Source organism: Lutra lutra, chromosome 12 (genome assembly GCF_902655055.1).
Source record: "Lutra lutra chromosome 12, mLutLut1.2, whole genome shotgun sequence".
Taxonomy (NCBI): domain Eukaryota; kingdom Metazoa; phylum Chordata; class Mammalia; order Carnivora; family Mustelidae; genus Lutra; species Lutra lutra.
The window spans coordinates 23,583,661-23,726,701 of NC_062289.1; the positions used below are offsets into that span (position 1 = coordinate 23,583,661).

General features: G+C 41.8%; 1 long non-coding RNA gene, 1 other non-coding gene and 1 pseudogene across 2 annotated transcripts; all 3 read right to left on the reverse strand.

The window, feature by feature from the left end:
• Positions 1 to 3,021: 3,021 nt before the first annotated feature.
• LOC125081734 (cyclin-A2-like) lies at positions 3,022 to 4,974 on the reverse strand (annotated as a pseudogene).
• Positions 4,975 to 76,324: 71,350 nt separating this feature from the next.
• LOC125082264 (uncharacterized) lies at positions 76,325 to 115,567 on the reverse strand. The gene is made up of 3 exons (XR_007121933.1): positions 115,143 to 115,567; positions 114,366 to 114,479; positions 76,325 to 76,440 (listed from the first exon to the last, which is right to left on the reverse strand). It is a non-coding gene; the product is annotated as an uncharacterized LOC125082264 (long non-coding RNA).
• LOC125082736 (U6 spliceosomal RNA) lies at positions 91,990 to 92,093 on the reverse strand. The gene has a single exon (XR_007122063.1). It is a non-coding gene; the product is annotated as a U6 spliceosomal RNA (small nuclear RNA).
• Positions 115,568 to 143,041: the final 27,474 nt, after the last annotated feature.

A 143,041-nucleotide genomic window follows, 5' to 3' on the forward strand; every position in this document is an offset into this window, starting at 1 on the left:
ATACAAGTCACCCCTTTGAGAGTGGAAACAATTAAGGCAGAGAAGAATTCACTTTGTTTGCATTAAAGGCAAATTATAAAGCAGATTACTTGGATCTCAAATTCCTTTTTTCCAGAAACTGTGTTGTATATGCCTTCTCTTTGTTAGTTAATCAGAAAACTTATCTTCTGGCGAATCACACAGAAGAAAACATTACAAGTAAGCTGCATTTGACTATTTCTAATTTTTGTCACAAACTATAAAGCCTCTTTGTGTGTTTCCTGACATTCACTACAAAGAAAGATGAGGACTCTCTTGCTGTTAATTTCTTATAGTACAGATCCGATCAAACACATCTGAAATATGACATATCTTAGATGACTTTGAAAAGTCATAGATGGGGGCACCGGGGTGGCTCAGTGGGTTAAGTCTCTGCCTTCGGCTCAGGTCATGCTCTCAGGGTCCTGGGATCAAGCCCCGCATCGGGCTCTCTGCTCAGCAGGGAACCTGCTTCCCCCTCTCTCTCTGCCTGCCTCTCTGCCTACTTGTGATCTCTCTCTCTCTGTCAAATAAATAAATAAAATATTTAAAAATAATAAAATTAAAAAAGAAAAGTCATAGATGAAATTGTTCATAAATTATACATAATGTTAATAAGTTCATCATTGCAGGTAAGACATCACTGACAATGACCTCACTCCATTGACTGCTTTTTTCTTTTCCCTTTGAGAGCTGAATCCATTGTTACACAGTCTAAGAATGTCAGTGTGACTTGCTAGTGTTTGAAATAGATACCATTGCACTCTTGTTGCCACATAAGTTTGCAAGTGTGAATTTTGAAAAATGCCTATGACTATTTCTACATCTAAATACAATAAATCCAAAGTCTTATTTTCCCATGAATACATATAACTAATCAACACCCAAGAGTCCAGAGCCTCTTAGTAATAGACTATGACTTCTTCTGACTTTCCCCCTGTCCCCAAGAAGAAAAAGAGCTAGCACTCGATTTAGCACATCTGGTGAAAATATGTGTAAATACAAACAAAACTATAAACATATTCCATGAGAAAGGTTGAGGACCCTATGTCAGATTGCCTGGGTTTGAACCCCCATTCCTTTGCTTTTTAATTGTGTGGACAGAGTATATAAAGGCTAACAGGTGACATTCTGGAATTAGGTTTGTAGAATCTGCCTCCTGAGAGCTATGAGTCTTTGGGAAAATTATTTAAGCTAAGCCCCACTTTTCTCATCTATAAAATGGTGGTAATACTAATATTTACCTCGTAGTGTTATTGTAAATGTTATATTTTTAAAGTGCTTTATGTTAGTGCCAGGCTCATAGTAAGTGTTAAAGTAATAACTCTTATTATATTAGTAATATTGATAGTATACAAAAGTACTTATATTTACTACAGAGAAAATGTCATTATGCTTGTCATAGATAGCCACAATCTCACCCACTAGTGCATACAGATTGTCTTCACTTTCCAAAGATCAAATTTTTTCTACTAGCTCAGCTGGGAAACTTAGACTTTACTAGAAATATGAACATAGGAGCCTAGGAATGAAATCAGTGTCATCTTATCAATATGCACAAACACGAGGATCTGAAGGTACAACCCTCAGGGGAAGGACTTTATACACAGGGGTATAAACCCACAGGGCAAGCAAACCCATTGCCTGACCACGTGCTACTCTACCTGTCCCAGAGGTTGCTGCTTTCTCAGGTATCTGCAGGTTGTTCCAGAAAACAGGTTGCTCCCCAAGAACACAGCCCGCATCCCAAGAGACCAGAGTCCTTGATTGCTTTGTTTCAAGTCATGTGATTGTAGCACAGAGGCAACAGGTGTGGGTCATCGAGGAAACCCTCCCGTGTTTGAAGGGAAGGCTACTACACTGTGGGCTGAGGAAAGAATCTTACCAAAGTTCCCATGGCAAGTTGGCTGCTGTCATGTCTCCAATACAGAAACACTCCCTCAGTGAACAGAAATTTCCAGATTTTCTATTTCTGTTGAATTGGATATCCTGAGATAGAAACCAAAGGCATCTGGAATTTTGCTGTTTTACTAGCCATTATAAATCCTCAATCCTGGCTCTTTCCTCCCAGCGCTGAGAAATAGGGGGGAAGTTGGTAATGGTGCTGAAGAGAATAAGCCAATAACAAAATGACTCACTTCTAGGCCAAAGGTCTCTTCCGTGGAGGGCTCAGTGATGAGTGCAGTAAGGGGCCCAAAGCCCATCTCTGCTTGTGGTTTTGCCCTGAGAACCTTGCTAATTGATAACAGGTCGCAACTCTTCATTTCCTTCTCGCTCCCCTTCTACAAGCACCTTTGGCCTCTCCCTCGCCTAGCTGATGCTCATTTGTTCTGATGACAGATCTCCCTTGCACTCTCAGGGGCTAGCCTGGCTTTGTTAGCCACAACTCCCCCATTTCCTGCCCAGATGCCCTTTCCTGAATAACCCTATTCATCCCACGCATGGGAGAAATTGGCTGATCCCTAAACACTGATTAATGCAACTGCCAAGCCGGTTTCTTTCCAACAAAGTAACCTGTTTTCCTCCCAGCAGACCAGCCCATGAACTCTGAAGGGCATGTGTGTGTGTGTGCTTGTGTGTGTGTCTTAACACAGGAGCAAAAAGCCAAGAATTTCTAATTTAATTAGAAGTTGTACAACTTCTTCCCTTTCTCCCTTATTTTCTTCTCAAATTTTCCCAATCCATTTGTTAATGCTTACCATGCTGACAGCTGGCATCACTGATTCTTTGGCAAAACCACTTAAAATTAGCCAAATAATGGGGCACCTGGCTGGCTCAGTCAGTAGAGCAAGAGACTGTTGATCTCAGGGTTATGATTTCAAGCTCACATTGGGCATGGAGCTTACTTTTAAAAAAAAATTAGCCAAATATCTAAGATAATTACATGTACAAAAAATTTACAAATTAAAACAATTTGTACTTGACCATAACTTCTGTATTAAGACATTATAAATATAAAACTTTAGGAAAACTATACACCGTCTACTCTGAGTGGTTGACACCTTAGAAAACAAAAGCAGTCTCTCACTGTTAAACATTTAGTGTTTCTGGGAGGCTAAGGTGAGAAATAGCATGATGCTTTGAACTTTTGGTTTTTCCTCTTATTGGCTGTTGCGCTCTGAGGTAGGTATGGTGACCGCCCATGAGAAGGGCTGAAGACGTGCCAGGGTATATGCAGTCTTTCGAACTAACGATTCATACCAGCTTTGTCCTGTGATTGTGTAGAAAGCTCAATGAAAACCCACTCCGACAAATAACTGATGGCAAATACTTGAGGTGTGGATTAGCATCCACCAAAGTTAATTCTCCCCCAAACATTGTTAAACTTTCAACTTTGCAGTTTGCAGACTGCTGGGGAAGAAAGTGTTGGGCAAGAAACTGATTTACTGTAGGTGCTACAGGTAGGTCAAAAGCAATGCTCTTTCAAAACTCGATGTTGTGGGGATGCCTGGGTGGCTCAGTTGCTTAAGCATCTGCCTTCAGCTCAGATCATGGTCCCGGGGTTCTGGGATTGAGCCCCATGTTGGGCTCCTTGCCCAGCAGAAGCCTGCTTCTCCTTCTCCTCCCTGCTCCTGCTCTCTGTTCCTATCTCTGTCTCTTTCTTTCCAATAAATAAAATCTTAAAAAAAAAAAAAAAGCACCCTAGATGTTTCATTCTCAGGATGTGTTTTTTGGTGTAGGTGTCACCTATAACATACACAGACTCTGCTATTTGGGAGGAAGGGGTTAGATTTCTTCAAATTTTGAGGCTAACAGCACAGCCCAGGCTAAAGTTTTCCTCCCATCAGAGACATGAGTGAGAAGAACCTATCAGTGTAGCTCACAGCCAAATGCAGGGTTTCATCTGATAGTTTGTATCCTTCTCCTACTTCAACTAACCAGTGCTCGAGGATAGCCCTTGGACGGTGAGGGAAGGCTGGCTCTTTTCCCATAACCCACAGTCTGCTTACACTGCACCTCCATTTCCTCGCGCTAAGTGTGAATGTCCTCAGGGCAGTCTGGCACTTCACGGACACCCACAGGCTTCTCATCTTCTAGTAGAATCATGTCCACAGCGTGTGGTGATGCAAAACTACTACCCATTGGATAACCAAGAGGTACCAGTGGTTTTCTTGGTCCAAGGAAAGTAATAGCTGAGTTCAAAACCAGGGCATTTTCATGTCCTGTTTTTTAGATTGAGTTCAACTCTCTATCTTTGGACTCTCTTTGGAGTTTCTTCTGCTTCCTTCACATGGATGGTAAATGCAGGCTGTTTACTGTTTGCATTCCAGGGGGGGAACAGGGACTTGTCATTCATAGAAAGATCCTCAAGAGGTGCAAGCCGTTGTGTCTTGGGCGTCAGCTGCAGTGCTGGACCAGGAGTGTGCTGGATGGGGTCTGGGGCTGCTGGGCGGGTGCCCCTTCTCGGGGTTGCTGTTCTCCTGGTCCTCTTGGAGCGCCGGGTGCTCTGGCCAAGAAGCTCGAGCCACCTTCTGGCTGCGGACCCCGCAGGACCCCAAAGGCTGCGAAAGGCGTAGACCTGCTTTGCGGGGTGGGGAGAGCTAAAGGCACCATGGATATGTAGCCCTTTTCTCCCTTTTGCTTGGTTGATTGTTTGAATTTTTCCCCCTTACTGGGGTCAATTCAGGGTATTACCAATTAAGAAGATTTCATCTCATTTCTTTATCAAGAGAAAAGATAAAGGTCCAGATGGGCCTGTGGGTGTAGTTAATTTCTGAAGGGATCCCAGCTTCTGAAAATGTGAGAAAGTCCCTCTTTCTATTGATGTAAGTGATGGCGGGTCAGACGGACGCTCACACACTCAAGAAGACTACAGACTGTGAGGGGAGATGCATCAAAATGTTGTGTACCGAAAAAAACCTACATTATTAGAATTGTATTTGAGATATTTACCGATTTCCTATCAATTTGCAGATACTGTGTTAGTTGCTGTTGAGAAGCAAAAAATTGCTTCATGGCCTCACAATCTATGGTGGAGAAGAAAAACATCAACAGAGTTCCAACTGATGATAGAATGACATAAATGCCTTAAAAATACAAAATTAAAAGAGCTATGAGTTTACAGGGAGGGAAAGGGGCACAGAGCAAATAGGGAGACCCAGGATGATCTCACAAAGGAAGGTGAGCTTCAGCAAGCCCTTGGGGTTGAGTAGGAATTAAACAGGCAGAGACCTCTGTATCCAGTTTAATTACCTTCATGACATAAACCATGGGGAAATATGATGTTATCTATCTACTTGAACATTTTGATGAACAGTTGGCAAATATGATAAACAAATTTCTAAATATGTGGCAGGAACACTGGAGTGTATGTCCCCAGGAGAACTTCCTTTCATGATTCAAATTTAGATTTTTATTTGAAATATCTAGGTGACTCAGCACTTTTCTCATCAAGGGCAAATATATTCGAGATAAAATATTAAGCTCTTCTATAGGGATTTCACCTAGAAAGCCCAACAATTAGTATGCCATAATCACACTGAGCTGAAGAGAGCAATAAAATAATGTGAGCCAGGACATAAACCACAACCCAGAACTGCATCTTAGCCATGTCTTAAGAGACAGCTGCTCATTGACTCACACAGGTTAGAAGGAAAGATCACACAGGCACAGCCTGGGTTGAAACAAATAGAGAGATTCAGGCTGTCAAAAAGTGAAGGCCAAGGAAATTAGCTAAGACATAAAGGGCCACGCAAGTCTCAAAGGTGTGGACTGGTCGGGGTAAAATCTAAAAATTTTAACCAAGACCAGAAGATTCAGACATCTAGATTCTGGTCTGAGAAGTCAGAAAGGGCAGCTGAATGGCAGAGGGGTAAAGCTGATCACTGTCCTGGTGGGGCACAGACCAGAATATGTTTCCAAGTGAAGGATTGCTAGAACTTCCAACTCATATACAATCATTTCGTCCCTGCAGTTTTCTTCGTTTTAGGGTAAGTGAATGTTGATGAAGAAGACTTTAAAGAGGCATAACCCAGGAGCAGATGCTGTATCTTGTCAAATGCTTTTTCTGCATCAGTTGAGAGGCCCATGTGGTTCTTCTCTCTTCTTTTATTGATTTGTTCTATCACATTGATTGATTTATGAATGCTGGATCACCCTTGTATCCCATGGATAAATCCCACCTGGTCATGGTGAATAATCTTTTTAATGTACTGTTGGACCCTATTAGCTAGGATCTTTTTGAGAATCTAAGCATCCATATTCATCAGGGATATTGGTCTGAAATTCTCCTTTTTAGTGGGGGTTTTTACCTGGTAAAGGTATTATTACCCTGGGGATCAGGGTAATATGGCTTCATAAAAAGAGTCTGGAAATTTTCCTTCTGTTTCTATCTTTTAAAACAGCTTCAGAGGGCACCTGGGTGGCTCAATGGGTTAAAGCCTCTGCATTCAGCTCAGTCATGCTCCCAGGATCCTGGGATCAAGCCCCACATTGGGCTCTCTGCTCAACGGGGAGCCTGTTCCCACCCTCCTCTCTCTTCGCCTGCCTCTCTGCCTACTTGTGATTTCTGTTTGTCAAATAAATAGAATCTTTTTTAAAAATAAATAAATAAAACAACTTCAGTAGAATAGGTATTATTTCTTCTTTGAATGTTTGGTAGAATTCTCCAGGGAATCCATCAAGTCCTGAGCTCTTGTTTTTCAGGAGGTTTTTCATCACTGCTTCAATCTCGTTACTAGATATTGGTCTATTCAGTTTGTCAATTTCTTCCTGATTCAAAGTATAGGGATAGAGGGAACATTCCTCAACTCATAAAATCTATCTACGAAAAAACCACAGTGAATATCATCCTCAATGGGGAAAGGCTGACAGCCTTCCTTTTGAGATCAGGAAAACGACGCGGATGCCCACTCTCACCACTCTTGTTCAACATAGTACTAGAAGTCCTACCAACAGCAATCAGACAACAAAAGAAATAAAAGGTATTCAAATTGGCAAGGAAGAAGTCAAACACTCTCTCTTCACAGATGACATGATACTTTATATGGAAAACCCAAAGACTCCACCACCAACCTACTAGAACTCATACAGCAATTCAGTACTATACATCAATACAGTAATGTGGCAGGATACAAAATCAATGTACAGAAATCAGTTGCTTTCTTACACACTAACAATGAAAATATAGAAAGGGAAATTAGAGAATCGATTCCATTTACTATCGCACCAAGAACCATAAGTTACCTGGAAATAAACCTAACCAAAGAGGTAAAGGATCTGTACTCGAAGAACTACAGAACACTCATGAAAGAAATTGAAGAAGAAACAAAAAGATGGAAAAGCATTCCATGCTCATGGATTGGAAGAATAAACATTGTTAAAATGTCTATACTGCCTAGAGCCATCCACACTTTCAGTGCCATCCCAATCAAAATTCCACCAGCATTTTTCAAAGAGCTGGAACAAACAATCCTGAAATTTGTATGGTACCAGAAGAAACCCTGAATTGCTAAGGAAATATTGAAAAAGGAAAACAAAACTGGGGACATCACGTTGCCTGATTTCAAGCTTTACTACAAAGCTGTGATCAGCAAGACAGCATGGTATTGGCACAAAAACAAACACATAAACCTGTGGAACAGAATAGAGTCCACATATGGACCCACAACTCTATAGTCAAATAATCTTCAACAAAGCAGGAAAAAATATGCAGTGGAAAAAAGACAGTCACTTCAACAAATGGTGTTGGGAAAATTGGACAGCTATATGTAGAAGGATGAAACTCGACCATTCTCATACACCATACACAAAGATAAACTCGAAATGGATAAAAGACCTCAACGTGAGACTGAAATCTATCAAAATCCTAGAGAAGAACATAGGCAGTAACCTCTTCGACATCAGCCACAGCAATTTCTTTCAAGATATTCCTCCAAAGGCAAAGGAAACAAAAGTGAAAACGAACTTTTGGGACTTCTTCAAGGTCAAAAGCTTCTGCACAGCAAAGGAAACAGTCAACAAAACAAAGAGGCAACCCACGGAATGGGAGAAGATATTTGCAAATGACACTACAGACAAAGGGCTGATATCCAGGATCTGTAAAGAACTCCTCAAACTCAACACACACGAAACAGATAATCACGTCAAAAAATGGGCAGAAGACATGAACAGACACTTCTCCAAAGAAGACCTACAAATGGCTAACAGACACATGAAAAAATGTTCATCATCATTAGCCATCAGGGAGATTCAAATCAAAACCACATTGAGATACCACCTTACTCCAGTTAGAATGGCCAAAATAACAAGACAGTAAACAACATGTGTTGGAGAGGATGTGGAGAAAAGGGAACCCTCTTACACTGTTGGTGGGAATGCAAGTTGGCACAGCTATTTTGGAAAACAATGTGGAGATTCCTTAAGAAATAAAAAGTAACTACCTTATGACCCTGCAATTGCACTACTGGGTATTAACCCCAAAGATACAGATGTAGTGAAAAGAAGGGCCACCTATACCCTAATGGTCATAGCAGCAGTGGCCACAGTTGCCAAAGTGTGGAAAGAACCAAGATGCCCTTCAACAGACAAATGGATAAAGAAGAAAAGATCCATGTATACAATGGAGTATTATGCCTACATCAGAAAGGATGGGGGCATAATACTCCAACTTTTGTATCAACATGGACGGGACTGGAAGAGATTATGCTGAATAAAATAAGTCAAGCAGAGAAAGTCAATTATCATATGGTTTTACTTACTTGCAGAGCATAAGGAATAGCACAGAAGACATTAGGAGATGGAGAAGAGAAGTGAGTTGGGGGAAATTGGAGGGGGGATGCAAACCATGAGAAACTGTGGACTCTGAGAAACAAACTGAGGGTTTGGGGGGAGGTGGGGGGGTGGGGTAAGCCTGGTAGTGGATATTATGGAGGGCATATATTGTATGGAGCACTGGGTGTGGTGCATAAACAATAAATTTTGTAACACTGAAAAAATAATAAAATTAAATTAAATTTTAAAAAAATAAATAAATAAAGAGGTACAACTTGATTCTCTTGATTCAACTTCTGGTGAAACACATCAAATGTGTCCTGTAAAATCAAAGGTATATTTTCTATGACCTGTATCATTCCCCATTTCTACAACTCTTATGAATAAGAGATTGATGTATACATACATACATATATACATACACACATGCTATCTGGCAGACTCATCTCCCCATAACCTGAGCATACAAATATTTTTCCCAGCCTTCCTGTCAGATCTATAACTGAACTCCAGCTAATGGGATGGGAATAGGAAGTAATGTAATGTTTCTTCCAATCTTGAACTATCAAAAATATCCAAACATAGTCTTGCATTTTTCCTCCTCTTCTAGATGGCTGGAACAGAAAGGGCTTTCGGGGCAAATTGAGATTTGCATGTATAAAATGGCAAAGATTCAAGACTGAGCTGAATGACAGCATGGAAGAGAACCAGCAATCCAGGAGAGTCATCATTATACTGTGACATCAGTTTTAAGCTTCTGCTATTGGGGGCATATCTAATACAACAGCTAACATTACCTTCACTAATGTTCAGTAGAGGAGCACACTTTGGTACTAGAAATTTTTGCAAATATTGCCTGCCCTTTCAAAGCCTGAGCTCTGTAAAAATGGGTGAAGGGGAGTGTGATATACAGGCTTCCAGTTAGGGAGTGAATAAGTCATAGGAATAGAAGACATCACATAAGGAATATAGTCAATGATATTGTAATAGTGTTGTATGGTGACAGATGGTAGCTACACTTGGGCTGAGCATAGCCTAATTTATAAACTTGTCCAGTCACTATGTTGTACACCTGAAACCAATGTAACATGATGGGTCAACTATAAGTAAATAAATTTTTTTTAAGTCAGGGTGAAAAAAAGAATAAAAAGAAATAAGCGAAATTAAGATTTTCCTCATTTAAGCAAAATTCAATCATATCTCCTATGCGTATAGAAAAGAGTGAAGTAAACAAAGTAGTCCTTGGGAACTGGGACAAGATTGGAAGATCTAGGCTGGTGTTAATTCCTACAGACTACTGAAAAAATGATGAAAACAGGGAACTTCCAAAGATGGCCACACAGTGGAACACATCTGTGGGCCATTGCCAAACACCACAGAACATTTGTCTTTTCCCTTTTTTTGCCTTAAAATTTTGTCATTTTAATCTTTTTCTTTTTTTTTCTCTATTCTCTGAGCTATCATGGTACTTCCTATTTAACACATGAATATATATGTCTTATTTATTTCATGCATATAATTCCTACCAAATTGCATTTTCATAAGGGCAGATACCAAGTCATTTAACATTTTTCCTTTTGTTCCTAGGGGACCCAGAATTGAGTCCATGCCACTTCTCGGTTCAAGATCCACAATCACCAATGATCTGTGACAAGGTGCCATCTCTAGTTTGGTTTGTTTGTTTTTTTCCCCTTTACCCTTCACCACCAACCTCAAGTCCCCATCCTCCAACAGAGGCACTCGCTTTAGTCTTTTTTATGCATATATATTTACTATCACTTAAACATATGTTCAGTTTTGGAAAAACGGCAGCATTGTGTTGTGCATGCGTGTTCTATACACAAATGGTATCTCACTACATTTTTCTGTACTTTATTTTTTTCTTCAGTGTTTTGTTTCTGAGATATATCTTTGTTGCCACATGCAACTCTAGTTCATTTTTTCTGAGTCATCCATAGTATTCTCTAGCATGATAATTGACTTTGACTCCATCAGCATGTTAAACAGTGAATATAATATAAAAACATGATGAGGAAGTTTCTAGTTGGCCACCAATTGTCTGGATTAGTCTGGGATTTTATTAAATTTCCCCCCTTGGTTAATGACCTAGAGTCAGAATTGGCAGTGTGCTCATTTCATTCATAAATGATAATAGTTTTGGGGTAAAAGAATGGCAGGATGGCACCACTCCCCACACACACACTCCCTGCTGCTGTCTCTATCATAATGACCTCTGTCTTAATCTGATCGTAAATTTGTGAGAAATCAACCACAGTAGCTTCCTGTTTTGTACAGCTTCTGTAGAACTGTGGTATTTTGGAGCAGTTTTTAGAAAGAGAGAAGCTACTCACTGAGGTTTTCATTTCTTGATTTAGCTATCAAGAATATGATCTTTATCTCCCCTCTACCCTATACCCTAGTCACTCCTTCCCTCATTCAAAAGATCAGCAGTTACAATCTCCGGAAATGTAAAGCCCTAGTTTGGTGTTTCTTAAGGTCTATAGTACAGAGTCACCTGGGAATCAAATGCCTGCCTTAGGCATTTGCTAAAAATAAAGATTCCAGAGTCCTTCCCAGCCAAATCAGAGTCTCTGGGGGTAGGACCCAAAATCTGTACCTTTCACAAGTGATCATAACAGACTTTAAGGCTTGAAACTCTCTGTCATAATCCTTGATTTTCTAACTCAAAAATTAACAATAGTTAGTGTGCCCAGATAGCAGTAGATTTCAAGGTCATAGAACACTGAAATGGAGGCTCCTGTCTGGCTTTCCCTGCTGGGGCACCTGACCTTGACATTCATAGCAAGAAGGATCTACCTTGTCCATGTTTTTATATAAAACAATATCCAAAAAGTGCTATCTCACTTGGGGTTTTAGAAAGATGACAGAGTAGCTCAAGATATTCTATGTAGAAAACCATATTTTGTTTTCTTTACATGCTTATAGCTGAGTTTGGAACATAGTTTCCTAATTGAAAAAATGGTGACCATATTTAAAAAACACTAGAGCTCATCTGTTCTACATTCTCTTCTCCTGGGACAGAGATGTTCTCTCTACAGCTGAAATTGTGTACATTCATCCTTCTGCATATTTTTGCCAAAATTTGGCTTAAGAAAATCTGCCTATGCCTGAGTCTTCTTTTACTACAATTGGAAAGGCAGCAGGCACAGATCCTTCTTCCCGAAATTATAACAGAAATGAGAACTCTCACTTATAACATGTATTCTATTACTTTCTGAATGGTAAATATGTTGAATACTGCCTTTGAATGCACATGTATAAAAGCGTATTTGGTGGGAGAGCATGGTGAAGATTAGTATTTAATTTCTTTATGTTCAGTTTTATACAGGAGAAACCTGACTAGATTACAGGACCAAGTTCATATTTTGGTTTAGAAAGGTTCTCAACTTGATCCAAATTAAAACAAATTGACAGGGCTTCTAATCACTTTCAGTCCAAAGGTAAGAAGAGTGGTACACCCTATTTCAGCTTATAACTCTTAGGAACCTGTCTGTCCATTTCAGAAGACCCCACATGGTCCTTAATCTTTTGGCCACCCCAATAAATGTCTGAAGACACCCAAAGATTTATCTAAGATTCCAGTTACCAAGAGAATGTAGATCAACCACCTTGACCACTAACACCCTCCATAATCTGACTCAAACACCGCTCATTGCCCAACAGATCATCAACATCCAGGCTCACTCTGCTCTAATTAAACTCTCCTACTCATCTGCTCCAAATGGGCCCCATTTTGGATGCTGTGTTGCCTCTTTCCTTTGGCATCCTGTGTACCAGTTTCTCTATCTGGTTCCAAACTAAATTACCTCCCCATCCCTTTCAGCTTTTCCAAATCCCATCCATTCTTCGGGATCTAAAAACTGTCCTGGCTGTACATGTATGATCTTCCCTCAGGTCCAGCCTGCAACAACCTCTGTTCCATCTGGGTCCCTGAAGCATGCCCCAGAGGCTCATTTCACATTTATCATTCACTATTGTGATATCTCATATCTATCTCATTTCTATTTGCCGCTTCCCTTGCTCTTAGCTCTTCAGACGTGTGATGCCTTCTGTGACTATGTAGATTGTAAGCTCCTGGGAACAGGCCCCTGCCTCATTATTTTTGGAGTCAACAGTAGCCCTGGGTTCAGGGCCGTGTGCGGAGACTCGGCTCATCAAAATCCTCTTGTATTTCGCTTGAAAGGCTGCCTGCGGCTTCAGGTGCTGTCTTTGTCAGCAGGCTTTCAGGTTTGAGTGAGTTCCCTGTCTTTGCCATTCAAACCTTCATACAGTGTTTAGCCTTTCCTCCTGGTTAACGCCTTTCTTCTCATTCATGACTTTTTTTTAGTAGGAAAGATGTGAGCGACATCACTTAAAAATAAATTTAATATAGGCTTTTGGAGACAGAGAGAAACAGTTATTCTTGGTTAAAGTATACTTTGAAAATGATTACCTAGGGTCAAAGATTCTGGATTGTAAACTCTGCTAGATATAGTGAACATTTTGAAGATAAAAGGCATATCCCAAAGTGTTACCTTTTAATTCATGATTCTTTTTTAGACTGGCTCTCACAGGTAAGATTCAATCTGTAGCAAAGGCACCTTAACTTTAAAAATGGCAGTCTAGCAAATCATTCCCAAGGATGCTCAGACTCACTTAGTTCAGGAATTCATGAGAGCTTGAATCTGCTTCAGGACACACGTGTAGTTTTATCTGGAATGCAGGTTTCTCTTAATGCAAAGAGACTCAGAACAGAATGGTTGGGAAACAGTGGTTTCTCTGACCCACTGAGGATTGGTATAAGGGAAGGGAAGATTTGCTTCATTAAAATCTAGGTTCTTGGTGTCATTTTGCAGAACATTGTACCTCTCCCAACCGCGACGGTAAGAAACTAGCACAAATTGAGTTTTTCTGTTCAGTTCTATTTTCATCACCTCTCTAGTAAACATCTAATATTATCCCTTTCTCATGGGGCTCTTGAGTTAATCCCAGAAGAGGTTAATATCATCAACAGCATCTGGGGAATCCATTAATGCTTCAGCTACTGAATTCTGTTGTTTTTGAAGTCATGCTGGTTGGAAACACACTTTCCCTTGAATTACAATGGGTTTCCTTGAAAGTTGATCTCTCAGGAAAACTCCCTCAATGCCAATGTAAACTCTCTTCCAACCCCCAAATTAAATCACATCCTAGTGCAACTCCAATGTCATAAAAGTAGATAAAACTAAAGTTGAGTGAATAAAGGACACCAGTTGTCCTTGGGGGGAGACACAGTCCGATATGCATTTTCAACTCCGAGATTTCGGACACTTAGTTCTTACCATCTCTGAGGCGCGCAGCCTAAAGATTTCCAAGAGTTGAAAAAAGAAAAACCCACACACAAAACAAAACCAAAAAAATCCACATATTTTAAAATCTTAATCAGTGACTTGAGGGTCTGTAGGTGGACTATCTGATCTGTTGTCCGTTGCAGCATAGCAAACCATTCCAAAAACTTAGCAGTTTAAAAATAACAGTCATTTTGGGGCTCCTGGGTGGTTCAGTCCTTTAGGTGTCTGTCTTCACCTCCAGTCATGAGCCCGGAGTCCTGGGATCGAGTCCCGCATCAAGCTCTCTGCTCAGTGGGGAGCCTGCTTCTCCCTCTCCCTCGGCCTGCCTCTCTGCCTGACTGTGATCTCTCTCTGTGCCAAATAAGTAAGTAAAATCTTAAAAAATAAATAAAAATAACAGTCATTTTATTTGCTCATGAGTCTGTGGGTCAACATTTCAAACTGCACTCAGAGGGGTGGTTCTTCTGTCGTCTCACGTGGGGTCTCTGGTGTCTGTCCCTGCAGCTGTCTGGGTGACTAGCAGCCGCTGTTTGATCTCTGTGGCTTCCCTCGCGCGTCCCAGGGTTGGTATGGTCGTCGGCGATGTCACGCGAGCCTAGCAAGCTCACTGGGCTTCTTCACAGGGCCTCTGATGACTAGGGGCTGAGAACAGAAGTCTAGGCCTATGCTTAGAACTCCACAACATCCCTCCTGCTGTGTTTGATCAGTCAAAGCAGGCACCCGGCCAGTCCAAATCCAAGGGCAGGGGAACAGAGCCCGCTCCTGACCGCTAAAACCCGCTGTGGATCCGTGCCCCTTTTAAATCAACCACATCATCTGATTTCCAAAACACGGAATGGAGAGGATTGAACATTCCAACCTGAGCAGATGACTGTTTTTTCTCTTCTTTATAGGAAAGGAACATTTATTTTGGGACAATATCAAGACCACCTTAATATCATCAGTATTAAAAAAGCTCAAGGTTAAGGAATACTCAATGTGGAATCAGAACACAATGAAAATTATTCATGAACTGAAAAGTCCAATAGCTACTTTATATATATAAGTATTCTTGACTTTGTAAAACAGTCACATCCAAGTCTCACCTTAAATGTACGGAATAAATGCTCCCTTCTTTTATTTTTTTTATTATTTATTTATTTGAGAAAGAGACAGAGCACAAGCACGGGGAGGGACAGAGGAAGAGGGAGAAGCAGGCTCTCCACCAAGGAAGGAGCCCAATGCAGGGCTTGATCCCAGGACCCTGAGATCACGATCTGAGCCTAAGGCAGACACTTAACCGACTAAGCCACCCAGGTATCCCTACTTTTTTTTTTTTTTAATAACAGAAAGCTACCCCAAAGTAGAATAATATCATGAATTCCTATGTAGTCATCACTCACCTCCAACAGTTAACAGCATTTTGCCAATTCTCTTTCATCTTTCAGTCCTCCAAATGCGGTTGTTTTTTTTTTTTTTTTTCTTTATGGGATATTAAGGTGAGTTTCAAACAACAGGGTATTTTACTTGATGTGGGTGCTTATTAAAGACTTCCTGGATGACACACACATGGGTGGCTGTGGTAGAAACATCTAGTGGTCACCGGATCTTCCCTGGGCTCCTCTGGAATCTCAATCTTCTTTATACTTCAGGTCAGGGCCATGTGATTTATTCTGACCAATAGCTATGTGCAGAAATATTGGTGTCCTTCCAAGTCGAAGCATTTTTTTTATTTTCCAAGTTGAAGCATGAAGAGCTAGGGACTTTCTCATCAATGACCTCCTGCTTCAGTGACCTTGGAATTCTGATATTCCAAATGACATAGATGTAAGTAGAAAGAGGCGGCTATTTCAGAGCAGATTTGATGTGAGAAGAAAGGCTTTATTTTCTCCAACTACTAAAATAGGGGAGTTTCTCCTTTATCTAAGCCCATGCTGAAATAAAAGAACACCTAGTTCATGCAGCCATAAAAAAGGAAGCGATTGTGCCATTTGAGACAAAGTAGATAGAGCTAGAGAGTATTAGGCTAAGTGAAATACATCAGAAAGAGAAAGACAAATACCATATGATTCCACTCATACGTGGAATCTTAAACAAACAAATGAATAAACAAATAAAAGCAGAATCAGAGCTATAAATATAGAGCATAAACCGATGGTTGCCAAAGGGGAGGGGTGGGTGGGCTAAATGGGTGAGGCTTCCAGTCATGGAATGAAAAAGTCACAGAATAAAAGGCACAGGCTAGGGGTGCCTGGGTGGCTCAGTGGGTTAAGCCTCTGCCTTCAGCTCAGGTCATGATCTCAGGGTCCTGGGATCCAGCCCTGCATTGAGCTCTCTGCTCAGCAGGGAGCCTGCTTCCTCCTCTCTCTCTCTCTCTCTCTCTCTCTGTCTCTCTCTGCTTGCCTCTCTGTCTACTTGTGATCTGTCAAATAAATTAAAAAAAAAGGCACAGGCTAAGGAATATAGTCAATGATACTGTAATAGTGATGTAACTCCACAGATGATAGCTGGGCTTTTGGTGAACATAACATAATGTTTACACTTATCAGATTACTAGGTGTTATGCCTGCAACTAATGTAACACTGCGTGTCAATATACTCAAATAAAAAATTAAAATAAAAATTTAAAAAAGAACACCTGGTTAGAAAGAAACACAACTAGGAGCTACTATCTTATCATGTGATCAGAAGAAAATCAGCAAAACTTTAAGCCTCTTCTTCTTTATCCACAGAATGGGATAACAGTGACACTCAGGCTCTCTCTCTGCCTCCCAAGGTTATCATGAGAGTGAGGTAGTAGAAGTAAAATTATTTGAAAAGTTACACATTATTATAAAATGTAGTGGTTTGTTAGATTACTGTTTAGGCTATCAGAACCCACTTGCCGCCTTCAGTAACTGAAAAAAATGTGGTAAAGACTATTCACAATTTGCCACACAGAAAAGTTTTTTAGTTCATCTACAGGGTTACTATTTTTTAAATTATTAACTTGGGAATTCTATGTATCTCTGTTCACACTTTATAAGCTCAACAGTGGGACATATGGAAAAAAGATCATTTTTGAATCGATTCATTCATTCTCTGCCACTCTTTGTGGGATGTAGTGTGAAGTGCCTGGAGGGGGTGTGGGGTCACCCCGTATAGATCAATGTCCCCAACTCCACCAACATATTTGGCAGGAATAGATTCCCATGACAGTGGGGAGTGATATAAACCATTAGTCAAACCCAGACATTTTTGAGCGTGAAAGGAGAAGTACTGATAATTATGCCAGGATGACAGGTGAACCTAGGACCCTGGGAAGCATGGTCATTCTATACTTCCATGGGAATAATGAACAGGAAGAAAAGAGTGATAGGGATGATTTCATAATTTATCAAGGGATGAAGACTTGGACTAATTTTTTTCTGTAAAGAAGACGAGAGGAAGGAAAAGGGAGAGGAGGAGGAAGTGAAGAGAGGGCAGAAAAGGAAAGAGGAAGCTGGGAAGGGGAAAGGACAAAGGAAGAAGGAAACACTACACCTGTGATGGAATGAACCTGTGGGAAACAGCTGTATTCACCCAAATTGACAGGGCTTTGGGGGATAGCAGACCGCAGCTTTGAAGATCAGGGGACTGCCACCATGTGGGGCGGGGGGTGATGGGCTGCCTGACCCTGAGGGGGCATTTCTGAGGAAATGTTTGGAGAAGACAATTTCATAGCCAGGAGGGCAGCCTGCTGGAGGCCCTGAGAACCAGGCTAAGAGTTTTGGTTTGAATTCTCTAAGGCCAGCTTCTCACAGTTACTGTGTCCCTGGGCTTACACACTGGCAGGCCAGAGGATAGGAGAAGCCACAGAAGAAACCCGAGGCATATTTCTAACGGATCACATTTGTGAAAGATGGCGGTAGAGTTATGTGCAGAGATTGAAAACTTAAACCGTAAATCGTTTTAAGATGATTACATCAAACACTCAGAAGTATGTTATGCAAGGTCCAAGCTTTATGTCTCTTAAAAACAACACACAAGGATTCATTTAAAAAACAGTTGTTTTGCAATTTGGTAGAATTTGCCTATTCAAGCATGATTCCCAGGCCACAGAATTTTGCATTTACTCTTTTCTTCAGAGAGGAGACTTGGGTGGGAAGGTCCAAAACAGCCTTGTTTAAGCAGGAGGACATCAGCCCAGAAAGAAGACCGCAGGGGATGTGACAGAAATGTCATCTTACAGGTTACTCTGGCCCTGGTAGGGAAGGTGGAATGTAGTGCAAGGAATAGAAATAGAAGGTCAGGCCACCAAAGGGCCAGGCAAGGGATACATGGGCCTGGCTGAAGAGCTTATGTCGCAGGCTGAGAACTGGCGGGGGATGGGGGGGCTGCCCCAGGCCTCCCTCCTGCCGTCCCTGAAACCAATCACTGGCTCTGGTCTCAGCAATGACTCCCTCCAATGACACAAAAAAAGCACAGGACATAGGAGCCATAGCACGCCCCCCGGGGCCAGGCATTGGAGAGGTACCCAGTAAACGTCTGCGAAACAGGAAAGGATGGAACAGAAGGGACAAGACTTCCTGACTGAACGAATGATCCTGTGGGAAAGGAAATCCAGAGAAAAAGTACCAGCCCAATTTAGGAGCGATAGCCTGTGATTTTGTTTGAAATGAAATGCCGTGTGTGTGCAATGATTATGTTAAAGCTTCAGTGTTGGGCAAACTGCGAAAACTCCGTACAGTCATAGAGAGCTGTATACGGAGATGCAAGGTGTGGGTGCCGGTGGGGCTGTTACTTCCGGATAAAGGGTGGGGGACACCAGAGGAACCAGATCTGAGTACAGACTTCAGGACACTCCCCATCAGCCGGCCAGCCCCAGCGAGCGGCTGGAGGAGTGTTTCCTTGTAGAAGGCGGAGCAGGAGGAAAGTGAGGGACTCAGCAGATCTCAGCAAAAGCCGAGCTCTGGGCGAATCCAGGTACAGACTCTACCATCTCTGGGTCTGGTTTCTCTTACCACGGTCACCAGCGGCTTGAACTGTCAGCGTGAGAGCTGGAAAGGGCACCGGCTGACCCCGCTTTGACCCTAGCACTCAGCGCCACACTCAGCAGCTGGGAAATGCTTGCCCTTAGGTTAACTGGAGAAGGTTGCTCTCTGGGGAAGAATGTATATGATCTCTCCTGAGAGAAAATGCTATCACGTGTCTTTGTTTCATAGTAGCAGATAAAAACTTGACTATGTTGTCTAAGTACACCTGCTTGGTGGCTCGAAGTACTTGCTCATTTTATTCCCATTTCACAGATTTGTTTGTAGGCTTTAATCTACATGGGCTCCCTGTGTGAAATTAGGTCACATGTGAGGATTTTGTGTCCAGCACACACTCACTATGTTCGGAGATCTGAACCCTAAACCAATCCTGGGCACCCATGCTCCCCTTGTCTCAGGAGCAATACCACTTTGCCTCTGGGGTCAGAGGATGTGACTCAGACCCAGCCAGTCAGAGCACTGCAACCTTCCAGCCAAGGGCCCCCATCAGAGCCAATTTCCTGGAAGGACTAGAAAAAGATACAAATAAAACAAGCTGTAGGGAAAATGGTGATCCAACTACAGATACAGAACTAATAAAGATCATAAAAGCATATGTGGATAACCTTATGCCTATCTTTCTAAAAACCCAAATGCAAAGTTGGAATTACTAGACAAATGTAAAATGCATAAATCAGCACAAAAAATTAGTAGGATATTTGAAAAAGACTAATAGTTTTAAAATAGAATGAGAAAGGAACATCTGGGTGACACCATCAGTTAAGCAACCAACACTTGATTTCGACTCAGGTTGTGACCTTAGAGTTGTGACAGTCTCATGTTGGGCTCCTCACTCAGCACAAAGTCTGCTTGAGATTCTCTCTCCTCCCTCTAAGTCTTCTGTTCCTGCTCTCCTTCTCTCTCTCTCTCTCAAATAAATAAATCTTTTTTTAAAAATAGGAGAAATAAAATTATTCCTTCTTGTCCCAACACAAAAATCAGAAAACAAAAACCAAACAAAACAACTACAATAAAAAGATATAGACCTAGATGGTTTTACAGGTGTTTACCACATTTTCAAGGAATATTTTACATGTTACAGATATTTTATACAACTTACACGGACAATAGGAAAAGAAAAGGAAATTGTCTGAGTTTTCCAGTGAGATTTGAGGTTGATATGTAAAACCACTAATTCAGCACAAAAGACCTCTACTTCCTGTCAAGATGAAGGGAAAGGTATTGGATTTACCCTCCCACCAGAAACAAACAAAGGCATGACATTCACGAGACAAAAGAGTTCTCACACATTGGATACAAGACAACCAAGGACTATGATCCCAGAGAGACAGGAAACAAACAACATGAGCTCTTTGCCTGTATTTGTGCCCAGATTATCACATGGAGATAGTTCCTAGATGCTGTGCAAGAAGGAAGAAGCTTGATGAAGTCTGGTGACCACCTTGAGCCCCAGCACTGGGACTACTTAAGCAGAAATTTTTCCATGTCTATCTGGAAGACAAACTCAGAAAGATGTAGAATGATAAGCTGCAATTCACTCTGTAGCCAGAGCTATGACACTAGAATTGGTCCACACTTGGTCTAACCCTAGGAAATAAATGAATCAATGTCAGAGTTGTGCCTTCTTGGGTGAGTCCAGAAGATCCAGACAAATCACATCTTGAGATGTGTTTATTAGGAATTTAATCATGCAGCAGCTAGAAAGAAAGAGGTAAGTGTATACCTACTCATACGAAGAAACCTGCAAAACATATGGTTGCATGAAAAAGAAAGTTCTGAAATGACTAATTCTAGTTATAGAACATACTGGACATCTGGCAGTATTTTGTCTGCTCAGCGATGACAGCAAAACTTTCTATTTGGGTAGGCTTCCCAAATTTAGGGGGTCGCTGGGAGGCAAGGCTCTAAGTTCTCCTGATGTGCTGAGAAGAGCAGACACTCCCTCTCCCCAGCCCAGGCACTAGGAAATGAGCCAGGTCTGACCAACAGGAAATTCCTGCCTGGGATGTTTAATCTCAAGGGAAGAATGCAAAGGTGGAGGGACACTCAAGGTCATCTGATCCACCTCTCATCTGAACTATTGCCAGAGCTTGCTAACTCATCTCTCCTGGTTGTGTTCCCTGTCCTTCCAATCTCTCTTCACAATAGCCAGTGATTCATGGTGAGGGTGAATCCCACCACTACCCTCCATAAAGCCCTGCATTAGCTCCCCAACAGACATGAAGCCAATGAGAGCTCTTTACATGCTTTCTGCCTCCAGGGTCTGCCTCCATCCAGCCCTCCAGCCCTCACTTACTACTACCCATGCCAACCACTACCCATCCCACCTTCACTTGAGACTCCACTCTCCTTGAACTTTCCAGAATTCCTCCAGCTTTCTGGGCTTTTGTCTGACTAACTCTTAGTTTTCTATTCTTAGCTCACTCAGATGTTTTCTCCTCCAGAAACACCTTTCATAACCAATGCCAAAACCCAGACCGCCTCTCCTTTCGATGCCTCTCCATTCTCCCACAGTCCACTTTGCATTCCTCTGTTTCCGCATTAATCACCACCAATTACATGCCATATTTGCAGCTGTGTCTGCAGTGAGCAACACGCAGACAGGAAATATGTCTTATTCAGCATGATATGCAATAGAAAGTATTTGTACAAGTGAACGACGAGCAAAAAAATTGGGGGTCTTTTTCCTTACTGTCTCTGTCATGAGTTGGCTCTTCTGTCCCCCTCGATTATTTTATCTTTTCTTTGCACCTCTTATAATTCAGACTGATTTACCCAGCTCTTCACTTTCCAGAGACTCTCATCTGTCCTTTCATAAGATGTCAACCAGAAGTCCACCAGAAGCAAACACCTGCTCCCGCTCACCACTGACTCCCTTTGCCTATCCATCTCCACCCATCTTCTTGCTTCCTCCTGCTACATTTGCTCCCGCCTCAAAAAGCTCACCCCAGCCTTGAGTACCCTGGGTCCCTCTCCTCCCTACCCTGTTGGGAACTGATTACATCAATATTGCCTCTCACTCCTCCAGGTATCTTCAACCTGCTTTCTATCAGCCTTCAAAGAGGCTCTGTTCTCTCCAATCCTAAAGTAAAAGCAAAGAAGCCAAAATTAAAACTAAGGTATGTTCCTTGACCCAGAGATTGTTCCACTTCTCTCCTCTCCTTGACAGCTCTGCTGACAATTCATAAGAATTGTCTACAAATCCCAACTCCAATTTCCCATTTTTCCTTTATTCCTCTACTTATTCCAAGCTAGCACCTGCCTCCCACAATCTAGGAAAGCCTCTGTTATCAGGCACATCAAAAATCCTATTCCTAGGGATGCCTTGTGGCTCAGTTAGTTAAGCGGCTGCCTTTGGCTCAGGTCATGATCCCAGTGTCCTGGGATCGAGTCCCACATCAGGCTCCTTGCTCAGCAGGGAGTCTGCTTCTCCCTCTGCCTCCACCTGCCACTCTGTCTGCCTGTGCTTGCTCTCTCTCTCTCTCTCTGACAAATAAATAAATATTTAAAAAAAAATCCTTTTCCTACCAAAATCTTCCTAGCCTTGTCAGTAACTGTGTTCTGTTTTTGAAAAACTGTCTTCTGGTGGCTTCTGTGGACTCCACATCCCACTTTCCAGCTTCTGCCCTTCTGGCTATGCATTCCCAGCCTGCTTTGCGGGCTCTCCTCTACTATATGAACGTTATTGGAATTAAATGGGGCCTGGGACCCGAGCCTTCTTCACACCTCTCATCATTATCTCTCCTCTGGCAATCTCAAACTGTCCACAGCCCTTTGTGTGCCAAAGGCTCTCGAATACATATCTCCGGGAGAAATCTCTCTTCTGGGCTTCAGATAGACCATCCGACCGCCTATCAGCTCTCTGCGATGAGAGGCTATGTCTCACCAGCATTTTAAACATACTCTGTCCAAATCCAACTCTTGACCCTCGTGGCCCCAAGCCCTCAAAAGTCTCCTCCTTCAGCTTTTCCCGTCTCAGTAAATGGCCCTTTCCTCCAGGCAGTGGCTCATGTCAGAAAACTGGGAGCCAGCTTTGGTCTCTACTTTGCTCTTGGCACTTATACTTAAACCAATGACCAAATTCTGTAGGTTCTACTTTCAAAATAAACCTCAAGCCTGTCCATCTGCTCTGCTACCCCCGTAGCCTGATACCATCAACTCTTCCTAGGATTACTAAAGCTCTCCTATCTGGCCTCCCTTCTCCGAATAGTCTCCAGAATGATCTTTTATTAACAAACACTGAGTCTTCACATTTCCCTGCTTCAAACACTCTAATTGTTTTCTATTGCATTTGACATAAAATTTTAAAACCTCTAACAAGGGTAATAAGATGTTATGTGATCTGTTCCCTGCCTAATTCACTAGCCCAAATACATGTCACCCACATCCCTGTTCTTAATTCCCCAGCTACGATGGCCTTTTATTCCCTTCCTGGAATTTACCAACCACATTCCTATTCCTGCCACTGGGTCTTCATGTGTTAATCCTATGCCCTCCATCCTCCCCCCGGCTAGTGTCTGCTAATCCTCCAGGACCAGTCCTAAATGTTCCCTCACCAACGAAGACTTTCCTCTTCAACCCAAGTTAAATATGGTCTTAGTTTTTCCTTCACATAAGTTCCACAGCTTACTATTATTTATCTATTCATGTGATTACTTATCTAATGACTATAAGCTTCATAAAAATAGGAACACTACAACATGGATAAACCAAATGCAAAAAGCCACAAATTGTATATTTCCATTTATTTGGAATGTCCAGACTAGGAAAATCCCTAGGCAAAAAGCAGATTAGTCACTGTCAGGGGCTAGAGAAAAGGGTGATTGGGAGTAACTGTTAATGGGTATGGGACTCCCTTCCGGGGTGATGAAAATGTTCTGAAATTAACTAGAGGTGATAGTTGCACAACTCTGTGAATATAGGAAATGCCTCTAAAATGTATATGTGAAATAAGTGAGTTGCATGGTATATAACTTATATCTCAAAAAGAGAAAAAAGAACACACTGCCTTGCCTTGCCCGCAAAAGCTTGCAGTGAAGATACTGCACAAACACAAAGCAAAATATGGTCAGTGTTTGGAGAAAGGGAACCACCAAGTCTTCCAGGATGCTCTGACCCAGGGCTTAATCAAGGTCATCTGGCCTGCTGACGCCAGAAAGGACTTCTGACTTCATTTGATTGTCACTTTTGGCCTGACTCTGAGATAAACCTTCGCAAGCAAGATAGTGATGAATTTGCCTTCCACACCCTCCATTCTTCCCCTAGTCACTCCACAAATCTAGGAGCGCCCTTCCCTTAGATAGACAGATGTCCCCCTGCACACACACATTGTGTGTCATGAAAAAGACGCACAGCCCAGTGTGCTGCCTCCAACCTTGATTTTCATCCCAAAGTGAAGACTAATGTATCAGGGGAGACTGGGGAGACAGGGAGGCCACAGAACTACTGATATCACACAGCCGGGACCAGAAAGGCTTCACCTCTAATTAGTCTCTGATGGCTTGATATAAAATTATATATGCTCTCTTTTCTTCATTGTAACAGTATATATCATTCTAGCCATTTCTACTCAAGAATTTTATTTGAATATAATAATGCCTATAATTAAAATTCTGTATTTCTACATAACATTATAGTACGAGTACTTAAGATGCTATTACCTAATTTCATGAGCAATTGTACAACTTTATGATGTTCCATCAAATAGATATTTAACAATTATCTTAACGAATCCCTCATGGTAAGACATTTAAGTAGTTTCCAATATTTACTATTATGAAAATGAAATAAGAAATAAATTTTTACATAAAGCTATTTCCAAACTTAACCTTATTTCACTAGGATAGATTTACCAAAGTAAAATTTCTACTCCAATTTCTTTAATTTTTTTTTTTTTTTGGTCCCTAGGCAGAGGCACATTATTTTGTTAATTATATTGGGTTAAGGGTTGGGAGTCAAGATGGCGGAGAAGTAGCAGGCTGAGACTACTTCGGGTAGCGGGAGATCAGCTAAATAGCTTATCTAAAGATTGCAGGCACCTACAAATCCAACGGGAGATTGAAGAGAAGAAGAACAGCAATTCCAGAAACAGAAAATCAACCACTTTCTGCAAGGTAGGACTGGCGGAGAAGTGAATCCAAAGCGACGGGAAGATAGACCGCGGGGGGAGGGGCTGGCTCCCGGCGAGCGGCGGAGCAACGGAGCAAAATCAGGACTTTTAAAAGTCTGTTCTGCTGAGGGACATCGCTCCAGAGGCTTAACTGGGGTGAAGCCCAGGCGGGGTAAGCGCGGCCTCAGGTCCCGCAGGGTCGCAGAAGGATCGGGGGTGTCTCAGTGTCGCAGAGCTTACCGGTATTAGAACGGGGAAGCCGGCTGCAGAGACAGAGCCGAGGAGTGACTCTCAGCTCGGGGTTGCCTTGAACCGGTCGCAGGCTCGGTCAGCTCGGAGCGCGGCCGGAGGCCAGGGTGACGAGAGTCATTTGACACTGTTCTCTGAGGGCGCACTGAGGAGTGGGGCCCCGGGCTCTCGGCTCCTCCGGGCCGGAGACCGGGAGGCCGCCATCTTCATTCCCGTCCTCCGGACTCTACAGAAAGCGCTCAGGGAACAAAAGCTCCCGAAAGCGAACCCGAGCGGATGACTCAGCGCGGCCCTGGGTAAGGGCGGTGCAACTCCGCCTGGGGCAGAGACACTTGAGAATCACTACAACGGGCCCCTCCCCCAGAAGATCTACGGGAAACCCAGCCAGGACCAAGTTCACCTACCAAGGAGAACGGCGGAATTCCAGAGGAGAAGAAAGCAAAGCACGGAACTCATGGCTTTCTCCCCATGATTTTTTAGCCTTGCAGTTAATTTAATTTTTTTTTCTTTTTCAATTTTTTTTTCTTTTTCTCTTCTTCTGCTAAATTTTTTTAACTTTTACCATTTTCTTTTTTTTAACGTTTTTTAAATAGTTTATCTAATATATATATATTTTTTCCTCTTTTTATATTTATTTCTTTATCGGCTTTCTTTTTTTTAATAGTTTTTTTTTTCTTTCTTTCTGAGCCCCTTTTTATCCCCTTTCTCCCCCCTCACAATTCAGGATCTCTTCTGATTTGGCTAAAGCATATTTTCCTGGGGTTGTTGCCACCCTTTTAGTATTTTACTTGCTCCTTCATAAACTCTTATCTGGACAAAATGACAAGGCGGAAAAATTCACAACAAAAAAAAGAACAAGAGGCAGTACCAAAGGCTAGGGACCTAATCAATACAGACATTGGTAATATGTCAGATATAGAGTTCAGAATGATGATTCTCAAGGTTCTAGCCGGGCTTGAAAAAGGCATGGAAGATATTAAAGCAACCCTCTCGGGAGATATAAAAGCCCTTTCTGGAGAAATAAAAGAACTAAAATCTAACCAAGTTGAAATCAAAAAAGCTATTAATGAGGTGCAATCAAAAATGGAGGCTCTCACTGCTAGGATAAATGAGGCAGAAGAAAGAATTAGCGATATAGAAGACCAAATGACAGAGAATAAAGAAGCTGAGCAAAAGAGGGACAAACAGCTACTGGACCACGAGGGGAGAATTCGAGAGATAAGTGACACCATAAGACGAAACAACATTAGAATAATTGGGATTCCAGAAGAAGAGGAAACAGAGAGGGGAGCAGAAGGTATATTGGAGAGAATTATTGGAGAGAATTTCCCCAATATGGCAAAGGGAACAAGCATCAAAATCCAGGAGGTTCAGAGAACCCCCCTCAAAATCAATAAGAATAGGTCCACACCCCGTCACCTAATAGTAAAATTGACAAGTCTTAGTGACAAAGAAAAGATCCTGAAAGCAGCCCGGGAAAAGAAGTCTGTAACGTACAATGGTAAAAATATTCGATTGGCAGCAGACTTATCCACAGAGACCTGGCAGGCCAGAAAGAGCTGGCATGATATATTCAGAGTACTAAATGAGAAAAACATGCAGCCAAGAATACTATATCCAGCTAGGCTATCATTGAAAATAGAAGGAGAGATTAAAAGCTTCCAGGACAAACAAAAACTGAAAGAATTTGCAAATACCAAACCAGCTCTACAGGAAATAGTGAAAGGGGTCCTCTAAGCAAAGAGAGACCCTCAAAGTAGTAGATCAGAAAGAAACAGAGACAATATACAATAACAGTCACCTTACAGGCAATACAATGGCACTAAATTCATATCTCTCAATACTTACCCTGAATGTTAATGGGCTAAACGCCCCAATCAAAAGACACAGGGTATCAGAATGGATAAAAAAACAAAACCCATCTATATGTTGCCTACAAGAAACTCATCTTACACCCGAAGACACCTCCAGGTTTAAAGTGAGGGGGTGGAAAAGAATTTACCATGCTAATGGACATCAGAAGAAAGCAGGAGTGGCAATCCTTATATCAGATCAATTAGATTTTAAGCCAAAGACTATAATAAGAGATGAGGAAGGACACTATATCATACTCAAAGGAACTGTCCAACAAGAAGATCTAACAATTTTAAATATCTATGCCCCTAACGTGGGAGCAGCCAACTATATAAACCAATTAATAACAAAATCAAAGAAACACATCGACAAGAATACAATCATAGTAGGGGATTTTAACACTCCCCTCACTGAAATGGACAGATCATCCAAGCAAAAGATCAACAAGGAAATCAAGGCCTTAAATGACACACTGGACCAGATGGACATCACAGATATATTCAGAACATTTCATCCCAAAGCAACAGAATACACATTCTTCTCTAGTGCACATGGAACATTCTCCAGAATAGATCACATTCTTGGTCCTAAATCAAGTCTCAACCGGTATCAAAAGATTGGGATCATTCCCTGCATATTTTCAGACCACAATGCTCTAAAGCTAGAACTCAATAACAAGAGGAAATTTGGAAAGAACCCAAATACATGGAGACTAAACAGCATCCTTCTTAAGAATGAATGGGTCAACCAGGAAATCAAAGAAGAATTGAAAAAAATTATGGAAACAAATGATAATGAAAACACAACAGTTCAGAATCTGTGGGACACAACAAAGGCAGTCCTGAGAGGAAAATATATAGCGGTACAAGCCTTTCTCAAGAAACAAGAAAGGTCTCAGGTACACAACCTAACCCTACACCTAAAGGAGCTGGAGAAAGAACAAGAAAGAAACCCTAAACCCAGCAGGAGAAGAGAAATCATAAAGATCAGAGCAGAAATCAATGAAATAGAAACCAAAAAAACAATAGAACAAATCAACGAAACTAGGAGCTGGTTCTTTGAAAGAATTAATAAGATTGATAAACCCCTGGCCAGACTTATCAAAAAGAAAAGAGAGAGGACCCAAATAAATAAAATCATGAATGAAAGAGGAGAGATCACAACGAACACCAAAGAAATACAGACAATTATAAGAACATACTATGAGCAACTCTACGCCAACAAATTTGACAATCTGAAAGAAATGGATGCATTCCTAGAGACATATAAACTACCACAACTGAACCAGGAAGAAATAGAAAGCCTGAACAGACCCATAACCAGTAAGGAGATTGAAACAGTCATCAAAAATCTCCAAACAAACAAAAGCCCAGGGCCAGACGGCTTCCCAGGGGAATTCTACCAAACATTTAAAGAAGAACTAATTCCTATTCTCCTGAAACTGTTCCAAAAAATAGCAATAGAAGGAAAACTTCCAAACTCATTTTATGAGGCCAGCATCACCTTGATCCCAAAACCAGACAAGGATCCCAACAAAAAAGAGAACTACAGACCAATATCCTTGATGAACACAGATGCAAAAATTCTCGCCAAAATACTAGCCAATAGGATTCAACAGTACGTTAAAAGGATTATTCACCACGACCAAGTGGGATTTATTCCAGGGCTGCAAGGCTGGTTCAACATCCGCAAATCAATCAATGTGATACAACACATTAATAAAAGAAAGAACAAGAACCATATGATACTCTCCATAGATGCTGAAAAAGCATTTGACAAAGTACAGCATCCCTTCCTGATCAAAACTCTTCAAAGTGTAGGGATAGACGGCACATACCTCAATATTATCAAAGCCATCTATGAAAAACCCATTGCAAATATCATTCTCAATGGAGAAAAACTGAAAGCTTTTCCGCTAAGGTCAGGAACACGGCAGGGATGTCCGTTATCACCACTGCTATTCAACATAGTACTAGAAGTCCTAGCCTCAGCAATCAGACAACAAAAGGAAATTAAAGGCATCCAAATCGGCAAAGAAGAAGTCAAACTATCACTCTTCGCAGATGATATGATACTCTATGTGGAAAACCCAAAAGACTCCACTCCAAAACTGCTAGAACTTGTACAGGAATTCAGTAAAGTGTCAGGATATAAAATCAATGCACAGAAATCAGTTGCATTTCTCTACACCAACAACAAGACAGAAGAAAGAGAAATTAAGGAGTCCATCCCATTTACAATTGCACCCAAAACTATAAGATACCTAGGAATAAACCTAACCAAAGAGACTAAGAATCTATACTCAGAAAACTATAAAGTACTCATGAAAGAAATTGAGGAAGACACAAAGAAATGGAAAAATGTTCCATGCTCCTGGATTGGAAGAATAAATATTGTGAAAATGTCTATGCTACCTAAAGCAATCTACACATTTAATGCAATTCCTATCAAAATACCATCCATTTTTTTCAAAGAAATGGAACAAATCATCCTAAAATTTATATGGAACCAGAAAAGACCTCGAATAGCCAAAGGAATATTGAAAAAGAAAGCCAAAGTTGGTGGCATCACAATTCCGGACTTCAAGCTCTATTACAAAGCTGTCATCATCAAGACAGCATGGTACTGGCACAAAAACAGACACATAGATCAATGGAACAGAATAGAGAGCCCAGAAATGGACCCTCAACTCTATGGTCAACTCATCTTCGACAAAGCAGGAAAGAATGTCCAATGGAACAAAGACAGCCTCTTCAATAAATGGTGTTGGGAAAATTGGACAGCCACATGCAGAAAAATGAAATTGGATCATTTCCTTACACCACACACGAAAATAGACTCAAAATGGATGAAGGATCTCAATGTGAGAAAGGAATCCATCAAAATCCTCGAGGAAAACACAGGCAGCAACCTCTTCAACGTCAGCCGCAGCAACATCTTCCTAGGAACATCACCAAAGGCAAGGGAAGCAAGGGCAAAAATGAACTTTTGGGATTTTATCAAGATCAAAAGCTTTTGCACAGCAAAGGAAACAGTGAACAAAACCAAAAGACAACTGACAGAATGGGAGAAGATATTTGCAAATGACATATCAGATAAAGGGCTAGTGTCCAAAATCTATAAAGAACTTAGCAAACTCAACACCCAAAGAACAAATAATCCAATCAAGAAATGGGCAGAGGACATGAACAGACATTTCTGCAAAGAAGACATCCAGATGGCCAACAGACACATGAAAAAGTGCTCCATATCACTCGGCATCAGGGAAATACAAATCAAAACCACCATGAGATATCACCTCACACCAGTCAGAATGGCTAAAATTAACAAGTCAGGAAATGACAGATGCTGGCGAGGATGCGGAGAAAGGGGAACCCTCCTACACTGTTGGTGGGAATGCAAGCTGGTGCAACCACTCTGGAAAACAGCATGGAGGTTCCTCAAAATGTTGAAAATAGAACTACCCTATGACCCAGCAATTGCACTGCTTGGTATTTACCCTAAAGATACAAACATAGTGATCCGAAGGGGCACGTGCACCCGAATGTTTATAGCAGCAATGTCTACAATAGCCAAACTATGGAAAGAACCTAGATGTCCATCAACAGACGAATGGATAAAGAAGATGTGGTATATATACACAATGGAATACTATGCAGCCGTCAAAAGAAATGAAATCTTGCCATTTGCGACGACGTGGATGGAACTAGAGGGTATCATGCTTAGCGAAATAAGTCAATCGGAGAAAGACAACTATCATATGATCTCCCTGATATGAGGGAGAGGAGATGCAACATGGGGGGTCGAGGGGGTAGGAGAAGAGTAAATGAAACAAGATGGGATTGGGAGGGAGACAAACCATAAGTGACTCTTAATCTCACAAAACAAACTGAGGGTTGATGGGGGGAGGGGGTTGGGAGAGGGGGTGGGGTTATGGATATTGGGGAGGGTATGTGCTATGGTGAGTGTTGTGAAGTGTGTAAACCTGGCGATTCGCAGACCTGTACCCCTGGGGACAAAAATATATGTTTATAAAGCTGTAAAAAAAAAAAAAAAAAAAAAAAAAAGAAAGAAAGGATGAATCCCCAAGTTTTGTAGCAACATGGACGGGACTGGAAGAGATTATGCTGAGTGAAATAAGTCAAGCAGAGAGAGTCAATTATCATATGGTTTCACTTATTTGTGGAGCATAACAAATAGCATGGAGGACAAGGGGAGATGGAGAGGAGAAGGGAGTTGAGGGAAATTGGAAGGGGAGGTGAACCATGAGAGACTATGGACTCTGAAAAACGATCTGAGAATTTTGAGGGGGTGGGGGGTGGGAGGTTGGGGGCACCAGGTGGTGGGTATTGTAGAGGGCACGATTTGCATGGAGCACTGGGTGTGGTGCAAAAATAATGAATACTGTTATGCTGAACAAAATAAAAAAATTTAAAAAAAAAAAAAAAATTATATTGGGTTAAGTTTGATCAGATCTGACAACTGCCTACTCCTCAAAATGCAAATGTAAACATTAAAACAGTGGAAGCAATATTCACACTTCCTTGATACACATAATACCACTAAGTGATAGAGAGGAAAAACACCCCTTGGACACAACATTGAACCTACTATTTGCCAAGCACAGAACTAAGTGTTTTGAAAATGCTAATTTCAACCTTTCAACAACTCTAAGAGGGGGTCACTATAACCATCCCTGTTTTACCAATGAGGACGTCAGGCAAAGAAGTAAATGATGGATCCATGATCATGGACACTGGTGGTCTGCCTCCAGAATCCTGGTTCTTGACCACCAGGCTCTACCCAAATTTGGAGTCCGAAGATCTGGGTTTAGATTCCAGCTGCACCACTTATTGACCCATGGGCAGGTCAGTAAACTGGGCCAGCTGGTTTTATCATCTCTTATTTCAACATAAGCTTACATGATTTTATATAAATGCATACATTATCATATCACTCCTTTTAAGGCAGTTTTTTCTCTTCTTTTTAGTTTAGCTTCATCCTTCTCTTCTCCCACCCCTCCACCCTGTGGCCACTCAATCCCATCCCCTTATTCCAGGTTGACAAACTAGTATTTATCCTTTTATGGTTTCTCCATGCTCACATAATCATACACACACACACACATACACACACACATTACATACATTTGTTTAGATCAGCCTTTTTTTTACGTAGAAGGATCATATTTAATTTTTTTTAGTTCATATATTTTATTGAGAATCCATTTTGTGCTGGATATTGTTCTTAATTTTCTACAGAAACAAAATGAAAAGATTATGGAATTTCTCAAAAATACACCCAGATAGGGGCGCCTGGGTGGCTCAGTGGTTAAAGCCTCTGCCTTCGGCTCAGGTCATGATCCCAGGGTCCTGGATTGAGTCCCGCATTCGGGCTCTCTGCTCAGCAGGGAGCCTGCCGCCTCCTCCTCTCTCTCTCTGACTGCCTCTCTGCCTACTTGTGATCTGTCTGTCAAATAAATTTTAAAAAAAATCTTAAAAAAAATACACCCAGATATACAGTAAGAAATCAATTATAATTGGAATGTTTTATAAGTTAGACAATCTTTTTTTAAAATATTACCCAAAGTGATCGATTTCTCAAATTTGTGATAGTTATGCATTTTTTTTATTTTAAATTCAATTAATTAGCAATAGTGTATTCTTAGTTTCAGAGGTAAAATTTAGAGATTCATCAGTCTTATGTAATACTCAGTGCTCATTACATCAAATGCCCTCCTCAATGTCCATCATCCAGTTACCCCATATCCCCACCCCCACCCCTCCACATTTGTTTTAAATAGGACCCAATCAAGAAAACAGAAACTGGGGTGCCTGGGTGGCTCGGTGGTTAAGCATCTGCCTTCAGCTCAGGTCATGACCCCAAGGTCCTGAGATCGGGCCCCCAATTGGGTTCCCTGCTCAGTGGGGAGCCAGTTTCTCCCTCTCCTTCTCCCCTTGCTTGTGCTCTTACTCTCTCTCTCTCTCTCTGGCAAATAAATAAATAAAATCTTTAAAAGGAAGGAAGGAAGGAAGGAAGGAAGGAAGGAAGGAAGGAAAGAAGGAAGGGAGGGAGGAAGGGAGGAAGGAAGGAAGGAAGGAAAACAGAAACCAGTTGGAGAGAATTCGATACAGGATATTGGTTACACTGGTAATGGGGGAGCTAAGAAGCCAAGTGTGGGGAGACAGCCCAGAAGTTGGCAGAAGCAACAAACTGCCACCAGCCTGAGGCTGAAGGTACACAGCAGATAACGCTTCCCCCTCCCAGGAGCTGCAGTCACCTGGTGGAAGCTGGCCCCACTAAGCAGTCAGAGCCACCGAGGACAGACACTGCGGCTAAAGCTGTTACCCTTGTTCCTTTCATGCTTCTAGGTCTCAGAAATCCTACCCTAACTTCTACTGGCTGAATTCAAACTGGAAGCCAGCTGACAGGGGCCTGGAAAACACAGTCCACGGGCATCTGCCACTTTGTACTGAGAGCAGAGGAAGAGTGAGGAAAGGATCAGGCAGCAAATAGCCAAGGAACCAACAGAAGGCTATGCACACGTCCCTGCCTCTGCTCTTCTCAACCAGCGTTACCTCAGGGGAACCCCTCCACTAAGGAGTGTTCGTGTTCTTGTGCTCTGAATCGGGAGTAACAGTGTTTGTCCTGTGATGACTGTGAACATCTTGTAAGTGAAAGGCTACGAAGCTAGAAACCCCAGTAGTAGAATGGAAGTTTTATTAGAATGAGTATGCCACTGTAAGGTGGGACTTCTATCCATGGTTAAAAACCTAATGAAAAAGCAGTGAGGCTCAAAGCTCCCTCTCACCAGAATGGACTGATTTTCTAGGCAGCTGGAAATGCCCACTAACTAGTACTTTTTCCCTCACAGGAGGTAGGTCCTAAGGCCTCCCTCTGACTTCTCACTGTGCTCTGCTTCCCAGTGTGCTGTTTCTTGACTTAGAACACACAATACACAGTATTGGCCTCGTGCCTGATAACAGTGCTGACCAACAGAACTTTCCATTGTTGGAAACAGTCTAGACTCCACATTGCTGAATATGGTAGCCACACATGGCTGTGAGACTTGAAAGGGGGCTAGTATGATTGAGGAACTGTATTTTCACCTTTATTTGATTTTAATGAATTTAAGCCTAAATGGCCACACGTGGCAAGGGGCTACTGCCTTCAACAGTGAAGTTCTAGTACCTCTCAATCATGATCTCATGGGAGAAGGATTCTTACCCACAGTGATGCAGGAGAATCAACTGAAATTTTTACAAAATTCAAGTACTTAACTCCACTTCAGATTTCCTGACTCAGAACCTCTGGCGCTTGTGCTATAATGGTCTGTGAAGCGCCTTGCCGCTCAAAATTCTCTATAAGAAAAAGAATTGTTACCTTAGAAGTTCATGCATTAGCTCAGCTGCTCATTAGTGGAGATTAAAACTTTTTGGATGGATTTATTGCCTCTTACATTCACCTAGCTGAGAATAAGACTCTGAAGCAACAGCAGGGGGAAAAAAGAGGGGTCGGTTTTAATAGAGGAGAAGGCAGCCAAGAAAGTCCCAAGAATTTGGCAATCGATGCCCATGCCTTTGTGGGCTTTGTGTTGGCATCTCTGGGCCGCCCAAGGTCAGCATGAAGGCACTAGAAAAAAAGAGCCTACTGTCAATAACTTTTACCCCCTTAAAATGTTTTCTGGAGTCACCTGGCAGTTCAGGGGGTGGTGCCAGATCGGAGTTGAACAGACCCACAGTATGAAGAGGGAAGGTAAGCCATGTCAAGATGGATTCGTGGCTAATGAGGCAGTCAGCAGCTTTAATTGCACAATAGAATGGATAACCATGCTGCTGAAAGACAAATGATGAAGGAACGCACTTATTAAATATAAACACCAGGGTGAAGGTGAGGTGTTAATTTTCAAGGCAATAGATAGCCGTCGAGCCCTGTCACATAATTCCACTTCACATTAAACGTACTGTGGGCAAGAAGGTAATAATGTCAATGACTCACTTCTCTTCCTCGACCACGAGGAAATTGATGGCGAGCTAAAAAATGTCCAGCCCTGAAGTGAGGACATGACTAGAGGGGATAAAACTAGAATGGGGAGGATATGAAAAATTCAGAATGAATGCTTCTAATGCTCTCTTGGGTACAATGGCCCCATGCTGCTGAGAGAGCATTAGCCTCCCTTCTCTGCTCTGCATTCTGCCAGCAGCAAGTGGGGAAATGTCCTGCCCCTCATTCTGACAGCTTGAGTAAGTGCAGGTGTGGATGGGTGGAGTCTAAGACACTCTCCCTTTCCCCATTCCCCTTTGAGAATAGGTACAACCCAACAAACACAGGAGAGCCCACAGGAACTGAAGTGAAACCTTGGATTTCAAAGATGAGCTGAGGAATTTACAGCTGCCACGTGAAAGCCTCCTAACTCACCTCCTTCATTGTGTCATAAACTCCACTTCCCAGAGTCCCAAAGTGAAAACTCTGAATGCCTCTCCCCTGTCTCTAAGATGAGCCTATCCTCCTGAGCTGGACATCAAAGCCTTTAGCAAACAGCCTTAACCTCACTTCCTGTGTAATGTCACTGAATCATTCCCCTTTGTGAACCTCTACAGAGTAATGGGTGGGAAAACACACTGGCTACATGAGCAATGGTGAGTAAACTTTTATGCACAGCTCTGTTACCTATAAAACGCACTGGACATCAGGGACACAGTGGAACTCTAATTGACCCCTGAACAGGATGGGTTTGAACTGCATGGGTTTGCTCATACGGGAGTTCTTTTTTATACAGTACGATCTAAATATATTATCTCTTCTTTATAATTTTCTTAACGACATTTTCTTTTCTCTAGCTTTATTATAAGAACACATTATATAATACATACAATGCATGAAATATGTGGGGTTTTTTGCTTTTTTTTTTTTTTGAAATATGTGCAATTGATTGTTTATGTTATCACTAAGGCTTCTGATCAACAGTAGGCTGTTAGCCATTGAGTTTTCAGGGAGTCAAAAGTTATACTTGGATTTCTCCTTGCACGGGGCCGTTGGTGTCTCTAATCCCTGCATTGTTCAAGAGCCAACTGTATTGTGATCATTAAGTAAAGCACTCGGCCCAGGGTCTGGCTTACAAAATGCAAGTTCTCTTCAATTCCCACCTTTCTTACAAGTCACACTTGTCTTCTCATTATTTCATTATTTCTAAACACACCTAGTAAGTGCCTATCTCGCCTTATCTCATCCCTCCACTCCCTTTCCCACCATCACCTCCAACCTCCTCTGAAATACACACCATCCACTTAGTCAATTCTACTCTCTCTTTAAGGTCTAGGCCCATCTGCCCCCTTCCATGAAGCCAGACTCAAGCTTCTGCATCAAGAGCATGACTTCAGGCAATCTTGGATAGCTTCTCCAACTCCAACATTCCATGAGACAAAGAACACGTAAACTAGGCTTTGAAGGTAGGACAACTCAAAACTTTAAATTCTCCAAAGAATATAAGATGACTTCCCCAATTGGTAAGCAATGGGTAGAAAGTGAAAATACTTTGTAAGCTATTTAAAAATCTGTATTCCCATAAAGGATTATTATTTTAAAGTCTTGTGTAACTAGGGAGCTGTTTCATGCCAGAAAATGGGCTCCACCATGGAAGGAATCAATCTTCCCTACAAAGTAAGTTGGTAGAGAAGTCCCCCACAGTTTCAGGATGGTCAGAGTCCTTAAGCCCAATGTTCTTCACCTAGAAAGTAAATGATATGAGAGGCAGACCAAGGACTATGTCTGCAGTATTAGAGAGAATTCTGGAATCACTGCATGATGATTAACCTCCACAAACCCACCCATTTTTCAAGTGCTGTTGTGACATAGAGGACCCTCAGTTAGCTATCAGCAAAGATGGGCACTTGTATATGGATAAGATGTGTTTCTTTCCCCAAAAGAAGTTACAATTTAGAAAGAGAAATCGAATATAAATAGAATATAGCGGGGAGTCAGAGGATGTGTCGATGGCATAGTATTTGAAGGAAATTGAAGGATGTGCAGATCCCTTTCAACGAATGTGATCAAAGAACTGTGTCCAGTGATCTAACTTACCCAAACTGCATCTACCCTGCTCTAGAGAAAAGAATGAAACTCTAAAATTCTACAAGCACAGAAGAAGGAGGAGGAGGAAAAGGATGAGGAGGAGGAGAAGAAGGAGGAAGAGGAAGAGAAGAAGAAAAACAACCCAGAAGCCTATTTTTCATACCTCTTTCATGCTTACCCATTAGAAATCTTGAAATCTCCTCCCAAGCAATAGTTCTTCTGTGATTTCTCATTAGAAACCTGCTTAAGATAGAATATTAAATCACAGCAATAAAGTTGGAAAATGTGACATCACATTGAGATGTAAAAGCTAATAATTCATCTTATAATGACTATTATATACAAGAGAAGATAAAACCTTTTCCCCAAATGGTCTACGGAAATTCCTATTCATACTGAAAATTACTTTTGATCCTCTTTCTCCACACTCAGAAACTAAGTTAGTAAAATTTTCCTTAAAACCCCAGAATTGATAATCCTTCTTTTGTAAACCTGAATTCCATCTTTCAGAATCCAGTGTGACTTGTCAGAGTTCTAAATGAGCCACAATTACACACCAGCTTTGTCCTTAGCAAACACAGCCTCTGTGCTGAAGTCACCTCCATAGATCAGAACTGTCCGTAGCGGTTAACAGAAATTTCAGATCTATTCTTCAGCTTGTTATGAAATATAGTCTTACAACTGGTCAACATCCAAACACCTGGGGAGCTGGGCCCACTTGACAGCTTCACCCATTTTGGAAAAGAATACTAAAGATGTGAAATAGTAAGAATGATATTCGGTTTTATGTGTTGAGCACGCCCTGGGTCTCAGGCATGTTAGGAGCACTTCTCACGAAGTAGGCACACCGCTAGGTATCGAGAGCAACTCCAGTCCCTACCACTGGTGGGACCTCGCTAAGCTGCTCTGTGTTGACTTGGGAAGCAGAGAAGTTCCAGAAAGATGGGAGCTAAACACCTAACGGTGCCCGGAATTACTCTAGAATATAGTCAGGCTGATGGACACAGGAATGAGAGGGACAGGGGAGTGAAGACTCATATCTGCCCCTTCTTTCTCCTCTTTTCTTTTTTTTTTTTTTTAAGATTTTATTTATTTATTTGGCAGAGAGATCTCAAGTAGGCAGAGAGGCAGGCAGAGAGGCGGGGCAAGCAGGCTCCCTGCTGAGCAGAGAGCCCGATGCAGGGCTTGATCCCAGGACCCTGGGATCATGACCTGAGCTGAAGGCAGAGGCTTTAACCCACTGAGCCACTCAGGCGCCCCTCTTTCTCCTGTTTTCTGTTGCTCAAACATCCATGTGTGAAGCACATGGATTCCTTTGCTGGTTCCATTGCACCCATTTTTCTCCGTGGCTTCCCTGTGTTCAAGTGGTCTCTTCTCTCTTCCTTCCCTACAACAGGCTCGCTTGGCTCTGTGCTTCGATACCCCAGAATTTAGAAACTTATTAAGTGCCCGTTCCTGCAGGAACTACACAGAAGGGACCCAATTCCTGCTCGTAAAGAGCTTACAGCCTAGAGGCATAACAAACAGAATACAGGGTAGGAATGTTGTCACCACCATTGTATTAGCCAGAATGCTTTCCACCGCAGGTGACAGAAACCCAATCAACACAGCCCAAACGTGGACTTCGGACATGCAGAACTGTGAGAGAAGAGATGCATTACTTGAAGCTGCTAAATTGGTGGTAACATGTTATGACAGCAATAGAAAACTAATGCATATACCAAGCCAGCTCTGGAGAGGGGTGAAAAAAAAGAAGTTATTCCACAAATTCCAGAAGTTCTCTAAGAAACTGCTAGGAACCCAGAAGCAGCTAGACCTATAGCAACAACAGTAACTACAGCTGCTGCCATTGTTGGGGCCTCCCTGACCTGATCTAAATTGGCTCAAGGAGAGAAGTTCCAGAAAAGCAAGAGCAAACAGTTTGGGGTGGTGCTTAAGAAATTTTTGCCAGATGTCCATTACTGTTAGTTAAATCAGGAGTTGGCAAGCTACAGGTCAAATTTGGCTTGCTATCTGTTTTTGTACATTCAAAGATCTAAGTATGGTTTCACCTTTTTTAATAGCTTTTTTTTTTAGCAAAAGATGAATAATATTTTCTGACACATGAAAATTACATGAAATTCACATTTCAGTGCCCATAAATAAAGTTTTACGGGAATAGAGCCATGCTCCTGCATTTACATGTTATCTCTGGCTGCATTTGTAAGACAGTGGCAAAGCTGAGCAGTCCCAATAGAGACCATATGCCTTGCAAAACCTAAAATATTTACTACCTGGCCCTTTAAGGAAAAAGCTTGCCAAACCCTACATTAGAGAATGCTAATGCAAATACCCCTGAGAACCTTCAGGCACCTGAACATGCATCCCTTTTGATTACTGGCATGGGAGAAGATAAAGAGTTCAGGAATGTCTGATTCCCAAGAAGGCTTGGGGCATTCTAGGTGAGGCTCTGAGGAATACAAGGAGAGATGGCCAAAGTCAAGCTCTTCTGACTCCATACTTGTGTCCAAGGTCAACCCAGAGATCCCCCTTACCATCAATCCCCAGTGCTATGCGCAAAGCCTAGGCAGGGTACAACCTTCCTTTTTGGGTGGACAGGTGGACAGGTGGATACTTCTGATTTCTGCCACATTACTCCCTATGCTGATCTAAGAGGACGATGATGGCCTAGCAGGGCTCAGGTGGGTCCAGATATAACCCATAAGTAGAGGGCTATACTTGGACACAACTAACGGCAACCAGTGTGAAAGGTGGCAACACAGGACACGAGACCAAGAGCTACGATGACAGAAAGACATCCCCTTCTCTGTCACCACCTGGAAGTGAGAGCAGGGTTATTCAGAGGAAGTTCAGAGTTCCATTCTGACATGACTAAAGTTTTCCCAGGCTGGTGGCTTTTCTTCCTAGAGTTTTTCTTCTCTGAGTTGGCGAGGTCAGCTCCTGAATGTTCAAAGGATTAACCCTATCATTAAGAACTGAGCGTACTGAAAAACAGGTTATCCTTATCTGTGTGGAGAAGGAGCTTCTGGCACCTGTCAAATCATGGGAAGGACTGATGGGAAGCAGGTTCCAATAAGAGGACTACAAGTGTGCGGACTTAAAGGTCACAACTAGATATTCCCCGAGTTTCCACGGGGTCAGATTGGCTAAACCCGGCTTCCCTTTCTACTGCTTCCTCTTCAGATTTCTTAGGGGTTTTTTGTTTTGTTTCTTGTTTTTTGAGTTCTCCCAAAGCAAGAACCAAAGCTAAAATGGGACTCGGTCCTTGTCAGTAAATTAAAAGAAAGGATCTGTTTTTTTAGAGGAAGTTTTTGAAGAGACCAGAGAATCTGTCCAATTCACCACATTCCCCAAGCAGAACTATAGCTCAATTCTGATAGTTGGGTGAGAGCCGAGGGGTTGAGTCTAGAAAGAATATTACATGAGGATATTTAACCTCTGCAGGAGAATGTGGGGAAAGGAGAACGGTGACAAATATTTTTAAAATCTGTGATATGAAAGAAAGATCAGAGTTGCAGGAACTAAACATATGAGAGATGGAAAGGTTTATAGTTTAACGAAGGGCCAAGAGGGGACATTTCCAGTGGTCTGGGGGAATCCAGGTCTCTGGATTCCTAGCCTGTGTGCTTTGCCCAGTGTAGCAAGCTCCACAGTGATTTCTCCTGGTGAGCATCTGAGCCTGTCCCAGGGCCTTGTCCATGGAGAAGAAGCAGAGCTATTTTCTTGGCTGAATTCCACTGGCCCCAGCCACCCCTGTCAGGCTGACCCAGCAGCTTGCCTTTCCGGGACCAGCTTGGAGGTAGTTCCCTCAGCCATTGTCCTCGCCACAGACCAAAACAATGCCAAACGTTTCACAGAACACATTTTTTGAATTAACCCACAAAACCCCCTCCTGACACTGCAGGGAGGTCAGGCAAGAGGCTGATGATTCCCTGACGGGGCAGTAAGCATCCACACAGGACCACACACTGAAATCAGATGATCTCTCCCTTGCTCGGTTTTTTTCAGAATAAGAGAGGTTACATCTTTCATCCACAGAAAGTCAATGTCACGGTGAGTGATAAGAAAGAATTTATTATAGGAATCACAGAAGAAGCAAGGAAAAAAAAAAGCACTCGATTTGGGGAGGCAGAATGGTGCTGTAGAAAGCTTGGGAGACTTCAAAGCAGAGAGACCTCAGTTAAAATCCTGGCTCCCCTTGCTAGCTGTGTGCTTGATCCTTCTAAGCCTCTGTCCTTATCTGCAAGGCAGGTTCAAGCCTGTACCCCAGGCTGGGAGGATCAGATGAGGCAATGTGTATGCAGTCCCCAGAATGCAGCTCAGTGAAAGACCACAAGCCGTATGTAAATATTAGGTGGGTATAACCAGGGAACACTTTCTAGTGTTGCTTGCCCCTCTGCTCCCACCTCAATTTCAATTATATCAGGAAGGATCACTTTGCCATGTGGTTGCCTCCTCCCCTCTTGACTCTTCTAACATAAGAGGGGGGCTGATTACAAAGGGGTTGCCGCCAAAAAAAAAACAAAAAACAAAAAAAAACAGTGTACCAGTAAGTGAATCAGCTGGGTTAATGGACTTCATGCTGGGAGGGCTGAGTACAAATCGTTCACACCACCCACTGGATGCCTTGAGTCACAGAATCCATCCAACCACAGGGCTGAGAGCTGCTTTCCTGGGGGGAAATAAAATTTCTGACCCAAGACCCAAGAAGCAGAGGAAAAAATGGTGCTCTAGCATCTGAACGCTCCAAGGGAAAGAAGGCTGATCAGGTAGACACAGTCTCTGGGCACTCAGACACTGGGGAAAGCATGAGGTGGGAGGCAAACAAGAAGTGAAAGAGGGCTTGGGAAAAGCCAGCGAAAGAGCTGAAAGGAAACCACAGCCCAATCTGTGATTCTGCTAAGGGCCCTGGTGATCACCCTTCGCAGTTCCGCGTTGGTGTTAATGATAGTTTAGATGGGCCTTGAACTCTGAAACACCATGCAGAGGCTGCTTGCCTGGAAAGATCATGTGATTTCAAACAGGAAAACCTGGTGTTGACAATTATTTGCACCTCTTGCTGGTTTTGTGCTTTTGCATACGTCATGCTCCTTCCTTTGCACTTGATGTCTTCAACCGTAAAATGAGAGTTAGACCAGGTGAACTCAAAGCTTTCTTCAGGTTCTGATTCTCAGAGTCCCGGAGAGGGCATGTGACTTGAGAGGAAGTCTTCCCTCCCACACAGAATCTGCCACGCTCCTTGTTTGTATTTCTGTCAGGGAGGGGACAATGGTTTTCTCTAAAATTCTCCCTGATTCAAAAGAATGGTGACGTGTCTAAAGTCTCAGTGGCCAATGAACTCGTCTATGAATTCAGTCCACAGAGACCTGTACTGGAACTGTCTCTTCAGGCTCTCCAGAGAAGGGTATGCTTATTTAGCAACTCCAGGGTGGAGATGAAGGGGCGGGAAGTTGGGCGTGAGGGAGATGACCAACCCCACACACGCTGCCTCACAGCTCAGTTCGTCTGCGTTCCTGGGCAGCTCCACATGTGTCTGCTCCGTGCTTGCCAATTTCCATGCCTTTCAGCACAAGTTCTTGGTTCCTGGACGGTTACATGTCCCAGCTGGTCTTCTTCTCTCCCACAAGCTGCCTCAGAACACACAGCCCCAATGTCTGTCCACCCACCTCTCCCAGAGCTGCATTCTTTCCTCAGCGGTGCCGCACCAGCCAGCCCAGGGAGGCTGTGATCCTGCTGTCGCTGAAGCCCAAAGATCATGGAGCCAATTCTAGTTCCCTTGTTCTCCTGTTCTTTGCACGCACACATATGCCCTCCAGGAGATGGGTTCACTTGGCTTCTGTTTCTGCTTTCCCTCCTCCTTTGGCACCCTTCTTTTCGTCTGGATTCTTCTTCCAAATGAAGTGTTTGGATCCCTTCTATGTAAATGGTTAGGCAGTGCATTAACTCAGCACAAATTTGTCACATGCCTACCATGTATCACACATTGGGCTGGCAGGCATGAATACAGTAACGAATCAGACACAGTCCGGAGAGTGTCAAAGACCAAACCCCTGATGAATGACACATCCAGAAACTATTCCTTCAGTGGAGACAACCAACACATTCAGGTTACTGATCTTCTCCACAAGGTCTTATCCATACCCAGCCCTGCTGCCTTGTGAATTATAAACCCAGTCTCTACAGCATGTCCACCTAGGCTCCCTATTCTGCTCTCATTCTGATGATGCAGCAGGAGGTGTGTAATGTGGATGTCAGCCTGTGGGACTGTGGAAAGAGTACTGGGTGGGGGCTAGAGGTCCGAGAGCCTAGCTCCACCTCGACCACATACCTAGCTGGGGACCTGGCAATTTCCCTCTCCATGCCCCTGTATGACTAGGGAGATTGGAGCCCATTGTTTCCAGCATCCTCTCCAGCTCTGAAAAGCTTTGATCCTACTATGTGCGACATGCAATTCATTACAGGAAGAAAGAAAGGCCTAGTTTGAGACCACCAAGCCATAGACATGACATGGGAAATGAGTGTCATAGGAGAAGAGAGCCCAAGAGAAGTCTGTGCAGACCAAGATGACCAAGGCTCCCTAAAGAGAGGGACCAGCATGCAGACAAGGACCAATTAAACCACCAGAGAAACTGTGCCTGAACAGCTTAGGTTTACATCAAGGATGACATCATCTTTCCATGAAAAGCGTAATGAGACCATGGGTTTTTAAAGCTAACAGACCCGATCATTAAGGCTGAGTACACGTGCGCACTTCTCCTGAACTACACCCCAGGGCAGGCTCCTACCCCATATCCAAGCCTAGACCATCCTTTTAAAGGCCTTGTATTTGTTTTCTAGTTGTTCCCCTGCCTGAGCCAACTTTTCCCTTCCTACTCCCCCCACCCCTACCTCCCTTCCCTCCTCTTCCCTCCCTATTCCTTCCTCCCTTCCTCTCTCCTGTATACACATGGTTTTTAAAAATTAGCATAAAATCCTATAAAGTGAAAAGTCTGCCTTTCTTCCCTCCCCTGACTCTACTTCTGTAGTCCTCTCTCCAAAGATTGTTACCAGTACCATTTTTTTTTTCAAGTTAAACGGCTTTATTAGCCCCCAGTGGCCACAGTTCCCCCCCACCGCCCCTATCAGTACCATTTTCTTAAATAAACTTCAAAAGTTGTCCTCTGCACAGACCTCTATGTCTGCATTTACAGACCCTCTTTTATAAAAAGGTCCTGCCTCTTTGTTTCTCTAAGTTTTGTTCAGTCTCCATCTAAGTTTACCTAGTTTTACATAGTCTACACATACCCAGAAACTTGTATAAATCAAATTGTATTGTGACAGGTGTGAATAGTAAGTGTTATTTAAAAAGAAAAAAAAAATGTTTTATGTCTCCTTAGGCAATTTAAAACAAACCAAGCAAATATCTCTGTGTTCCTGAAAGAGTCCTTCTCCCCCTCCCCCACCATTTAACCTGTTGTGTGTATGGTATTGGGGCTTCCTTAAGCCAAGCATTCTTGTGTTTCAGTTGTTCTCACGATTAAAAAAAACATACATTATGACTTTTTAGACCATGTGCACTTTATAGTTTTCCATAATGAGCCAAGAGAGCCCAACAGTATTCTAACCCCAGCAGGATGGTCATGCCCCAGAAAAGCATGTTGCAAGCGACCTACATGAGAGGATGGAGTGAGACTGTGTTATGTAACTGCCAGCCCGCGCGTCACTAGTGAGGGCGAGGCTGCTGTCCTCAGCAGGGCCTTAGGCTGTGTGAGAGGTCACTGAGGTAGGGTAAAGACAGATCTTGAATCCGTTTGAAGGTAATTGCAAAACAATAGGAATTACATGCAGAAACTCTGCATACTTGTGCCAGGTGTCAAGTGGAGTTGGAATTCAGAGAAGGAAGGCAGGGAGGTTCCCGTGACCTTGGCCAGGGAGTGGGAAAGGCTTGCCAGGGTCGCTAAGTCCAGTGTGAGGGGCAGCAGTGAGGGCCAGGGGAGAGGAGTAGTGCGTGAGGGCTGCCGTAGCCAAGGACCACAACCTGGGTGGTTTGCAGCAACAGAAATACATTCTCTCACCATGTTGGAGGCTAAGGTCTGAAATGAAGGTGTCACCTATGATCCCTCTGAAACCTACAGGGGAGAATCCTTCCTTGCCTCTTCCTAGTGTCTGGTGGTTGCTGCCCATCTTGGCATCCCTTGGCTTGTGGCTGCCTCACTACAATGTCTGCTCTGTCATCTTACAGCAACCTTCTTTCTCCCCGTGTGTCTGTCTTTACCTAGTATTCTCCCCTCTTATAAGGACACCAGTTGTATCAGATGAAAGGCCCACCTTACTCCAGCATGACCTCACTTCACATAACTAATTAAGTGACCCTGCAGTGACCCTGTTTCTGAATAAAGTCACATCCTGAGGGACAGGGGGTTAGGGCTTCAACATATCTCCTCAACCCCATAACAAGTGGCAAGGATTCCCCACTTGACTCCATTCCAGTCTGTCTCACCTTCTGCTGTCTGGGCAAAGTCAACTCAGAGCTCAGTCCCTTCTTCTCCAAGGACCCCACCTCTCCCTCAGTACCCCATTTGCACAGCCTCCCTGTGGAGCTTCTTATCACCCAGAACTCTAGCCCCTGCAAAAAAGCAGCTGTGGGATACTCTCATCTGAGCCCAGTTTCCCGCCCTTCTACCTTGCCTTCTCCCTCCCTCCTTTCTCAGACCACAGGGCCCTCTGTTCCCTCTCCTGGTCTACTCCTGCCTCCTGGATTCATATCCCTCTTCACTATCTTGGACCCCATTAATTCACCTGTGCTCTCATTGGCACCACTAATGTCCCTGTCCTCCAACAACCCTCATACCCAACCAGCTCAAGGGCTGCCTCTTCCAGCATGGATCCTGCTATGATACTGCAGGAAATACTGCAGGGGAAAAAAAGAAAGAAAGAAAGAAAGAAAGAAAGAAAGCACATGCCTTTGCCTATCTATTTTGCTAAAATCCACTTGTCATTTCAGCCTAAGCTGTGTCTTAGCACATGTATTCTCATCCCCATTTGATTTTTTTTTCCTATTTCCCAAAGCAGCTTCCCAAACTACCCCCACCCTTGTTCCCATTTCCTTCCCTTCCTCTGGAAATGACATTGTTCTCTGTTACATGGAATCAAGAGGCCATCAAATGCAAAGTTGTTTAACACCCTCCTTCTGTGGTTCAAGTGCTCCCCCCAGCTTCTGTAGTCCCTGGGCACTTTTGCCAAGATGCAAATTCATATTTATTGAATCCCTCCTGAGTGCCAGATATTACGCTATGTGTTTTCACCAATCATCTCATGTATAGTTTTCCTATGACACTTACATAGTTCTAATTTTACTTGTTTGCTTTTCTATCTAACCCTCCAGCTACAAGCTTCTTAGAAAAACCTCTTGGATGTCTTTTTACTCATCATGCGTTATTCCACATAATCATCCAGAACTTTATGAACCAAGTAGAGATTGTCTCTATAACACAGATGAGGAAACCGAAGCTCCTTGAGTTAAGCTACTTGACCAATGTGATAGCACTGGGAAGTAGCAGAGCCCGGATGTCGGCACGAGTCCATCTGAGCACACAGCCCACCACAGTACACTGAGCCAGCGAGTGGCACAGCACTATCCAAGGCCCAGACAGGAGAGCAAACGAAGGCCTGCTCCAACTTGCCCCCTTGGCTGCCTCCCTCCCCTATAACCAGGCACCATTCTCAGAATATAGAGTACGGATTCTTCTAAGAATTATGTAAGCTCAGTAGGGTGCTCTTTTGTTCATTTGTTCGACAAATATTTAATGAGAATCTTGCAAGTGTCAAACCCTGTGCTAGAAATTGTAGACACAACCAGGAGCAAGACAGATCAGGGGCCTTTACAGACTAAAGAAATGGAATGGCTTCACAATGAAACAGAGGTGGCCATTCCCAGCACCATGCACAGCCTGTCCCCTGCTCTTCCATTTAGTTCAGGGTGTCTGAGCCCAGGACAGGGATACATTTCTTCCTTCAGGGGTGCCTGGGGAAGATGAGAAGAAAGGCAGGCTGGGTTCCAGTTTCCTTTCCCTTCCTTGAAGGGAAAATGGTGAACAAGGCCGTTTCCCATTACTGAATTTATGGATCACAGCTAGAGTTCAAAACCACTCCTCCAGACTTCAAGCTCTATTACAAAGCTGTCATCATCAAGACAGTATGGTACTGGCACAAAAACAGACACATAGATCAATGGAACACAACAGAGAGCCCAGAAATAGACCTTCAACTCTATGGTCAACTAATCTTCAACAAAGAAGGAAAGAATGTCCAATGGTAAAAAGACAGTCTCTTCAACAAATGGTGTTGGGAAAATTGGACAGCCACATGCAGAAAAATGAAACTGGACCATTTCCTTACACCACACATGAAAATAGACTCAAAATGGATGAAGGACCTCAACGTGAGAAAGGAATCCATCAAAATCCTTGAGGAGAACAGAGGCAGTAACCTCTTCGACATCAGTCACAGCAACTTCTTCCCAGGAACATTGCCAAAGGCAAGGGAAGCAAGGGCAACAATGAACTATTGGGACTTCATCAAGATCAAAAGCTTCTGTACAGCAAAGGAAACAGTCATCAAAACCAAAAGACAACTGACAGAATGGGAGAAGATATTTGCAAACGACATATCAGATAAAGGGCTAGTATCCAAAATCTATAAAGAACTTATCAAACTCAACACCCAAAGAACAAATAATCCAATCAAGAAATGGGCAGAGGACATGTACAGACATTTTTGCAAAGACAACATCCAGATGGCCAACAGACACATGAAAAAGTGCTCCACATCACTCAGCATCAGGGAAGTACAAATCAAAACCACAATGAGATACCACCTCACACCAGTCAGAATGGCTAAAATTAACAAGTCAGAGAATGACAGATGCTGGCAAGGATGCAGAGAAAGGGGAACCCTCCTACACTGTTGGTGGGAATGCAAGCTGATGCAACCACTCTGGAAAACAGCATGGAGGTTCCTCAAAATGTTGACAATAGAGCTACCTTATGACCCAGCAATCACACTACTGGGTAGTTACCCTAAAGATACAAATGTAGTGATCCAAAGGGGCCGGTGCATCCAAATGTTTATAGCAACAAGGTCAACAATAGCCAAACTATGGAAAGAACCTAGATGTCCATCAACAGATGAATGGATAAAGAAGATGTGGTGTATATATACAATGGAATACCATGCAGCCAGCAAAAGAAATGAAATCTTGCCATTTGCAACGATGTGGATGGAACTAGAGGGTATTATGCTGAGCGAAATAAGTCAATTGGAGAAAGACAATTATCATATGATCTCCCTGATATGAGGAAGTTGAGAGGGAACATGGAAAAAAAGAATAAATGAAACAAGATGGGATCGGGTGGGAGAAAAACCATAAGAGACTCTTAATCTCACAAAACAAACTGAGGGTTGCCAGGGGAAGAGGGGTAGGGAGAGGGTGATTGGGTTATGGACATTGGGGAAGGTATGTGCTATGGTGAGTGCTGTGAAATGTGGAAACCTGGCGATTCACAGACCTGTACCCCTAGTGCTAATAATACATTATATGTTATTTAAAAAATTAAAAAAAAAACAAACACTCCTGAGGTCCCTGATGAGGACTCAGAGTCCCACATTTGCCCTAAATGCAGTTATTCCCCTGTCCCACTGCCCATATCGAAAGCATGCCTACTTCCTGCTAGGCTTCCATGGGCATCGACTTCTCTACTTTAACTATGGGCCATTAGGTTGGACAGTTCTTCTCTGTGGGGTGCTGTCTGGCACACAGTCGGGTATTAGTGGTATCCGTGGCCTTGATGCACTTCATCCCAGTAGCAACATTCCCACCGCCCAGCCTATGACAACAAATGACATCTCCGACACTGCTAAATGTCACGTAGGTAAGGGCAGAATCAGCCCCCTGTCAGAAACCACTGCTCCCATGCCCTGAAAACAGCACAGATAACCTCCGAAGCACCAGCAGGAGCCCCACATCTCCCAAGGGCCACAGAGAAGCCTCTCTGAGGAGGACACCCCAGCGCAGCCAGGAATCTCCCTCTGAAGATGGCTGTGGAGCTGAGCACTGCGAGCATCACCGACTCCGTTCAGATGAAACACGTCCAAGCTTCCCCAGGGGCTCGGGAGATGCTCAGCCACCAAAGCATGCCCAGAGCCACAGGGCATTTGCAACAGGACCCACAGCAGGATAGGTTCGTCCTCCCCATGGGGAGGTTCATCCTCCCCCAGGCCTCTGATCAGCATAACTCAAATCATTCCTTCCGCACGCATGTCCCTCCGGCCACCCTGTTGCCCACTCCTCCTGACATGCCTTTGTTAGCGTGGTCTCCCTTTTCCACCGGCCTTTTCCTTTAAAATGTGATCCTCCCCAAGAGAGCACAGGAAGTCACTGACATTTTATTTTGAATTAGCTAAAAATCCTTTGCCCTCAGGGTCCTGTGGAAATCAGGCACACATCAGCCAGCTTTGTCCCCAGACCTTCTTAGTCGGTGACTCTGCAGCCATCCTCCACACGCCAGGATGAAACTGGCTGAAGCGGGGTGTGTCCGTTTGAGCAGAGTTTTTACAATCCTGACCCCACAAACTCCAGGACATCATAACTAGCATATGGGTGCAGCATGAGGGAAGCCTCCATTCGGGAGGGCCGTCTGTGAGCACAAGGACCCCAGCACTGAGGAAGAAGAGAAAAGCTGGTCCAGCGAAGCAGAAGACAGAGGAAGAGAAGATGGAGGCCCTTGCCAATTTGACCTTTTCAGCTGGCTGGCCATGAAGGCTGGTGGGGGCTGTGACCTGCTCCAATGGCTTCTTGAGGAGAAATCATTCAATAAGTATTTATTGACCTCTGACTTTGTGCCAGTGGGATTGATTTGAACTGTTTTCCTTCCCAGGCCTCATGCCAAAGCAGCACTGACCCCCCAGCTCCTCAGTAAGGGTTGGATTATGTGACCCCGAGAATGTGTGGCCAAGAAATGGGTCATGTTTCCTGCCCAAGACTAGTTCAGTTCTAACCAATTACAATACAGGGATTTGGAGATAAAGAGGATATAGGAAGTCCAAGGAGACCCTGACCCCACTGGCTGCCTTCTAGTGGACAACAGAGAAGTTCCAAGAAACACTTGAGCCTTCAAGCTTCTCTTCAGCAGACTAGAGGTCAGGCCAATGGCATACACTTGTGCCAACCTGATCCCGGAATCCAAACCACCTAGGAGGCTGAAGTCCATCCCCCATGGTTCCCCATGACAAGGAAATTAACCCATCTGAATTAGGATCCCACCCTCTGTGACAGAGACTTCCGTTCCTGCATGGTGACAGATGCCCAGAAAGCAGCTTGGCCATTGGGATTACCATATTCTACTGTGTCTCAAAGCATGGTACCTCAGCCACCTGCATCAAAATCACCCATGGAGTGTGAAAGTGCATGTAAAAAAAAAAAAAAAAAAAAAGACATCCCCACTCTAGACTAAAGAAATCAGAATCCCAAAGGGGTTAAGAGCCAAGTATCTCATTTTTTTAAATTCCATACCAATTTGGGAATCGCTGGCAAGTGAAAAGAGCACAGACCTTGAAGATACATCGACTGGGGTTCAGACCCAGCCCTGTGACTTCTAGACTGTCTGACTCAAGCCGGTTACTTAGCCTCTCCTTCATCTTTAAAAGGGAGAAAATAAGTGGAGTCTGTTGCAAGAATATATAAAGAAGCCTCTGTCCGCTTTACATGCTTACACAGTTCATGCTCAGTATGTCGTCTGTATCATGGTCACCATGGTTTGGTGGAATTTAGCCAAATGATCGGATCTACCGTGGGTCCTTGGAACTGCTGAATCTTTCTGGAACCCTCTAGCCAAACCCCAGCTACAGATTATAACAGTCCACACCAGAAGGTCCTCATCATCCAGGATCACTGGTACCCTTCCCTGGAACTTCTGAGGCAGGATTTTTTGGGCCCTAAGGACCTAAGAGAGGTATTTAACCCATCAGAGCTCTGGGAAGAAAAGGCCAGCAGATTGCTGGGGAGAAAGCTCCTGCTAAGCCATCCACTCCTTTTTAAATGCTCATGTACCAGGACTTCTAAAGGACCTGATCTCAGCCCAACACACACACACATACACACACACACACACACACACATGTCACCTAGAGTTGACCTTGCCCACAGCCCCACAGTGTCCAGGGCACCCACAACGCACCTGACAAGCACCGTGTGATAAGCAAGCTATTTTCTGGTTCTGCACAAGGAACGTTTAATATTCCAGAGCTCATACAAATGCAAGAGGCTGCCAAACAGTGTCGGAAAGTTCTGCAGAAGAGCATTACGCATTTCTCAAGGAAATTATTTTTAAAACCTTTTGCCCTGACACTTTCTTCAAAGGGAGACGATTGTTCCTTTCAAAAGTTCCTATGTTCTAACAGAGATAAGCAACTTAGGCCTGCTTATGGCGTGACTAAGTGCTCCTTTACATTCTTATTTCCGCCCTGGATTATTCCAAACCTTCCACCTCTCGGAGAAATCAAGTCCCAAGCCTAGGCGTGAGCAGGAGGTCCCCTGATCCCTTAGCTCTGAACCCAAAGAACAAGATGCCTTTATTAAAGGGAGGTTTCTCCAGCTAGGTATTCCTGGAACTAACCGTCCTTATTTCATAGCTGGATCCCGCATCAGGGTCCTGACTCATCCAGGAGCCTGCTGCGAACGGAATGTTTATGATGCCTCCCTGATGTGCTGGTATGTGGAGGTGGGGCCTTTGGGAGGGGATGAGGTCATGAAGGTGTAGGGCCCTTAGGAATGTGGTTAGTGCCTTTATGCAAGAGGCCCCAGGAACTCTCTCACCCCTCACCTCCCGCAAAGCACAGCAAGAAGACAGCCATTCATGAATTGGAAACAGGCCTCTCCAGACCCCAAATCTGCAGACATCTTGGTCTTGGACTTCCCAGCCTCCAGAACTGTGAGAAATAAGTTTCTGTTGCTTATAAGCCACCCAGTCAGTGGCACGGTGTGACAGCAGCCCAAACTGAGATAAGTCCTCTAAGATGTCTACCCAGCTGGGATTTTAAATGTTTTATTTATTTATTTTTTTAAGATTTTATTTATTTGACAGAGAGAGAGAGAGATCACAAGTAGGCAGAGAGGCAGGCAGAGAGAGGAGGAAGCAGGCTCACTGCTGAGCAGAGAGCCCGATGCGGGGCTCGATCCCAGGACCCTGAAATCATGACCTGAGCCGAACGCAGAGGTTTAACCCACTGAGCCACCCAGGCGCCCCCCAGCTGGGATTTTAAAGATAAGACTTACAGAAATAGCTCAGAAATGGTTACACAGGACGCTTTGTCTTTGTTTTTGATTTTTATTTCTTAATTTGGGTGGGACACATTATCCATTATTTTATCCTTTATAAGTTTCTATTTATCTAAAACATCTTATTAAAAATAATGTTTCCTGGGGTGCCTGGGTGGCACAATTGGTTAGGCGACTGACTCTTGGTTTGGGCTCAGCTCATTATCTCAGGGTCATGAGATCAAGTCCTGCATCAGGCTCCGCACTCAGTGTGGAATCTGCTTAAGACTCTCCCTCTCTCTCTGCCCCTCCCCAGCTCCTGTCACAAATAAATAAATAGATCTTAAAAAAATAAAAAATAAAATTAAAAAATGTTTCTAGATATGCAATGAATATGCCCAGGAAAACGTCTTATCAACATAGCCCTAGTCAATCCTGGTAGTACCCAGCCTGTGACATGTATTTCTGCTCCCTCCCCTTTGAGCATCCCGGTCCATGGTGTAGCTGAGAGCAGAGACCTTAGAATGCCCAGCATACTGCATGGACACCTGGTAAGTACAATTTATTGAGTTTTTTGTTTATCAGATTGAGGCTTCTCCTCCTCTAAAAGCCTTTCCCTCTGAACCACAGTGTCTTCCTTTTCTCTTCTCCCCAGACAGATTCGCTACACGATGGCTGAGGTCATTCCAGCTGCTTATATGCTTTGATGACAGTGTGATGGAATCTCAAGTTTAATAACATGGGTCTTATAAATTATACACATATATACTTATATTTAATTGTCAGCTTAGCACAAGTTGAAAGCATAACTAGTTTTCCAAAGCTCATTCTGTTCTCATGCCCCTCCAGTTTTCTCTCTGGTTCTCTGTAGTCTAGATGGAAGCATTTTTTTTTTTTCAAGGTAACCCCGCATCCATCTTCCATTTCAAAAAACACTCAGACTCTAACCCAAGAAGTGTCCCGTCTAGGTTTCTTCCTACTTGCCGTTCACACCAGCCCCCAGATCCCCACATCAGCCAGTCTCCCCTCGCCATTCCTGAATTCCACTGTCTCTCCTTTGCTCGCTTCCCTCTTCTCAGTACATAGATTCTTGGAAAGTTCGGGTTCCCTCATAATTTCAGTCTCCAGAAGCACCATCCAGACTTCGCTGCTCCCAGCCCATCCCTCAACCAGACCAGAGGCCACCTTTAGGATTTCACCCCCAGGCTACTGTTCCTCCTAGCACTACGCTTCACCTACCTGTGAGTGAAAATGAGCTGAGCCAGGATTCTACAGGCAAGAGGCCCTCTTGGCCCTCAGAGACATGCCTGCAAATAGAGCCACGATGTTCCCACTCACCTCCTCAGAATATGCAAGGACAGTGCTCTTTCCTCTGACTTGTGCTGTATTTAAAATGGAGTCGGGGGAGAGCACAGTGATCTTACTGAAATCTCACAACCTGCACACAGCGAGGGTCCTTAGGTCCACAGGAACCACAAGGGTGAGAGGGCAAGGAGTTTGAGTAAATGCCCACCATAACCAACCACTGTTCCTCTCTGACCCAGAGCGCTTGTTGCAGGATCCGGCTTACTCTTCAGAACAATTTCTTCCATTACAATAAACCTTCTCCAGGGGACACCTTTCTTCCTCTCTGCCTTCTTGCTCACCCAATGCCTCTACTCCTCCATACCCCCACTCTTCTCCCATACCCAATAGAAGGGTCTCTGTATCTCTTCAGCCTAAATGGTGGACAGAGTAGGTTGCTCTGCTCAGTGTTGTCCTTGTTTATCTAAAAGGGCTACTCAGTGAATGTAAACAGACTCTTAGAACTAAGAAATGTTTCCTAATTCTGCACCCCACACACACTTGAGCCCAGCAGAGATATCCCATTCTGCTAATATTGGCCCTATTAAGAGGTGATAGTACATCACCTATAATTATCTCTCAAGACCTAGGACTTCAACCAAAGTAGATGTGTCCTCCAACTCAAAAATCATCTAAGTAGGGGCGCCTGGGTGGCTCAGTGGTTAAAGCCTCTGCCTTCGGCTCAGGTCATGATCTCAGGGTCCTGGGATCGAGTCCCGCATCGGGCTCTCTGCTCCCCAGGGAGCCTGCCTCCTCCTCCTCTCTCTCTCTCTCTGCCTGCCTCTCTGCCTACTTGTGATCTGTCAAATAAATTAAAAAAAAAATCTTAAAAAAAAATCATCTAACTAAATCACTTTTCTGTACAGTGTGAACTAAAAGCAACTTCAGAAAATAATACCCTTAATCATCTAACTCTCAGTTGACCCCAGATTGGGTAGTGTTCTTCAAGGACTAGGAATCAGAGCAAACAATTTTTCTGGAGATAAATTCACTGGTAGCTTTTCCCAATTTGAGCAGGAGTGCCTCACCTCTGATCATTTTTCATCCCAAGGAGAGAAAGCAATCTTAGGAAGGGCTGAACTCAATAGCTTTGCATGCTCCTCCTCTGAGGTGCTCAGGAAGAGTCAGTGTACTTCTCAAGGCCAGATGCCTGTTACTAATACTGACTCCATGGGGGAACACGTCCACCTCTACAAGCAATAATCATCATTTCCTTCCTTAAAAGCTTTATCATGGTCACACTGATCTGTCATTAAGTGTCACCTGATCTTAAGAACCAGAGTTAAATTCTGCCAGAAGAGATTCAGCATCTGAACAGACAATAACCGTGTAATTGGTAAACTCTTAAAATAATTAAAAGAAATTTATGCTGAGGGCACAAGGAAGAAGGAAGAAACGATAGACTTATTTCTTCATCACTAAATTCATTTGCTAACAGTAAATGGCAAAGGGGATATTTAACACATTCTGTGGTAAATGAGATGCAGACATGCCAGCTCCTGAGTTTTCTCCTCAGTCTATTTCCAGGTCTAGCTCTGAGAACCTCTCCCCTGCCCAAGCCCAGGCCTGCCCTTCTTTGCTCCTCCCTCCCCATGTCTAGGTTCCCATAACCTTTGGAAAGGGGGAGCACCCAACAAGCACAAGACAGAAGCTATACCCTCAGATGCGAGCAAAGGCTGGGACAGACACTAGGAGTCACAGAAATAGTTTTCCCAAAAGACCTACTGCTTGCCTCTCTGCAAGAGCCCAGACCAATGCCTTCCTGGTTTCTCCTGCCCTGAGCCCCCACAGCCCCCTCCCAACCCCTTGTACCTTCACTTCTCTTTGGATTCAAGACTGTTGTACAACTGTTTATTTTTCATCATTTGAGGTAAATGGAGCTGCACAGACAAAGTTACAGAAGCAAGAAGCTTTATCCCCAAGGCTGGAGGTATTTTAGAATCATTGTATATGTAGGGAAGGGGGTGGCAAGAGAGGAGCTGGGGACAGGAGCGGGAGCCAGACATTACCAGCAGGTATATTGCAATGGGATTATAATGGCAGCCACAACTGTCCACCATCCACACTCTCTGTGCAGGACTAAGACTCTTATTACTAGAGCCTCAGTGTGTTGGCTGCTGATGGATCATAGCTGAGTCCCTCTAGGAGACTGAATTCAATTCAGCAAAGTGTCGGGATACACAGGCAATATACAAAAATCAATGCATTCTATATATAGCAATGAGCAATTGAAAATTGTAATTTAAAAATATTTCCATATATAGTATCATACAAAAACAGAATATTTAAGAACAGAATTTAACACAATGTGTGCAGGATCTATAGCTAAAGCCAATAAAGCATTGTTGAAAGAAACTAAGAAGAACTCAAGTGAAGAGATATGCCATCCCTAGGGATTGGAAGACTCAGTATTCTTAAGACACAAATTATCTTCAGACTAATCTATAGATTTCAAGTTATTCCAATCAGAATTCTAGCAGGTATGTTGTCGAAATTGACCATGCTGATTCTAAAATGCAGTAGGCCACAGATACCAAAACAACTCTTTAAAGGAAAAAATTTGTAAAAGTTGGAATGACTTGCATCACCTGTTACCAAGACTTACTATAAATCTGCAGTTCTCAAGACAGTGTGATATTGGCATAAGGTCAGAGATACAGATCAATAGACGAGAATAGAGTCCAGAAATAGACCCACACCTATATGATCACTTGATTTTCACAAAGCACCAAGGAAAGTCAATGAAGGAAAATGGTAGCCTTCCAACAGCTGGTGCTAAAACAATTGGATATCCATACAGATAAACACGAATTGTAACCTTTACAACACATCATACACAAAAGTTAATTCAAAATGTGTTATAGACCTACACATAAAAGATAAAGCTTCTAGAAGAAAACACAAGAACAATTTTGTGACCTTGAGGGAAGTCAAGACTTCTTAGATGACCATGAAAAGCACAAGTCATTAAAGGAAAACAATAAATTGGGCTTTATCAAGCTTGAACACCTTTATTTGCTGAAAGACACATTGATAAAATGAATATTTTCCCCATAGACTGGGAGAAACTCATGCATATGGTAGAGGAATTGTATCCAGAAAATCTTTTGTTTAACTCTGAAATTCAATAGTAACAACTCAAGCAATACAATTTAGACGGGCACAAGTCACTTCACAAAATAGGACTTGAATGACCAACGCACACATGAGAAGACACTCCAGGTCAGTGGTCATCCAGAAGTGCTAATTAAAACCACATGAAACATCTCTGCACACCCATTAGAAGGACTTAAATTGAAAAGACTAATAGTACCGAGTATTTCCAACCATGTGGAGCAGCTAGAATTCTCAGGCTTTGCAAGTGGGAATATAAAATGAGACAATCACTTTGGAAAAGTTTGGTGGTTCTTTATAAACTTAAGTAGACAGATATGATGTGATTTAGCAATTCCATCCCAAGGTATTTTCTCAAGAAACATCAAAATTTGTCCACACAAAGACTTTTACACACACGTCCATACGGCTTTATTCATAATATTCAAAATGTGACTAATAGTAGACAATTAGTAATTATAGTAATTAATAATAGTGACAGATGATTATTTCAAATTTGAGTTTATAATTTTCCCTTACTACTCTATTTCATTAGAAAAGCTCAGCTCTCCCCCAATTTCTGGTTGGATAAAGAAACTTTGAAGAGAGGAACTGTGCCTCATTTAGTTTTGCATGCTTGGTACCTAGTGTATTGTCTGGCATATAGCACAACGGCAGGCCCTTTAAAGGACATAATATTATTTGAGGGGCACCAGGGTGGCTCAGTCAATTAAGTGTCCAACTCTTGATGTTGGCTCAGGTCACCATCTCGGGGTTGTGAGATCAAGCCCCGCATTGGGCTTGGAGCCTGATTAAGATTCTCTCTCTCCTGCTTCCTCTGTCCCCTCTACCCACTAAAAACATTAAAAATAAATAAATAGATAAAGGACATGATATTGCTTTAAATCACAACATTGCTACGATTTGTAACAGACATATTCCTCCCCCATCCTTAGTTAGAGGCTCCATTGGAAGTTCTCAGAAGCCAGACCTTCCATAGTGGTTGACAGCCCCCTTCACAGCAGCTCAGGACAGGCTCTGGCTCAGCATGGTGAAGGCAGCCTTTCCTCATCTTGCTCAGCTAAGACTGTGCAGTCATAACTGAAAAGAACAGTAAGCACTAGAACCCCCAAATCAGGGGGATTCTAGTCACATCTCAAAGGAAACCAACACCTTAATTCTTTCCCCCGATCTACAGGAAATTTTACTGACAGACGTGAGAGCCCCTGAAAGAAGGAAAAAGATGGTGAACTAGGTTCCTAGGTCCCCCAGTCCTATCATTAATGCCAAGTTCAGAGGGACTCAATAACGAGTTTAACTGCAGTATGATTTCAAGGTTAATTCCCAGTCACTATTGGATCAGTAGACAATATAAAATTAAAGTGGCAAGAGGAATTATATTTCACACTGAATTTACATTATTATTTTCAAGCTCAGCTAAACCGAAAAAAAATCAAAAGCGCAACACTCCAGGCAGCTCCCAGGAGAATAATACCCAAAAAAGAAAAGAAAACACTAAACCCCTTTACACATACACACCAGGGCTGTTTCATCCCCTTTGTTTCCAATCAAAAAGTGGTTTGGAATGTCAGCAGGTAAACACATTTAATTGTTCTGCTCACTTCCCTTCATCTTGGTGGCCCTTGGAAAGGCAATGAAAATGCCAAGTTCAAAAAGTGTTTTAAGATAACATGGATGTTCCAAGACACCCTGGGATGCTTAGGGGTCATTTTTAAGATGGAAATAGAAGATGGGCTATGGTTTTTCCAGGACAATCACTACATTGTTTATTCCTTTTATTTTCTTGTCTCTTTCATCATAATTGCTGTTCCTTGCCTTTGAGGGGATGGTGGTGCTTGGTGAAAAACTCCAAAGGGCCCAGAAGTTCTTTCCTGCAGACTTTGCAAGTTCTAGCCATCAGTTTCTGAAATAATTGTATCTGTTGTAAAAGAAGACATAAACCATCTTAACTTTCCGGAGGCGGTCTGAAAAGTTTCAGGCACACTTAATTAATGAGAGAAGATTGCTCTGCAAGGAAGTTGTGTAGGCCGGATTGTGATCTATCAGACGGCCCGGTTTGCTCCTCTTGGAGCTCTGCCCCTCACTGTTGTGCCAAAAGGGGCACTGATGAAAGTGCCCCTTTGGGACTTTCATTGCCTTTGGCCCAATGACAGCATCACTGAGACTCAGTGTCCTTCTCCATAAATAGCATTAAATGATGATCTATGTAAAATAATCACCTCTACCTGGCACATAATTAACCCTTGGTGAAGGTACCTACAAGGAGATGAGGAACATAAACTGGTCAAAGAGTAGGAAAATGGGAGGAAAAACAGAGAGGGAGAGAAAATGGATAAAAATTAGAGAAGTCAGTGGAGGCTGAGAAGAAAGAGAAGCAGCCCGGGGAGGGGGGGATGTCAAACAAGGCCACTTGACCTTAAAGTCTCTGAAATCAACTAAATATACGTATCATCTGTGGCCAGTTCCTCAAGAGGGCACTGGAATGGGGCACCTGTGTGGCACAGTCGGTTAGGCATCTGACTCTCAGTTTTGGCTCAGGTTATGATCTCAAGGTAGTGAAATCAAACCCCACGTCAGACTCCGCGTTCAGCACCATCTGCTTAAGACTCTCACTCCCTCTCCCTCTGTCCCTCCCCCAACCCTACACTCTCTCTGCATATTTCTCACTCTTTTAAAAAAAAATAATAACTTTCTTAAAAAATAAAAGAGGGCACTTGCCCTGGTACCAGAACTTTACAAATCATCTTTGGCTTTGTGGGTGTTCAATAAACTGACAACCCGAGATGGAATCATCACACTTCCCCGACCTTATATTCCTTCAAAGATATTGGAGGATTGTTATTTAATGGACTAGTAGGGAAAAAACAGTAAATATTAAATATTTAGGGCTTCAAGTTTGAAAAAGTATTAAATGTCCATTTAACCAAACAACAAAATGCCAGGTATTTATTTCACATGCACCAGTGTCCTACCAATTGGACAGTGATCCTTAAGGGAAGTTTTTGTCTCTGTGTCCCCAGTACCTGGCACCCAGGAACTCTCAATACAGATTTCTTGAAATGAGTAAGTCTGACATTCCATGTGGCTCAGTACTGAAATGCAAGAAAAGATTAAGACTAGGTTTCTGTCTTCCAAAATCAGAGGGAGTTTTCCAGGAATTCCAGAGTTGGAAAGGGTAAGATCAATGCAGACTGGATCAGTCTGGAAAGACTTGGTAGATTTTCTCAGCATCGATTACTTACAGAAGAATCTTTGTCAGGGGAAAGGATGCCTAAGAGTCTTAGTGGAAAGTACAATTGCCTCCTAACACTGACCCTCAGGTGAGGCTCCTGAATGAAGATGTTCAAAGGGAGCTTAAAAATCACTGGCCAAAAAAATCATAGGATGAGCCAACCAAACCTTAAAGGTTTTCTTGTCCAACCAATTCATTTTCCAATACGCAATTGAAGATCTAGACCAATGAAATGATTCTCAGGGTCATACAGCACATTTAGACCTTAGGACCCCTCATTTTGAGTTTTTGCAAACTCAGGTGTTTGCTATTCCATAGAGACAGTTTTGTCCATTAAGGAAACTCCAGTGGTCACCTGAGTATCGGCCACTCAGGTTCCTCCGGTCAGTGGAGATGCCGCTGCCAATGAGTTGGTGAATCTGTACCCAGTGCTATCTTTCCCAAACACTTTCTCTCCCTTAGGATTGGCCTCAGTGCTTTGGTTCATCTACAGGAACAATGTTAATGAAGTTGCCACATTACTCATTTCAGCAACAACAAATGAAACAGAAGAATGAGTGTTACTTCTTTCTTTAAAAAATAATCCGAATGTTTTGTTTTGTTACCCGCCCTCATACTCAAATAAGAGCCCCCTGACACCCCACTTTCACCTGCTGGACTTCCTCTCTCAAAACTATTCATGCCCTCTTACCCATGAGTCTTGGTTCCAGCTCTTTCCCTCGCCCACAGCATTCTTCCCTTGCTCCCTCCCCATCCCTTTCTTCATCTACTCAACCATTGAGGTTTAATTTAAAAGCTCCTGCTTATGAAAAGCTCTTCAGATTAGTCAAAATCATAACAAGTGGATCTTTTTTCTAAGACCCCATATGTGCCGTCTGCCTCTATTCAAGTCTCAGTTTTTCTCAACTCCACTGCTGTTCCAACCACCTTCTAAATTATAAACCTCCAAAAAGTATTCTTTTTTAGTGTTTCACTAAACATCACAGAGGTGATGTTAGGTATATGTTTGTTAAATGAAGAGATACATAAAATACCCTATTTGGATATTTTAAAATATTTAGTATGTCTGTGGAATTCTGTAAATTATAGTATCTTAATAATTTAACAAATGAATGGTTCATAGGGTAACAACAGATTCCAACTCAAAAATAAATGTACTGTTACTTACTGTTACTCTGGTGAGCCTATTTAAAAGTAAGAAAGTAATAAAAAAAATAAAAAATAATAAAATAAAATAAAATAAAAAATAAAAGTAAGAAAGCAAATTTTCTAGAAAGGCTAATTAGGCCAACAGAGCACCTGGGATTCAAGTTCTCAAAGTGTCCATGATACCATCTGGTGAAGAAGGATGCAGAAGACAGTGTTGTACAACTGTATAGTCATAGAACCATAGCATGTGAGGAAAAGGGAGGCAGGGAGATGGCCATGGTAAGTTTTGTTTCAGATTATATAGGTCAATGCTTTGAGAATAGTCTTAGTCAATATTTTTATCCTTGCTTATTTCCAAATAAGGCTTCAGGAAGAAACTAAAAATCACAAGGAAGGTGTATAACAGAGCAATACTACTACCTTTTTTCAAATCTGTATCTTTGTGTATGAAGGACAAAGAAAAAAAATGCACAATGGATACTTTCCATGGAAAAAACTTTTACAAAGACATGGGTATTAGAGGAAAAACAACAGCATCCAAAAATCATCCCAAACACCCATGATCCCTAAAAATGACTAGCAGCAGGAGTTATGAAAATGCTCCATCAGAAATGGAGTTTTCAGGGGTGCCTGTGTGGCTCAGTGGTTGGGCATCTGCCTTTGGCTCAGGTCATGATCCCAGGGTCCTGAGATCGAGCGCCACGTTGCAGCTCCCTGCTCCGTGGGAGGACTGTTTATCCCTCTCCCACTCCCTGTGCTTGTGTTCCCTCTCTCGCTCTGTCAATTAAATAAAATCTTTTAACAAAAAAAGAAAGAAAAAAAGAAATGGAGTTGTCAAAGTCTGCAAGGTTGATAAGCACCTAGAGATCTGAGGAGAAGCTAAAGGCAAATGTCGTCTCTGAAAAGATTAGGAGATTACAAATCATTTTAACAAATATTTATTAAGCATTAAATGAGTGTAAAGCACAAAAAGAGAATTACAACAAGATATTTCCTTAAAGAGCTTATGGTCTAGAAGGGAAAGAAAGCATTCTCACACATACTATATTACCACCCAGCAGCAGTTGATGAAGCATAAACTATGTCTCAGAATTCCCCTAAACACTAAAGTCGGATACATAAAAGACGATCCCAGTCCCCAAAGCACTTATAATCTAAGGGAGACAAGCAATGTATATGAAACCATTTGCAAACCATACAAAACATTTATAAGTGAATATCTTAATCTGGTAGGATAAGAAATGCTCCCTGAATTTTGAGAATGAAGATTTACTTATAGCCTCAGATAATCAAGAGACGCTTAGGGGAGCAGAGGAAACCCAGAAACTGTGTGAAGCCTTGAAAGATGACTGCAAGTCAGGATCCATGGAGAGAGGAGGTGAGAAAGTTCCCAGTCAGACACGCAATACACAGAGAAGACAAGGTGTGACTGACTTGAGGGGAAGAAATCCGCACATGATTAAGTAAACAAGTTACCTTTCAAGGGAGGGTAAGGGAAAGTTTTGTGTGTGTGTGTGTGTGTGTGTGTGTGTGTGTGTGTGTGTGTGTGTGGTTTTGTTTGTTTTAGTGTCTGGAATTCTACTACTGAACTATGTGTGTTTCAAGATGTAGTTGTTAAGCACCCGTTGGCATACGGCACTGCATTGACTCCGCACAAAACCCCTAATCTGCTTACCCCTTGAGGCTAGATCCTGCCTCCTCAGAAAACACCACCAACCAGGACACATGCTGAGTCTTTCTCCTGCAAGCCAGGGTTTCAAGTCCTTTTAACTCTAGGAACCCAGGATTGCACCCACACCATGATCCAGACAGAGCAGGAGAAAATGGAAACTGTAAGCACTGGCAGAGCAGATGCTGAAATTATGAGCAGCGCCATGTCCAGCACTCTTGGAAGTGATTCAGTAAAGCATTTTCCCCCCAACATTTCTTAGTGATTCTTAGTGAGGTCTCTCTGCCTCATTTTTCACAATTTCAGGATACAGAGAAAAGAAAGGTTTAACTCTTTTGCAAACTGGAAAAGGCATATGCTTACATTTCTTCCCATTCAACAATAACTTAGAGGTAGCTAATGAGATTTTCTTTCCTTCCCTGTGCTCCCAGAAGTCATCCATCCACAACCAGGCAGAGTCTAGCCATGAAATTTTCTACCCAATTTGTGGTTTTTCAGACAGCTAGGAGAGGGATGAAAATGGTTTAATAATGGGAATTGCCATAAAAATTATAATTACAGAATTTGCTAGAGTGAACACCATAATGGACTGTTTGTTTAAATCAAATATCTGTTGACTCTCTTTGAAGATAAATGATGCATTCTATACCCCAATATACATGGAGAGCATTTCTGCACAATGGTGGTTCTTCTATTTTTCTTTGGTACACCAGCCAGACTGGCTAGAACAGGTAACTGCACTTCACTCAGAACCACATGTTGAGCATAGCTCAATATCTAAGCCTAGCACTGGCCAGTGACATGGTCAATTAATACTTTCTGGTAAGACCCTCAAGATAAGGGGCACCTGGGTGGCTCAGTGGGTTAAAGCCTCTGCCTTCGGCTTAGATCATGATCCCAGGGTCCTGGGATCGAGCCCCGCAGCAGGCTCTCTGCTCGTCAGGGAGCCTGCTTCCTCCTCTCTCTCTGCCTGCCTCTCTGCCTACTTGTGATCTCTGTCTGTCAAATAAATAAATAAAATCTTAAAAAAAAAAAAAAAAGACCCTCAAGATAAGCAGACACCTTATCTAACAGAGAAGCCAAGGACATGCCAATAAACAAACTAAGCTAGCCCTGCATGAACTTAACATAATCTAACCCTTCTCTGCCTTAGTTTCTTAATTTGTAGGGTCAAGGAGTTGAGTATCTGTATCTCCAAGGTCAGAATCCTCTAACATTCATGATTCTAAATCAGAAGCAAAAAGAGGATTAAGATTAAACCCCTGTTCAAGTCCTTAGACAAAAACTAGCTCCAAAAAATTTATCCCCTAAAGAACCAGCACCAAAGTCTTTTTTTTTCCTAATTTTTCTAAAAGATTTTATTTATTTATTTGACAGGGAGAGAGATCGCAAGTAGACAGAGAAGCAGGCGGCGGCGGGGGGGGGTGGGGTGCCGGGGGGAGCAGGCTCCCTGCTGAGCAGAGAGCCTGATGCAGGGCTCTATCCCAGGACCCTGAGATCATGACCTGAGCTGAAGGCAGAGGCTTAACCCATTGAGCCACCCAGGCGCCCCATGCACCAAAGTCTTTACTGGAGAATTTCATGAAGGTGGTAGAGGGTTTTCCTCTCAAAATCTCTTCTTTCTCCTCTCTCTCCCATATTCTGTATTCTAGCTAATGGCAATAAATGTGCTTTGAAGCTTGAAGACACTTATGAAAAGAGTAAAAATCACTTTCCTTCTCCTTCCTATTGTTAGCCAATCCTTAATTGTCCCCACAGGACAAAAGATGTTGAGAGGATTAATTAGCTAATCTTTGTGAAGTGCTTTGCAGAGGAAGAATGTTACCCAAAGTGTTAAGGAGCATTAATACTCGACTAACTTCACACCAAAGAATAAAAGCCCCAGAATAAGAACATATTTCAAGATTCAGATAAATTGAAAGCTCTAGGCAAAAGGGGACATGAACAGGGTGATTCTATTTTGCTGAGTTTGGAAAGCAAGGAAACCCAACCCAAAAAGATAGGACACTAACCAAAAAGATTCACAACAAAGACCTTGCACATGCACATACTCTGAAGAGAAATGGGAAAGGAAAGGAGTAAGGTACCTGAAGCCTACAGATAGAAATCCCATCCTATGAAGGAAAGATAGCTGGAAGGTCAGCTCTCTCGTGGGGGCTGTGTGGAAGTAGCACTTTGTGCCCCGTTCTCCAAAGCCTTCTTCAAATCTCTCTTTCAAAGAGCAATCTGCTCCTGCAAACCAGCAAGGCTGTAACCAGCAGTAAGAAAGGACGTTTCTACAGTAGAGTCATTACTCAAGCCTTAGAAGGAATTCCACACCGCTGGAAAGATCCCAGCCCCATTAGAACCAAGAAACTCAGACTGATCCCTTCTGCTGAAGAGGACAACTTTTCTTCTCAACTAAAAGTTAATGCTTGGACAAAGTGAAGTTGAGAACTGAGGCAGTTAGCCCACCAATTCCAAGTAAAAGCAATAAAATACTGACTTTCTTCCTGGAGATTTAGGGGAAAGCCTGGGGCTAACACTGTTCCTTGGGATGGGAGATACAGCAACCCTTTTTGCATTCCTAGCGTTGTCAAACATGCCTTCCTCCTGAGCTGAGTCATTCTGGTCAACACTGCCATTAAACCTGTAGAGGGCAAGGTGTTGGTAGCACGCTCAGAACCACTTTTCATAGCAGCTGTGCTATTTTGGACCCTTGTTTTTCAAAAGAGGCTATAGATCTCTACTTCCTCAATGCATTTTTAAAAAGATTTTATTTATTTGTCAGAGAGAGAGAGCACAAGCAGGCAAAACAGCAGGCAGAGGCAGAAAGAGAAGCAGGCTCCCCCACACACACACCAAGAGAGAAGCAGGCTCCCCGCCCCCTGAGCAAGGAGCCTGATGCCAGACTTGATCCCAGGACTCTGGGATCATGACCTGAGCTGAAGGCAGTGGCTTAACGTACTGAGCCACCCAAGTATCTCTTCCTTAATGCATTTCATCTAGTATGTGTAGATGGTCTACAAGGACTTCTAAGAAATTAGACACTCTGTGAATGGGTAATATCTGTCAATTAACTAAAGGTCTTCCACAATGAAACAAAAAAGAGTCTGTTTAGACCCATAAGATGAGTTGGACAATTAAATGACTGACTATTCCCTTTATAGGACACACCTTGAAGGACTCTTGGTATTTGGGGTTGGAAGAAACAGAACATAAACCCAAGTGCCCCCATCTTGACTTCTACCGTTAGAACAATGGAGAAATTATTTAGTGTCCTAAAACTAATGATTCTCGTCTACCACATGGAAATTATAATCACATTTACCTCACATAGTTGTGATTAAATGGAATTAGGCGTGAAAAGCACATAGGCCAGTACTTGCACTCAATAAATGTTAATTTTTGATATTTGGATTTTCAAAACTTATTGTTAATTCTATTTGTACTCAGAAAAAAATTTTATGAAAATCCCATGAGCACAACTGTTTTTATTTTTCCATGTTCCCTTCCAATTTTTGTCCTTAAATATACATACTTTACACATTTATAATTACACTATGAATATGATTTTTATGTTTTATATTATAATTTAAATTATGACATAAATACTTTCCATCGCATTTCAGACTCTATAATTACAGTATATGAGGCCTCCACAATGTGCATTAAACTGGCATACCATAGTTAACAAGTCCCTCCATTGAGGAGTGGGGATTGTATGGTGAAAAGAACACTGAACTTGGACTGAAGACACATATTTCCCATTTCCTCCCTTAAACAACATGCATATTCAAGTGCTTTGTTGTGGGCCTTTTGGACAAGGGTCCTATCTTTGTTGGTTGAGTTTCCCTGCTTTTCAAACTAAGCAAAACTGTCCAAACACTATCATTCAATTCAACCGTGCAACCTTAAAAATACCATATCACTTCTCTAAGCCTTTTCCCTCATTTATAAATAAGGAAGAAAAACAAAACCACCTCCCCTAGAAGGTCATTGTGAACATGAAATGAGATAATTTGTGTGAAAAGAATCTGTGAGCTGTAAATTAAAATACCCCAGAATGTTTAAAAATATATATATATATATATCCATGTATAACTTTTTCTTTTTAATGATTTACTTGATGCCATTTTCCAAAGAGAAATTACTGCGTCCAAGAGTAGGTCCATTTTTGTGACTCATGCTAGGTATGGTTAAATTGCTTAAATTGAAAACAAATGGATGAAAGTGTGCTTCACCCTCTACTCCAGTACTCTCAACAACTATACACCAAACACAGAGATAAGTGTGTAGATGCATAAAGAGCATGTACACTTGTATGTGGATATACCTACATGTGTGGATACATGTAATATATAATGGTTTGTTTTGAGGCATTGCCAAGCCTGACACTAGAGGTGGAGATGAAAACAAGAGTGTAAATGAACCTGTTTAATTAATTTTTATTTTATCAGTACTATTAATATCCATTCAAAGTCATGACATTAAGAAAAATATGGCAAAACCACAATTGCCGTCCACAAAGCCTCTGAATGTGGAGGGAATACATATAAACTTAGTATGGGACAAGCTCTTCACCCCATCTGCAGTAACCCTGCCCTGGAGGGGATAGGCACCCACAAGAAAGAAGGGAAAGGAGAAACTTCCAAAGACAGCCTCTGGAGTAGGGTCCTTTAGGATGAAAATGAAGAAAAATGAGCTATGCCAACCAAGCATATTGGCTGTAGTAGCCAGGAATCCTACTAAATTCACCTCTTTCTATGCCTCTTCATCTTCTTTTTAACGCCCCCCAACACACACACGCACACACACACACACACATTCTTAGTAAAAGCAAAAGCTTTTTAGAAATGGTCAGTGTCCTCTTTGGTAGGAGAGCTAAGGTAAAGGGGGCCATGTCCTCCCTCTAGGGGGCCAGGTCAGTGGGGTCAGTGCACCCCTAGTGGTCAGTTATGTAATGGTGGCTGCAGAATGACCTGCATGTGTGTCCACGGGAACACCAGCCAGGGGGAAGGTGCACATCCCCAAGGACAAACATCTGAGGTTGAGTCCCCTCCATGTTGAGGAGCACTGACAGACAGCACATACATCCACAGCAAGACTGGCCTCATAAACCCTTGCTTAAATCATTGTATCACATGCACACACTGAATCACAAGGGCAGAGCCCCTGTAATTGATACCAAACTACATGACCTCAGCCCTACAGAACAATCTTTTCAATCTGGACCTCACTTCTTTACCTACTTACACCTGATTTTACTCACTTTGTGGAGCTTAGCAGTAGCTTAAGGTGTCCTCCTAATGAAGAGGAAGGTCCATGCATCAGACAAGAAGCACTTTGAATCTCAGCTCTATTTGAGAAACTTCGGGTCAGTTCCTTAACTCTCCTGACCCTTGATTTCCACATTTATAAAAAAGGGGCTAATTAAAACCTCCCTCATCAGACGCTCAAAGTACCCTTAAACAATCAGAGTTGTGTTACTAAACACATTTTCTAAAACCCATGCTTAGAGCCCAAGAATGCTGTGCCTGTTTTATATTACCACTTAAAAGATCTGCATGCTCATACATGAATTTGGGCTTTCATTGTTCTTTCCATAAAGTCTCTAATTCAATTTAGTAGCATTGTGGACACAAGGAGTCAGGCTCTGGTCTCAATTACAGAAATACAACTTTCAAATGGAGAGCAGCGATCTCTGAAACCTACTTGGGCTCCCAGATGCAACAGCCCAGAACATCACCCCACCATGTTTACAATGAAAAACAGAGAGTCTATGAAGAAATTTCTCTAAATTGATGTTTTTCCAGAGAATGGCTGCAGGAAAATCACAAGAAGAGTTTTTATGACCAACTTCATACCCCATCCTGCAAATGATTTCAGGGGAGAGTTATCAAAATCCTTATTGCTCTACCTCCTTTCTCTTAGTTCCAGACATAAGTGAGTACAGAAAGGAACTCTACAAATAAATATCAAGTTAAATCTCTGAGATCAACAGTCCATCTTCACAGGTTAATTTCCTTAAACCATGTGCATATGATAGAAAACCCTCTGTTCTTCTCTTGGTTCCTCTCATATCATTAAAGCTTGTGTAAATGTCTCAGTCAAATTGACTCAAAATTGTGGGTAGAAGGAAAAATTCTGGTCAGTGAGATATGAGGGAAGGCTTTGGGAAGACATTTGCATTTCTTGAAAGAGTTGATGGCTCTTCCTTTTCCCTTCCTCCTTTCCCCTTCTCTCTTCTCCCTTCCTTGAATATAGACATGTTGCCTGGAGCTGCAGCAGCCCTCCTGCAACCATGAGGAGTATTGAGGAAAACTAAAGAGACTCAGCCCTAACATGACAGAGCCACTGCACTGAAGCTGGCAACCACTACCTTTCAACTTCTTGTCATGTAAAAAAAGAAATAGATCTCCATTTTCTTAAGTCCTTGTATTTGAGTATTCTATTATATTAAACTGGATGAAATCCAAACCAATATACCTGTTAACTTTCCTCTCCCTCAAGATGTTTTCAGAGCAGATGTTTTCCTTTACAGCTCCATGGGACTGGCTTCCACCCTTACACAGCCTCCTAATTTCACCAGTCCTCAGAATATGACAGCAGCCACCTCTCGGCAAATTCCAGGCTCTACAAACTTGTGCCATAAAGAATTGTAAACTCACCTGTCAGTAACCTAGGTCTTGTTCAAGGTAGATTAGAAAAAAGGCAGTCAAAACAGTATTGGAGCCTACAAAATATAGCATTCCTTAGATTAAAACAGTATCATCAACTTTAAAAAGACAGAAAGGCAAAGGTGGTCTGAAGGGGGAAATATATAGCCATCAAATCCTCACTCAAAAAAACCGAAATATCCTGAATACACCAACTCTCTTTACACCTTAAAGAACTGGAAAGTCAACAACAAATTAAGCCAACCCCATGCAGAAGAATGGAAATAATTAAGATGAGAGTGGAGATCAATGAGTTAGAAACTAGAGATACAGTGGAACACATCAACAAAATTAGAAGCTGATTCTTCAAAAGAACCAATAGGATTGATAAACCACTGGCAAAACTAATCCAAAAGAAAAGAGAGAGGACCCAAATTAATAAAATTATAAACGAAAGGGGAGAGATCATGACTAACGCCAAGGAAATAGAAACAATCATCAGAAATTATTATCAACAGTTATATGCCAATAAGTTAAGCAACCAAGAAGAAATGGATGCATTCCTGGAAACCTATAAACTTCCAAAACTGAAACAGGAAGAAACTGACAACCTGAATAGAACAATATCTAGCAATGAGATTGAAGCAGTGATCAAAAACCTCCCAAAAACAAGAGCCCAGAACCTGATGGATTCCCTGGAGAATTCTACCAAACATTCAAAGAAATAATACCTATTCTCCTGAAGCTGTTTCAAAAAAAAATAGAAACATAAGGAAAATTTCCAGACTCTTTTTATGAAGCCAGAATTACCCAATCCCCAGCCCAGGAAAAGACCCCATCAAAAAAGAGATTTTCAGACCAATATCTCTGATGAATATGGATGCCAAGATTCTCAACAAGATCCTAGCTAATAGGGTCCAACAGTACATTAAAAAGATCATCACCATGACTCGGTGGGATTTATCCCTGGGATGCAAGGGTGGCTCAACATTTGCAAATCAATCAGATAGAACATATCAATAAGAGAGAAGAACCACTTGGTCCTCTCAATTGATGCAGGAAAAGCATTTGACAAAATACAGCATCTGTTCCTGATTAAAGCTCTTCAAAGTATAGGGATAGAGGGAATATTCCTCAATTTCATAAAATCTATCTATAAAAAACACACAGTGAATATCATCCTCAATGAGAAAGCTGACAGCCTTCCTTTTGAGAATAGGAACACGACAAAGATGTCCACTCTAGCCACTGTTGTTCAACATAGTACTAGAAGTCCTACCAACAGCAATCAGACAACAAAAGAAATAAAAGGTATTCAAATTGGCAAGGAAGAAGTCAAACACTCTCTCTTCACAGATGACATGATACTTTATACGGAAAACCCAAAAGACTCCACCCCCAAACTACTAGAACTCATACAGCAATTCAGTACTATACAACAATACAGTAATGTGGCAGTATACAAAATCAATGTACAGAAATCAGTTGCTTTCTTACACACTAACAATGAAAATATAGAAAGGGAAATAAGAGAATCAACTTCATTTACTATAGCACCAAGAACCACAAGATACCTTGAAATAACTAACCAAAGAGGTAAAGGATCTGTACTCAAAGAACTACAGAACACTCATGAAAGAAACTGAAGAAGACACAAAAAGATGGAAGAGCATGGGGCGCCTGGGTGGCTCAGTGGGTTAAGCCGCTGCCTTCGGCTCAGGTCATGATCTCAGGGTCCTGGGATCGAGTCCCACATCGGGCTCTCTGCTCACCAAGAAGCCTGCTTCCCTCTCTCTCTCTCTCTCTCTGCCTTCCTCTCCATCTACTTGTGATCTCTCTCTGTCAAATAAATAAATAAAATCTTTAAAAAAAAAAAAAAAGATGGAAGAGCATTCCATGCTCATGGATGGGAAGAGTAACATTGTTAAAATGTCTATACTGCCCAGAGCAATCTATATTTTCAATGTCATCCCAATCAAAATTCCATCGGCATTTTTCAAAGTGCTGGAGCAAAGAATCCTAAAATTTGTATGGAACCAGAAGAGACCCCAAAATGCTAAGGAAATTTTGAAAAAGGAAAACAAAACTGGGGGCATCATGTTGCCTGATTTCAAGCTTTACTACAAAGCTGTGATCACCAAAGATGCCATGGTACTGACACAAAAACAGACACATAGACCAGTGGAACAGAGTAGAGAGCCCACATATGGACCCACAACTCTATGGTCAAATAACCTTCGATAAAGCAGGAAAAATTACCCAGTGGGAAAAAGACAGTCTCTTCAATAAATGGTGCTGGGAAAATTGAACAGCTATGTATAGAAGAATGAAACTCAACTATTCTATTACACCATACACAAAGATAAACTTGAAATGGATAAAAGATCTCAACACGAGACTGGAATCTATCAAAATCCTAGAGAAGAACATAGGCAGTAACCTCTTCGACATCAGCCACAGCAATTTCTTTCATGACATGTCTCCAAAGGCAAAGGAAACAAAAGTGAAAATGAACTTTTGGGACTTCATCAAGATCAAAAACTTCTGCACAGCAAAGGAAACAGTCAACAAAACAAAGAGGCAACCCACGGAATGGGAGAAGATATTTGCAAATGGCACTACAGACAAAGGGCTCATATCCAAGATCTATAAAGAACTCCTCAAACTCAACACACACGAAACACATAATCACGTCAAAAAATGGGCAGAAGATATGAACAGACACTTTTCCAAAGAAGACCTACAAATGGCTAACAGACACATGAAAAAATGTTCATCATCATTAGCTATCAGGGAGATTCAAATCAAAACCGCATTGAGATACCACCTTATTCCAGTTAGAATGGCCAAAATTAACAAGACAAGAAACAACAAGTGTTGGAGAGGATGTGGAGAAAGGGGAACCCTCTTACACTGTTGGTGGGAATGCAAGTTGGATGCAGCCATTTTGGAGAACACTGTGGAGATTCCTTAAGAAATTAAAAATAGAGCTACCCTATGACCCTGTAATTGCACTCCTGGTATTTACCCCAAAGATACAGATGTAGTGAAAAGAAGGGCCATATGTACCCCAATGTTCATAGCAGCAATGCCACAATTGCCAAACTGTGGAAAGAACCAAGATGCCCTTCAACAGACGAATGGATAAAGACAATGTGGTCCATATATACAATGGAGTATTATGCCTTCATCAGAAAGGATAAATACCCAACTTTTGGATCAACATGGACGGGACTGGGGGAGATTATGCTGAGTTGAAATAAGTCAAGCAGAGAAAGTCAATTATCATATGGTTTCACTTACTTGGGGAGCATAAGGAATAACATGGAGGACATTAGGAGAAGGAAAGGAAAAGTGAATTGGGAGAAATCGGAGGGGTAGATGAAGCATGAGAGACTGTGGACTCTGAGAAACAAACTGAGGGTTTTTGGAGGGGAGGGAGTTGGAGGGTAGGTGAGCCTGGTGATGGGTATTAAGGAGGGCACGTATTGCATGGAGCACTGGGTGTGGTGCATAAACAATGAACCTTGGAACACTGAAAAAAGAAAATTAAATTTAAAAAAATAAAATAAAAATACAAAAAAAAGACAGAAAAGCAAAGAAGAGAGAATGAAGAAGAGTTACAAAAATATCTATCAACTTTCTCTTCATCTTCATAATTAAAGGGCACCATAGCTGAATACAATCATTGTTCTTTACAAAGTTGATGGGAAAGGTTCTGCAGAGAAGGCATTTAAGATAAACCTTCATAATGGCTTTTGTTTATTTCATTACCAATGTGTGCAACTGGGACCACCAGCATTTCTTCTACTTCTCTCTGCCTTTCCTCCCTCTCTTCTTCCTTCCCTAATCTAGGATATAAAGCAAAACCCATCCTCTCAAACATTCCAGCTCCTTTAGGATATTTATTGGTCTTTATCCATCATCTATTCTTATAACCACCTCCAATCTCTCTTAACAGATGCTGTAATGGCGTATAATAAGCCAACCCCCTTTGTTGCATGACAGGCCTTCATTGGACCTTTCAAAATTGTTGCCAGAAATCCCACTTCTTTCAATTCTATAGTTTGTCAATATACAGCTTCATTATAGCTCTTAGAATATAAATGTAGCACTATCAGGACCATAGGAGAACTTTGTGCAAGTTCACCCCTAGGTACAATTTCATACAGGGTATGTCACTTATGTAAAATTCCAGGCTTGTTTCGTCTGAAATAAAGGAACACATTTTTTTCTATAGATAAATCTATTCTTACTTTATTTACCAATTAAAAACTGTTAAGAATACATGAGTCTGGGGTGCCTGGGTGGCTCAGTGAGCTAAGCATCTGCCTTCAGCTCAGGTCATGATCCCAGGGTCCAAGGATGGAGCCCCAGGTCAGGCTCCCTGCTTAGCAGGGAGCCTGCTTCTCCCTCTCCTTCTGCAACTCCTTGTTCGTGCTCTCTATCATTTGATCTCTCTCTCTCTCTTCTCTCTCAAATAATTTTTTTTAAAAAGGTCATATGAGTCTGTAGTTGTGATAAAATTCCATGGAACCCCACATACACAGACACACAAATGAATGTAAAAACTGGTGAAAAATAAGGTGTGTAGAGTATATAGCTGTCAATTTTCTGATTTTAATAATGGTACTATAATTATGTGGGATGTTACCATTGGGAAAATCTAGGTGAAAAAGTACATGGAACCCCTCTGTACTCTCTTTATAATTTCTGTAAGTCTATATTTCAAAATTAAGGTGTGTTTTTTTTATCATTCCATAGTTAAAGAGAACCTGAGACCACACTGACTTTCTTGGTATTCTTGGCACACCATTAATTCACACTGAGCTCTGTCTTTGTTGTTATGTTACTTCCATGAATATCTGGTATCTTGGGTCTTCCCATTTGTCCTTATATACTTGAACTTTTGGAAAAATACAAATTGTCGATCTATCTCTTTTAAATTGTCTGATTGGTTTAAAATTCATTGTTTTGGCCTATGAAGATCTTGGATCTTGGTTCTGTTATCCAGGAAACAGAACTGTTATTGGTTCTGTTATCTCAATCTCTCTTCTGTCTGAACATATGAGAATTATATCTTCTGTCTTCATCAAGGCCAAAGGAATCCAGGTTGACATGGACTCATTAATCAGCATTCCTTGTGTACATTCACGGAGTCAACTGTAAAAGCACTTTGATGTACACATCACTCAACTTTTATTGCTCCATTTTGTCCACAAAGATGTGGCAAACTTTATAAAACATGTGGACGAAATCCTTATAAGACAGTTTTGTGTTATTTCCCAAATCAACCAATCTAGAAACACCATTTAGATTTTAAAACCCATGAGCTCAGAGACGATAAAAGAAAAGAACAATAAATTTGACTACATTTAAAAAATAATAAATGTGACAAAACAAAAGGCCATAAGCAAAGTCAGAGGAAACATCACAAACTGGAAAAACATTTGCAACATATGATGAACAAAGGACAATTTAATTTCTAAGTATCATTCAAATCAATAATAAAAAGTTAAGCAACATATTAAAATGGACAAAGGATTTAAGGGGGGCTCATTAAAAAATATGATTGGTGGGTAAAGTTTTGAAATAATGCTTAAGCTTGTTAATGAATAAATGTAAATCAAAACACAAGTATATGATGAATTTTTCCCTGACTAAATTGGAAATTTCTTTTAAATGCTAAAACCTAATAGTGTCAATGGTGAGGAAAAGCAAGCATTCTCATGTTCTGCGCATGTGAGTATAGAACAATAGAACCATATTGGAGAGTATTTGCAATATATAGATGCATGTACATTTTTACTGGAAACTTTACCTACAAGAATTTATCTCATGGATGTACTTGGAAATATATGCAAAATATGTGTACAACATTGTTTACTGCATTATTGCTTGCAATAGCAAAGCAAACATAAATGATATCCATGTTTTAAAATACCTATAGAAGACTAAAAGATATTGGGCACCTGAATGGCTCAGTCAATTGAGCATCCAACTCTTGATTTCAGCTCAGGTCGTGATCTCAGGATCCTGGGATTGAGACAGAGTTGGGCTCTGTGCTCATTAAGGAGTCTGCTTTCTTTCTCTCTCCCTTTCCCTTTACCCACCCCACCCTGCCATTTGCTCTCTCTCGCTCTCTCTCTCTCAAATAAATAAATAAATCTTTAAAAAAAAAAAAAGAACAGAAAAGGTATGAAGGAAAGCTATTCAACATTAAAAATAATGAAGTAACTTTATGGGTGTGAACATGGAAAGATCTCTAAAATACACAATTAACTTATTTTTTTTAATATTTTATTTATTTATTTGACAGCGATCACAAGTAGGCAGAGAGGCAGGCAGAGAGAGAGGAGGAAGCAGGCTCCCTGACGAGCAGAGAACCCGCTGTGGGGCTCGATCCCAGGACCCTGGGATCATGACCTGAGCCGAAGGCAGAGGCTTTAACCCACTGAGCCACCCAGGTGCCCCCACAATTAACTTATTTTTAAAAGCAAACCGCAGAACAGTATACTTGAAGAGAGAAAAAAACAATCCTTTTACCTGTAAATTTTCTTTTCCAGAAGAATACAGGAAATTTTAAGAAAGCTCTGATGGGTAAGAGAAGGGAACTCAGTTATCTTGCAGCGGGATTACAGGCTATCTTTGCCCCTCTTTGTATTTTCCTGTACTTAAATAAAAAGAATGTTATTTAATGACAGAAACAAAAAAGCCCAGAGTCTATTTGGTGTATTTGCATGTTAGTGGATCTCTTTTGGCTCTTGATACTCAATATTTTCTTTTTCAAATATTCATTCCCCAATGAACTAATAAAGCATTCTAGATTTTTGCCAGAGATCAACACCAAGTTAACTGAACTACAGTTTTCAGGATCCATCTAACACTGATTTTTAAAAAAAGGAAGGCTTTTTTTTTTCTTTTTTTCCAAACTACAGGTCTCTATGATTTCCTGGAATACCATCAGTAATTTTGTAAGTCAGTAAAAAGTTTCAATTTCACTATGTTGGAAGAATGGTTTCCGTAGTGTAGTTGTTATCGTGTTCACCTGACATTATGTTGGAAAAATGATTCAAAAGCTTTTGGGGTCTCAAGTCCTTTTCAGAATCTGATGAAAGCTGATGACTATCTTCCTCCTTCCAAAAATGTGCGTTGACAAAAATACTTGTGTCTTACACCAGGAGGTTCACTGACCCACTGAAGTCCATATCACGAATTCCCACACGTTAGAATCATCTGGAATTCTTGTTAAAACACAGATTCAGTACGTCTATGGTGTCCCCAAGATTTTCCAAGTCTAAGCAATTCCCAGGGAATTCTGAAGCTGCTGCTCTGGGAACCAAACATTGGGAACCATTATTTGAGGATATAATCCATCTGGCCCTGGAGATGCGAATACATTTGAAAAGTATGAGGGTATCTTTTTCCTACTTTCTCACTTCACTCAGCTTTCACTCTCTTTAATCATATTTGTCTCTCCCTTTATAATCTGACCACTCGTTGCCATGACAGGGCAACAGCGGATGATACAGTGTTACCCAGTCTAACAGTTGGCCATCCTCAATCCTTCTTCAGTCTCCACAGAATACCTCAGAAACTATTATTCTCAGCATTTTTCACAAGCTCCAGTTTATTTTCCTCATTATCATTCCTGACTTTTAACTCACACACATCTTTTTGTATTTATCTTTCCTGTGTATTTACTTCCAGATTGCATATGTTTGGGGGTGAAGGGGATGTATTTCCATCAGAACTCACTAGAGAGCTCCCCACACAGCCTATTTTTATCCTTACTGGGATAGGCTTTTTAAACTTGAACTGCTGCCCTTTTAGAGTCTCAAAGCCTTGGGCTTCTTTTTGCCTTTCCTCTTAGACCTTCCTTTTCAAAAAGCTAGAGTATGTGCACACCTTGGCAGTTACAGGCTTCACAATGATGTTTCTCCCCACAGTTTCCCACTGACTCACTAATGAACCTCCCTCTCTTTGGTGAAAATTTCAGTCAGTCCAGCAGTTCCTTCACTGCCTTCTTTCTCTTCTCAGAGACACTGTTCTTAATGAGGACCAGTCACGAACTGGTTGTGCAAATTAGGGGGAAACATCTGATGAACATGAATTCCTCATCATGCCCTTGTGTCCCCAGATGGCTTTATGATCTGTTTTAGGAAAGCATCACTATATTCTCTGGTGCCCACTTACGTGGGCCCTCTATAAAATGCTCCAAAGAATGCCTCAGAGCGAGGCCAGGCTCATCTGTACTTAAGAGAGGAAGCTGAAAGGAAAAGTGTCAGGCAACTGGAAGAGTATGTGAACCCAGGACCTAAAACATCCACGGAGTGTCCTGAGCCTGTGAGGTCGGTCAGTCTCCCTACATAACCACAGGCTCTTTCTTCATTCCCGTGTGCAGAGTTTCCAAATGCTACAGTAACAAGTGACCACAAACAGGGGCTTCCAACAACACAAATTAATTATCTTATAATTCTAGAGCTTAGACATTTAAGTCAAAGTGTGTCAGCAGGGCTGCATTCCTTCTGCAGGCTTCAGGAGGAATCCATTTCCTTACCCTTCCTAGCTTCTAGAGGCCTCCTACATTTGCAGACTCAGGGCCCCTTCCTGTGTTCGCTCTGACCCTGATTCCATCATCTCATATCCTGCTCTGCCTCTGAGCCCCACTTCCCTCATCTAAGATGAGATGGGGCACACTCAGGATGGCATGCCTATAGACCTCTTATAGAGACCTTTCTGATTACACTGGGCCCACATGGAAAACTACAAGCTAATCTTCCTAAAGATCCTTAATTACACCCGCAAAGTCTCTCTTGCCATCTAAATTAACATATTCACAGGGTCAAGGATTAGGATATGGACACTTTGAAGGACTATTATTCAGCCCACCACAAGGCCCCAAAGCAAAATGCAGATGTGAATTCAAATGTAATGAATTTTGCTTTCCCCAGAGTTCTTAAGTCATTCCAAGAATGTTGCCTGAGAGATCCAAATTCAGCATAATATCATTATCACTATTGGTTGTCTTTATTAAAAGAGAAAAATCATCCATATCAGAAGGGAGAAATATAAGACCTAATGTCATTCCCCCCACCGACAAAAAAAGAAAAAGATGAATTAAATTTCACACCCCCCATACCACCATCCTAACCTCCTCTTGATGAGCAATCTCTGTTTAATTTAAATTGAGAGCAACTGGGGGAACAAAAGTGGGGGAGAGCAGGGAGACAGTTCTGTTCTCTGACCACACTCGCCACTCTCAATGATGCACAGTTGATGTTAAAAATAATAATGATAATAGTTACTATTCCTGCCTGCCACGTTCCGTACAGGTCACACCATCATCCAGAAGGAAATAACAAGCAGACACACAACCCCATACTGGAATATGCAATCATGCGAAAAGCTACTTGGAGCCAGAAGCATAAAGTAGAACGCGATCTCCCATTGGCCTGTTCAGGTGGTGGAGCCCTAACAGCCCTGGCAACGATGGCTGCTGTTGGCCTTGGCTGGGAAGGGGGGTGAAGAGGGGCAGTGGTGAGGTCCCCACCCAGAGTGGGCACCTTGAACAGGTGTTAAGTGATATTGTCCCAGGAGCACACAGGGAATCCCCATCTCCCCAAGCAGGTTGAACAATGCTGCCAAATGACAGTGAGAAGCTCTGCCCACTCTCCCCAGGACAATCACTAGCTTCCAAGCAGCGGGATTTAATTCAATAGCTCCCACAATGGCTTTGGAAAGTGACTCCTTGAAGAATGGACCATTGTTGGCAGTCCATGAGGTGGCCTTGACTTTGCATGCCAGCTCCCATTACAATGTGAAAAGAAAGCATGTATTCAGAGCAGCAGAGGGGTCAGTAACATGAAACTGAATGGCCTATGCCAAGAATAATAGCAAGGTCAGAGCTAGCACAGTGAGCTTCCTGCCGGGGGAGCCTCTAAAAAGATCTCTTCCGCACAGGTCAGAGGCAGTGGCCCTGCCAAGGATACTTCTCGACTCACTTCCCTGGTATCCCCACAGCAGAAGAAAAAGAGCCCTCCAGGAAAGCAAGATGGCACAGCGGTCAAGCAGATGTGCTCTGCAGCTGGATGGCCAGAGTTCAATCCCTGCTCTTGGTGTCCAAACTTGAGGGTGAGACTTTACATCTGTCTCAATAGTTAGAAACCCCGAATCCACCCTTCAGTGTCAGCTTGGCTGCCATCTTAAAAGCCTGGTGAAGATGGGCAAATATTTATCTGTCTGTAAGTTGGTGGGGATGATGTGAGATCGTGTGCACAGCATATTTAGGAACATGATGTGATAAATCCTTAGTAGGCAACAGAAAACTTTTATCTCCATTATGGTTCTTATCACCTCATCTTCTAATTTTATGACAGGTTTCTACTCTGTCTACTAGTGTTCTTTTTTTTTAAGATTTTATTTATTTATTTGACAGAGATCACAAGTAGTTAGAGAGGCAGGCAGAGAGAGAGAAGAGGAAGCAGGCTCCCTGCTGAGCAGAGAGCCTGATGCGGGGCTTGATCCCAGGACCCTGAGATCATGACCTGAGCCGAAGGCAGAGGCTTTAACCCACTGTGCCACCCAGGCGCCCCCTGCTAATGTTCTTTAAAATAAAATGTGAATTCCTCCAGTTCCCATAATTTCATTATTAATGGCTAATCTCCCAGTTCCTAGCACAGTAGAAGGCACTTCACTGGCAAGAAACAGATACTTTGGTCAAAATAACGGGATGATTAGCCTGAAAAAGAGGAAACAGGCTAGAAATAAGGATCTATCTCACAAATCCAAAAGGAAGGGCTCTTCTATGGAAGGGGAGAGCCAGCAAATTCTGGGATGTCCAGAGACAAAACCAAGATTGAAGACAGGAAGTTAACATGGGACCCATATAAGGATGAATTTTCTTAGACTTGTACAGGTGGAGAGAGGGAGGGACAGCCACCCAAGAAGGAGAGATGAGGCTCTGTTTCAAATACCACTCATCAGGGTGGGGAGAACTGCTTCCTGAGGCTGAGTGGGTGAAATATTTGCCATTCAAAGCTGAGATGTAGTGAGTCTGTAACAGAGGAGTAGCAGCTAGGGGACATTTGTGTTCCCTGTTGAGGAGTGTAAGGAAAAAGAACATGTGCTCTCTCTTTTCCCTCCTAAATTCCAAACTAAAACACACACACACACACACACACACACACACACACACACACACACAGAAAAAGAGAAGAAAAGCTTTTCGAGTTTTCCTCTCCATTTCACTGCAAATATTTAAAAAAAAACAAATGTTCCCATGTGGGAAATGGGCAGTAAAGTCAGAGATGGGCCAGTGTTGGGGAGAAGAGCATGGATGTGCCAAAGCCTTAGAAAGAAACTCTCTCCAAGGAGATGAGGCCTTGGGAAAGCGTTGCTCTCTGTATCTGCCTAGGCCAGCCTCCCCGTCTGCCAAGGCAGCGCCACTCGCACCAGCTGGGGCTGCCCCAGGAGCCAGAGACAGCCAGCCATGAAGGAAGGACATCTGCCCAGACAGATAAGTGAAAGCCCGAGGAATTCTGGCCGCCCTCACCCCGACACTAGCCTCGCTGGTTCCAGAGGCTGTGCTCCGTGTGGCCAGCCTGCAGGGCTGCACTCCCAGCCCAGGGGGGCACCGACAAGGACCTCGAGGCCAAACTCCAGCGGGAATTTCCACCGGCTGTTTGCACGCCCCTGTTTTCACACACCGGCTCTGAACTCTCCCACCTCAGAGCAGGCAGCTTTCTAGGCTGCCCATGGGTGCTAATTATAGCCTGGCCCCTGTCACTGCACTTCCTTTCTCACGGGCCAAGAGCAGAGCCGGGCTGTGTTGTCACACCTGTGCTGGTTACAGCGGTTTCCTATGACTCGTGGTGCCCTTGGCTGTTAGTTAAAGGGCAAAGCCACAGGTGTGGTTGAGCTGCCTCTGACATGAGTTCTCCCCTCTTCCTCCCTGCCTCCTCTTTCTTCCTTTCTGCTATCATTGTGGGCCCCCACACTCTTTGACCTCCTCCTCCTTTCCACTCCACCCCTCTCTAGAAGTTTCTATCTCCCTCCCTTTGCCTCTGGGCTAGAGGCATCAGAACTCCTGTGATAGTTTGACATTTGGACCTCTACCTGCAGGATCCCATTTTGGTTTCAAGAAAATGCTTACGCACCTGGTCAGCGCACCTCCATACTGTGTGTGCAGTCTGCCTGAAACTCTGTGGCCCATAGATTTCACTTTCCTCAGCCATTTTTACTCTCATGTCCAGCAGCTCTCAAAACAGATGTCATTCATGCCCTCCATCCTTCCAGAAGAGCCTCTTAGAATATGACAGGACACCTCACTTTAGCCTTTTCAGGTGCTTTGCTGCAGTGGTCACCTCCTCTCCCTCATGGGTCTTCAACCTCTCCCTCTTCTTGATTCTTCCTATCAACCCACAGACATGCTCTAGGGTTTCCCCCTTGAAAGAAGCAAAGTGTCCTGTACCCCACATCTGCCTCATCTACCAGCCCATGCCCTGCCACACTTCACAGAAATCATCATGAGAGAGCAGTTTCCAGGATCTCCATTCCCTTCCCTCCTGTTAGCCCATCCACCTATTACCTGGGTATTTTCACCCCTCCCTTTGGTTGCAATTGCCTTTGTCAAGTCACAGATGAGCTCCAAGATGCCAGTTTCCATGTCCCCTTCTCTGTCCTCATCTTGCTCAGTCCTCTCAACAGTTGTTGATATGGATGGACACTCCTCCTCCCAGAAACCCTTTTGTCCCTTAAATTCTGGGGGCCACTTCTGGGCCACATGCTGGGCCACTTCTCTACCCAAGCTCTAAGCAAAGCAGCCTCTCACCACTCATTCCCAAAGCTTCTCCTCTTCTATCCCTTTTAAAAGGATCTCATCTAGTCTCATCCCTTTAAGCACCTTCTATGCTCCTTTGCAATAGATAGAACTCCTATCTCTCTACTGAACTCTGCCTCAATATCCAATAGGCACTTCAAATTATCCTAGCTAAATCATGATTGTCAAAATTCCTTTCCAGATCTCTTCAGAAGTGTCTACTCTCTCAGGAAACAGCAGTCCTACTCAGACAGTTACATGAGGCATAAACTTAACAGTCCCCCCTTTTCTTCACTCCCCAGCCCAGAATCCAACCCATCAACAAGTCATCTTTGCTCAGCCTCTAAAATATGGTTCAGATCTCTTCACCAGCCCCATGGCCTCCCTTTTAGAGAAAGATGCTTTTCTCTCCATAAAGACAAATGCGATACACATTCTCCTTTCCTCCTTCTTCCATCCTGCCAGCCTCTCAGTCATTTTTTACACACAAAAAGGAGGAATCCTTGTAACACATTTGTCTAAGCATGTTACTCCTGTTTATTGCCCTCAGGTGGCTTCCCTTTTTTCCTAGAACAGAATCACAGTAAGAGCTCAGTCAATAGTTGTAGAATGAATGAATAAATGAATACCCAGCCAGGTTCACATAACCAAAGCACAAGAATGGATGGTTTTAAGTTTCCAAAGAGCTGCTTTTGTTGTTCTTTGCACATTGTTCAGGTTTGATGATTATTTGATGGATAAACAACACCCACCATTTATTAAATGTATCCAGTACTAAACTGTATAGTTGGGTTTATCCTTCTCCCTTATTTATAGGACAACATAGCCAGTGAGTGCCAGGGTTGGGGTTGAAGGACTGGACAGCCAGATTCCAAGTCTCACATCCTCTCCACTCAATTCAGTCACTCAGTCCACAAATGTTTATGGAGAACAAATTATACTAGACACTCTGCAAGGCACTGGGGAATGACAGAGGTGGGGTTCTTATCTTCAGGCACTTTATATTCTGAGGACCATCCTCTCCCCAAAAAGTAATGGATAAAATGAATGAACAAAAGAACTAAGTCAACATTTTTAGATGGCCTTCTATATGTCAAGGGGTATGGAAGGCATCAGATATGATGGTTATACTAGGGAGTCCTTGGCCTAAGAGGTTCTACTAACCAGCCACTTAACAAACTTCCCTTGACCTACCCTTTTCTGACTAATCATATGATCTTCTCACCTACTTCACCCATCATACCTTCAAATTACTCTTAATGCCAATATTCTTCAATCATTATGTTGTCCATATAAAATATCTAGACGAGGAAATAGGTGTCGTCTCTGCCCAAGCTGACATTAGTTATCTTGGCTCATAATCAGAACTTGCCATAAACCCTAGAGATCTCAAGCCACCAGAATGTGCTTATATTTCCAGGGGAGGCTTCAAGGGATGGCATTTGGTCTGGTCCTTCATGAATGGGTCAGATTCAAACACAGGGGTTGTGGTAACATTATTCCAGCAGACAGGAAGTGTGAACCATGACCTTTTTTGACTGATAAGCTGAGGAGGAACAATGGGGTAAAGGATATAAAGAGTATATTAGACATTGGACCTAAGGCACTTTGTAAACTATAAATCTCTGTATCAATCTGATGGATTATTGTCATTGCCTAAACTACACCCTGAAACTCATCCCTCTGGGTTAAAGTTTTATTTCTTCAATGACCTACATTGCTCTACCCCCACAAATCAATTATATCAGGAAGAAGAGTGTTTAAACTGCTGGTTCCCAACAGCACATTTCCTGAAGGAGTTGCTTGTTTTGTTTTGTTTTTTAATTGAAGAAAAATGTATATAACATAAAATTGACTGTTTCAAGTGGGCAATTCAGAAGCATTTAGTACATTCACAATGTTCTACAACTACCACCTTTAGTTCCAAAATATTTGCATTACTTTAAAACTCTACTATGCACATTAAGCAACTATTGTCCATTCACCACTCCTCCAATCCTTGGTATCCACCAATCTACTTGTTGTCTCCACAGATTTATTCTGAAACTTCACATAAATGGAATCATATGACATGTGACCTTCTGGATCTGGCTTCTTTCCCTTAGCATATTGTTTTCAAGGTTCATCCATGGTGTAGCTTCCATCAGTACCTCGCTCTTTTTTATGGCTGAATAACGTCCCATTGTATTGCTATACCAAATGTGTTTAAGCACGCATCATCCATTGATAGACATTTGGGGTGTTCAACATTTTAACCATTGTTAATGGTACTGCTATAAACATTTATGTACAAGTATCTGTTTGAATCCCTGTTTTCAACTCTTTGGGGTATATTCCTAAAAGTGGGATTGCTAAGCCATATAGTAACCCCATGTTTAATTTTTTGAGGACCTGAATGTATTTACTTGTGCTCTCATAGGGAGAATATGGGGCACAGGATCAGGTTGCTGTAATGAATGAGGGAAAGCCATAAGCCACAGAGCCTTAGAAAGAATGGAAAGGGACTGAGAGTCAAGATGGCAGAGGAGTAGCAGACTGAAATGATGTCAGATCCCAGGAGTTCAGCTAGATAGGTATCAAGCCATTCTGAACACCTACAAACTCAATAGGAGATAGAAGAGAAGAGTAGCAATTCTAGGAACAGGAAATTGACCACTGAAGGGTAGGACGTGTGGAGAAGTGAATCTGGAGTGATGAGGGAATAGACTGCGGGGGGAGGGGCTGGCTCTCGGCAAACAGTGGAGCAGCGAAGCACAAAATCAGAACTTTTAGAAGTCTGCTCCACTGAAGGACATTGCTCCAGAGGCTAAGTGGGGGTGGACCCCTCACAGGGACAGTGTGGCTCAGGCCCCACGGGGTCACAGAAAGATCAAGGTGTCTGAGTGTGGCAGAGCTGCCAGGTATTAGAGCGGGGAATTTGACTGCAGAGACAGAGCTGAAGAGTGAGCTTTCAGATTGGGGTTACCTTAAACCATGATCCAAGCACAGTTGGACCACTGCTCTTCGAGCAGGGACACCACAAGTGGCAGATCTGGGGAGACTCACCTTCCTGTTCTGGGAGGAACAGCACAGCAGGAATCTGCTGGGTTTGGAGACTCCAGCAGGGCTGTGCACCAGAGATAGAAACACTCAGTCACAGGCCGGGTGAGCACGGAGTGTGGTCAGAGACCAGGGAGACAGAAGCAATTGACTGTTTGTCTCTGGGGGCGCACTGAGAAGTGGGGCCCCAAGCTCTCAGCTCCCCCAGGCCAGAGATTGGGAGGTTGCCATTTCCATTCCCATCCTCCAAAGCTCTATGGAAAGTGTTCAGGTAACAAAGGCTCAGAGAGCAAACCTGAGTAGATTACATAGCCAGGCCCCTGTCAAGGGCAGTGCAATTCTGCCTTGGGCAAAGACATTTGAGAATCACTGCAACAGGCCCCTCCCACAAAAGATCAGAAAAAACATTGTTTTTCATTTTTTATTTTTTTATTTTTATTTCTTTATCTCCCTTTCTTCTCTCCCTGGTTTTGGAGCTCTTCTGATTTGTTTAGTGTATATTTTTCTGGGGTCTTTGCCACCCTATTAGTATTTTATTCTATTGTTCACATATTCTTATCTGGATAAAATGACAAGGCAGAAAAACTCACCACAAAAAAAACAACAAGAAGCAGTACCAATGGCTAGGGACCTAATCAATATGGACATTGGTAATATGTCAGAACTAGAGTTCAGAACAATGATTCTCAAGGTGCTAGCTAGACTGGAAAAAGGTATGGAAGATATTAGAAAAAACCCTTTCTGGAGAAATAAAATCCTTTTCTGGAGAAATAAAATAACTAAAATCTAACCAAGTTGAAATCAAAAAAGCTATTAATGAAGTGTAATAAAAAATGGAGGCTCTTACTGCTAGGATAAATGAGGCAAAAGAGAGAATTAGTGACATAGAAGACCAAATGATGGAGAATAAAGAAGCTGAGCAAAGGAGAGACAAACAACTGCTGGACCATGGGGGGAGAATTCAAGGGATAAGTGATACCATAAGACAAAAAAATATTGGAAAAATTGGGATTCCAGGAGAAGAAGAAAGAGAGAAGGGGGCAGAAGGTACATTGGAGTGAATTATAGTAGAGAATTTCCCTAATATAGCAAAGGGAACAAGCATCAGAATCCAGGAGGCACAGAGAACCCCCCTCAAAATCAATAAAAATAGGTCCACACCCCATTACCTAATAGTAAAACTTACAAGTCTTAGTGACAAAGAGAAAATCCTGAAAGCAGCTTGGGACAAGAAGTCTGTAACATACAACGGTAGAAATATTAGATTGGCAGCAGACTTATCCACAGAGACCTAGCAGGCCAGAAAGAACTGGCATGAGATATTCAGAGCACTAAATGAGAAAAATATGCAGCCAAGAATACTTATCCAGCTAGGCTACCACTAAAAATAGAAGAAGAGATAAAAATCTTCCAGGACAAACAAAAATTAAAAGAATTTGCAAACACCAAACCAGCCCTACAGGAAATATTGAATAGGGTCCTCCAAACAAAGAAAGAGCCTAAAAGTAGTAGACCAGAAAGGAATAGAGACAATATATAGTAACAGTCACCTTATAGACAATACAATGGCACTAAGTTCATATCTTTCAATGGTTACCCTGAATGTAAATGGGCTAAATGCCCCTATCAAAAGACACAGGATATCAGAATGTATGAAAAACCAAAACCCATCAGTATGCGGTCTACAAGAAACTCATTTTAGACCCAAAGACACCTCCATATTTAAGTGAGGGGGTAGAAAATAATTTACCATGCCAATGGATATCAAAAGAAAGCTGAGGTGGCAATCCTTATAACAGACAAATTAGATTTTAAGCCAAAGACTATGAGAGATAAGGAAGGACACTATGTCATACATAAAGGGTCTGTCCAAAAAGGAGATCTAACAATTTTAAATATCTATGCCCCTAACATGGGATCAGCCAATTAATATATATATACATATATATATGAACCAATTAATAACAAAATCAAAGAAACACATCAACAACAATACAATAATAGTAGGGGACTTTAACACCCCCCTCACTGAAATGGACAGATCATCCAAGCAAAAGATCAACGAGGAAATAAAGGCCTTAAATGACACACTGGACCAGATGGACATCACAGATATATTCAGAACATTCCATCCCAAAGCAACAGAATACACATTCTTCTCTAGTGCACATGGAACATTCTCCAGAGTAGATCAGAGCCTGGGTCACAAATCAGGTCTGAACCAGTATGAAAATTGGGATCATTCTCTGCGTATTTTTAGACCCCAATGCTCTGAAGCTAGAACTCAATCACAAGAGGAAAGTTGGAAAAAACTCAAATACATGGAAGCTAAAGAGCATCCTACTAAAGAATGAATGGGTCAACCAGGAAATTTAAAAAGAATTGAAAAAATTCATGGAAACAAATGAAAATGAAAACACAACTGTTCAAAATCTGTGGGGCACAGAAAAGGCAGTCCTGAGAGGAAAGTATATAGCAATACAAGCCTTTCTCAAGAAACAAGAAAGGTCTCAAGTACACAACCCAACCCTACACCTAAAGATGCTGGAGAAAGAACAGCAAAGAAAGCCTAATCCCAGCAGGAGAAAAGAAATCACAAAGACTGGAGCAGAAATCAATGAAATAGAAACCAAAAGAACAGTAGAAAAGATTAACAAAACTAGGAGCTTGTTCTTTGAAAGAATTAATAAGATTGATAAACCCCTGGCCACACTCATCAAAAAGAAAAGAGAAGGGACCCAAATAAATAAAATCATAAATGAAAGAGGAGAGATCACAACCAACACCAAAGAAATACAAACAATTATAAGAACATATTGTGAACAACCATATGCCAGCAAATTTGACAATCTAGAAGAAATGAATGTGTTACTAGAAACCTATAAACTACCAGAACTGAACCAGGAAGAAATAGAAAACCTGAACAGACCCATAACCAGTAAGGAGATTGAAGCAGTCATCAAAAATCTCCCAGGAAACAAGAGCTCAGGGCCAGAAGGCTTCCCAGGGGAATTCTACAAAGCATTTAAAGAATTAATTCCTATTCTTCTGAAACTGTTCCAAAAAATAGAAACAGAAGGAAAACTTCCAAACTCATTTTATGAGGCCAGCATTACCTTGATCCCAAAACCAGACAAAGACCCCACCAAAAAGGAGAATTACAGACCAATATCCTTGATGAACACAGATGCAAAAATTCTCACCAAAATACTAGCCAGTAGAATCCAACAGTACATTAGAAGGATTATTCACCACGACAAAGTGGGATTTATTCCTGGGCTGCAAGGCTGATTCATCATCTGCAAATCAATCAATGCAATGCAATACATTAATGAAAGAAAAAACAAGAACCATATGATATTCTCAATAGATGCTTAAAAAGCATTTGACAAAGTACAGCATCCTTTCTTGATCAAAACTCTTCACAGTGTAGGGATAGAAGGTACATACCTCAATATCATCAAAGCCATCTATGAAAAACCAACAATGAATATCATTCTCAATGGGGAAAAACTGAGAGCTTTTCCCCCAAGGTCAGGAACACAGCAGGGATGTCCATTATCACCACTGCTATTCAACATAGGACTAGAAGTCCTAGCCTCAGCAATCAGAAAACAAAACGAAATAAAATGCATCTGAAACGGCAAAGAAGAAGTCAAACTCTCACTCTTTGTAAATCATATGATATTTTACATAGGAAACCCAAAAGACTCCACTCCAAAACTGGTAGAATTTGTACAGGAATTCAGTGAAGTGTCAGGATATAAAATCAATGCACAAAAATCAGTTGCATTTCTATACACCAAGAGCAAGACAGAAGAAAGAGAAATTAAGGAGTCAATTCCATTTACAATTGCACCCAAAACCATAAGATACCTAGGAATAAACCTAACCAAGGATGCAAAGTATCTGTACTCAGAAAACTATAAAGTACTCATGAAAGAAATGGAAGAAGACACAAAGAAATGGAAAAATGTTCCATTCTCATGGATTGGAAGAACAAATATTATGAAAATATCTATGCTACCTAAAGCAATCTACACATTTAATGCAATCCCTATCAAAATACCATCAATTTTTTTTTCAAAGAAATGGAACAAATAATTCTAAAATTTATATGGAACTAGAAAAGACCCTGAACTACTAGAGGAATGTTGAAAAAGAAAACCAAAGTTAGTGGCATCACAATTCAAGACCTCAAGATCTATTACAAAGCTGTCATCATTAAGACAGTATGGTGCTGGCACAAAAACAGAAACAGACACATAGATCAATGGAACAGAATAGAGAGCCCAGAAATAGACCTTCAATTCTATGGTCAACTAACCTTTGACAAAGCAGGAAAGAATGTCCAATGGGAAAAAAGACAGTCTCTTCAACAAATGGTGTTGGGAAAATTGGATAGCCACATGCAGAAGAATGAAGCTGGAACATTTGAATGGATTCCTGTCTCACATTGAGGTCTTTCATCCATTTTGACACACAAAAGTAGTGTCAAAATGGATGAAAGACCTCAATGTGAGACAGGAATCCATTCAAATCCTTGAGGAGAACACAGGCAGCAACCTCTTCAACCTCAGCCACAGCAACTTCTTCCTAGAAACATCGCCAAAGGCAAGGGAAGCAAATGCAAAAATGAACTTTTGGAACTTTATCAAGATAAAAAGCTTTTGCACAGCAAAGGAAACAGTTGACAAAACCAAAAGACAACTGACAGAATGGGAGAAGAGATTCACAAATGACATATCAGATAAAGGGCTAGTACCCAAAATCTATAAAGAACTTATCAAACTCAACACCCAAAGAACAAATAATCCAATCAAGAAATGGGCAGAGGACATGTACAGACATTTCTGCAAAGAAGACATCCAAATGACCAACAGACGCATGAAAAAGTGCTCCAAATCACTCGGCATCAGAGAAATACAAATCAAAACCACAATGAGATGCCACCTCACACCAGTCAGAATGGCTAAAATTAACAAGTCAGGAAAACAACTTGGATATCGTTTGATGGCTGCTGGAGAGGATGCAGAGAAAGGGGAACCTTCTTACACCGTTGGTGAGAATGCAAGCTGGTGCAGCCACTCTGGAAAACAGCATGGAGGTTCCTCAAAAAGTTGAAAATAGAGCTACCTTAGGACCCAGCAATTACACTACTGGGTGTTTACCCTAAAGATACAAATGTAGTGATCTGAAGGGGCAGGGCACGTGCACCCAAATGTTTAGCAGCAATATCCACAATAGCCAAACTACGGAAAGAACCTAGATGTCCATCAACAGATGAATGGATAAAGAAGATGTGGTATATATACACAATGGAATACTATGCAGCCATCAAAAGAAATGAAATCTTGCCATTTGCAACAACGTGGATGGAACTAGAGGGTATTATGTTGAGTGAAGTAAGTCAATCAGAGAAAGATGATTATCATATGATCTCCCTGATATGAAGAATTTGAGAGACAGAGTGGGGGCTTGGGGGGTAGGAAGGAAAAAATGAAACAAGATGGGATCGCAGGGAGACAAACCATAAGAGACTCTTAATCTCACAAAACAAACTGAGGGTTGCTGGGGGGAGGGGGAGTGTGGAGAGGGTGGTTTGGTTATGGACATTGGGGAGGGTATGTGCTATGGTGTATACTGTGAAGTGTGTAAGCCTGACGATTCACAAACCTGTACCCCTGGGACAAATAATACATTATTTGTTAATAAAAATAATTAATAAGGGGCACCTGGGTGGCTCAGTGGGTTAAGCCTCTGCCTTTGACTTAGGTCATGGCCTCAGGTCCTGGGATTGAGTCCTGCATCAGGCTCTCTGCTCAGTGGGGAGCCTGCTCCCCCCTCTCTCTCTGCCTGCCTCTGTGCCTACTTGTGATCTTTCAGATAAATAAATAAAATATTAAAATAATAAGAGTAATAAAAGAAAGAATGGAAGGTGGTGGTGTCCTGGTGGATTCCCAAGAGTAGAGAAAAGGAGGGAAGTATCCTGAAGGCCCCTCCGGAGAGAAAACCAAAGCAAAGTGTGCATGCAAACATATGGGAGAAGTTCAACAACACAGATGAATGGAAGCCCAGTGGGTAGGAAACAGGGAGCAAGATATACCCTAGGGTTCCAAAGAACTTTCCTAGAGCTGTGGTGAACTTTCAAGTTGCAGATTCCAGTCCTCTTAGCTCAGAGCTTTTAAGTTGCTCAGACTCAACGGCTTGGCACTAAATGGTTTCATGTATTTGCAACTTCATACTATTAACTCTCATATAGCCATTAAACTGGTCATGTAGGTTTGTCTTCTAACTCCTTGATTTCTTAAAGAGCTGGGACTCCGACTACCTATTTGTTTTGTTTGTTTGTTTGTTTTTAAATACAGAATGCTTCACAAATTTGTGTGTCATCCTTGTGTAGGGGCCATGTTAATCTTCTCTGTATCATTCCAAATTTTAGTCTATGCATTGCTAAAACGAACAATATTTGTTTTTTATGTACTTATTCCTTACCTTCCATACTGTTTAATACAGTGCCTCAGCAAGCAGATTCTGAATAAATGCAAGTTGCTTGCTCACCTGACTTTTAAAATCCTATAAGAAGTATCTGTTTAATACGGAGGCTACAAACTACAGCTAAACTCAGTTTTCTGCCTCTTACCTGAGCAACTTGCTCTCGACATCTCTGCTAAAAGCTACAAGGTCATTCCTTGTAAGCCCTTGTCAAGCACCTTCATTCTTTTTTTTTTTTTTTTTTTAATTTGACAGACAGAGATCACAGGCAGGCAGAGAAGCAGGCAGAGAGAGGAAGGGAAGCAGGCTCCCTGCTGAGCAGAGAGCCTGATGTGGGGCTCGATCCCAGGACCCTGGGATCATGACCTGAGCCGAAGGCAGAGGCTTTAACCCGCTGAGCCACCCAGGCGCCCCAAGCACCTTCATTTTTAACGGGGGCATTCTGTTGTCACGGTTTATCCCCCATGTCGTCAGAGAGAGAATGGAGAGGACCACCGAGATAGGTGGGCCAACTTCAGTTATCTCTTAATTCACGTGCATGCAATCTGTGCCTGGAAACCACAACTCCTGCCTTCATCTTCCACTTATGGGGTGGGGGGAACTGAAAGACACGGATTTAAGTTTGAAATTCTTGTCACATGTCCAAGTAATCATATGCCACCAACTTTTTATCATCCCATGTAAAGGAATATATGTATCAACTATTATGGATGTGGTAGACTGATTAAACAGGCCTGCACACTCAAAGATTAAAAGTTTAGGACAAAGGAGACTTAGAGCAGTCATTTTCCCCAGAAAGTGGCACAATTTAAAAATATGGAAAAAAAAAATCAGGATGAGTGTAAGAGTCCATCAGTGAGCCACCCACCATGAGTCATTAGGAGTCCCAGCTAGTAGTTATACGTGAGGATACTCCAGATCTCTGACTCTAGCAGCCTGGAGGCCAATCACTTTTTCCCATAATGTTTCAGTTTGGGTTCCCACTGGACAGAAATCTGAACTGAGGTAAAACGTAGAAGAAATTCTTGCATTTGTCCGGGACAGAATCTCATCCATCTCAAACTCATGCCTTTGTACCTTTAAAGAGTGCTGGAGCTTGGCCATCTGTGCCCGCACAAGAGTGACAATGGTTGGGGAGTGGAATGTAACAATGCCCTTGTTACAGCGCCTGTGTGCATATGTGTGTGTGTGTGCACGTGTGCATGCATGTGCGTGTTTGTATGTGTGTGTGTACGTGCATGTGTGTGTGCATGCATGTGCATGTTTGTGTGGGGATGTGTGTGCATACCTGTGAGTGTTTGTATGTTGGGGGCGGGGGGCAGGGTAGGCAGGGAAATGTATCTCATTTACTGCTGCCGGGAGGGAGCACTGATAATCCTCTAACTAAGGGAATTTGGCAAAATTCACCAAATGCACACACCCTTTGATCCAGTGATCCCGTTTTAGGAACTGATCCTCCATGCATGCTCTCACGTGCTTGAAATGATGTACGTACTGGGAAGTTGTTCACTGCAATAATGTTTGTAAAAGCAAAAAAATAAAAATAAAAGAGAACTATCCTCAGTGTCCTTCTGTCACAGACTGAGGGTTTAGACACCATCCACATGAGCACTGGGGCCATCATCCAAACTCCTCAGTCCAGCGCCAGAGGGTCTGCTAGTCTCCCAGCCCAGCCTCCCAGGCTCGGCCCCGACCCTCTGTGCAGGAATCCCACCCTCCATGCGAACCTTGAGTTCCTGGCAGACAGATAGCCTGTCTGAGGCAGCCCCACGAGGACCTGCGTGACACAGAGCCCACCACATGGATTGGTCGGTAATCACCTGTGGGTGAGCAGATGCCTGAATGATCAGTTCTTTTTTTTTTTTTTTTTAGATTTTATTTATTTATTTGATAGAGTGTGAGAAAGAGAATGTGAGGGGAGAAGGTCAGAGGGAGAAGTAGACTCCCCATGGAGCTGGGACCCCGATGTGGGACTCGATCTTGGGACTCTGGGATCATGACCTGAGCAGAAGGCCGTTGCTTAACCAACTGAGCCACCCAGGCGGCCCCATGATCAGTCCTTTAAATGCCTTAAATGCTCCCAGTCCTTTCTCTGTGTTGCTCCCACTCTCTGGAGTTCCCTCCCTTCCTCTGGTGAAGCCCCACTCATCCCTTAAGTCCCAATTTAGTGACCCTTTCCCAAGCCAATATACTTCTGTCCCATGCCTATTCCCAGAGCTCCTTACCCAGTTTCCATCACGGCGTTGCTCCTTTACCCTCTCATCAGTGTCTTTATCTGGAACCCTATCAAAACATAAAATCCTTGAAAGCAAAGACTGCTTCACAGTTACACCTCCAAAACCTGTCGTGTTTCTGACATGTGTTAGGTACTCAGTAGATCTTTGCGGTAAGGAAATAAATTGTGAGGAAAAGAAAGAACTTGGAGAATCTCCACCAATCACCTCCTTTTGCTCAGAAATATAAAGGAGGATTTCAACTAAATCAATTGCTACCTTCTAAATCTAGAGACCCTGGCCTTTGGGACTAAGGTAAAGAAACAAAATGATTTTAATGGAGAAGACGATGTATGGAGTCACTTCCTCATTTCCAAAACACACTTATTTTCTTGAGATGGACCAGAATTCAGAGCGCTTTTCTGATCAGCAGAGCTTCCCACAGTTCTTTATTTAAACAGGACTTCTGAGCCCCCCTAACCACCGATCCCCCATAAGGAGGCTTACCAAGTACAGAAACCCATGCCCAAATAAAAACTCAGCCCCAGGTAGGGGAAGCGTTAAGTTGGGGCAGCTGCCCAGGTTGATGTAACCACAGCGACTGCACAATGAGCTCTTCTGCCCTCTCCTCCTTGGTGAGGAAAGGCCTCAAAGAGGCAAACACTGGTGACCAGAGGCTCCGCGCTGCGTGGAAACCCAGAAGCTGGAGCAATTTTCAGCAGCCATCGAAATCCTAGCCAGGGGGACAGCACACACCTGCTCTCTGGAGGGGAGGGGCGGCCCTGCCTGACTAGCTCGTGGCAGGAATTTAATTGATTTATTTATGAAGAGCTCATATGAATGTACCTCCTAAATCACTGCTAGCTACTCCAAGGCTGCAGTTTCAATGTTATCACTGCCCACTCAGCCGGAGAGACAGGGAGACTTCTCCATAACTCACGAAGCTCCCAGTCCCCAGAGATTCATCATGCCTTGATTTACAGCACCTCACTCCAGGAGGGAACAGAGGTGCTATTCCAAGGGGTTCATTGCTCATTCACTCATTCTCTTGTTCGCTCTGGGCACATAGGTTTATTGAGCACCTGCCATGGCCAGGCGCTGAGCCAGCATTACGGGACAAACAAAAATGACAAAGGTACAATCCCTGACTTCAAGCAGCTCTTGGGGTCTGGTCAGGAGGGTAAAATGTGTATTTAATTAACCCGAATGGGTGGCAGAACTACAGACTACAAATGCTTTGCATGGCTTGAAAGGTGCTAAGGGAGACTGGAGGATGTAGAATTCTCTTCCAGCTGGGTCGCTCTATAAGAGTGTCATGAAAGAGACGGCACTTGGACAAAGCTATACAGAAAACCTACAGAGCATCCTAGAAGTTTCTGGGGTCAGAAAAATCACTCATGTAAGCATAAGGATATAATGGAAAGGCTGCCAGATTGGGATGGAAGGGATGGGGATCTTGTCCTGTAGTTGCCACTTATGAATATGTGATCCCAAGCAAAGACCTCGGAGACATCACTCTCCTCTTCTAGAAAAAGTAGGGTGAGCCAGGTCATCTCTGGAGCCCACTGAGTGCTGTACTCTGCACATCCCTTGGGCTCCCAGATTTGGAGGTGAGGGGTCAGAAGAAAGAAAGGCAAGAGGTTAGCCAACTCTCAGCTGTATGCTTCTGGGCAGGGACACCACGATGCAGAAACCACAATTTCGGCGTGTGTCTGCCGCCCACACATTGTGGAGGCGCACCTGTCAGGTAGCATATGATACAACAGGTGTATATGAGGGAGCAGGAAAGGAAAAAAATCAGCTCATTTAAGGAGATTTTTCTTAATTTCTCAGGCTGGACATCTCTGAAAAGGATGATGTCTCAACTCTACCACTGCAGAAGCAGGAAGGAAGGAGATTTGAGAGAGAGTTGAATTTTGTCTTTCCCACTTGTCCCCAGCTGACATGGCTGTATGAGGACAGTAAAGGAGGCCGGCTGGGTGAACCCCGTCTGTGCTCCAAGAGCTCTAGAGGAGAGGCACCATCGAGAATGTGCAGCCCGCAAAGGAGGTGGCAGAATGGGGCAAAAGGGTGAGACGAGGGTGAGAAGAAAATAAGGGCTAAGCCCCAGAGTAGAGGGAGCATGAAAGGACTTCCTCTGAGGAAAAACTCCTCTAGTAATGACCCTCATGCCCATGGAAGAGCAGGAAGCCCAAAATGCAGGAAATTGGCAGCCTCCTCTCTCCCTCTCTCTCTCCTCCTCCTCCTGCTCTCCCCTCCTACTCTCCCCCTCCCTCTCTCTTTCTCCCCCTCCCTCCTTCTCTCCCTCTTTTTCTGTGTGTGTCTCTCTCCCCTCTCTCTCCCTCTCTCTCCCTCTCACAGCAGGATATTATTTCCAAACCTCCACATAACACACAAGTAGCTTTATGACAATATGCCAAGGGTCTTGCATCACAAACACCCCACCTGCTTGCCTGCCTAAGTTACCATCCAGACCACGCATCTGTGAGAACGAGGCACTGGGCCATTATTGCCAATCCCATTCCCAGACACTCTGGAGAGGAGGCAGCCTCAAGCCCTACAGTGAAAGAGTTCAGGTGGTAACACCGGTCACTGACAGAATCCACAAGTCTGAGAAAGCTCCAGGCCACGGGCAGCCGTGTGCCTAGCCATAGGGTCTGAGCTTTACTGGAGGTAGGCAAACATTAATCTGATGAGGAAGATAATCTGTCTGCCGATTTTAAAAGAAACAACCCAAATGGAAAGTACCTGATTGGGGGAGACAAGGAAAAGGAGAAGGAAGGGGCCAGCAAGCTAATTTGTTTTTCTTGATACCAAATGGTAACACTGTTCCCCTAAAGTAGGTCTCTCTTTAAAAAAAAAAAAAAATACTTATTCATATCCAAGAGTATTTATTGCTCACTTAGCTTCAGATTTAAGTCATGATCCCACATAGCTTAGACCCCACGGGGAGCACCTCTGACCAAACCGATCCAGCCTTCAGTCTCTGAGAGGCTGTCTGTACGGTAGACACTCGTCATTTTTAAAGCACTTAACTCTCAGTTGACATGTAATTTTACATTCTGCTTCTCTCCCCTGAATATTACATCGTACTATTTTTCCATGATGGCCTTAGTAATCACCTTCTTAATAACGACAGAAGCATCCATCCAGGGGGTGAGCTGTATTTGCCACACTGTTCCCTTTGATTAAACATTTAGATGGCTTGCTCTTTTTTATTAAAAATAGCACTACAGGGGCACCTGGGTGGCTCAGTGGGTTAAAGCCTCTGCCTTCGGCTCAGGTCATGATCCCAGGGTCCTGGGATCGTGCCCCGCATCGGACTCTCTGCTCAGCAGGGAGCCTGCTTCCTCCTCTCTCTCTCTGCCTGCCTCTCTGCCTACTTGTAATCTCTGTCAAATAAAATAAATAAAATCTTTAAAAAAAAATAGCACTACATTGTACTGTGGAGTACTGGACCTAAATAAGGAATAAAAGTTACTTGTACCCAGCAGGAGAAAAAAAATCTCCCAGTGCCTCCCTCCTAATCATGAACTCCTCTCTTGGAGCAGGACGCACACCTGTGACACAAGACGAATCATCCAGAACCCCGTCATCAAGCTCACTAAGCAAAAATTATACGAACGGAGAGCCCTCTTTTCATCTTCTTATCTGACAACTTTTCTTTCAAGTGCATTTACAACCAAAAGTCTTCTAAGGGAATGGGACGTGGCTGTGTTTTTTAACGTTTTCATCTCAACAGCGCCATAACAAACAGTAGTCAGAATCCCAGCTAGGGATCACTGCGTGTATATATATTTTTCTTTTCAAAGACAGCCATGAAAAGGTGTGAAAACCTATTAAAACTCAAACTTGGCAACACTGGGATCCTGAACTCTCAAAAGTGGCAAAGCAAATGAAACCGTGGGCTGTAGCGCGTAGAGGCAATCAAGAAGAGCCAAGCAAAATGGCTAGATCTCGATAAAAAGGGGCTTGCAGAAAGCACGGGATTCAAAGTTGGCATCACACTGGCCATAGAAGTTCGAGGGTTTTCTTCTTCACAGATGAACCTGGGAAACACAGCTTTAACCGCACACAGGCAAGAAAATGAGAAGCTTTTGCAATGAACTACAGGCAGCCTCCAAAGGCTCAAGCTTCTCACGCTGAACCTCTCCCAGGAGAAAACCCAAACTCCTGAGCAGGACAGGCGTGAAGAGAGTACCACCACTCCGCCTCATGCTGCTTTTAGTCCAGCTCACACCATTCCTGGCTCTCTCCCAGCCCTGCCCCCCACACCTCTGCTTACCTGGTTACCTCCACCACTAGGGCTCTGCTCCCTCTGCCCTAGCATCTGGTCAGAATCCCGTGTTCCCCCCACCCACACCCCTTATACCCTGCAAGCCCAGTTCTAAAATCACCCTCAGCTGGAAGTAATCTCTCCGGTCCTTGCACAACACAGTTGCCCTCTCCCGCCAGCCCCCCACGTTGGCCTCTCACCACAATGTGTCTTGTCAGTTGTCAGCTCTATCCCGTTAGGAGCAGAGACCCAGGCCCTCTGGGTAGTCTCTCTGTGGGTGTTGGCTTAATTTTCCTAAATCAAACCCAGGACCCAACAAAATGACTATCTTATTAACTGTGGCCGACGTTGCAACACAGAGGCTGAGGAACTTTCATTGGCTAAGAGAAAGGAGAGGTATGGTCAAGGAGGACGGATGTGGGAGCATGGCCTCGGGGCACAGGAACTTGGAGAGAAAATTACTGTGGCGGAGTCCCGGCTCCATCAAGGGAAAGGAGATTGGAAGGTAGACAAGCCGCCTTAGCTCTTGTTCTTCCTCCCCTGCTGTTCCCTCCACCTTCAGAGCCAGAGAACAGAAAACTGCCCCCAGCACGTGTGGTAATAAAGGTCAAGTTCTCTGATAAGGAGAGCATGGATGGAGATTTCTTTTTTTTTTTTTTGTCTTTCTTCTTTTCTTTTATTTTTTCTTCTACGTTTCATTTCCCAGATCTCAGAGTAAATTCATAGGGGAGAGTATGTAAAGCCAAACTCATGTCAACTGTATCTCAAGAAGGTGTTTTTAACAAGATGACATAGATCAGGGGAAAGATGAAGCTGAAATCATCTCAGAGCCCAGGTATGCAGCCCGATGCCCCCAGCAATGCTCACAGGTGTGTGGCTGCAGGTGTCAGAGGCAAACAAGCAGTGCTGGGGGCGGGGCGGGGGGGGTCCACATAGCCCACCACCACCTGGGCCCTGCACTTTTTTTTTTTTTAATATTTATTTATTTATTTATTTGACAGTCAGAGATCACAAGTAGGCAGAGAGGCAGGCAGAGAGAGAGAGGAGGAAGCAGGCTCTCCGCTGAGCAGAGAGCCCGATGTGGGGCTCGATCCCAGGACCCTGGGATCATGACCTGAGCCGAAGGCAGAGGCTTTAACCCACTGAACCACCAGGTGCCCCTGCACTTTTTAAAGGTACCAAAAGGTCCCCGTGCTTCCCCCCAAGAACCCAAACCACTGACCCCATGTTTTCTCTTCTCAGGTGCGTTTTGAGAAACACCTGCCCTGAGCTCACGCTGCTTCACACAGCTTCCCAGCCACACACCTCACGGCTCTCATACAAACTTTTTTCCCTGCTCAAACTTCCAGTCCAGCCTCTCCCCACATCTCAGTAGGATGATGGCCTGACGCTCTTACATCCCTAAGATCAAGGCCATCTCTCAAAAACACCCTGAATTCTCCTCTCCCAAACCTCCCAGTAGCATGGCTGAGACTCCTGCCTCGGTTCTCAGAGGAAGGAACCTCAGGGCAGCTCTGGGCACTCCCCCCACCCCCCTGGCTCCCTCCCCTTCCTCATCCTTCCCTTCCCCTCATCTCACACCCCAGATCTAGCTTCTCTTTTTTTTTCTCCCCCTATATATGTTTCTTGTTTGTTTAATTGTATAATTCACTTATACAGGGAATTTCCACTTGTTCTAGTTACCGTCTTCTCCAATCTTCATTTCCACTGACCTCAGATAGTTCACATTAGCATTCACCACGTACCTGAATTTATCACAAATTACAACTCAGCCAGAGCATGGGGCTTTTGGCCCACCCTACCCGCCTCTTTAAAGACTATGATCTCACTGTTAGTTTAACAGAAAAGGATAAACTATAATTTCTCTCTTCCTACATGTCACCCATGTAATATTTTGCAGGATTCACCAGCATCTTCTCCATCTTATGAATAAATCCATCAAAGTGGATCTAATAGTATCAAATAGTATCAACGAAATTGTACATTTCACTGTTTCTTTTCAAGCTTATTATGTGCCAATCAGTTTCATTTCCCTTCAAGCCTCCTACAACCTACTGTACCACCCAAATTTGGCTTTGTTATCTTCTTTTACATTCTGGTCCAACCAGACTTTTTTGCTTTAAAACAAAACTTCTCTCTTTCCCCCCCCTTTTTAAAGTTAATACTAATGAGACTTCCCTCTTGTTTTTCAGACAATGCTAAAGCTTCCCATGAATTTTTCAAGACCATTTCTTTCAATAGTCTAGATACAATCTTTTCACATATGTTCACCACCCCCAAATGTCACATGTTAAAAACTGCAGTTTTCATTACTGGCTCAAAAACAGTACGGCTCAATTTCACTTAGTAAAACTGAAGTGATTTAATACACACACAGACATTTTTAATCAAGTAAGAAACACTTTAAAGACATGCCGATTTGAAAAGGCAACAAAATAAAAAATAATCAAAGCAAATATTAAAATTGATTTTACAATAAAAAATAATAATTGGCAGTTTTAAATGAGTGAAAAATGAGGAATGTGCAATGAAAAACAAAGATAAAGCATTCCAGTTGAAAAAATGGAAAATCTATTAAGTTTTATACTCTATTTTCTAAGGAAGTTATGTCTCAGCGATATTTTTGAAATACTACAAAGATACATTCTGTGGATAATTTAAGTACCCATATTAAAACTTCAAATTTTGTATGCTACATTTATTAAAGAAACAACGGTAATAACCTAGTGCTTGTAAAATTCTAAGTTTTGACAAATATTGTAAATATCACAATCAGTTGGTATTATAAAGTCATGATGAATCCAGAATTAGGAGAAAATCCATTTTATACATATTTTATCTGATTAAAAAATATCAGATTTGCATGTTCTAAGTGAACTGAAGAAGTTGTATCTTAAGAAAAAACAGTAATTTAACGTGTTCTATATATATCTAGCTTCCACTTATAAAACATACAAACAAACAAAAAACACATAAGAAATGTTAGAGCTGGGGCACTTGGGTGGCTCAGTCGGTTGAGTGAACCGCTCTTGGTTTCAGTTCAGGTCATGATCTCAGGGTAGGGGCATCGAGCCCCATCTGGGCTCTGTGCTGAATGGGAGTCAGCCTGAGATTCTCCCTCTCCCTCTGCCCTTCCCCCAGTGCATGCACTCTAACACTCTCTCTTAAAATAAATAAATAAATAAAATCTTAAAAAGAAAATATCAAAACTGGTACAAACTAACCCAACAGGGCCCCCATGCTCACATTACAGAGACCCAGGGGCTTCTACTCTGTAGCTGGGCCACTACTCCTTCCTTACCATTTTTTAAAAACCCTGCCCCCCACTCTTCTATCCTCCTTCCCTTCACAGTCATGGTCTTGAAAGAGCCTCTATTCAGACTCCTCCTATACTCTGGTCAATTCTCTGATATTTTATTCTACCCCAGGTCCGCCAGCGAATAAAAAAACTACATTCTCAAAAGTTAGGAATTGCTTACAATTAATTGGCAAAATCCAGTGATTGTTGTCAAAACACCAGGCTCCGCAATCTCAGGACAGTGCTCATCACTTCCTCCTCAGAATTCTCTCCTCCCTGGGCTATTAAAGAACCCCTGGTCACTATCTTGTATTCTGACCTGTCTTCCTCCTTTAAAAATATTCCTGGGGTGCCTGGGTGGCCGAATGGATTGAGGGTCCAACTCTTGGTTTCAGATCACGTGGTGATCTCAGGGTCATGGGATTGAGCCCCAGGTCAGGCTCTGCACTCAGTGAGGAGTCTGCTTGAGATTCTCTCTCTCTCTCCCTCTTTCCCCACTGTCCTCAAATAAATAAGTAAATCTTAAAAAAATGTATATTCTTATGTCATCTGCCTTCATCCGCTTCCCTTTCAACACCCTCTTCTCTATACCTGATAGTTGGCATTGTTTCCCTTATCACCCTGATAAAGACATTGCCCAGAATGATGCCTGACTCTCCCCTTGAGTTACAACCCTACAGGTCAGTCTCTTCTTAGGAAATAGTACAGCCACACTTCAGTCTCAATTTTCTCAAAATTGAACTCAGCATCTTCCTCCCAAATTCACTTCTGTTCATGGATTCCACCTTTCTGTTGGTGGTTTCCTTCCATCCTCCCAGACCAGAAGGCTGAAAATTACAAGATCTTCCTTTCCCCCTTCCTCCTTATAGCTTTTTAATTATCACTGACTTTTCCTTTATAGTATTACTCAAAACAACCTCCAAATTTTCTTTTTCTGCCATCTCTGTCTCAGTCCACACTTTTCTTAACACTGGCTTGTACTGTTACAGTAGCCTTACCAACTATTCCCCTGCCTCTGGGAGCTTTCTTTAAAGCTTTCTTTAAAGCAAACCCTGTAGGACACACAGAGGTGTCCTTTTCAATCACAGCTGTGGGACTCTGAAAACTTCATTAAGTCCTGATGATCAATTGCTAAATGAATTCCAAACTCTTGACCATGCATTCCAGGTTTTCAGAATCTGATGCTTCTCCATCTTTTAATAGAACACATTCCCTTCTTGTATACTTTAGGACTCAGCCAAAGAAAATACATACTGTGTTCTTTGTTGAATGCTCCTTTCTTCCTTCCCCCCAGCTCCTACTCACTCACCAAATTCCTACTCCTTCTCCTCCATGAAGCTCCCCTGTTCTGGTTCTCCTTATCTGGGTCTCTCTTTTGACTCTAAGTTCTTTTTAACTCATATGCTAGACTCCAAATTCCCTCAGGGAGGAGTCTTGATTAATAAGTCCATGGACTCACTTACTTAGCAAAACCGTAAGGAACACTTAACATGTGGAGGAGCAGAGTTGCAAACAAAGTTTGGGAAGACAGAAAATTGTGTGCCAGGCCAAAAAGTTCGATGTGATGGTGCCTGGAGAAGGGAACCAACAAGACAACCTATAAAACACAAGGGGTATTTTGCAAAGATCCATGAACAACAAGGGTCCAATGCAGCGGTAAGGAATACAGACAGGGGGCAGGGAGGACAGGTACAGTCCCAAGGTCAGTTTTGTCAATCTAGGCATAAGGAGATGAGATAAAAGACTGAGCCACAATGAAATAATACTTCACACCCCTTAGGAAGGCAATTACAAAACAAAAACAAAAATAAAACCCTGAAAATAACAAGTTTTTGTGGACATGTAGAGAAATTAACTCCCCCTCCCCCGCACTGTGCAATAGTGATGACAGTTACACCTGGTGGTTAACACAAAATGGTGCAGCTGCTATGGGAAATAGCCGAGCAGTTCTTCAACCGGTTAAGCATAGAATTACCATAGGATCCAGTAATTCCTCTCCTAGGTACGTACCACAAGAATGGAAAACAGGGGTTCAGACAGATAATTATGTACCGATGTTTACAGCAGCATTATTCACAATAGCCAAATGGTGAATACAGTTTAAATGTCCATCAACAGAGGAATAGATTTTTTTAATGTACTATGTGCACACAATGGAATGTAATTAATCCATTAAAAGAAATGAAATTCTGACACATGCTACAACATGGAGGAAGCTCAAAAACATTAGGCTAAAGTCAAATAAGCCAGACACAGAAAGACAAATATTGTATGATTCCACTTACCTGGGGTACTTAGAATAGGCTAATTCATAGGGACAGAGCTAGACTAGAAGTTACCAGAGACTGGAGGGAAGGGGGGGATGGAGTGTCACTCTGTAATACATAGAGTTTCTCAGTTTGGGGTGATGAACGAGTTCTGGAAATGCATAGTGGTGATAGTTACATGACATCGTGAATGTACTTTTACCCCTCAATTTTATACCTAACAGTGATTAAAATGGTATATTTCAGGTATATTTTTAGCACAATTTAAAAAAATGTTGGCCCTTGTCTGTTTCCTGGGAAATAATCTCTTTCAAGCAGGACATTCCAAAATCATAGAGGTTATTTCCCAGAAGCCAGACAGGGCAAGGTTTTCCTTAAAATGTACGAGGTTTGGACAACCCAGACCTGCTGAGTTCATCCTTAACTACACGGGGGTAAGGGTAGAAGCAGCGGGCCAGTTAGGTATTGTCTAAAGCTACTGCAAAAATCCAGGTGAGAGATAATAGTGGTTTGGGTCAGGGTGGTCATGGTGAGAGGTGGCCCCATCTTGAGTATTTTCACTGTTGTAGAGCCTAAGGGTGTCTTACAAGACTGGATATGGGCTGTGAGAGAAAGAGAAGAGTCAGTGATAAGTTAGAGACATGGGAAGGCTGAGAAGGAGCAAGTTTGGAGCAGCAGAGGGAGGAAAGTTAAGTGTGGCTTGGACATGTTAAATTAGTCTGATCTCAGACCCCACTGCAGATGGACAGTCAGCAGTTGGATTTACAAGTGGGGAGAGGTTGGAGCTAGAAAAAAATATATTGGGAGTCACTGTCCATGGGTTGAATGAAGGGGCCAAAGAATGGGCCCTGGGTCATGCCAATATTGAGAAAGAATGACTAACAGAGATTTACAGGATCACCCTGTGAGGGAGCGGGGAAACCAGGATTCAATGCTGATCTGGAAGTCAACAATGAGTTGTTCCAGAAGCAAATGTCAGCTGTGTCAAATACCTATCAATGGGTCGAAGAGGAGACCTTTGAATTTACCATTAAATTTGGCAATTTAGATGTCACTGGTGACCTTCACAAGAGCACGTTTTAAAGAACGGTAGAGATAAAAATGTGTTTGAAGTTAAAGAAACAAATAGGAGCAGGGGTAGGTACAGTGACAACTGATGGTTGTTGTCCTTGACATCTTCCTTTCCCTGCCATGCCTTGGCACCACTCACTACCCAGTAGTCCTTGCCTGGACTTCTATAAGCTACCTCCTTTGATTAAAACTGTCTCAGACATGCTGATCTCTGTAGCAAGGTAGTTCTACAGAAGCCACACTTTCCTTTAGTCCTCTGCCCCTAACTGCCCCCATGTAAACCATACCGTATGTGTGTAATGAATTTTACAGAAGCACAGGACTTAACCAGGGAGGTCAAATATAAGTGTTCCCAGAGTCCAATGGGAAAAAAAACTAAAAACTTTTTAGAGGGATTCTCTCAAGCACATACTCCAATTTCTAATATTTCTTCCCTGTCTTGAGATGTGTCCTTCTCCCTCTTCTCCCAGGGAGTAGTCACAGGTTCATCTTACCCTGAGATTCATCCCCCAACCCACCATCAGTAAAGCAATTCTTGAGACACAATAATTCTCCTACGATACAATTTCTAGGCCTTTGTTATCCAGTCAAGAGCAACACCATGGAGGGCAATGTGGAATCAGGTCACTCTAGATTTAAAACTTCTTGTCTGAGCCATTCTCGATCTTAAAGCAATGACTCTCAAGGGTTAGAGTACCTAAGACATTCTGGGGCTTGGTGTAAATGTGTATTCTTGAACCCCATCCTCAGAAATTCTCATTCAGTGAATTTTAGGTGAGGTCTAGGAGCCTGCTTTTTCTTTCTTTCTTTTTTTTTTTTATTGTACACTAAAGCTTATGATGGTCCTCTGACTTCCCCAGTTAGGGGTCAGCAGTCTTCAAAAGTTCATTGTGTAAACGCTGGTGCAGAGTTCCTTCATTCTGGCTGATGTGCCATTCAAGTTGCTTGGGCCTACAGGACGCCATGCAAGAGGCAAAGGGTGAGGACAGGGATGCGGGGTCTACAAAGGCCCCTCTTCGCTCCCCATCCAGAAATTATGTGTTCACCAATACAGAACTGGAATCAAGTTATCGATTAAACTTGATGAAGCTACTAGGTCTGGTTTCTTGGCTGAGTCCAATTAAATTCATTTCCCTGTCCCCTGGACTGAGTTTTTTATAGGCCAGTCACACGGCAAGTCCTACAGACCAAAGCTGAGTGACATAAAATACCTGTCCTCCAGGACACAAACATCTGGTAGATGATATGCAGACTTGCTTATTTGCCCCACGTGACACGTGATTGCTATTGGGACAGTGGTCAAATGAGACAATCGTCGCTTCTCCTTGAAGAGCATTAACCTTCCAGTGATCCCTCCTTATATCATTTCCTGTAACCTCACCTTTCTCTTCCCAGGAAAAACTTCCTCCTTATACCTCTTTCCTGGCTCACTGTGGCATTGGCAACCACTGATAGCTGGAGCCAAAATGACTTTCCTGAAAGATGCGCAAGCCCATCCATTCTCAAACACAGGACAAGTTCAACTCCTACCAGAGCAGCTTTTGACCTCCTTTTATTATTGGCTGAAGAAGTATCTTCTGAGGAAAGATTTCTAACTTTTTAACCATTTAGCAACAGAATGCTTTTTCTCTGTCAAATCTCAGACAACCTCCCCAAACATATACACACACTAGCACAAAAATCAAATAAAAGTGATTTCTATGGTTGAAACAGAGTTTAGATCTTGGAACCCAGCCAGCTCTGCCTCCATCATCACTTGGTGGTGCTCCAAGGAAGATGCCTTGAAAAGTCCCTATCCACTGGGATAAGTGTAGCTCGGAGAACCTTGCATTCTGGATCTTCCCAGCCTTAGTTCTGGTCTCCTCACCGCAGATCCACCTGGAGCCCCATGTTCTACGTAAACGAGACAGCTCGCACATCTGCAAAGCCCTGGACCTTCTGTTTGACTGCAAACACATGAGATTGGACTCTCCCCCAATGTAGACCCCACCATCCAGCACAGGGTCAGCAGCTCACCGCAGCTACTCAGACCCACTGCCACTTCCATGACCTCTTTCCTGCTGAGACCAGCACCAGCTCCCTCTTGCACCTGCCCCAGGAATCCCACTCTCCACCTCGTCCGAAACCTAGTTTAGGTCCTACCCCTTCCTCCTGACCCAGTTCAGATCCCACCCCTTCTTCTTCTCCATCCTCCTTCCCTAGGCCTGTATTTGTCTTTCTTTCATCTTTCTCCTTCAGAGCTTTACCCAAGTATCCATTTCATCAGTTAGTAAAAAGGACTGATATTAAAGTTTGTCTGCAAACAGGAAAATAGGTCACCGGAGGCTGGGGGGTGAGGGGGTGTTACAAAAAGTCCAGGAATCTCCACCAAACACACAGAATTGTATAAATGCCAAGACTTCCTCTCTGTAACACACACCCACACAGAAAAAAAGAGTAGTAAAAGGGGTCAGGACTTTTTTCTTAGAGTTTGCCTTTTATGTGCACCTGAATAAATAAGAATATTTATAGTCTCATGAAATTTAAGGTGTCAAGACCTGAGCCTTTTCTTCAAACAGCAAATCAACAGATGTAATGTTACAAAGTAACAATAGATTAATTCTGTATTTCAGAGTTTTTTAAAGTACTCGGTGCATGCACAAAATGTTAAAATGTACATTTAAAGTAGAAAAATATTCGGCATGCCTAAGATTTCTTCCTGTCTTCTATTTTCAATTATTTATTTCATGATAACTAAGCAAGTCCAAATGAGAAAGAACATCTATTCATTCAAACCAGTGAAATGTGGAGGAAAAAAATCTGATTGTGTTTTATATAGGCATGTGCCTATGTAATACATTTTTTAATCATCAAAAAAATACTCACAAAATTTGGGGATATATGATTAATGTGAAATGAGAACTTGAATTTGTTCATGGAAAACATCTTGAATATAAAATACCTAGGATGCTAAAAATTAATATCATTTAATGTAGGTCATGATCATCCATTAAAATATTTCCAGAGACAGGTAATGCACACTTTTGAACCCTCCCAAGATACTTTAGGTGCGGTGATAATTCCTATATCTGAAACTTGATGCAGAATATGTTGAAATATAATTGTGTGCCTTAGAGACAACATATGAAGGCCAGGGGTGCAGGTGGACCTCAGAGATAAATACAGTCAGCAGTGTGAATGCTCACAGGTGTCCCAAATGGCTTATATTTTTGACTAGGCTCCATTCTCTTCTATAGCCTTCTTCCACAAGCAGCAGACATGACCACCTAAACCCCTTCTCTAGAGACCAGAGAATCCCATGTCTCCATTCCCAGTTCTAAAATTCCAGGGAAGGATCAGCTGGGCCAGCTGTCCATCCTCAGACTGACTCCTCAGAGAAAGGGCCTATATAAGAACCCTTCCATTTCTCCCCCAACACCAGGATTAGAAGGAGGATTTTCCAACAAAAGCCAGTGCTGTTCTGGGCATACTAAACTACAGATGTCAAAACAGTCCCTAAATGTTTATGGTCTATTTAGTGAGATACCATCTAGAAACATACATAGAGCAACAAAATATAGTTGCTATCCAAAGACCTTACATGATCTCTTATCAAAAAGATGTCACAGAAATCATCAAAACATTATGACAAGTGAAAGAAGCCATTCACAAATGAGGAGATAGTCTATGATTCCATTTATGCAAAATAGCCAGAATAGGGAAGTCTATAAAGACAAAACATAGATTAGTAGTTGTCCAGAGCTGGGTGAGGTGGTAGAGATAGGACTGGGGAGAAATGAGGGGTGGTTGCTAAAAGGTATGGGGTTCTTTGTGGGGGGAGGGTGATGAAAACGTTCTAAAATTGGTTTTGGTAATGATTGTACAGCTCTGTGAATATATTGTAAGCCATTGAATTGCACACTTTAAATGGATAAATTGCATCCTATGTGGATTTACCTCAATAAAGCTGTTTAAAAGAGAAAAAGAAAGGTCAGATATCACAGAAAGAGAAAGTTCAACATTAAAATCTTTGTTTTAAAAATTGTGAAACTTGGGGAGGAGTCAAGATGGTGGAGAAGTAGCAGGCTGAGATGACATCAGGTAGCAGGAGATCAGCTAGATAGCTTATCTAACCATTGTGAACACCTACAAATCCAATGGGAAATCAAAGAGAAGAAGAGCAACAATCCTAGAAACAGAAAATCGATCATTTTCTGAAAGGTAGGACCTGTGGAGAAGTGAATCCAAAGCAACGGGAAGATAGACCACGGCGGGAGGGGCTGGCTCCCAGCAAGCGTCGGAGCAACGGAGCACAAAATCAGGACTTTTAAAAGTCTGCCCCATGGAGGGACATCGCTCCAGAGGCTAAACCGGGGGAAGCCCACGCAGGGTCAGCGTAACCCTAGGTCCTGCAGGGTCACAGAAGGACTGGGGGTGTCTGAGTGTCACAGAGCTTACAGGTATTAGAGCAGGAAAGCCAGCTACAGCGACAAAGCCGAGGAGTGAGCTCTCAACTCAGGGTTACATTGAACCGGGCACAGGCTGGGTGAGCTTGGAGAGCGGCCAGAGGCCAGGGAGATGGAAGCGACTGAGCGCTTTTCTCCAAGCGCGAGCGATTGAGTGCTTTTCTCCAAGCGCGACCAGAGGCCAAGGAGACGGGAGTGATTAGGCGCTTTTCTCTGAGGGCACACTGAGGAGTGGGACCCTGAGCTCTCATCTCCTCTGGGCCGGAGATTGAGAGGCCGCCATCTTCATTCCCGTCCTCTGGAACTCTACGGAAAGCCCTCAGGGAACAAAAGCTCCCAAAAGGGAACCAGAGCGGATTACTTAGCCCGGCCCCTGGTAAAGGGCAGGGCAGCTCCGCCTCTGGCAAAGACACTAGAGAATCACTACAACAGGCCCCTCCCCCAGAAGATCAACAAGAAACCCAGCCAGGACCAACTTCACTTACCAAGGAGAACAGCGGAATTCCAGAGGAGGAGAAAGCAAATCTTATCTGGACAAAATGACAAGGCAGAAAAACTCACCACAAAAAAAAGAGCAAGAGGCAGTACTGAAAGCTGGGGACCTAATCAATACAGACATTGGTAATATGACAGATCTAGAGTTCAGAATGATGATTCTCAAGGTTCTAGCTGGGCTTCAAAAAGGCATAGAAGATATTAGAGAAACGCTCTCCAGAAAGACAAAAGCCCTTTCTGGAGAAATAAAAGAACTAAAATCTAACCAAGTTGAAATCAAAAAAGCTATTAATGAGGTGCAATCAAAAATGGAAATTCTTACTGCTAGGATAAATGAGGCAGAAGAGAGAATCAGTGACATAGAAGACAAAATGACAGAGAATAAAAAAGCTGAACAAAAGAAAGACAAACAGCTACTGGATCACAAGGAGAGAATTCAAGAGATAAGTGACACCATAAGACGACACAACATTAGAATAATTGGGATTCCAGAAGAAGAAGAAAGAGAGAGGGGAGCAGAAGGTATATTGGAGAGAATTATTGTAGAGAATTTCCCTAATGTGGCAAAGGGAACAAACATCAAAATCCAGGAGATGCAAAGAATGCCCCTCAAAATCAATAAAAATAGGTCCACACTCTGTTACCTGATAGTAAAATTTACAAGTCTTAGCAACAAAGAGAAAATCCTGAAAGCAGCCCGGGAAAAGAAATCTGTAACATACAAGGGTAAAAACATTAGACTGGCAGCACACTTATCCACAGAGAACTGGCAGGCCAGAAAGAACTGGCATGATATATTCAGAGCACTAAACAAGAAAAACATGCAGCCAAGAATATATCCAGCTAGGCTATCATTGAAAATAGAAGGAGAGATAAAAAGCTTCCAGGACAAACAAAAACTGAAAGAATTTGCAAACACCAAACCAGCTCTACAGGAAATATTGAAAGGGGTCCTCTAAGCAAAGAAACACCCTAAAAGTAGTAGATCAGAAAGAAACAGTCACCTTACAGGCAATACAATGACACCAAATTCATATCTCTCAATAGTTACCCTGAATGTTAATGGGCTAAATGCCCCAATCAAAAGACATGGGGTATCAGAATGGATAAAAACACAAAACCCATCAATATGCTGCCTACAAGAAACTCATTTTAGACCCGAAGACACCTCCAGATTTAAAGTGAGGGGGTGGAAAACAATGTACCATGCTAATGGACATCAGAAGAAAGCTGGGGTAGCAATCCTTATATCAGATCAATTAGATTTTAAGCCAAAGACTATAATAAGAGATGAGGAAGGACACTATACCATACTCAAAGGGTCTGTCCAAAAAGACCACCTAACAATTTTAAATATCTATGCCCCTAACACAGGAGCAGCCAACTATATAAATCAATTAATAACAAAATTAAAGAAATACATTGATAATAATACAATAATAGTAGGGGACTTTAACACTCCCCTCACTGAAATGGACAGATCATCTAAGCAAAAGATAAACAAGGAAATTAAGGCCTTGAATGACACACTGGACCAGACAGACATCACAGATATATTCAGAACATTCCATCCCAAAATAACAGAATACACATTCTTCTCTAGTGCACATGGAATATTCTCCAGAATAGACCACATCCTGGGTCATAAATCAGGTCTCAACCGGTATCAAAAGATTGGGATCATTCCCTGCATATTTTCAGACCACAATGCTCTGAAGCTAGAATTCAATCACAAGAGGAAATTTGGAAAGAACCCAAATACATGGAGACTAAACAGCATCATTCTAAAAAATGAATGGGTCAACCAGGAAATTAAAGAAGAATTGAAAAAATTCATGGAAACAAATGATAATGAAAACACAACAGTTCAAAATCTGGGGGACACAACAAAGGCAGTCCTGAGAGGAAAATAGATAGCAGTACAAACCTTTCTCAAGAAACAAGAAAGGTCTCAAATACACAACCTAACCCTACACCTAAAGGAGCTGGAGAAAGAACAACAAAGAAAGCCTAAACCCAGCAGGAGGAGAGAAATCATAAAGATCAGAGCAGAAATCAATGAAATAGAAACTAAAAAAACAATAGAACAAATCAATGAAACTAGGAACTGGTTCTTTGAAAGAATTAATAAGATTGACAAACCCCTGGCCAGACTTATCAGAAAGAAAAGAGAAAGGACCCAAATAAATAAAATCATAAATGAAAGAGGAGAGATCACAACCAACAGCAAAGAAATACAAACAATTATAAGAACATACTATGAGCAACTCTATGCCAACAAATTCGACAATCTGGAAGAAATGGATACATTTCTAGAGACATATAAACTACCACAACTGAACCAGGAAGAAATAGAAAGCCTGAACAGACCCATAACCAGTAAGGAGATTGAAACAGTCATCAAAAATCTCCAAACAAACAAAAGTCCAGGGCCAGACGGCTTCCCAGGGGAATTCTACCAAACATTTAAAGAAGAACTAATTCCTATTCTCCTGAAACTGTTCCAAAAAATAGAAATGGAAGGAAAGCTTCCAAACTCATTTTATGAGGCCAGCATTACCTTGATTCCAAAACCAGACAAGGATCCCATCAAAAAAGAGAACTACAGACCAATATCCTTGATGAACACAGATGTAAAAATTTTCACCAAAATACTGGCCAATAGGATCCAACAGTACATTAAAAGGATTATTCACCACAACCAAGTGGGATTTATTCCAGGGCTGCAAGGTTGGTTCAACATCCGCAAATCAATCAATGTGATACAATAAATTAATAAAAGAAAGAACAAGAACCATATGATACTCTCAATAGATGCTGAAAAAGCATTTGACAAAATGCAGCATCCCTTCCTGATTAACACTCTTCAAAGTGTAGGGATAGAGGGCACATACCTCAATATTATCAAAGCCAGCTATGAAAAACCCACTGCAAATATCATTCTCAATGGAGAAAAACTGAAAGCTTTTCTGCTAAGGTCAGGAACACGGCAAGGATGTCCGTTATCACCACTGCTGTTCAACATAGTACTGGAAGTCCTAGCCTCAGCAATCAGACAACAAAAAGAAATTAAAGGCATCCAAATCGGCAAAGAAGAAGTCAAACTATCACTCTTTGCAAATGATATGATACTATATGTGGAAAACCCAAAAGGTTCCACTCCAAAACTGCTAGAACTTGTACAGGAATTCAGTAAAGTGTTAGGATATAAAGTCAATGCACAGAAATCAGTTGCATTTCTTTACACTAACAACAAGACAAAAGAAAGAGAAAGACCTAAGGTAAAAAAAAAAAAAAAATCATATACTCTACAAGAACTCAAATATAGAAAGCATTAGAAACTTCACAAAAACGTTTAACACCTAATTGTATGTGTGAAAAAAAAAATTGCAGAACCCCAGCCATTCCTTGAGGAACACTAGCAGACCCAGAGGTCATTCATTGTCCCCTGCCTGGCAGAAAGTGAAGTTCTCCCCCATGGTGACATTCCCTGGTATTTGTATTTGTTGATTGGGAAAAAAATTTTTCAGACATTTTTCCACCATGATCTTCCCCTCAGCCCAAGGACAAAGGCAGAACAGGTATTGTTTTTCCACCGTGTAGATTAATTAATGGAGGTCCTGAGCAAGGGACACCGGCCACAGAGCAAAGCATATCCAGGAAGCAGCCTGCTGTGTCAGACATTAACCCCTCCATTGAAGGATGGCACAAAAGAGATGGAAATATCAGGGAGGGGTCTGGGGAAGGGGTTGTCGGGGCAATAGCTATTCACCTAGTATGTCATGTTTTTAATACTCAGTATAGCCAGCATTCTGGATGGTTCCCACAGAGTACTCACCATCTTCCCACAGAATATAGATTGAAAATACTTGATGTCAGCAGTAAATGTAACCAGTGACACTATATACAGATAGATAATATCAGGATCTAGCTTTCCATGAGCCTATAGAAAGAAGTTAGAAATGTTTGCTATGAACTAGCAGCATTTATTATACAGAGAAGGGAAGAGGCCTTAAAAAGTGGCCTTCTTCTCTCTACCCGAGAGCTTCAAATTGGCTAAGACAAAGTGGTTGGAGATTCTCAACAGAGTTCATTAGGGTTGTATAGCAGAAGACTAATCAATCTTGGGAACCATATGACTTAGTTATATGGAGAATAGCAGAGAAGAGCTCACTTTCTGGAGTCACACTATATCTGACTTCAAACCGTGGTTGGATCTCTTACCAGCCATGCCTCCATTTCCTCGTCCATACAGTGGGGATCACAGCATCCATCTCATAGGATATTTCTGGGAATGAAGTGAGCAAATGCACATTAAGTGCCTGAGACCCAGTAAGTGTTCCATAAATGTTAGCTATTATTATTAACTGTAAGGACAAATCCACCAAAGTTGAGGAATTTTTTGACAGAAAGGGAATTATAATAATAACCCAGATGGCCTAGAGATAAAAATTCTAATTGCTATTCTGTCTAGGATGAAGCTATTTTCATCTCTAATACTAATCTCTTTTTCTTCTATATCTCTTGACGGCCAAGGAGGCCTTGGTGACTATGTAGTCAGCTGGATAATTAGGCATTTTCTCTAACTCATAAAACGAGGTGATGTCCAAATGTTTACCCTCGGGCTCACTATGAAATGGATACATTCTATTTGTTCCTAACTAGAGAATGGAATCTGTGGAAAAGTATGGAGGAAGTAGCATTTCTGATGTTAGAAACTGTAGGGAAGGAATAATAGATAATAGATAATAGAATGCTATTATCTCTTGGAAATTTGGGATGCTTCTTTATGAGGCAAAATTGTTCCAAATAAAAAAATTAAAGAGGCTTTTTATGACTGTTGAAGATGATATGCCCAAGTGGATTATGTTTTAAAATTTATAATGGATTACATGCCTAAAACTAAACTCTAAAACAAAATAGACATTCTAAATTCTAAATGAGAGCATACCTGGTGTTTTACTAGGAGAGGAGGATTCTTGGAGTACATTTGGCCTTGGCCTTGGGCACAGCCTTGCAAACCTCAGCTCCTGTAGCCAGATGAAAACCACACCCCAAACCTTCTTCTCAAATATTCTTCCTCCTTCATTCCTGCTAAAGAGTCCAATGGAACCAAAAAAAGAAGGATTCAAAAGAGAGGCCTGACCCTCAAAGACATTTCCATCCCTGATCTGTTTGCAAGGACTTGTTTTGGTCACAAAAGTGTTGTTCCTGCTCAGTCCTGTCCTGGTGACTGGGAAGAATATCTTTCCAACCTCAGGATAATCAAGGTATTGCCTCCCTGATTGAAGGATTTGTAGAGAATGCCCCCAAAGGAATTAGATTTAACTTCAGTTAGATTTAACTTCAGTTAAAGGGCAGTGTGTCTCAAAGCGCTCTCAAGAACTCTGGAGGCACTATAAGGCCCCCCTCCATATATCTATATATCTATATCTATATCTTTATATCTATATATATAATCTCACATGTATCATTTAAGATAATGCTAGCTGCCATAACAAACGAACCCCAAAATGAGTAATGACTCCAACACAATAAAAGTCTATATTCCTCAGATGAAGTCAAAATGAGAGATACAGTACAGACATGGCCTCCTTCATCCTATGCTTCTCTCTTTACTACATGACTTTCAATTTGTCCTGCCTTGTCAGCATAAAACCAAAGAATGAGAAATAACACAGGGAAATAGACACTCTTATGGGTCAAGTCATCTCTGCTCACATTCCATTGGCAAGAACTTGGCCATTCAGCCAAATATCACTGCATGAGATGTGAGGAAATGTGGTCTAGCTGTAGACACCAGGAAGAAAAGGAAACAGTTTGGTAAATAACTTGATAGTCTCTGTGTATAGATTACAGCACCATCCCTTCTCATTCCTCTCTCCATGTATATATGGTCTTTTCCATAAAATTTTGCAGTGTCCTCAGTATGTGGTGCTATACTTCCCTTCCTCTTACCTCTGGATGTGGTCATAAGACTTGCTTTGGACACTTGGTTGAGGCAGAAGTGACCATGTACTCTTTCCGAATCTTGACTTCAAGAGGACTTACATGTGTGTACTTACTTGCTTTACCTCTAAGCAGAGCATACTGAGGTGAGACTGCTAGTCCCAGGAGAAGGACAAGAGACAAGTGGAGAGGAACCAAGTCACTCTAATCTAATCCAGCCCATATTAATCACACCCTTAACCCACCCTCAGGTCCATTAAACTAATTATTGTTATCCACTGAGTTGTGAAATGGTTTGTTATGCAGCAGGATTTTGGCAATAGCTAACTGGTACATTCTGCTATATCACCTCTCAACAGCTTGATCTTTCCAACCCTGAAATAGAAATCTACGACACACTTTCCCTATAGGTATCATAACAAATATTATAGATATTAATAAAAATAGCAGTCTTTCCTTCAAGTCCTATTTAAAAAGAATATATTATAGATCAAAGTTAAATTAAAATTAATTTCAACTTAATTTTAGATTACCTGACAAACCTTTGGTTCAAACCAAATTGGAACACAAATGTCTGCTTTTAAATACATCAGTGTCTAAATTGACAGTTTATGATTTGGTAGAAGGAACTAATACATTGTGGCAACTTAATCATATTGAATAATATGATTACACTTACCATCATTTTTAATATATAATCTTAATCTACTTGATAAAGAAAAATTTTATAGGGTCTCATAAAAATATAATAACACTGTTCTAAAAGCTCCAAAAATGGACTTTAACTTTGGATCCTATGGATCAAGTTGAGGAGTAATTAGTTTATTTATTCAACAGACAGTGCTTCAATAGAGTTGCTGTGGCTCTTGCTTCAAATTCTCTAGAGAGATCAAGAAGACACACTGTGGTTGGTTAGTGTCCAGCCAACAGTATGGATAACAAGTGTCCACTTTGGTTGTAATCAAGTATGGGGCTGGGGGAGAGGAGGAGGGAAGAGGGAGACAAGGAAGAAAAGATGGAGATGACACAAGACCAGCACAGTTATGGGACCAAAGAAAGGGACAGATCACAGAGAAGGACCTATGAAAAGCATTGGCACCTCAAAAGGTCTGCTTCAGGAGGCACCACCTCATATGACTGCTACAGGACTCTAGGTAGAGTCCACAGTATATACAAGAGGCTGAAGCAAAGAGGCTGTGTCTCTGTTATCTGCCTCCAATCAGTTTCTTTATTATTAGTTCTTTATGTCATCATCTACTATTCCATGATACTCAAGACTGAAGTTTCCCTCCTCTGAGCTTTCTGATCTCCCTAGATTTATCTTATCCTGTTATTTTGGCACACCAAAATGCCTGTCTGCAAATCTATATTCCCCACAAGAGTAAAAGTTCCATGGGGAATAGAGACCATATCTACTCTGTCCATTGTCCTCCCAGCATTAGAATACTGACATGCAGTAGGCATTCAGTAAACATTGTCAAAGTAATGAGGCTCAGTTACCTCTTGAGCACTTGTGCTTGAGGAATCATGAATATCCACATAATATCTACAGGTTGTATTCACGAATACTTGCGATATGTACATGTTACACTTGCAAACATCTCATTCATGTTCAGTTTATTTCAGACAGATGTTATTTTAATTTAGTTTCGGAAAATCTCTGGAGAATCTGAGCTAAAATATTAAAAGATAACTAGATAAGTAAATTTTTAAATGTACAGTAAGTTCCTGTCAGCCTTGAATTGATTCAAATGACTTTCAGAGTATTTCCACTGATACAATGATCATAACTGTCATTTCACTTTCTTACATTATTTATCTGTGCAATTATAAAAATAAATAAAACACCATATAAGAAATTAAGTTGTAATGTGTTGCCCCTGGAGATTTCATGAATTATAATAGTTACACTTCCTTGTGAAGTAACTAAAACTTTATATCCCTGAGGGATTAATAGTTTACAAGGAAAGTAACATAATCTTTGGTAGAATCTACCTTTTCTTCTGATTATAGAAGTAAACCCATCTATAGACACTTTGGGGAAAAAACAATTACAAAGAAGTACAAAAAAGATTGGGCTAAAATATTGAACTAAGAACATCACTCTAATTCAAAATCCCTTGAAATGGGAGAAATATACTACCTGAAAAGAATAAACACATGTAGAGCTAGAAAACCAAAAGGCATAACATCAAAAGGTTATGAAAGAATTCCCACAAGTAATAAGCATAAAGATCAGATTGGCAAAGAAGTACATATCTAAACAATGCAGGTCAGAAAGCTACTGCAGAAATCAAAACAATACCAGAGGCCAAACCAGCTCAGTGTCCACAGATTCCAAGAGAGACATGGGAAGGGGGATCAATCTTAGGACAATGGGGCTGAGCCGTGGGCCAGTCTGTCTAGGAAGGGCTCCTAGCACCAAGGTTGGAGGGAGAGGAAGAGAAACAGATCTGCAATATCCCTGCAAGCCCACAAGGAACGCAGCAGGAACAACTATGCCAGAATTGGTTCTTTTGCTAACTTTACACCAACAGCTCTGTGAATTGGGTCTTCTGACTCCGTCTTGCAGCGAGTGACACTAGTGTCTCCAGCACCTCAACTATTCCTCTCCCTAGAAGACAGTTTTCCTAAACAAGCTGCCTAGACAAAGACCACCTGCCAATCAAATTTGAAAGATAATTTTTCAGAATTTTTTCAATACTTTTCCTTACCAGTCAGAAACCAGCCAGGAAGCAAAAATCATACCACCTATTTGAACAGTGCCAGTATATCAGAAATAGGGCATCAGAAGGCTGGTTCTCCACCAGGTGTTAACTGCACACTGGCCTCGGCTGGGAGGAAGTGCTCCTGCCTGGGCGGAGAAGCCAGGAGTACCTTTCATCGCAAGAGGAAGCAAACAGCCAGAAGCAAGTCCTGTCTCTCCCCCAGAGCCTTCCCACCTCCCTCTGACAATCTCTGATGATGGTGACGACAACCAGAACCACTGCAGAAGCAGAAAAGCCGTTTGAAGCATTCCAGCTCCAGCATCACAAAGCCAAATACCAAAGAGTAGGTTGGAGCCAAGAGACAATGTTTTAATCACTGGCAAAACCACCACATAGTGTAGGGGAGAAAAAACTTTTCCCTACCCTCTTCAGTTCTGCAACTGGGACCTTCAAACTCGACGGCTGAAAGGCTGATTAACAGGAGAAAAGACATACAGATTTTTTTCAAGATTGATTGATTGATTGATTGATTTGGGAGGGGGAGGGACAGAGAGAGAGAGAAACTCAAAAAGACTGGCTGAGCCAGGAGCCGGATGCAGGGCTTGATCCAACCAACCTGAGATCAGACCTGAGCTGAAACCAAGAGTTAGATGCTCAAGTGACTGCACCACCCAGGTGCCCCCATACAGATTTTATTCGATGTTTTCATCTTTATATGCACAGAGAGTTTCATAAAAAGTAAGAGCAGACCAAAGCAGCAGGTAAACTCAGGAGGAAAGAGAAGGGAGCTTATGTGCCCTTTGAACAGAGGGTGAGAAATTGTGAGGTGACTAGACAAAGGAAAAGGGTTTTGAACTTCTACAGGTGGTTGTGGGAAAGTAAATATATGGCGCAAACTAATGGAAGACGGGGTTATTTGAGTAAGGTCTGTTTGTGCAGCTCTGTCTCGGGTGCCGACTTTCTGTCTCCATTGATAAGGGTTTTTCTCTGTCTGGGGCAGGATAGGAGAGAGGGAACCACCAATTTACGTCCTGCTTTTAGGCAGATGGGGGAGGGCAAGGGCCTTTTCTGAGTTTGCTTCTTCTTAATTGCTTTCAGCTTGAAATAATCCTGATGCAAAAGTGGCATACTTGGGGTGACATATTCTGATCTGCTTCCACAGCAAAAAAGAAAGGCATCAAATTCACTTACGATTTTCATATTTTTAAGGAATAGCTACATCCATATTATATTTAAGTTCTACTAAAATTTATCAATGCTCGGATTTTATAAAACAAAAAATATGATTACATTACAATAATATATTACTCAATTTTTTCTTACCTATCTTCATTTGTAACTCTGCCTCATCTATAATGCTCAGTAATCAGTGTCTGCCGTAGTTTCAAAATTATTTGACACATAAATCTTGTCCCTCAGTCATTGAAATATTTTGTTTCCTTATTTTAATTTCCTTATATTTATTACAATATTATATTGCATATTTCTCATATCATCTTCATTTAGAAAAACTCTTTTCTCTAGAAGTTTTTAAACTATTTTTAGCACTTTTTAATATGAGTAAATAATTTGACCTTTTGGGGTTTCTTATAACATTTTGGAAACATCAGTTCTAAATACTAAAAATTGATGAGAATACAAGTTTGATATTCATTTCTTTTTCTACTGAAGTCCATAATTCACTCTATTTGAGAATTTTGTGCTGCTCTATCTTTTCTAAAGGATCTTGAGTCCTATCTAAATTAACATTTCCCAATCATGTTATCTGAGAGTGGTTGCAAGATTAAATTTGACGTGACTTTCTTCAAGATATGCCAATTTGACACCATTTTACACAGAGATAATCCAGAGATTACCATGCTTAATCTCCGAATTGCTCCCCCCAAATGTGATTGTAATTGGCATAGTTGAAGCCACATCTCCTAGTAACAAATTCTAACTATACAATTAAAATTTAGTTAGGCACAAAGGCAGACTCTGGATATTTCAGACAAAAGTCTGGGCTTATGCAGACCTTTTCTTCACCAGCCATGTCAGCACCATTGCCTTGGGCTGCCTTCCTCCGTCTTTTAAATTAATGCCAAATGTCTAAAGATTTTTCAGTTCTTCGGTTAATTTAAAAAAAATGTACTCTTTGCAACAGGTATAAAAATCAATGAAATACTCATTTCAACCTCCTTGTTTTGAGACGTCTCTGGTTCAACAACATATACAATAAATTTCAGTTGTTCAACACAACTTTGGTCCCTGCCGCCATCTAACCGAACTGAGCAATATATGTTTGTTTGTTTTTTAATTTTTATGTGGTATTTTGTTCTACTTAATTACCTCTTAAATCAATAATGATATATTAAATGCTCCATTCTAAATAGTGAAAATTTGTTTCACAATTTCTTTTCCATCTTACACATTTAGCCATTCTAGCATTAAATTACTTCTACTGAACTTAGAAAATCTTTTTTCGGTAAATATTGTACCACAAAATCCCTGTTATGCTTTGTTTTCAAGAACATCATGCTCATATTCTCTATCTCTGTCAATGTTCCACATTTGCTTGACTTTGTAGAATACTATCAATTGTTTGCTGCTTTTTCAGCCTCTTTGTTCCAGTCTAGTAACTGCCTGTGAGCCTTTTTGTGTGCCACTGACATTTCATGATCGTAATTAAATCTTCATTCAGGGAAGAATATGAAGTTGTAGGAATTCTTTGGGTTTGTTCAAGTTTTGACTTTAATTAGAATAATTTTCTGACTCATTTTCTTTTACTTTTTGGACCAATAATTAAGTCCTCATTAAATAAGAATTTGTGGTGCCTGTATGCAAATCTTACATGGGTCATGTTCAATAGAAATCTATTCTCTTTTATGTTTTCCATATATAAAAACATAAGCACTCTATTTTTTTGAAAACTTACTCCTTTTTTCAGCTTTTTTCTTTTTCTGAATTATGCTTTTAAGTTGTCAATTTCAAATTCTGTACATTGTTAGCTTGTACTCATTCTCAATGATCCAGGAACTTCTCTCTCTCAAATTCCTCCTATACTATGAAATAGTGTTTGTCTCTGACACAGCTCAGTCCTTCATGGTTGCTTTTTCTCTAGTGTACTTCCTTAAATATTTTTTTTACAATTTTATTGTGGTGAATTATACATAATATCAAATTTACCATCTTCACCATTTTAAGGGTTACAATTCCGCGACATTAAGCACACGCACAGTGCTGTGCAGCCATCAACACTAGCCATTTCTGGAACTTTCTCATCATCACAACCTGAACCTCTATACTCATTAAACAAGTGCCCATTCCTCTTTCCTCCTTCAGCCCCTGGCAACCACCATGCTACTCCATGTCTCAATAAATCTGACTATTCTAGATGCCTGATCTAAGGGGGAATCCTACAAGAGTTGTCCTTTTGTGACTGGCTTGCTTCACTTAGCACCAATGCCTTCAAGGTTCATCTATGTCATGGCATGTGTCAGACTCTCCCTCCTTTTTAAGGCTGAAAAATACTGTGCCATACCACATTTTGTTTATCCAGTCATCTCTTGATGAACATTTGGGTTATTTCTACCTTTTACTGCATCCTTGTTTTCAATTTTGGGGCTATATGCCTAGAAGTGGAACTTCTGGCTCAGATGGTAATACTATGTTTAACTTTTTGAAGAACCCAGGGGCTGAAGGAAGAAAAAGGAATGGGCACTTGTTTAATGAGTAGAGAGGTTCAGGTTGCTTTTTATACCTACATTTTCCCTACTGCTTTTATAGTGGGTTGTTTGTAAAGAGGTTCAGTTCTTTATTTCACACAGAATGTTTTTCTGAGTACTATATGTGTGGCAGAGTTTTTTTTTTTTATGTGAATGGATATTCCATTTTCCCACACCCATTTATTGTATAGTTTGTTTTTCCCCCCCCCCATTGCTTTGAGACTCTGGCTTTATCAAACACTAAGTTTTCATATAAACATGAGTGTCTTGGGGCACCTGGGGGTTCAGTCAGTTAACTATCTGTCTTCAGCTCGGGTCATGATCCCAGCATCAGGGAATGGAGTCCTGCGTCAGGCTCCCTGCTCAGCAGAGAGTCTGCTTCTTCCTTTCCCTCTACCCACATCCCCACTCATATTCTCTCTCTCTTAAATAAATAAAAAACAAAATCTTTAAAAAATAAAATAAAATAAACATGGGTGTCTTTTTAAATTCCTACTCTTTCCATTGACCCAATGTTCACAACTGTGCAGGAGCCCACATTGTTCTTTTTTCAAACTATTTTTAGTTTCCTCAGACATTTTTTCCTCTCAGTGAACTTCAGACTCAGGTTTGTAAAGTTTAATTAAAATTTCCTAGGGAGGGGCACCTGGGTGGCTCAGTGGGTTAAAGCCTCTGCCTTCAGCTCAAGTCATGTTCCCGGTGTCCTGGGATCAAGCCCCACATCGGGCTCTGTGCTCTGCAGGGAGCCTGCTTCCACCTCTCTCTCTATCTGTCTGCCTCTCTGCCTACTTGTGATCTCTGTCAAATAAATAAATAAAATCTTTTTAAAAATAAATAAATAAATAAATAAGTAAATAAATAAAATTTCCTAGGGAATTTAATTGGAATTTTATTATTATTAAATAAGAAACTACATTTTTATAATTTTAAACTCTTGCATACAACAGCTTAGTATTTCCCTCCATCTGTTCATCTTTACATCCTTCACTAAAGATCTCCTACATTCTCTTTATTTCAAATTGTGTTGCTATTGTAAATGCAACATAAGAATTCCTATTTTTTAAATCCTTTAGGAGAAGATCTATTTAGAAATAACAATATAAGATTTCAATCATTTCCTGCATTTTTACATATTTAGGGTTTTTTGACTTTTTGCTTTTATAATTTAAGAAAAACATATTATTACATATAAATCTTTAACTACTTTTCAGAATTTTTTCTCAGAATCTTCAGAATAGACTCTGTATATTCGTGGATCAGAGAGAAGAAAGAATTTTAAGGTTCTTGGGGGCATATTCCTGATACAGCACTGTATCTTGATACACTTCCTGTTGCACTAAAAATAAAATTTAAACTCTCCACGATTGTCTACATAGTCCTCCCTGACTGAGGTTTGCCTCCCTCTCCAACATAACCTCCTACCACTTTCTTCCTAGTCCTCCACAGGCCAACTCTATTGGCTTTCTTTCTGTTTCTAAAACACACCAAGATTTTGCCAAAACTTCAATGGCCTAACACAATAAAAGTTTATCTCATATTCACATAAACCCTCCACCTTCCAGCTGCAGCATCTAGAACAGATGGTCTCTAAATTGGCTGCAGGAGGGCACACTGGTTCTTAATTACCTTGGCCCAGTGATCAATGTCATATCTGCTCAGAGTACACTGACCAAAACTAGTCATAAGACCCAGCCTAACTGAAAAGGAGCTTGAAAATGTCATGGAGGATATGGAACATTTGGTGAGCACGGCCCAACTCTGTCACAATGGCCACAATTTGCCTTTATTTTTCTGGACATTGAATATCCTTTTATATATTTAATAACTATTAATATCCTGTTCCATGAGTTGCTTGGGCATGTCCTTTCTCCAGTCATCTACAGGAAGTCCTGCTATTTTCTTATTTGCTCACTGGAGATATTTATATATTAAGGCTATTTTAGAATTTCTTAATGATTCTACTTATCACCTGTTCCAATTTCTTTATGTGTCTGGCTTGCATTTTAATGTTATGCATGTTGCTAGTATGGATGAGTTTTTCTTTTAAAATAATAATCTATTTTCTACTCATTAGATTGAGCTAATAAGTCTATAATTTTCCTTTTTAAATGTTTCTCTTGCATTTAAACTTTAGAAGTCCTTTCCTACTTAAATACCACACATTCACCTATATCTTCTTATTTACAGTTTAACATTTTACATCTAACTTCTCAGTAACAAATACAAAATGATATATTGCTAGCACATGGGGGGAAAAAATGAGGAAGTCCCCAAGACTAAAATCATATAACAGATCAGAACATAGGTATGCATCATTATCTATTACCGTAGACAAATTGGCTACCAAAACTGGAGCTTTATTTATTGTAGAGAAGGGGTGATGGAAGCTAGAAAAAGGAGTAGCAGAGAAATGCAGTCCAAGGAGGAAACAGACACATCAGGCTATCACCAACTACTAGAACATTCAGCTTCCTTTCCAGTTCTAATTTCAAGTTCTTAATGTTCACTCCTAATTATGAGTTTTCTTCCCATGCTGCTTCCCTACGGGGAGAGAATACATGGACTGAAGAACACAAACATCCAGGCTTCCTGTGTTACTAAAAAATGGATTGCATTCCACTCTTGTTTGTTTGCTTAGAAAAAGTCAGTTCCCAGGAACATAGCTATTTTACTTATGTTTAGAGTTTAATTTCAGAGCCTAAGAAAGTGGCTCACAGCCTTAAACACAGTGATGACACCCAAATGTAGCTCCCTTGTTGGACTCGGCCAAGAAATCAGCATCTTTCCCAGGCAGAACTACTCTATAGCTTGATGCATGGTTGGTTTGAAGACCAATGCACTTCATGAACTCTTTGTCCTTGCATAAGGACCATACTAACCTTCTCTGAATTATTTCTGTTTTAGTATTTGTGCTACCAAATTGAACACAGGGACTGTATTTAAAGCCTAAATCAAGAGCCATTGCCTGTGTTTGCAAATAAGGCTTTACTGAAACACAGCCAAGCCCATTCATTTACTTACGATCTACACCTGCTTTTACTCTACAGCAGACTTGAATAGTTGTAACAAATAAAGCATATGGCTTGCAAAACCTAAAATACGTATGATCTGGCCCTTTACAGAGTAAGTGTGCTGACCCCTATGCTAGGGTAGTGCTAGAGAAAGAAGATAAAAAGAACCTGGATCCCCAGATAAGCTAGTGTAGAACCCCAGCCATCCTGTATGGCCCATCTCCAACTGGACATTACAGAGAATATCTTATTTGTGCCCTGGACTTTGGGGTATTAAAATTAATTCTTGGTTACCATAATTGACCATCACATAACTAACCAGTTTGGAAATGAATATATATCAGCCAGGGTAAGCTAGGTCATGTTGAATTAGTAATAACCCTTGTAAGGGTAATAACACTTACAAGTAGTAATAAACCTTAACAAATAGTAATAGTAGGGACGCCTGGGTGGCTCAGTTGGTTGGACGACTGCTTTCAGCTCAGGTCATGATCCCGGAGTTCCGGGATCGAGTCCCGCATGGGGCTCCCGGCTCCACGAGGAGTCTGCTTCTCCCTCTGACCTTCTCCTTGCTCATGCTCTCTCTCACTGCCTCTCTTTCAAATAAATAAATAAAATCTTTTTAAAAAAATAGTAATAGTAACATAATAATAGTAATAGTAACAACCCTTAACAACTAGTAATAACCCTTAAAGCACCTAAAATTGCAAAATTAAAATACATTGTAAGTGCTTATAAGAAACAAGTTTATTTCTCACTCATGCTGTATGTCTGTACTCTGTGAGCCAGTTGCTAGTTCTGCCCCACATCTTTTTATTGCAGAACACAAGCCGACGGAGCCCCCATCATTTGAACCATTATTTTTGGTCTGGCAGGGGAAAGGAATATGGAAATCATGAACTCTTTCTTAAAGTTGCCACCTAGAAGTGACATCACTTTTGTTCATCTTCTACTCACCAAAGTAAGATATGTACTTATCACATACTCTTGAGGCCCTGCCCCATAGTCCTCAGTTACTTGAGCTCACCTGGAACTACAGGCAATTCCCAGCAAACTGACAGCTTCCCAATGTAAATGCCTGTTTCTCTCTCTCTCTCTTTTTTTTAATTCTCAAAGGCTTTCACCAACACCAGAGTTTGTTCCATACATGAGGGTGATCCTGAAAGACAAGGATGTTAATCCCACTGGGTAACCTTCAACAAATTGGAGGATGGGAATTGTGATATATGCCCTAGGATCCCTTTCCTTTTATAACACGATCCTCATAATATCTCTGAGTGCCCTCAACAGGACTGAATATTAATTGCCCATAGTTTTCCCCCATTCCTGGGTCACTTTCCCACTTCCCTCATTTTTGTTCCATAAGATCACTTCACAAATATTCTATGTTACATTTAAGGCTTTATCTCATAGTCTGCTTTTATGAGAACTTAAATCGAGATATGTGGCCACATTTTTCACAGAAATAAAAAAAAAATCCTAAAATTTATCTAGAACTACAAAGACCCCAAATAGCCAAGGAAAAGCAATCTTGAGAACAAATGTGGAGGTTCTGCACATGTTGATTTCAAACTTTATTACAAAACTATAGTAATCAAAACAGTGTGTACTGGCATAAAAACAGATGCTTAGATGAATGGATCAGAGTAGAGAACCCAGAAATAAACTCATACATTTATGGTCAACTAATGTTTGACAAGGAAGCCAACGAAATAAATGTGGAAAAAATAGTCTCTTCAATAAATGGTGTTGGGAAAACTGCCTATCCAAAAATAGAAGAATGACATTAAAGACTGTTATTTAAGCCACTCACAAATATTAACTCAAAATGGATTAAGGGCTTAAATGCAAGACTCCATAAGACTCCAAAAGAAAAACATAGAGAAAAAGTTCCTTGACATCAGTCTTCGTGATGATTTTTAAGATATGGCACCAAAATAAGCAACAAAAGCGAAGTGGGATGACATTAAACAAAAAGCTTCTACATAGCAAAAGGAAGAATCAACAAAAGGAGAAGATATCCTACACAATACGAGAAAACATTTGCAAACTATATATCTGATAAGGGGTCAATAACAAAAATACATAAGGAACTCCCACAACTCAATAGCAAAAAAACCAGTCTGACTGAAAAACGGGCAGAGGGCCTGATCAGACATTTTTCCAAAGAAGACATACAAATGGCCAACAAGTACATGTAAAGGTACTCAACATCACTAATAATCAGGGAAACGTACATCAAACCAGAATGAAATATTGCCTCTTACCTCTCAGAATGTCTATTACCCAAAAAACAAGAGACAATAAATGCTCTCAAGGCTGTGGAGAAAAGGGAACACTTGTGCACTGCGGTGGGAATGTAAGTTGTGCAGCCACTCGAAAACAGTATGGGGGTCGCTCAAAATATTAAAAATAGAACTACCATATAATTCAGCACTCCCACTTCTAGGTATAAATCGAAAAGAAATAAACTCACTATCTTGAAGAGATATATGCACTCCTATGTTCATTGAAGCATTATTTACAATAGTCAAGACATGGAAATGGACACCTGGGTGGCTCAGTCAATTAAGCGTCTGCCTTTGGCTCAGGTCATGATCCTAGGGAGGATCCCAGCAGGGAGCCTGCTTCTTCCTCTGCCTGCCACTCCCCCTGCTTGTAGTCTCTCTCTCTCTCCCTCTCTGACAAATAAATAAAATATATTTTAAAGGCATGGAAACAACCTAATTGTCCATCAGTGGATAAATGGATAAAGAAAATATGGTATTTACATACGATAGAATATTATTCAGCCATTAAAAAAGAAGGAAATCCTGCTACTCACAAATATTAACTCAACATGGATGGACCTTTAGTGCATTATGCTAAGAGAAATAAGTCCAACAGAGAAAGATGAACACTACGTGATCTCACTTAAAATGAAATCTAAAAAAGCTGAATCCACAGGAATATTAGCATGGTGGTTCCTGGGGCAAATGGTGAGATATTGGTCAAAGGGTACAAACTTTTAGTTATGAGTATGTTCCAAGGACATAAGGTACAGCACGAAGACTATAGTTAACAATAGTGTAACTATTGTACTGTACTTGAAAATGGCTATGAAAGTAGAGCTTCCATGTCCTCACCATAACAAAAACATCAACAAAATGGTAATCATTAAAAAAAAAAATGGTAATCATGTGAGGTGAAGGATGTGTTAACTAACCTTATTGTGATAAACATTTTGCAATACGTGCACGTATCAAATCCTTGCATTGCATACCAACTTAAGTAATGTTATATGTCAGTTACATCGCACCAAACCTGGAGGGAAAAAAAAGTTTCCTGGCCTTGCCTAATTTCAAAAGAATGGGGGAAAACAGATTCAACAAGACTCCAGAATGACAACGGTTCTATGGACCCCCACAGCTTTCTGAACCTTTCTAAGTTTAGTTTCTGAGAACCAAGTACCACATGGCCTAGTCCCCACTAATGATGCTTTGTCGCCTTGTACATGCCTTCACTTTTCTGCGTCCATGACACTGGTCATGTTCTCTGCCCGGATTACTCTTTCCTTCCTGTATTTAATACCTGTAATCCAGATTATTCCTTAATTTTAGACCCAATTTAAACACTGCCTCCTCCTTTATCTGATCCTGCACACTCCTTCCTACCTCACAAAACTGGAAATAATCCTTCCCTGCTCCAAACACTTCATAGCCTTTTACACTTCTCACTTCTGACCTTAATTAGTTATGTTTTACCTATCTTAATCTGGTATAATTAAAGACAAGATTTTTTTTTCTCCATTCATTTTCATCTTTCCCATTGCCTAACACAGCACTAAAATATAATAAAAGCTGCTACCCCATAATGGACTGAATAAATGCAATTTTCTTCAGTCAGAAACCCCACACCTACGGAACCCACGGGAACACCTTTCCTTACCAAAAGCTAACGCAGAGGAAAGCTAGTTTCTGTGTGTGTACCAATCTGTGACAATTCAATATAACTTCTTCTCAATAAATAACTGGTTTCAAGAGAAGTGAACACTTTTATTGTGTATTTTCTATCTCTCAGAATGCATGCGTTCTCTTCTTTCATCCGTTTGTGTTATGTGTAAACTTTCTTGAAAACAGAAATGAGTATCCTCACCTGTGTGTACAGCGTGGGTCTCCTAATACAAGAGATGTGAACAACAAGAACATCTTACCGTTTAACACCAACTTCATGTAATGAATTGGAACTGGAACACAACCCAGGATAATAAGCTCACCTTGAACTCCATGTCAAACTTCTTAGATGTTTGGACAAGCTATACACTTAAAAAACAAAAACAAAAACAAACCTCATCTTTTAAAATGGAGGAGATAACTATCACAATGTAATACCGACCTTGAAGTAGATAAACGGCCCCTACTCTTAGGGGACTTTCCTGCACTGCACTGATGGATGGGATAGCCCTAGGCTTGGAAAAATGTATTCCTTTAACAAACATTGCTTGAATTCCTATTGTGTGCCAGGCCCAGTGTTAGGCCTGGATAGTGAGCAAAAAGTGCAGTTCCCGCCCTCCAAGAACTAACATTCCAGTGTGTGTTGGAATGAGAGCTGTCTTGACTCTAGTATTTATTAGCTGCATGATCTTGGGTAAGTCACTAGAGCTATTTTATCCAATGTTTTTGTAGTTGTTTCTAAAGAGGAGAGATTACCCAGCAGCCTCACCCTCTTGCTGAGGGACTCAGATGAGATGTCCGAGTGAGTCCTGACTCAGATATCATTGGGTGTGGGTATCCAGCAGGAATGAGTACATGGGTGGAGATTACGATGGGCCCCCAGGGGTTACTAGAATTATTTTCACATTTTCTCCCAAACCAAGGTCTGATAACTCCTTGCAAGCCATGCCCAGGAAAGAGGCAGGTGCCTACAGAAACTTTCTACCTGGAAGGAATCATAAACATTTCCGAAGGAGAAGAAAATACAGGAAATATACAGCTGGCCCAAACTAGGACGTGTTGCCTTTTACAAGGCCCAACCCTCACTAGCTGTCTGGAGGAACCTGCCACATGGAAGATAGGGAGTATTTGGAGAAAATGGTGAGTGAAGGCTCGTGGCTAGCTGTGTTAGCTAACCTTGACTAATCCCTTCAACTCAGACTTTGGTGTCCCCAGCACCGGTGGAAGGTCCTTTCCCAATCCTTTCCCAGGGTTTTATCTTATGAAGAGCCACGGGGACGAGGGGGGGCATTTTTAAAGTATTGGTTTTATCTGAGGGAAATAACTAAACGATACACATCTGCTTCTCAGGGGCAGAATCCAAAGCCGCAGAGAAGGTGTATGCACCAGAACAGTATTTCTTGCATTTTTCCTCCCAATAATGTCCTCCCCTAAAGAAAAAAAATTTCATTTAAAATTAATTGAAATGAATGTATTTTAATTTCAAATTGAATTAAATTTCTCCCTAATGAGAGAACCTAAGTACTGAGGACTATGGTTTTATACATTTGGATTGAGCTCTGGAAGACCACAAACTATAATGTCTAATATAATGTCTAAAGGTTTTTGATCCCCCCCCCCCACAAAACAAATTCACCCCTCTTGAAAATGTGTGCTCTAGAAGAGTACAGAGAATTCTTTAACAGATTGAAAAATCTCCCCCTCACCCCAGGTCCCGCGTTACCTCATGTCCAGGGGCCCTAGTGCACCCCTGAACATGTGAAGTTGAGGAAATGACCCTGTCAGTGTCCTCAGGATGGACATCCTTATGAGGATCTGCCTGAAATACTCTCTTATCTTAAACTAGGAGAAGAATAAAGCAGCAGTAAACTCAGTAGCACAAAGAGCTTCACAAAGCAATTTAAGTTTATTTGACACTTACTTTATACCTCCTGTATGCAACACTGGAGGAAACCATTCAAGTGGGTGTGTTGATCACAATGAAATGCCAGGTTTCCCTTAGCCAGCTGGAGCGCAAATGTTAGGAACGTCTATGAGCCATAAGTTAGAGGTGGGGAGAGGTCTCCACGGTCTTCATAAAAGAAACCCTTTCTGTCTCCATATGCAGCCCCTCAAAAATGGATCCAGCAGTTTATTTCTCTGAAACATTCTTTACTTTGCCACCCTGAACTGAAGAAAGTCCTCAGGGAAACAAAGGTAGTGAATCCTTACACCAAATTCATCTTCATTCCAGAAAAGTCTAACAGGAAACTAATTAAAAGGTGCAGGAGGTCTCATTAAATTTGCGGGGAGTGGCGGTGGGGGGAGAGGGGGTCTGGGCATATATCATTTTGTGTAGCTGGACTTAGAACATGCTGGGTCAGAGGACCAGATATCCTCATTGCTTACAGTGATTTATGTTTTTACATAAATTATTTCCGAACTGAATGCCACTTTCTTTGTCTTCCTGACTTAATCTCTCAGTGAAATTTTATATTTTGCCAAAGATTTGATACTCCACAGAAATTAAGATCAACAGAGAAATTAATGGGCTGGTTTCTTAGGTAACTAAGAAACTCTGTAGGAGAATTCTTCAGAGAACACTGGGCTCCTTGAGGATATAATTAAAGGTAATTCCAATCCAGAAGTGAGGCTCAGGAAGCTCAGGACAGACACTGGGCGTCAAATCTCAAGTTGTGGGTGGGAAGGAAGGGCGAGGAGGAAACGGCAGGGAAAGCAAGCTATTAAGATGATAAATACGTAATCACCAAGTTACCAAATCCACCTCAACTTTATCAAGCATTTAACTCATGTCAGTGGACAATTCTTAGTTCATATGCAATAAAAAAAATTTTTAAAAGTTGGGAAACCAGACTGCCAAAATTATTCCACAGGGATCTCCACTTCAACATTTAGGAATGAGGCAGGCAGCATTTCATTATCACAGTCAAGTGCATGTCAGATGATAGATAGTTGAGATTTCAGCTGTATTTTATGAGGAACTGGGCAGAAATATTAACTTGCACTGACTTGAGAATTATTTAGCACCTTCAGCTAGTACTTATTCAAAACGCCAGAGGGGAAACCACCAGGCAACTTTTCCAAATCAGCAGAACAGCATCGTGGGATATTGTAGGTATTTGTATGTGTGGGAAAGCTCAAAAAATGCAAATGAAGAAGTTCACTCACGCATTTATATATGGAGAGGCCATGAAGATTTATTTGCAGATTTTTTTTGCAGATCCATTTCTGATATCTAAGGAGAAATAAATGTAATTTGACTGGCTTTTCACCACTATTGAACAATCAAGATTTGTATGAACCATTTGGGTGCACTCTGCTTTGCCTCCTGGGGCACTTTCTGATAATGCCTTCGATTTCGTAAGCAAGAAACCTTGAAATTATTTAATTTCATTGTTGGTGTTGCTTCTACGGTTCCATCAACATTATCATTCACAGGGGAAAGAAAGATGGAAATTGTCAGATCAAATTCAGTTTTGTAACACATATGCTTGGATTCATAAACAACTAGGAGAGAATAATTTATCAGACACTCCAGTTGTTGTGACACAATACTGAGTGCAATGAAAACTTAAAACAATTTGATTAGTGTAGAAAGTCAGTCTGAACAATACTTGAATCAGGAAGTGTTTTTAAACTCAATATTTTCTGGCCCACTTGTTTCAAATCAAGTAAACGTTTCGCCAAATCTCTGCTTCCCTCGGTGTTTCATGAACACACCTCCCCAGTTGGGCCTGTCCAGGGTGAAATAAGATAAAAAGACAACTAACATTTGCCAACAATTGTTAAGTTCCGTTTTGCAAGAGGAGTCCTATAACCTATAGATCCTATAGATCCTAGATTTTCCCAAACGACTAGATTTTAAGTCAATGATTTTGTTAAAGGTGATCTGTATGGTGTATGTAACCAAAAATGATTTTAATTTCATACAATGTATAACTTAGAGCATGTTTTATAATTATGAATATGCAAATTATGGGGACAGGGCAGCAGGGGGAATGTCTTTTGTCAGACCGATGGCCTTAGTTTTGGGTCTGGAAAATAGTTCATTCTTAAGCATTATGTGGACTGTTCAGAAAGTTGCAACTTGGTAGATGTCAGTACCTTAGATTATGGCCATGGGTCTCAATCAGAACATCTAGCAGTGTGTGAGTATCACAACTAGGCGAGTGTTGAGGGTCCCCTAAGCAACTAGTGGGTAGAGACCTGGCTGCCACGAAACATGGTATAATGCCCAGGACAGCACCCCAGGACAAAGAATTGTCCAGCCCAAAATATCAATAGTACCAAAGGCAAGAAACTCTGGATTATGGGGAAAAAAATACACAACTGGTTAGATTTTCTTGAGGCTTAACTGCTGAGTCTCAAAACATTTATCCATATGACCAGGATATAGAGAAAAGAGATAAGCACAGAGCTGGGAATTATGAGATATTTCCAGTCCTTGCTCTGTCAAGGTAATAAAGATAGACTTCATGGTTTAAAATTTAAAAACGACAAATTTAAACAAGTACAGTATTCATAAGAGTCCTGGTTCCCTCATGTTAAGGAAAGACCTCTAGGCTTTACATTTCCCAGAAGTCTTCTAATTATGCTTTTCTATCATGCTAGATCTTGATTTCTTCTAGAAATTTTCCATATATAAAATTTTTATGGCCATTGTTTCCTTTGTTGAAATAACAACATAAATATTAATTATGTTGTGATTAAAAACATGTGCATACTAGATTTAAATTGGGTTCTTTGAAGAAATCTACCAAGCTATCAAAGATTGGGGTTCCCCCAAAAATAAACAGACTCTCCACCCATCAATTAGTGGAAGATACATCCCACCCTCTTGAACCTGGGTTGGTCTTGTGATTTATTTTCATCAACAGAATGAGTACCATTACCGTGCTCATTCTGGGTCTAGGCCTAAAGAGGCCTGGCACCTACTTTTACACTCTTTGAGCCAGGTGTAATATTATAAGGAAGTCCAGACTAGACTAGTGACATTAGAAGCCACTGGGAAAAGGTCTTGAAGGATGGGAGGCCATTTTGAATGTCTCACCCCAGTCCAGCTCCCACCTGAATGCAGCTGCATGCGTGACCCAGTCAAGATCACCCAGAGCAGAAGAACCAGCCAGCTAATCCCTGCCCCAATCCCTGTCCCACAGAATGTGACAAATTATACATCATTCTTTTAAGTTATTATGTTTGGGGATTTTGTGTTTTACAGCAATGGATAACTGAAACAGAACTTTGCTAGCAACTCAGAGAAATTCCCACTTCAGCTTCGCCTACTAGTGATTTAATCTTCTCTTCCAGGAACAAAAAAAAATAGATGCATGATCTCCTCCCAGACTGTTCAGTGCTCCCCAAAAATATGTTTCCTAACCAGAAAAAATTTCTATGCTATCTCAGTTATTAACTTCCCCCTCCAACTTAATCTGCTTAGCCTCACTGTGGATACTAGTATAGTGTTATTAGAGAATTCAGGGACAACCCACGGCGCTAGTCTCTATTTTCCTAAGTCTGTCACAAGATGAACAGAGTTTTGCCTGATTTTCCTAACATGTGCAAAATTCAGTCTACTCACAAAACTCAATCAGTACAATCAGCTCACAAAATGGCTGAACTATGCCTGTGAATTCTTGTTTGTTTCCATGTAAAATAAAGGTACCTAACTGTTGGAACATTCAAATCTCCAGAACGTTTTTGACTTGGCTTATACCGGGAAAGATCAAATCTGGAAAATAACTAATAGGATTCCAAGTACACTGTTGTCTTAACTCAGGTGGTTTTGTGTAAAAGTATAAAACCCTTAGTACCATGAGGCAATGGGTAGGCCTCAGAGATGACTCACCACACTATCCATTCTTCCATCATGGTCTGCCTTTTCATTTCCTGCTTCTCTGAGAGGAAAACTTTACTAGCCAGACTGGTGACCAGTTACCCTGAGCACAGAGACAATGGAAGGGCCCTCATCCCTGCTAGTCACATAGTTTTGCCCTTTCTTTCTCATTTTCCACTGGAAAGTTCTGGTGGGAATACGTAATAATTAGAACATTGGTAAAGAGAACCATTCATCTAATAAAAAAACACCTTGTCTAATTAAGCAAAAAACCTCAGAGTTAAATTAGAAGGTTCTCACCTTACTCCCTGAGTTCAGGTGGCCCCACCTCAAACACAAAGAAAATCTAAATATTATGTTTGAACTTGCCCTGGGCTATAAAGCCCCACACCCCACTTCCCTATCCTTGCAACCAAATAACTGTATTTTCTTTTTTTGAACATTTTAAGTACATCAAACAGTATGATTCACCTTGTATTTTTATTGTAAAAACACTCCTTCGATGTTGCCAAATTGCTTTCTAAAAGAGGTCTTTCAATTTACGTCCCTACCAATTTTACCAAAATCCTACCACAACAGAAAATAATTATTTTAATACTAAAACTGCTTTCAGAGGTGAGATATGATATATGCTTATTTTAATTAACCTTTTTATATGGCATATGCACTGTACTTACCTCATAAGAATCATATCAGAATCAAATTATCTAGACACTGAACCCAGTGAGTAATGAAGACAAACAGAAATCTAGATCCCTAAAATTTCCATGTCTTTCCATTTAATCATTCCTAAACTTTATACAACTGGAAATTTATCCACATGAAATAATTAAAAGGAAAAATTTATGAAGGCAAAGAAGGCTGATAAAGGCAGCATATAATTGCTTAGTAAGTGTAGTCAAAATGTGAACAAGTCACTCTTCACTACGTTCTTTGACATTCAGCAGGAATTTTAAATTGACTCTTCTAGCTAGTGGGCAACTGTAGTAACACCAGGCAGAGATAAGGGAGCTGTGTGAGTATTTTTGGAATCCCAAATCATGAGAGCCAATGAGATTACACAAAAGATTACACAGACGGAACAAGCCAAGGATTAAGCCAGCACTGGCAATAACACAGTGTGGACTGCTTTTAAAAGATGCTCAAAAGACCAGAGAGAGGCTTATGGACAGGGCCAGGAAAGCATGGGGTCCTCTGAGTCCCAGTGGAAGGGGTCTGAGAGAAGGTTGAAGGCTGGGAAGATTGTCCGGCCTTAGCAAGCAGGGAAGTTAAGGGACTTGGAGAGGAAGAGGAAACTCTGGGACTTTGGGTGTGGAGGGGGGTGGCACTGACAGGGAGAAAGGAGAGGCGACATAGTTAGGCAGGGTTGGAGCATACAGAACAACACATGACCCCATCTTCAAATAATTTACAATGACCTGGAAACAAATCAAGGTCATGCCTGTGTCCAAGATTCATGGCATTGAGTGTTATAAACGGGCAGAGGGGCAGGAGCTCAGTGGGCACGTTAGTGTTAGAAGTTGGAAAGGGAGTTGAGTACAAATGCGTGGCAGAGGGGAAAGTGACTTGAGCCTCTAGACCAGATGCCAGGGCCCAGGCACTGGTCCCGACCTCCCAGTGCCAGCCCTGGCAAGGTGGTCAACCTCACCCTGATGGAGAGAGTGGGGAGGGAACCATCTCTAAGGTCACTCCTGGCTCCAAAGATCTGTGTCCTAGGACAGGAGAGTTATGTGTGACCTAGAATGGGGGAAGGGGTGCCCAGGCAAACAAATACATAAAACTTGTATCCTTTCCTTTTTAAAAAGAGATACTAGGGGCGCCTGGGTGGCTCAGTGGGTTAAGCCGCTGCCTTCGGCTCAGGTCATGATCTCAGGGTCCTGGGATCGAGCCCCGCATCGGGCTCTCTGCTCAGCAGGGAGCCTGCTTCCTCCTCTCTCTCTGCCTGCCTCTCTGCCTGCTTGTGATCTCTCTCTCTGTCAAATAAATAAATAAAATCTTTAAAAAAAAAAAAAAAAGAGATACTAAAGGAAACACCTGGGTGGCTCAGTCAGTTGGGCATCTGCCTTGGGCTCAGGTCATGATCCCAGGGCCCCGAAGTCAAGCCTGCTTCTGGCTCCTTGCTCAGCATGGAGTCTGCTTTTCTCTCTCCCCACTTGTGCTTTCTCTCTCATTCTCTCTCTCAAATAAATAAATAAATTTTTTTAAAAATTAAAAAATAAAAAATAAATAAAAAGAGATACTAAAGATTAAATTCAAACTACCGCTTAAATTGCCCCTATGTCAGCCACTATAGAAGAATTCCTTTCTTTCCCATCTGCACAACTGGGGTCCCACTGACAAGAATGAGGCTGTTGAAGAAAGCTGTGAACTAACCATGCTCTACTTCAGAGGCAGCAAACTAGAGCCCACTGGCCACATCCATCTACAATCTGTTTTTTGGGAATCAAGTCTTACGGAACACAGCCACGTCCACACCCAGGCATATTGTCTGTGGCTGCTTTCCAGCTACAAAGGCAAAGGTCAGTAGCTGCAACAAAACCAGTATGGCCTGAGAAATCAGAAATATTTACTATGTACCCTTTTCAGGAACAGTTTGTCCAGCCCAGCTCTAAAGCCATGGTTTCTCCACTATGCGCTGGAATCCTATGGAGAATTTTTAAAAATACTGATTGGCTGTGTCTCTCCCCCCAGAGATTTTATCCAATTGATCTGAGGAATAACTTGGGCATCAAGGTTTTCAAAAGGTGTCACCACCCCCCATGATTCTAATGTGCAGCCAGAGGTGAGAAATCATTGCTGTGGGTACCCTGAGGCTGAGGTTTTTAGATCTCCAGAAGGCAACATACCCCCATCATGTCTCAGTTCCCTGTGGAAATGAGTTAAAAGCCACCATTAGTACTAGAAACTCTCTGTTTCCACCAAGAAATTATATCACAGTGTTCACTTAAAGAGCATTTCTCTCTCTTTTGAGCAATAAAACCCAAGCATTTACTATTCTGTTTCTCAGTGGCTCTAATAAAAGGACCCATTCAATAAAACCTTCCTAAAATTCCGCGTCAAGGGGAAAAAGTGACTCCAGATAAATTTGTAAACTTCCTTTACTGAACAGCTAACACTATAAACACCAAAGTCCTGCATTTTTTCATCTTCCCAGACAGGAAGGGAATATATTCCTTAATGGAAGGAACTAGAATCAGTCCAGGTGCCTGGAACATCTGTGTCTTTTACCTTTTTATTGTTTTTCTGTTTTAGTCTTACTTGTCATTGTTCCATTTGTTTTATCATTGAGCAGTTACTCAGATCCTTTCTGAAAAGAAGAGAACAAGTAGTAAATATAAATATATATACATTTACTTCATGGAAATGTGATGGTTTTAAAATATGTCTGCAAATGTTTTTATACGCTTGCCATGGAGAAGTAGGATCTATGTTCCTTCCCTTGAACCTGAGCCAGTGTTATTGGCTGGCCTGCTAATACGTTTAGTGAAGCCACGTGACCTCCAGGGCTCAGTTACAAAAGACGGTGCCGTTTCTACTTCATTTGCTGGAACTATGTTGGAATTCACAGCCACCATGTAAAGAAGTCCTCCCACCCTGAGGCCGCCATGCTAATTAGAAACCCAACGTAGCCCATGCAGAGAGACTACACAGAGAGAGAGATGTCTGGCCAGCCCCCATCTATTCTAATTTCCTGCTTTTCCAACTCCAGCGACGTCTGGCAACAACCACCTGACATAACTCATGTTAGAAAAACATAACCATTCACTTTCCAAATTCCTGACCCACAGAGACCATAAAAGATAATACAATAACTGCTGTTGTTTCGAGACACTGTACTTTGGCATGGCATTACTAGGCTGCAAAAGGTAATAGTAGGTATATGCTCATTAACAGGAATACTTGTAATGACCTCTCCTAAAGGAGCTTTCTAAATTCCCCTTGTAACCTGATCTGTTGTCACAAACGATCAGATGGTGACAGAGCTTATCCACTCAGGAAAGGATTGACACCAGATACTGAAATCGTTAGTGAAAGGTTAATAGAAAACTGGACAGTATCATCCATAGATTATTTGCTCATGACAAAAGGGAGTATCTTCCTTTACAATGGACACATCTGGCTTCTGTCGTCAGTAACAAAGTTACCGATGGGGCATCACAGATGGTGGGAGTGATGGCCAGACATCTCTGCACCTCCTGATGGGATAGAATACGAAATGCACTACATCATCACCTATAAGGTACTGCCACCAAAAGGTTTTTGTTGTTGTTGTTGTTGTTTTTAAGATTTTATTTATTTATCTGACAGATAGAGAGCACAAGTAAGCAGAGCAGCAGGCAGTGGGAGAGAGAGAAGCAGACTCTCCGCTAAGCAGGGAGCCCGATGTGGGGCTTAATCCCAGGACCCTAGAATCATGACCTGAGCCAAAGGCAGCCGCTTAACCAACTGAGCCACCCAGGCACCCCATCCAAAAGGTTTAACTTGAATCTAACCTGGTGTTTCGACTTAACTTGTTTTGGACAGGAATTATAGGGAAGAGACAAACTAGATAAACAATGCTATGAGGGAACCATCAAAATAATCTACAATGTGGGACATTCTACAAAATATCTAACCTAATTTCTTCATTTAAAGTAAAGGGGGAGGGACTGTTCTAGATTGAAAGGACTAAAGGACATAATAATCCAATGCAGCGTCATCTTTGTTTGTATCTGGGCTCAAAACATCTATAAATGACATTGTGATGACAATTGGGAATATTTCAGTACAGGCAGGTTATTGGTGATATTAAAGAAAATATTGTCCATTTGGCTATACAAGAATGGCATTGTGGGTGTGTAGGAAAATGCCCTCTTTTGGAGATGCATGCTGAACTATTTAGGGATAACGTGTTATAATATCCATAATTTATTTTAAAAAGGTTCAGTGACCAAAAAAAGAGGTAGGTGAAGCATATATGAAGAAATGTTAATAATTATCAAATCTGCTTGGTAGATTAATGCTGCTCTTCTATTCTTTCGACTTGTCTGTGTGCTTGAAATTTTTCACTCTAAAAAGTTTTAAAGGCTTAAAATCTTGTTGAGAGCAATATTTTTTAAAGTTCATCCCATTAGTATGGCTCCTGCTACCATTCAAATAGGTGTTCTCTAGACGGAAAAAAAAACAGCTGAGATCCACTCACCACAGTGTCGCCTGGTCTACAGGCTAATTTGGTTGACGGGAGCAGACACACCCCTCTCCCTCAAGCTTGGCAGAGGAAGGTAAGAAAAGCAAGTGAGCTTGATATTAGGCTCAAATGATCTCATGAGGACTCCAGCACAGGAACAGAGGAGACCCAGTACTGGGAGAAGGGGATCAGCTCAAGAGAGCTCAGATAAGAGAGTATTTGCAGAAACGCTCTAACTCCAGAGACAGATCCCACCAGCCCCCTATCAGAAGCATCATTCTCCTCATTTCTCTGGCTCATTCTCTTTTTCTCCCAACCTGTGCATTTCTGTTGCTCTCTGCCATCACAGCCTCCTTGGCTCTGGCTTTGCTGGCGGGACCTTTCAGCAGCAGCATCCACATCCAACTGGCAATTATCCTGTGTTTCTTAGTTCTGATTCACCAGAGCAGGAACCAGATTGGCCCTACTCATCACTGTACACCCTTTGATCAGTCCAATCAGCCGTGGCCAGAAAAAACGGATCAAGTGATTTAAAAAAAAAATTTTTTTTTAATGCCTCCTGAGGCATCGAGGGCTTTAGATGAGCAAAGAGTACAGAGCGGTGGACAGGACAGATAATGACAGTGTCTCTTAAACAACCTCTGCTCTGTCCAACAGACATTATTCTGAGCTGCAGGAAGATTTTCACAAGGATCTAAAGAAGATATTCATGGGTTTCCATGCTTCTCCACAGAGATCACGGTGTCCCAGGAGATCCTTGTCGAGCTCATTAACATAAAGCAAAGATGTCTCAGAGCACAGGTCTTACCTGTCACTTTGCTCTGAATTTAACACATACCTGAAAATAGATGAAGCCAGGAGATAATCCTCCCTCTCGGTTTAAATTGTGTAAATTAATGATGGACTTCCATTGAGATCTAGTATTACCCTTATTTACTGGCTTTCTTTGGCCAGTAAATACGTATTGAGTGGATGTCTATGGTCACACTTTTCTCAAGGAACACAGGGACATACACACAAGAAGGCAGAGTCTCGGTATGTAAGCATGTAACAGCGTCATCGGGTGAGATGATCTGTACACCCCAGAAAACATCAATAACAAAGTAATTTCACAATGTGAGAGCTGTCATAGGTCAATATATGTTAAGTGCGAAGTGAGAGCCATGAGTGCAAAGTGAGGTCACGTAAGCTGGAAAATTCAAATAAAAAGCTTTCTGGAAGGAGTCTGGCCTTGAAAGACACATTTCAAGGTGGAGGTGACAACAAGTAAGATTCAAGAAATGTGTCAGGCAAGTCTGGAAAACAGTAGATAAATGTGATTAGAGAAGAGGATTTTATTCAAGGCAAGTGGGACGTCATTTGGAAGAGGTGGACAGAGACCAAGTTGCACAGGAAGGACCCTCAATGCCAGGATAATGAGATCCATCTTATGAGTAAGGACTTGGAGTCAGGAAGGGATAGGATGAGATCAGTGTTTTAGGAAGTGCTGGTGTCAGGGGTGGGTTGAGAGGCCAGAGATCTTTGCAATTTACAAAGCTTCCTCACATATGAGTCATCTAATTCTCTCCTGGCAAATGGTTTCTTTGGAGGCTCTTAGAGACTGATGCAGGGCAACATTCAGAAGTCTACACAGACTGGAGTTACAGCAATTTTTAAAAGTAAATTACCGGCGCCAGAATGGTCAGACAGATCAATAAGGCAGAATGGAACATCTGGAAACAGATCCAAATATTTACATTTATATTTGTATATGAATTTAATATTTCATCAAGTGGCATTGTAAATCAGTGAAGGAAAGAGAACAATTTAATAAATAGTTTTAAGACAATTGGCTATTGACTTAGGAAAAAAACTAGGTGAGATTCTTGACTTATAACTCACATCACAAATTTTTTTTTTTAATGGATAAAGCTGTGGATCTCAAATTCTGGCATATATTTTCCACCTGGAAAGTTTGGTGTAAGAGAGATTCCTAGACATTCTGACTAACTGATTCTCAGGTGAAATTGGTTAAGGTCATTTGTGTAAAGATGAAACTATTAAATAATCACTAAAAATAAATTAATACTTACATAAGATTTAGGAGGGATGCATCACACACACACACACACAAAATTGACTCCAAAACAGTAAATACCTTTATGTCCTATTTACATCACTGAAGAGAACTCCTCCCCTGAAAAGATGGAAGAAATGTAATTTTATTACTTCTCCCACTGAACACAGCTGAAAACTCTCAACATATATAAAAAAAGCACAAGAAGACTTTGAAAGATGGAGAGAGCAGGAGGCAGACTGGCTAGATACCTTGGGATCTGAAGTGGGCTCCCTGAGTTTCCTTTTTGCCTCTTGTATCCCAGACAGGGTAGTGGTGGAGAAGGAAACAACCCAGAATCACCGATGAGTGCAGACAAAAAAGCCACAACAAAAGCCTGCTCTCTCTAAGCAAAGGACAGTAAAGGGGCAACCTAGCAAGGCAAAAACTTGTAGACAACACCTGCTCTGTTCTTGTCAAACACCACAGAAAAAGCTGCAGACCTTACCTC